We start from the raw sequence: 144,179 nt of genomic DNA on the forward strand, positions 1-144,179 counted from the left end.
TAAGCCCTCGTTTCACCTCAGCTATAGCTTGCAGCATGACTGTTCAGCTGGCAAGAGCTAAAGGCAAGAAACGTTGTCCACACAAAAAATGACTAAGGAAGAACGCTAACTTGTGCCAAGACGGCCCCTCGCCTCACCCGCCCGGCTGCTCAGCAGCCGGTCGGCCGGCTTCTCGCTTGACTCGCTATGTTCTAGGCAGTTGAAGCAACTTGCCTATTCTAAACGGCCAAGTCCCTGACCCGGCCATAGACCATTGCGCGGCTGTCCGGCTGGCAGGGCGACAGCCAACAAAAGGTGACAAAAGAAAAGGCGGAATAGAACAAAAGCAAAACCAAGCCAGAACCTGGCAAAAGCACAAGCATGTGTGAGAATAAACTTATTTACATAGGAAAAGGCTCGAGGCCAGCATTTAACAGAGTTTGAAGTACACCCCCAGCGGGTGGAACTGCGCATACTTGACTTGTTTGTTCAAAGCATAAGACAGAGAAAATCTAAGGATAAAGGGCCTCCTAGGCCAAGGGTGCTACAGGCAGCGTGGACAAGTCGGCGCTGGCTGGTGGAGCATCTGGCTGTCGGGTCTCAGCCTGGTCAGCGTCGGTGGCGGTGGACGTAATCTCCCACAGCTTACTGGCGGAGGCGCGGTCGGTCGGAACCTGGCTGGTTGCTCCCGCATCCGGTGTGACGTCCTCACCTTCCTCGTCCTCGTCCTCTTCGCCCTCGTCACTGAAGGCGATCTCCTCTGCCGAGTCCTCCCACTCCTCCGGGTTCAGCCCAAACCACGAAGGTGGCACCTTAGCGCCGTCTTCGTCCGGCTCCGGAATGAAGACGCCAGTGTCGGCGTACTCCGCAAGGGTCACCGCACGTTTGACGAGCTCGTCGCGCACCGCCTCCAGCTCAGGTCCAGCCGCCTGGTGGAAGGTGGCTAGCTGGGCCAACCTCACGTCTGGGTACCAGGCCTTGACGAACTCCAGCGTAGTCTGAGCGCCTGCCTGAGCCACAGTGCCCTTCCAGGCCTCAAACCACCCGACCACCACCTCCAGCCAGTCGGCAGTCTGACTGGGAGTGCCAGCAACATGATCATCTGACCAGAGCCCCGCTAGGACCTCCGAACCGGCGCACTGAAGATGGTGGAGCAGACGGAGCGTCGGCTCAAGGCGCATCTTGATGGCCATGAGCTGCTCGCCCAGGGTCTGGGGCGCATTCAGCGGCATGTCTGCACCCTCCTCCCTTGCAGATCGCGCCGCGCCTTGATGGCCAGGCAGACGGCAATGGAGCGATCGGGGAGAAACTCTTTCCAGAAGAAGACCAAGAGTTTAGAAGCTGGTTCCTACGGCAGTCGGCAACGAAGCAACAAAAGAAGAAAGGATTTACCTTCAACCATGTCCTCGATCACCTCATAGCCGTCCGACAGTAGCTTCTCCCTTTCGACCTAGTCCAAGCGCTCAGTCCTGAACTCGGCCTTGAGGAGCGCCTTGCCGTCTTTCAGCTGCCGGATCTCCGCCTTGTGCTTCTCCGCCTGGTCCGCCAGCTCCTTTGCTAGTCGGTCGCACTCCTTGGCGGCCTGGCTGCGCTCTTGCTCCTCGGCATGGATCTCAGTCTCGAGTTCGCCCACGTGCATCCGTAGTTGAGCGGTGGCCTCTGCCAAGACAAGAAAGAAATGTCAGCATCAACCAAGAATAAGTAGTTGCCAGAAGATCCGGCCCGACTGCTCAGCTGTCGGCCCGAATCTTGAGGACTACACCCAGCGTGTGCGCTTGTGCGCCCCCACTGAAAGACGACTATACATACATTTGCTATGGTTCAGGTCGGCAGTCCGCTTGGCCAGCGCTAGGTTCTGGGAGTTGTAGGCGGCCGCACGCAGGTTATGGTAGTCCTGTGACAAAAGCGACACTTCAGCATTCGGAAGCACACCTTGAAGTTCCAGCCCGCCTGCTCAACAGCCGGCCTAGAACTCGGGGGCTACACCTAGTGGGTATGCTGGCGCGCCCCCACTGAAGATTACAAGAATTCAAAGCAAGGTTGAGAGAGCATACCCGGACGGCCATCCGCATCGCCAGCAGCTCGTTCCTGGACTTCATGACGGTGGCGTCATGGGCGTTGAACTGGTCCAAGATGTCCTTCACCGTCATGTTGAGGACAGCCGAGCCGGCTCCTGACGTCCAGTCAGGCGGAGCAGCGCTGGTGGCCTCGGTGTCGGGCGCCGACGAGCTCATAGCCCCAACCTCCATGGTCCTCGGCGCTGTAACCGCCCGCGCTGGGCGCTGGCGTGCAGGGACACAGGTCGTCACCGCCCGGCTCACCACCATCTCAACGCTGGATGATGGCACCTTTGGCATTTAGAGTCAGCTACCTGGGTCGCCAGCAGTCGGTGCGTGCGGAGGCACTTCCATCTCCGGGGCGATGGGGTCGGCCTTCCCCTCTCCAAGGTCGTCTGGTCGGCCCTGGCTCCTCCAGTCAGTGTCTGGACCTCCGTCACCGGCGGCTCCGTTTGCTGAGGGCCAGCGGCCTCTGGAACCCCATCATGGGTCGGCACCTCCGCCCGCGCCTTGGCTGCCGTGTCCACCTGCTCCTTCGCCGCTGCACTGGCCTACGCCTTGGCCATCGCGTCAGCCTCCGCCCACGCCGTATCTGCTGCCTCCACCTCTGCCCGAGTCGCGACATCCTGCTCCTGCTGCGCCTCTCGCGCGTTCCTCTCCGTCGCCTCCAGAAGGGCGCCGGACGGGTCGACGCGGCGGGTGCCTTTGGGGCCACTTGCCGTCCCAATCACCAAAGTGGATGGGGTCCGTGACACAGAAAGCGGAGCCCTGCATAACATGGTAGGTGAAGATAAGAAGTTTGCGAGAGAAGAAAACTCAAGACAAAAACACACAAGAGAAGACAAGGCAAGAATTATCAAGACAAAAGCAGCCAAAACACTTACGCGGACACCATTGGACGCTGCTTCGGATGTAGGGGAACATGACAGAAAACAAAAATTGTCCAACCTACGCACCAGCCCAGGACCACTATGGAGACTGCATACATGGTTTGATCTTTTTTGTTGCCGACTCATAGCGCAGCAGGAAGTAGAGTTGATGACGATCGGCGGTGCAGATCCCCGCAGCTAGGATTTACAATGTCCCAATCGCGAGGATGTATACCCTCATATGCTCCTCAGACAGCCCTCTGGGAGGCAGTCGAACAGCCCCCCGGACGGTGTCGCGGACAGCCCTTCGGGAGGACCTTTGAAACTTGAACGGTCACTCGGACAGCCCTTCGTGAGGACCTTCGAAACTCGGACGGTTTCATGGACAGCCCTTCGGAAGGCACTCACGAACTAAGACCAAAACTACGATCTCTCTACAGAGTTGCACACATACGGTGTCATCTATCCGGCAGGGGCTTCGCCGTCCAGAACTAGTTCCTGCCGGAACCCAGACAGCCTTACGGCTCTACGAAACTCTTTTCGTGGGAGGGAGAGAAGAAGCCAGATAATGCGGCATGTGTATGAGAGCAAGGGATGAGAGTGGAGGGCTGCCCCTCCACCTCTATTTATAGGAAATCCCAAGGGGTAGGGTGGTTTTACAAGAAAACCCAAAACCCACATGACATGGAGTCCTTCCCAAGGACCTAAAGAGTGAAAATAAGGGACAAGTGGGGCCCCATGGATGAGCTGCACCCATGAACGTCCCACTCCTTGTGGGTCCCCCAAAAGGAGGTTCCCACCCTTCCATGTCATCCCTAGATCTTTTGGGTAAAGCCCCAAAAGGTGTCTTTCCATAAAATATCCCAAAAAGCACTTTCACTATTCATGACGATATTTTTCAGCGTCCGTTCGAACTGAAAATATTTATGTGGGCTTAGAAAATTTCCAGTACCCACCATAATAATTTTCGACGCATTCTGGAACGATTCCAGTTTAGTGATTTTCATCTGCGAAAAGCATCTGAACCGGTTCCGACAGCTCTCGAACATTTCCGGTTTTTATTTTCTGAAATTCCAAAAAGTTTCTAGAATGATTCTGGCACCCTCCAAGAATTATCAGGCATGTGTCAAAACCATTTTGACTTAATGGCATACCCCGAATCAACTTTTTAGGTTTCACCGAAACTCATCCGGTGACCTCTCTCTGCGGAACTTTTCCGCTGTCCGAAACTTTTCAGTGTCCGAAACTTTTTTTGATGATTTTCTCTCAGACTCCCTGTCTAGTATTCAGCAGATAGATGACCCTTAAGCGTGTGACCCTATAGGTTCAGTGAAGTATAGACATGACCCGGAACCCCTTCCGATCAATGATCAACATCGGAGCCGTGGACACCCATATTGACCCCTATACCCAGACGGATAAATATTCGAGTGAACCTCCAGTTGCAGTGAGCTATTCCTGTTGCTTCGCGGTATGTCACAAACACCCGAGGTGAGATTTATTGCATCCCCATGGACGAACAATTTGTCCACCATGCAAGTTACCTCGTTACCGGTTTTGTTCTCTTTTCTCGTTTCCATGTTCCGGCATCCCAGTAATCAAATCACAAGGTGTCTGGCCAAACGATTATGGACACCGTAACACCGAGAGGGCCCGAGAATATCTCTCCATAATCGGAGGAGAAAATCCCAATCTTAAGCTATCAAGTTACTTGACATACTTTTCCATGAACCCGTAAGCCGCCGTAATAGCCACCCATTTACGGATGACGTTTAACAAACCCCAAAGTTCATGAAGCAAGCATGAAAAAACTCGATACTCTCACGGTCTAAGGAATCATGCAAACGTTAACCATCTCTGTGTTATGTACCATTAAACTTGTGACGAATGAATATCATAGCGTAACATCAATCCGAGTCGATTCAACACAAATGTTCTCTTAACATTGTGCCCTCAAAGTTGCTGGCATAGACATGCCCATGACCAGGAAAACATAGTCATCATGCAACACTTGAGCTAGTCTTAGAGGCCAGACTAGGAATGCTTCTTACCATTTCTTATTCCACGCGTGCATATGAGTCTTCCTTCGAGCCTTGTGTTATTCCAGACTCGAGAACCATATCAGTTATAGCATGGAACATAAACATAATTATGAACATGGAGATAAGTAATAGCATTTATTATTGCCTCTAGGGCATATCTCCTACAGACTCCCACTTGCACTAGAGTCAATAATCTAGTTAATGCTAATGCACTTTACACCTATGGCATACCGGTGTAAAAAATGCTTCGCATGTGGTATAGCCTGATGTCCATCGGATCGGACAACTTCAGATCCGTGTCTATCTCTGCATATCCTCGTGTTTTCACGCTTTCACAAAATTCATATTTTGTATGGACTTGGCTTTTATGTTTGTGAATCACAGGTCAAACATGGATTCCTCAAACTGAGTTATGGAGAAACTACCTGCAGTAGTGTCCCATTGACAAAAGCCATCTTGGAACCATACTAAGTTCATGAATGAACTATATGATTCAACATCTTATTTGTCGCTTCTAAAGCGTCAACATACATAGTCATTTGTTATAGAATTCACCACAGTATCCTGTTGGGAACAATGTCCAACTACCGTGCCATCATATTGTGTATTACACAAAACCCTTAACTTAAATTGAAAATCACATGGAGAAAAGATGAATACTGTATCGATGTAACATTTTACAATGAACTCTTCATGATCTCCACTTGGGAGAAAACATATCATCAGTACTTACTCTAGCACTCAATGACATCTTTCACTGTTGTCCCACGATAAGTACTTTGATCACTTTAGTATCCACATTCGCAACACCTTGGGAGTATCGGACATATCTGGTTGTTTTACATACCATGGAATACATGATTAATCCAAACACAAAAGTGTGTGGAATCTGCTTCATCTATTTTGCTCATCAGTGTTTTGGGACACCGAGTCTTGAAAAAAACTCTTCCATGTGACTCCGGCAAGAATCACTCCTTGGAAGTTTTAAATGCTAAAATGTTTTAGCACCTTGTCAATATGTATTCATTGCTTAGCCCTATTAGGTAAATCTATCTCCATAGTTCATTATGCCTAATATTGAGGCTATTTAGCCTAAGCACTTCATCAAAAAACTATTTTCAAATGAAGTCCTAATTCGTGTCAAGAAATTTATTTCCAATTAACAATGTATCAAGCACACAAGGTTTTTAGAAATATTATCACGCTCCCACTTACTTTCTTGAATTACAAGCATCCTCGTTACCCATTGATGAAGTCAAACCCCTTTGACCATTTCATCAAAGCATGGAGATTGCAACTCCATTTTGCTCTCTTCTGTCCATCGCTGGAACTCTCAAGTTTGCACCCTTACTAGCATCCTCTGGATAGACAAAATGCCTTGGACTGTAACACATGCAAGTCCTTGTTTCATTTCCATCAAATGCAAATCCTATTGTCATCCATGTTTAATATCTCATGATTGAAATATGTGTTAATTGCTAGTTCAACCCGAACCGACTTTAAGCATCGCTACGATGAAAACAACCTCATCGTAGTCAACTCTTGAACTTCTTATTTCAACAAGTCGAGCTTTATGGATAAAACATTTTTATCCGTACCAGTTTTAAGTTCCATAAATATTTTTGAGACTCTAAGTCTTCTGAAAGGTGTATCAAGGTTTTAATCTTGAATCACTTATATGGAAACTAACTCAGGTTGTATTGGCATTTATCCAATTCCGGAGTCAGGGCCCAGCAACGCTTCCTTGTGTATCGTAGGTATAATGTTTTCTAACAACAATATCTCATTTGCACACCTGAGAGGTTTGCACGAGCCTTGCCTACGTGGTCCAGGTGCAAGTTCGACCCAAGTTGATACATTTTATTGTAGAGACTTCTGTATCAGTCACAGTAGGAAACTCCGGAATTACTTCCAAGGTCTCTTTCCTTTGATCTGATGAGGAAGATACTGTTTATCTCGTCGAGTTGCACTATTCTCCCACTCACCTTTTTGAAAGAACCATTCTCTTTAAAAGCACACCGTTTCGCGGCAAAACTATTTGCCTCGGTATAGTGCGGGAGGAATACCCAACATTTTGGTATAACCTATAAAGTAGAACTTGTTTGATTTGGAATAGGTTTGTAACCTTTTACACAAGCCCCATATTCCAAATGTTAAGAAAAGATATAACATGGTTGGGCGTACCATACCATGGTTTCATTTCAATAGACCCGATGTAGCTCTTTTCAGTGTAAAAGCCGCAGTCTCTAAAGCATCACTTTAAAAGGGATAATGGAAAATTTATTTATGTCTTCTTTGACCTTATACTTCTAACAGTTTAACTTTTAGTATTTCTCCTACTCGCAAAAGAAGCACCCAACTTAAGAGTGGCGTTAGCCCCGGACTTCCTAGGCGTGTAAGTCATACTAACACCCTTTGGACACTTCTTTTCTCTTTAAGTTTTTGTTTTATTCACCTTTCATTATATGATAGGCGTTCTTCTGGATCCCTTTCCCAACAGTTAAATGCATAGTAAACACTTTTACTAATACTGGCAAACAAACATTGCTTTGTTTGTATCTTAAAATAATTTTCAGTTCCATGAATATCATATAACTATCCCAATTTTCGAAGTTTGGGTTTCATGGAAGCAAACATATTCGACTTAACCGTAACAGAATTCTAGCTTTTGGATCGAAGGACGAGAGTCACATGATCCATAGCATTAGCGGGAGGATACTGTCACACCCTAGCTAGTCATGCATTAGAGTGTTGCATCATGTTTACTCTTTCATCAGAAACTTGAAATGGGGATGACAGAACCCCCAGTCCCCTCTGAAACCAACTAGGGTTTACTAAAATAATTTTCAATGAACCTGAAATGCCCTTCTAAAATGCCCATCATTTTTGTCTTGGTTCAGAACCTCTGCCAAAAGTGGTGCACATTTTCCTAGGCCATCCTAGGGTTTTGAATTAAATCATAACTATTTGAATTTGGGCATTTAAAATAATATAAAATATTTAAATGCTCAAATATCTCCAAACTAAAATGTTTCATGTTGGAAATAATCCAACTATGAGCCAGGAGTAGTTTGGTGATTTTTGGAGTTGCCTAGGTATTTTATTTAATTCAACAAAGTTGCAGATATATTAAATAAAAACAGAAAACAGAAAAGAAAGGGGAAGACTTACCTGTGCGGCCCAGCCAGCCGGCCGGCCCAGCCAGCAACCGACCCAGCCCAGCACTGTAGCTCCCCGTCGTCTTCCTCCCCACGCCCCGAAGCTGCTGCGTGCTCGCGCGCGCGCGGCCGCGCGGCCACCTCCTGCTTGCCGACGCCCTCCTGGCCGCGTGGACGACGCCCGCAGCCCGTCCCGATCCCCCCTGCTCTCTCTCACTCTCCCTGGCTCTCTCCTTCCTCTCTCTCGCTCTCTCTCTCGCTCGGCCGAACACGACCGTCGCCGCCGTTCGCCATAGCCATCGTCCCCGGCCACCCCTCGCTCCCCCGATTAGCTCAGAAGCTCCGCCACAACTCCCTCTTCCTCCCCACCGCTCCACGGGTCCCCGGAAGCCCTGCATCGCCGCCACGTCGCCGTTCCCCTCTTCGGACTCCGACCACCGTCGCCGTCAAATTCGTCGTCTCCGGCGCGTCCCCGAGCCCGCTTCGACGCCCACTGCAACCGCGGTGAGCCCCCGGAGCGTTTCCCCCTTCTTCCCTGGTCTCTCCCGACCTCTAGGCCCTAGCTCCACCTCGACCGAGAGCTCCACGCCGCCGGCGATGTCGCCGTCGTGGCCACGGTCGCCGTAGCGCCCAACCGAGCTCACCATCGTGCTCCACACATCACCAGGAGCACGTAGAACGCACCAACGCCTCCCCAAACCCCCTGCAACACTGATCCCGACCGCACCCGAACTCCGGCCGCCGCAGCCGAGCTCGCCGCCGTCAACTCCGGCCACCCCGAGCCCAACCACCACCACCAATAGACGCGGCTCAGCCTCAGCAACACGTAGATGCCTTCCGCCGTCCATTTGGTCGCCGGAATGGCAAAAAGCACTCTCGCCGCCGTCTCGGATCTCGCCGGCGTCATGTCGCCGGTGGGGTTTGACTTGACCGACCTGGGGTTTGACCCCCCAGGGTCACTGACGCGTGGGCCCTGTCGGCCAGGTGGTTAGGTTAGCGCTAACTACTGTTAGTCAACCCCCCCTGACACTGACAGTGGGCCCCAGCGCCACTAATTAGTAATTAGGATTAATTTAAATCTGTTTAACCCCCCCTGTCACTGACGTGTGGCCCCCACACGTCAGGTTTGACTTCAACCAGCCACAGTTGACCACTGACGTCATGCTGACGTCATGCTGGCGCAATAATTATATTTCTGGATTTAAATTAAATCAGGAAATTCCAGAATATTAATTAAACTTCAAAAATTCATAACTTTTATTCTGTAACTCCAAATTGGACAAATTATATATGAAAAATGATCAGAAAAATCCAATCTATCCATCTGTACTATTTTCATGCATGATCAAACAAGTTAAATTGATGTTTTAATCAGAACAAGGAAAAGCACTTTAAAAGGCCATATTTGAATTTGAAATTTGAATCTTTGATTCAAATTTGCTCAAACCCTTCTGGTTTTAGTTGCATTAGCCCAACACACTCATATTGCCATGTTTCATGCATGCATCATATTGTTGCATATTGTTTGGTAATGTTGTGTATCGATGTCCTTTGCGACAGGATCTGTCCCGAGGAGTACCGTGATTACCCTAACGAAGAACCGTATCCGTGCAACGAACCATCAGGCAAGCAACCAACCATTTGATCATATCGATACAATCCCATGTTCTCGCTCCTGCTCTCTTTTACTGCATTAAGACAACGCGATTCAAACTGCTGTGTGCTACGGTAGTTGAACCCATTTCCTCTGCATGACCTGTCATTGCCACAGTAACTAGATGAAACCCACTAGCATGTGTAGGAGTTGATTGAGCCATATGTATGTGTTGTTCCTACCTTGCTATGCCTGCTATGCTTAGAGTCGTGTCAGGTCTGGTTCATCTGGGTGATGGGCTAGAGTGAAATGATTATGTCGGTAATGAGAGTGGTGTGGTGAACACGATTTGGTAAAGGTATCGATGAGAGGCCATGTAGGAGTACATGGTGGGTTGTTTCATTGAAGCCGACCTTAAGCACTGAGATCTGTATGTGTGATTTAAGAATCAGCTACTACCATACATTGGGCCCTGAAATATGACCCCGCTCGACTTCTTATTCACCCTAGCTCTCTGTCCAGGAGTTGCAAGTAGTTTCTGGTGTTTGTAGCCTACTGGAGGCCGTGGACAGCGCTGACCGTAGGGGTGGGCTGTGATGCGGTAGGTACGTGGCACGGGTGTACCGAATACCCGTTAGGTATCTCGGGAACCCTGTTCACATCGTTCGGGGCCGTATGGGAAACCTCGGCCGGACTCCCTGCGGATGGAACCTGAATAGGCGATAAACCTGGACTAGAGGCTTAAGTGTTTAGGTAGGTCGTGGTCTACACCCACGTCGGCTTTCGCTTGAAGTCTGCCGAGCACATGTCGTGTGCAGACGCTAAGTGGTGGAAACATGTATGACGAAGTACACCCCTGCAGGGTTAACATGATCTATTCGAATAGCCGCGTCCGCGGTAAAGGACTACTTGGTTGCCTATACAGTTCATAGACAAGTAAATGGATACTATTAAAAGCCTCAAGATAAGTGTGAGTGCCGAGGATGGCTCTTCCGTAGGAAGACGGAGGTGGATCCTCGGTAGTGTATTGAAGTGGTGAATAGTGGACTCGTGTGCGCAAAACTATTTCAAGTTGGAGTATCGTAGGATAGTCTAGCCAAGAGTCAAAGCTGGCTTGCTGCAATAACTCCACCAACCCTTCTTGATACTATGCATGTATGTAGGATCTGATGTAAGTCTTGCTGAGTACCTTTGTACTCATGTTGCTATAATCTACATTTTTACAGAAGACGCTGCAACCCCTTCTGATGGGTTCTATGTAGACGTTGACATCAACGAGTAGGCTAAAGACCCAGGTGGTGACCCTGAGCTTGTGATGGACCACGTAGTATAGTTAGGCTTCCAAGCCTCTTTTATTTTACTAGTTGTCTGTACCCAGACAAAGTACTTCCGCTGTTGGCTTGTATGACTGTATGACTTGTATGTTGGGTCGTGAGACCCGTACCTTTGTGTTTGATATGTATGGCTCCCTGAGCCTTAAATAAAGTACTTGTGTCGTAGAGTCATGTTGTGATGCTTCGTTGTATTTGCACATATCGAGCATATTGTGTGTATGATTGAAATGCTTGGTATGTGTGGGATCTGACTATCTAGTTGTTTATCTTTAGTAGCCTCTCTTACCGGGAAATGTCTCCTAGTGTTACCGCTGAGCCATGGTAGCTTGCTACTGCTCTGGAACACTTAGGCTGGCCGGCATGTGTCCTTCTTCGTTCCTGTGTCTGTCCCTTCGGGGAAATGTCACGCTTTGAGTACCGGAGTCCTGTTAGCCCGCTACAGCCCGGTTTACCGGAGTCCTGCTAGCCCAGTGCTACAGCCCGGACCCACTTGCTGATGACCGACACGTTCGAAGCTGGGTCATGGATGCCTGTCCCTGTAAGTCTGTGCCACTTTGGGTTTACGACTAGTCATGTCAGCCCGGGCTCTTTATCATATGGATGCTAGCGACACTATCATATACGTGAGCCAAAAGGCGCAAACGGTCCCGGGAAAAGGTAAGACGACACCCGTGGGGATACCGTGCGTGAGGCCGCAAAGTGATATGAGGTGTTACCAGCTAGATCGATGTGACATCGAGTCGGGGTCCTGACAGCGTTGGCATCAGAGCCGGACTGCCTGTAGGTTCTCCAAGCCAAACTGGTCGATGTTGAGTCTAGAAATTCTTTAGTTATATGTAGGGGAATTGTTTGTGGGTTGGAACGTAAGGCTCTTTTTACTCCTTATACCTTATGACTTTCTGATCTGAGTCAGTCCATTCTTCCACCGGGGGTTAAGGAATTAGGATCTGTTCTCTCTATCAGGATCACGTGTTACTAATCAGTAGTACCTTATAAGTTTGATGGTTACAAGCCTAGTTCAGTTCTACTACCACATTATGTTGTTAGAATGGTTCCAGAACTTTGATATGATGATGTTGAGTGTGTACGAAATCCTTTGTCAAATGTCTCAATATCCTTTTTGAGCATTTACAGCTGTTATGCTGCCGAAATTTTGCTAGAAATTCTAATGCCTTTGCATTATGATTATGCTTTCAGATGGCCACTCGCGACCTCAATCAAGTGGTTCGCCTGACTCGATGCCTAGATGTACCCGGCCATACTGCTAAGTTGGTCAGGGTAATGACTGAGGCTGGATACCGCTGGTATCCCGAGTACACGGTCGAAGAGCAATTCCGAGATTTAATCAAAGCCAGTATCTCTGCACTGTCAGGATATTTCCATCTTATCCTGGATCCACTGAGCCTCTTCACTGCTCCTATGGACTCGGGGTTACTATTGAGATGGCTGTGCAGGATGCCGCCTACTCTATGATGACCATTATGCGAGTCAGATCTGGTTTATTTCGGGACTCTGACTTCCGGTATATGCCAGGATCACTTCCGGGAGCACAAGGATATCTCCAGGCTATCTATGCTGACTCCACTCAGGAGGATTCACGGACTCGCACCACTGCTGAGATGCTCGAGGATAAGGACCGTGAAAATCGGGCCTTAAGGTTAGAGCTCTTCAATACCCGTGCTGACCACTGGGCCACTTTGACTCGGTTCGCACCGGCGGTGCAAGCTGGATATTCAGATATGCGCGATCTCTATCCTGTGAGATCTGCTCTGCCAGACGTGATGGTTTGGCGTGATGTAGGAGGCATCACCCCACCTCGCGGTCCCCGCAGGCCACCGTTTGTTGGTCCACGACCTCATCCTAGCCCCTATGGTCCACAAGCTCCGCGAGATCGTCTGTTTCCGGATGAACATGTTGAGCTTCCAGGCTATGGAGGTGACTTTTATGAGGACTACTACGGATCGGTCTGAGTTAGGGGTAGCATCACTAGTTCGCACTAGCTGTGTCATCTATCGTCCCGCGTGACTCGTGGGTTATGACCTAGTTTGTACTCCTTCCGGAGGTGTAGAAAAATAATGTATAGGAGCTTGGAATGCCTCCGATGAGATGTAATCCTTTTCTCACCGTAATAGTACTTTGTTTGGTCTTGTACTAAACCTTGTATGGTGTGTATGACGATGGAATAAAGAAGCAGTTTCTGTATCTACCATGTCATACGGATGATCATCTTGCATTCCGAGTTATTTCTTACATTATGTATCCCATGTCGGAATTTCATCATTCTGACTAAATCATTGTCTTGTTTACCTAGGATGGTCAACACGCGCGCCAACCCTGCTTCCCAAGAGCAGGCCGAAGGCAGTGAAGCCAGGAATGAAAATCTGCCTCATCCTCCTTCACTAGCCGAGGTGATGATGGAAGCTGAGAGAAACAAGCGGGAGACAAACCGTTTGTTGGAGCGTATTGAACAGAATACAGCACACCATCAGAGGGCTAACGTGGTGTCACTCAGTGATTTTATCAAATTGCATCCACCCACGTTCCACCACTCCGTCGAACCTCTCGACGCTGATGACTGGCTTCGCAGTATCTCTCACAAACTGCGTTCCGCGCTGGTAGCGGAGGCTGACAAGGTCACCTTTGCTGCATATCATCTTGAAGGCCCCGCCAGTCTATGGTGGGAGAATTATGGAGCCATGCGCCCAGCGGGCCATGTCACTACTTGGGCTGAGTTCAGCGAGGCTTTCCGTGAACATCACATTCCGGAGGGTCTCATGGACCGTAAACGTGAAGAATTTTGCAGTTTCACCCAAGGCCGACTTTCTGTGGATGCCTATAGCAGAGAGTTTGGTAATCTCGCACGATATGCAACTGAGGAAGTTTCTACTGACGCCAAGAAGCAAGCAAGGTTCCGTAAGGGCCTTAGTCCTGAGCTTCGCCGCGACCTCCGTCTGCATGAGTGCACATCTTTTTCGAAACTTGTCAACAAAGCCATCAGTGCTGAAACTGGTCAGACTGACTATGACGCAACACGCAAGCATGGACGTGACATGGGTTCCTCATCCGGTGCTGGTCCTCAGAAGCGCCGCGTGTGGGTACCCAACACCGCCCTGCCACCCAGGTTCACACCGAGGCCATCCTTCCAGGCGCCTCGCCCCGCTCAACAGTCTGCTCCAGCCAAGCCCTATGGGGGTCCAACCAATAATGCTCCTCCACGTACCAGTTCCGTGACTTGTTTCAAGTGTGGGGAATCTGGTCATTATATGCGTGAGTGTCCCCAGACCAACCCCAATCAATCTGCTAAAGCTGTTGGCCGAGGCAAGCCGACAGGGAAGGTGTTCCATGCTAAACCGGTCACCGCTTCACGTGGCCATGTCAACTGTATCTCTGCCGAAGAAGCTCAAGAAGATCCCAACGTCGTTCTCGGTACGCTTCTTGTTAATTGCCACCCGGCATCTGTTCTTTTCGATACAGGAGCCTCTCATTCTTTTATATCTGAAAATTATGCTCGTTTGCATAACGTTGCATTCTGTGACTTGCCATCCTCTATGGTAATTCAAACTCCGGGATCCAAATGGCAAACTTCTAGAGTAAGCCATGGAAATGAAATCCAAGTCGACAGACTTGTTTTCCTCGCATCTTTGATAGCCCTTAAATCTTCAGATATTAATATCATTTTGGGTATGGACTGGATGTCAGCTCATCATGCCCAAATTGATTGCTTCTCTAGGACTGTTCAACTCACCCATCCTTCGGGGAAGATAGTCAATGTCTTGACCCGAATAGCCAAGCGACAATTATATTCTCTTAACGCCAGCCCTTTGCCAGACCTTGAGGACGTTCCGGTAGTCCGTGACTTCCCGGATGTCTTTCCAGAGGAATTGCCAGGTGTTCCACCTGACAGGGATGTTGAGTTCGTAATAGACCTCATTCCCAGGAACCGTTCCGATTGCTAGAAGACCCTATAAGATGGCACCCCTAGAACTAGCCGAGCTTAAGAAACAACTCGATGAATCCTTGAAAAAGGGTTTCATCCGACCTAGTTCATCTCCGTGGGCTTGCCCCGTCCTATTCGTCAAGAAGAAGGATGGTACGGACCGGATGGTTGTAGATTACCGACCTGTCAATTTGGTCACAATCAAGAACAAATATCCACTTCCCAGGATCAACGATCTGTATGATCAGCTCGCTGGATCCTCAGTCTTCTCCAAGATGGATTTGAGGTTGGGCTACCATCAAATCAAAATCAGAAACGGGGACATTCCTAAAACGGCCTTTGTTACTCGTTATGGCCAATACGAGTACACCGTCATGTCCTTCGGTTTAACCAACGCTCCAGCCACCTTTTCTCGGTTAATGAACTCAATCTTCATGGAGTATTTGGATAAATTCGTCGTAGTTTATCTCGATGATATACTCATCTACTCCAAGAACGAGGAAGAACATGCCGAACATCTAAGGCTAGTGTTGAAGAAACTTCGAGAGCATCGCCTTTATGCCAAATTTTCAAAATGTGAATTCTGGTTGTCAGAAGTGACCTATCTGGGTCATGTAATATCTGGTAAAGGTATTGCTGTTAACCCTGAGCGAGTTCAAGCCGTCCTTGATTGGACTCCACCTGAATCGGTCAAGCAAGTTCGGAGTTTTCTAGGCTTAGCGAGCTATTGCCGTCGCTTTGTCGAGAACTTCTCCAAAGTTGCTAAACCTCTAACCGAACTCCTCAAGAAAGATAAGAAGTTCGAATGGACTCCACAATGTGAGCACAGCTTTCAGGAACTGAAAAGACGCCTGACCTCTGCTCCCGTACTGGTACCGCCAGACTTCTCCAAGGACTTTGTTATCTACTGCGACGCCTCGCGACAAGGACTAGGTTGCATTCTCATGCAAGATCGACACGTAATTGCTTACGCTTCACGGCAATTGCACCCACATGAGGAGAATTATCCTACTCATGATCTAGAGCTTGCAGCCGTAGTCTATGCACTTAAAACCTGGCGACATTACCTCCTCGGTAATCGTTGCGAAATATTCACTGATCACCAAAGTCTGAAGTACATCTTCACCCAACCGGATCTGAATCTCAGGCAAAGACGTTGGGTTGAATTGATCACAGACTTCGACTTAGGAATAACCTATACCCCAGGGAAAGCCAACGTCATGGCTGATGCGCTAAGTCGTAAATCTTATTGTAACAACCTGATGTTACAACAAAGTCAACCGCTTCTTCATGATGAATTTCGGAAGCTTAACCTTCACATTGTACCTCAAGGTTTTCTTTCCACCTTGGTGGCAAAACCTACTCTTACGGATCAAATCATCGCTGCCCAAAAGCGAGATAAGGGAATATCTAAAATCAAAGAGAACATTGCTAGCGGAGGTGCTAGTTGTTTCTCCACAAATGATCATGGTGTTGTGTACTTTGAGAACCGTCTAGTGGTTCCCAAGAACCAGCATCTACGGCAGTTGATCCTTAAGGAAGCTCATGAATCTCCTCTCACTATTCATCCCGGTAGTACTAAGATGTATCAGGACCTACGCCAGAGGTTCTGGTGGACTAGGATGAAGAGAGAAATTGCTCAGTATATTGCAAATTGCGACGTCTGTCGTCGTGTAAAAGCAGAGCATCAACGGCCTGCTGGCACCCTTCAACCCTTAGCTATTCCTGAATGGAAATGGGATAAAATTGGTATGGATTTCATTACCGGTTTTCCCAGGACCAAGAGAGGGAATAATGCTATCTTCGTCGTGGTCGATCGTCTTTCCAAAGTAGCTCATTTCTTACCTGTTCGTGAGAGTATAACCGCTAGCCAGCTGGCAGACTTATACATCTCCCGAATAGTGTCCCTCCATGGTGTTCCTTTGGAAATCAATTCGGATCGAGGAAGTCTTTTCACCTCTCGATTTTGGGAAAGTTTCCAAAATGCTATGGGAACCCGTCTCTCCTTTAGCACCGCTTTCCACCCTCAGTCAAGTGGTCAAGTGGAACGCGTCAACCAAATTCTAGAAGACATGCTTCGAGCCTCTGTTATCTCTTTCGGAATGGACTGGGAGAAGTGCCTTCCATTTGCCGAATTCGCTTACAACAACAGCTATCAATCTAGCTTGGGTAAAGCCCCTTTTGAAGTTCTCTATGGACGACGATGTCGAACACCCCTTAACTGGTCAGAGACCGGGGAAAGACAATTCTTTGGCCCGGATATGATTCAGGAAGCAGAAGAACAAGTTCGTATCGTTCGTGAAAAGTTGAAAACAGCCCAATCCCGTCAAAAGAGTCAATATGACCGAAAACATAAGGCTATGACTTTCGAGGTTGACGAGAAGGCTTATCTTCGGGTCACCCCTCTGAAGGGAACCCATCGTTTCGGTATCAAAGGCAAATTGGCTCCTCGTTACATTGGACCTTTTCGCATTCTTGCCAAACGAGGAGAAGTTGCCTACCAGTTGGAACTACCTCCGCACCTCTCCAGAGTTCACGATGTCTTCCACGTCTCTCAACTCAGGCGTTGCTTCTCGGATCCTATCCGTGAAGTGGACCACGAAACGCTTGATCTCCAAGATGATCTTACATATCGAGAGTACCCCATTCGTATCCTCGATCAAGCCGAACGTACCACGCGACGTCATAATATCAAGTTTCTCAAGGTTCAATGGTCGCACCATTCTGAGGATGAAGCAACTTGGGAAAGGGAGGATCGTCTTCGACTCGAGTATCCCGCCTTCTTCTCGGAGGAACCCAAATCTCGGGACGAGATTCTTTTGAGTGGGGGTGAGTTGTCACACCCTAGCTAGTCATGCATTAGAGTGTTGCATCATGTTTACTCTTTCATCAGAAACTTGAAATGGGGATGACAGAACCCCCAGTCCCCTCTGAAACCAACTAGGGTTTACTAAAATAATTTTCAATGAACCTGAAATGCCCTTCTAAAATGCCCATCATTTTTGTCTTGGTTCAGAACCTCTGCCAAAAGTGGTGCACATTTTCCTAGGCCATCCTAGGGTTTTGAATTAAATCATAACTATTTGAATTTGGGCATTTAAAATAATATAAAATATTTAAATGCTCAAATATCTCCAAACTAAAATGTTTCATGTTGGAAATAATCCAACTATGAGCCAGGAGTAGTTTGGTGATTTTTGGAGTTGCCTAGGTATTTTATTTAATTCAACAAAGTTGCAGATATATTAAATAAAAACAGAAAACAGAAAAGAAAGGGGAAGACTTACCTGTGCGGCCCAGCCAGCCGGCCGGCCCAGCCAGCAACCGACCCAGCCCAGCACTGTAGCTCCCCGTCGTCTTCCTCCCCACGCCCCGAAGCTGCTGCGTGCTCGCGCGCGCGCGGCCGCGCGGCCACCTCCTGCTTGCCGACGCCCTCCTGGCCGCGTGGACGACGCCCGCAGCCCGTCCCGATCCCCCCTGCTCTCTCTCACTCTCCCCGGCTCTCTCCTTCCTCTCTCTCGCTCTCTCTCTCGCTCGGCCGAACACGACCGTCGCCGCCGTTCGCCATAGCCATCGTCCCCGGCCACCCCTCGCTCCCCCGATTAGCTCAGAAGCTCCGCCACAACTCCCTCTTCCTCCCCACCGCTCCACGGGTCCCCGGAAGCCCTGCATCGCCGCCACGTCGCCGTTCCCCTCTTCGGACTCCGACCACCGTCGCCGTCAAATTCGTCGTCTCCGGCGCGTCCCCGAGCCCGCTTCGACGCCCACTGCAACCGCGGTGAGCCCCCGGAGCGTTTCCCCCTTCTTCCCTGGTCTCTCCCGACCTCTAGGCCCTAGCTCCACCTCGACCGAGAGCTCCACGCCGCCGGCGATGTCGCCGTCGTGGCCACGGTCGCCGTAGCGCCCAACCGAGCTCACCATCGTGCTCCACACATCACCAGGAGCACGTAGAACGCACCAACGCCTCCCCAAACCCCCTGCAACACTGATCCCGACCGCACCCGAACTCCGGCCGCCGCAGCCGAGCTCGCCGCCGTCAACTCCGGCCACCCCGAGCCCAACCACCACCACCAATAGACGCGGCTCAGCCTCAGCAACACGTAGATGCCTTCCGCCGTCCATTTGGTCGCCGGAATGGCAAAAAGCACTCTCGCCGCCGTCTCGGATCTCGCCGGCGTCATGTCGCCGGTGGGGTTTGACTTGACCGACCTGGGGTTTGACCCCCCAGGGTCACTGACGCGTGGGCCCTGTCGGCCAGGTGGTTAGGTTAGCGCTAACTACTGTTAGTCAACCCCCCCTGACACTGACAGTGGGCCCCAGCGCCACTAATTAGTAATTAGGATTAATTTAAATCTGTTTAACCCCCCCTGTCACTGACGTGTGGCCCCCACACGTCAGGTTTGACTTCAACCAGCCACAGTTGACCACTGACGTCATGCTGACGTCATGCTGGCGCAATAATTATATTTCTGGATTTAAATTAAATCAGGAAATTCCAGAATATTAATTAAACTTCAAAAATTCATAACTTTTATTCTGTAACTCCAAATTGGACAAATTATATATGAAAAATGATCAGAAAAATCCAATCTATCCATCTGTACTATTTTCATGCATGATCAAACAAGTTAAATTGATGTTTTAATCAGAACAAGGAAAAGCACTTTAAAAGGCCATATTTGAATTTGAAATTTGAATCTTTGATTCAAATTTGTTCAAACCCTTCTGGTTTTAGTTGCATTAGCCCAACACACTCATATTGCCATGTTTCATGCATGCATCATATTGTTGCATATTGTTTGGTAATGTTGTGTATCGATGTCCTTTGCGACAGGATCTGTTCCCGAGGAGTACCGTGATTACCCTAACGAAGAACCGTATCCGTGCAACGAACCATCAGGCAAGCAACCAACCATTTGATCATATCGATACAATCCCATGTTCTCGCTCCTGCTCTCTTTTACTGCATTAAGACAACGCGATTCAAACTGCTGTGTGCTACGGTAGTTGAACCCATTTCCTCTGCATGACCTGTCATTGCCACAGTAACTAGATGAAACCCACTAGCATGTGTAGGAGTTGATTGAGCCATATGTATGTGTTGTTCCTACCTTGCTATGCCTGCTATGCTTAGAGTCGTGTCAGGTCTGGTTCATCTGGGTGATGGGCTAGAGTGAAATGTTAATGTCGGTAATGAGAGTGGTGTGGTGAACACGATTTGGTAAAGGTATCGATGAGAGGCCATGTAGGAGTACATGGTGGGTTGTTTCATTGAAGCCGACCTTAAGCACTGAGATCTGTATGTGTGATTTAAGAATCAGCTACTACCATACATTGGGCCCTGAAATATGACCCCGCTCGACTTCTTATTCACCCTAGCTCTCTGTCCAGGAGTTGCAAGTAGTTTCTGGTGTTTGTAGCCTACTGGAGGCCGTGGACAGCGCTGACCGTAGGGGTGGGCTGTGATGCGGTAGGTACGTGGCACGGTGTACCGAATACCCGTTAGGTATCTCGGGAACCCTGTTCACATCGTTCGGGGCCGTATGGGAAACCTCGGCCGGACTCCCTGCGGATGGAACCTGAATAGGCGATAAACCTGGACTAGAGGCTTAAGTGTTTAGGTAGGTCGTGGTCTACACCCACGTCGGCTTTCGCTTGAAGTCTGCCGAGCACATGTCGTGTGCAGACGCTAAGTGGTGGAAACATGTATGACGAAGTACACCCCTGCAGGGTTAACATGATCTATTCGAATAGCCGCGTCCGCGGTAAAGGACTACTTGGTTGCCTATACAGTTCATAGACAAGTAAATGGAAACTACTAAAAGCCTCAAGATAAGTGTGAGTGCCGAGGATGGCTCTTCCGTAGGAAGACGGAGGTGGATCCTCGGTAGTGTATTGAAGTGGTGAATAGTGGACTCGTGTGCGCAAAACTATTTCAAGTTGGAGTATCGTAGGATAGTCTAGCCAAGAGTCAAAGCTGGCTTGCTGCAATAACTCCACCAACCCTTCTTGATACTATGCATGTATGTAGGATCTGATGTAAGTCTTGCTGAGTACCTTTGTACTCATGTTGCTATAATCTACATTTTTACAGAAGACGCTGCAACCCCTTCTGATGGGTTCTATGTAGACGTTGACATCAACGAGTAGGCTAAAGACCCAGGTGGTGACCCTGAGCTTGTGATGGACCACGTAGTATAGTTAGGCTTCCAAGCCTCTTTTATTTTACTAGTTGTCTGTACCCAGACAAAGTACTTCCGCTGTTGGCTTGTATGACTGTATGACTTGTATGTTGGGTCGTGAGACCCGTACCTTTGTGTATGATATGTATGGCTCCCTGAGCCTTAAATAAAGTACTTGTGTCGTAGAGTCATGTTGTGATGCTTCGTTGTATTTGCACATATCGAGCATATTGTGTGTATGATTGAAATGCTTGGTATGTGTGGGATCTGACTATCTAGTTGTTTATCTTTAGTAGCCTCTCTTACCGGGAAATGTCTCCTAGTGTTACCGCTGAGCCATGGTAGCTTGCTACTGCTCTGGAACACTTAGGCTGGCCGGCATGTGTCCTTCTTCGTTCCTGTGTCTGTCCCTTCGGGGAAATGTCACGCATTGAGTACCGGAGTCCTGTTAGCCCGCTACAGCCTGGTTTACCGGAGTCCTGCTAGTCCAGTGCTACAGCCCGGACCCACTTGCTGATGACCGACACGTTCGAAGCTGGGTCATGGATGCCTGTCCCTGTAAGTCTGTGCCGCTTTGGGTTTACGACTAGTCATGTCAGCCCGGGCTCTTTATCATATGGATGCTAGCGACACTATCATATACGTGAGCCAAAAGGCGCAAACGGTCCCGGGAAAAAGGTAAGACGACACCCGTGGGGATACCGTGCGTGAGGCCGCAAAGTGATATGAGGTGTTACCAGCTAGATCGATGTGACATCGAGTCGGGGTCCTGACAGATACGGAAAGCATGCGATAGGACAAAGTCCTTCTTCGCACTTTTGAGGACAATCCTCACATTAAGTTACCAATTGTAAAGTTTTAACCAGATATTTAACAGCTATTCAATTTTAACAGGGAAGGTGGAAACATGAGCCATTATTCTACAACTATTTTGTAAGAAACACTTAGACAGTGTTCATAATTAATTGCACTGAGAATTAAACATGTTAATTCAACAGTGTGCTCCCACTCAAATGAATATCTCTCATAATTAATTTTGAGTGATACAAGATCGAGACTTCAATTCATCGCCATAGAATCATCATCTCATAACGGGAATTTTAATCGATAGGCCAACTTGCTGATCACATCTCTATGTGATTCTTGCTCATCTTTCAATGCGTGTGTTCCGAGCTCAGGACGATCCTGCCATGAACATCAAGACAACCAAGTGATCTTGCTGCGAGGTCTGACCTCACCCGCCTCACAGTTCTCTAATCGTTCGTACCCATGCATCCATGGAGCACCCCAAAAAGATAGGTGCCATGACGGTGCTACACTTGGGAGAACACTAACTACTTTATATTTAAGTGAGAGATCACCCTAGTAAAAAGCGACTACCACGCAATCAAGAAGGGTGCATCATAAGGGATAAACATCTCAGGTAATTCATAATAGCATGATATGGTATAGCCCTTTCTGACCGAGAAGTCTTTCATTTCTTCGTCTTCGGCATTTGCGTCGGTGTTCACCTTCACGAAGATTGCCACCACCTTGTCGATGCACTAGATAATATTGCTATCTCTATAGCTAATAAAATAAGTGCAATACTTAAGGTTGACATGCAGGTCACTAAAGTGACAATCATATGGCTCCAGCCATCATGCCGAATCATGACACGCAGGTCATGCTAATCAATTTACATCATATAGTCATCTCATACATAATCAAATTATTATGAGCACTGCTATACCACATCACATGCACATGCAAAACCCTCGTACAAAAGCAAGTTAGACGCCTCTAATCGGTTCATGCAAAGACTTGGTTTTCGTGGCTTCTAAGGTTTCAAAACAAACCGAAGCTACCAACGTCCATCATCAAATATGATAATTCAAGTTGCTAGATTAACTTTGCGGGGTGTATGAAACACGAGATAATAAAATCTCGAGCCCCATACTGAACTTCGTCATACGCATGACCCCCATGCAGATCATATCTGCATTGCCCTTTCCTCTGCTAAATTTGATCTTTCTTTTTAACTAAGGTGGAATTCAATGAACTGTTAGCACTTTGTTGATCAATCAGGATCGTGGATTGCCAGAACATTGAAACTCCACCATACTGTTATCAAGATCAGAAATATGCAAATTCTAGGGAAGCAACAAGAACATCGGGTAACAGATTTCATTTGTCACTCGCATAAATAATTTTCAGCAATAGATCTCATCTACTACCTAATTATATTATGCAATACCCATACATCTCTATGTATTCTATATCGCAACCTGCATCTACGCATAGCACGGCTCTGATACCACTGTAAGGGAACGCGACAGAAAACAAAAATTGTCCGACCTACGCACCAGCCCAGGACCACTATGGAGACTGCATACATGGTTTGATTTTTTTCCTTACCGACTCATAGCGCACCGAGAAGTAGAGTCGATGACGATCGGTGGTGCAGATCCCCGCAGCTAGTATTTACAACCTCCCAACCGTGAGGATGTATACCCTCATCTGCTCCTCAGACAGCCCTCCGGGAGGCGGTCGAACAGCCCCCCGGACGGTGTCGCGGACAGCCCTTCGGGAGGGCCTTCAAAACTCAAACGGTCACTCGGACAGCCCTTCGGGAGGACCTTCGGAACTTAGACGGTCACACGGACAGCCCTTCAGGAGGCACTCACGAACTAAGACCGAAACTAAGATCTCTCTACGGAGTTGCACACATACGGTGTCATCTATCCGGCAGGGCTTCACCGTCCAGAACTAGTTCCTGCCGGAACATAGACAGCCTTACGGCTCTATAAAACTCTTTTCGTGGGAGGGAGAGAAGAAGCCAGATAATGCATGGCATGTGTATGAGAGCAAGGATGAGAGTGGAGGGCTGCCCCTCCACCTCTATTTATAGGAAATCCCAAGGGGTAGGGTGGTTTTACAAGAAAACCCAAAACCCACATGAAATGGAGTCCTTCCCAAGGACCTAAATAGTAAAAACATGGGACAAGTGGGACCCCATGGATGAGCTGCACCCATGAACGTCCCACCCCTTGTGGGCCCCGCAAAAAGAGGTTCCCACCCTTCCATGTCATCCATAGATCTTTTGGGCAAAGCCCCAAAAGGTGTCTTTCCATAAAATATCCCAAAAAGCACTTTCACTATTCACGACGATATTTTTCAACGTCCGTTCGAACTAAAAATATTTATGTGGGCTTAGAACATTTCCAGTACCCACCATAATAATTTTCAATGTGTTCTGGAACAATTCCAGTTTAGTGATTTTCATCTGCGAAAAGCATCTGAACCGGTTCCGACAGCTCCGGAACATTTCCGGTTTTTATTTCTGAAAATTCCAAAAAGTTTCCAGAATGATTCTGGCACCCTCCAAGAATTATCAGGCATGTGTCAAAACCATTTTGACTTAATGGCATACCCCGAAACAACTTTTCGGTTTCACCGAAACTCATCCGGTGACCTCTCTCAGCGGAACTTTTCCGCTGTCCGAAACTTTTTCGATGATTTTCTCTCAGACTCCCTGTCTAGTATTCAGCAGATAGATGACCCTTAAGCATGTGACCCTATAGGTTCGGTGAAGTATAGACATGACCCGAAACCCCTTCCGATCAATGATCAACATCGGAGCCGTGGACACCCATATTGACCCCTATACCCACACGAATAAATATTCGAGTGAACCTCCAGTTGCAGTGAGCTATTCCTGTTGCTTCGCGATATGTCACAAACACCCGAGGTGAGATTTATTGCATCCCCGTAGACGAACAATTTGTCCACCATGCAAGTTACATCGTTACCAGTTTTGTTCTCTTTTCTCGTTTCCGTGTTCCGGCATCCCAGTGATCAAATCACAAGGTGTCTGGCCAGACGATTATCGATACCTTAACACCAAGAGGGCCCGAGAATATCTCTCCATCATCGGAGGAGCAAATCCCAATATTGAGCTATCAAGTTACTTGACATACTTTTCCATGAACCTGTAAGCCGTCGTAATACGCACCCATTTACGGATGACATTTAACAAACCCCAAAGTTCATGAAGCAAGCATGAAGAAACTCGATACTCTCACGGTCTAAGGAATCATGCAAACGTTAACCATCTCTGTGTTATGTACCATTAAACTTGTGACGAATGAATCTCATAGCATAACATCAATCCAGGTCAATTGAACACAAATGTTCTCTTGACATTGTGCCCTCAAAGTTGCTGTCATAGACATGCCCATGACCAGGAGAACAAAATCATCATGCAACACTTGAGCTAGTCTTAGAGGGCAGACTAGGAATGCTTCTTACCGTTTCTTATTCCACATGTGCATATGAATCTTCCTCCGAGCCTCGTGTTATTGCAGACTCGAGAACCATAGCAGTTATAGCATGGAACATAAACATAATTATGAACATGGAGATAAGTAATAGCATTTATTATTACCTCTAGGGCATATCTCCTACATCGGGGTCCTCTTGATGGCGGCCGCCTTCGCGGCCTCTTGCCGCTTGGTCACGGCGACCGTGGACTTGGCCTTCTTGGATGGCCGGCTGCCAAACATCCCCACGTCGGCACGGCACTATGACATGTCGGGTGCTCCTGTCGGCGCCCCGCCAGTTGGCCGCGCCATCGAGGAACTGGCCCCCGTCCTGTCGGCGCCTTCTAGGTTGCACTATTCGTCACTGTGCTTGTCATCATCTAGACGTCGCCGCCTCCTCCACTGGAGCCGACTGCTCCCTCGCCACCCCCTTCGGCAGCGTCTTCTTCCTCCAACGCGGCCGCCCCCAGAGTGGGTCGCCCACGTCGCTCACCTACCGGCCCAACATCCACTAATGGCCGGGAGTCAGCGCGACAACTGCCGCCTGGCCAGCAAAGCACGGCTCCGCGTTCGGGTGGTCAGGGCAGATAAAGAGAACATCACAAGAAAAGTAAGGAGACCAGACACTAATCGCAGGTGGCGGGTTGGCGCAGTTGTACGACGGCTTGCCAAATCTCACTTCAACCTCGTCGAGCTCACTGTTGGAGAAGTAATTTACTTGTCGGACCACCTCGATGGTCGGCAGGTCCTCCGTCGACATGCGGCAGGGGTCGCGGCGGCCGCTCATCTCACAGATCAGATGCGGCCGAAGTTGGAGGGGCGACACCTGGCAGTAGACGAAGGCGGCTAGAAGGTCTGCCAGTTCGAGCCCCTCCGAATCTGTCATCTCCTGAAGCCGGTTGAGGACGTTGGAGATGACTGCCGGCAGCGGCTTGCCGGGTTGCTGGCCCCAGTTGCCCCGCGTTCCAGGAGGCAGACCGGCCGTGAAGGCCGCAAAGTTGACGTAGTCGCGGGTCGGATCGACGTTGCGGATTTAGAACTATGACTTCTGCCATAACTTTGCTGACTCGTTCAAGATGACAGCCGGGAACCGGACATCGCTGCCGGAGCACCGCGCGGCAATGCATGCACCACATTGGGCCGGCTCGCCCTTGGCCACGGTGCCAAGCTTAAGATGGAAGAACCTATCCCACAGCTAAAGTGTGGGCAGGACGCTGAGGTAGCCCTCGCAAAAGGTGACGAAGGCGGACAGCAGCACCATCGTGTTGGGCATGAGGTGGTGCAGCTGCAGACGGTAGAACTCGAGAAACTCATGCAAGAAGGAGGTCCCAGGCAAGACGAAGCCACGAAGGAACTGATTTCGGAAGACGACGAATTTGCCGGCCAGCAGCGCTGGCGAGATCTCACGCTCGTCCGGGAGGCGCGTCCCCAGGCACGCCGCACTGGGTATCCGCCGCGTCGAGCGTAGGAACTCGAGGTGGTCATTGTGGACGTTGGAGCCATCCCACTCCCCTCGCGCCATTGTTCGCGATGACTTGGCGGTGGCGTGGAGAAGACGGGTGACGGCGAAGCCGGGGCAGCATGACGAGGACAGGTGACAACGGGCTGCAGCGAGCGCTTCGGCAGCAGAGCAGCACAGCAGTAGCGCGACGGCGAGAAGACAAGGAAGAGGAGGAAGAAGATGAAGAGCAAGGGGGCGCGTGTGCGTTCAGCCGCGCCCTCCCCCCCCCTTATTTATATGCTCGCGGCGGCGGAGCTGAAGAGACAAGTCGGGGGCATGGGGATTAACTGCGCACACGCCCCGCATGACCCCGCATTTTCCACGCCTTCAAAGCGCATAATCATTGCGCGTGTGGAGGGCAGCCGCCCACCTCTGCTCCAGCGGATCCGTGCGCGCGCTGACGCCCTATAGTGGTGGGCCGAGCCTACGACAATGTCCCGTCGCGCGCTTGGGCTGGCAGGCCGGCTTGGCCTGCTGGCGGCACGTGGCATGCGAGCAACGGGCGACATGCGCACCACACTGCGCCTCCCACGGTGATGCGAATCCATCAGGCCGCCGGCCCAGCCACGGCCGGCTCCTGGTAGACGGCATCACCCGAAGCTGTAGAAGCAAGAATACAAGACCATTCGAAGTAGGAAGCTGCTGAGACCCCTCGGCTGGAGCCACGACACCCCACCAGCTTCGGGGACTACTGTCGGAGGGATTGACCATGGGTATCCTCATCAGCACCACGTAACATTTCAAGACATCGGGGCTAGCAAGCCCCTCGCACCTTCGGGACGCACGGCCCCCTCCTTGGGCCGGCTGGTCCAGGAGGCTGGTTCCTGGAAGACGACGTACACTCAAAGGACGGCCTCAAGGGGTTGGCTCCTAGCAGGCGGCCCTTCCTCCGCTCAGAGTTTGCGCACATTCATTATGATGAGATGGGGCGTGGCTACAGGACCACGCCCTTCCCCGGATCACGAAAGAGTGTGGCTATAGTGCGAGCCGACCCAGCAGACACCCGCCTCCTAGCGCGGCACTATAGCCATACGACTTATGGCGCGGCCTACGTAAGCAGGGCCCATGTCCCCACGACGGGTGGTCGGTACGGCCCGCAGGCGGCGGGCCCTACCTGTTCGCGAGCATCTAGCAGATGGCACAACCCCAGAAGACGGCCTCAGGGGCTGGCCGGCCTCCAGCAGCCGGCCCTCCCCCTCTCGAAGTCTGTGCACCATTAATCTGATGAGACGGGGCATGGCTACAGTAATGGCCCACCAGGCGAGGGCACTGTAGCCATGCGGCTCCTCATGAGGCCTCCGTCATCAAGTACAATGCTACAGCAAAAGGCAATGGGCGTGTCCCGCAGGCGGCAGGCCCTACCTGTCGACCAGGTTTGTCATAGCCGGTGGGACCCACCAGGCGGCAGACCCCAGTAGTCAGCGGAGAACCCGGCCCCCCAAGACACTAACGTCCAGGTCCTACACCCGGTAGAGTTACCATTGTACCCCTGGTGGATAGGCCTACATAAACCCCTAGGAGCACCCATGGAAATGGTTCAGCACCCACACCAACATACACACCCATAGCTAGGAGAATCAGAGGAGCTAGCCTTGCCCTTCTTCTTCCTCTGGCTGAACAGCTCAAGGAGCAAACTTGTATCCACCTATTTGATCATAGTCATCATGCGGAGACCCCGCAGAGTAGGACTAGGGGTGTTATCTCCATGGAGAGCCCTGAACCTGGGTAATACTCGTAGGCGTTCGTGATCTTGCTCACTCCTGCTTCCAAGGCCCGACGACGTACTCCTGTCCCTATCCATGATTAGCCACCCCTGGCATATGTCGCTAGATTACCCCGACAAAATGGTCGTTTAAGCTACTTATGGAAGATGGTGTATGCCAAACCATCCTAAGAAAATATGTAGGCTCAAAGACAGTGTCCCAATTATATTAAAAGCCTGGGGACTCACACTTTTGGAATAGTCTAATGGCTACGAAGAAACATTTCTTCCAATGTGGATCCTTCACCATAAAAGACAGATCAAAGATTAGGTTTTGGGAGGATAAGTGGTTGGGCAATGCCACCCTCCAAAAACAATATCTTGCCCGATACAATATTGTGCATCACAAGGGTGATACAATCGCCACAGCTATGGAATCCTTTTCGCTAAATGTGGCGTTTAGGAGAGATTTAGTTGGTCCTAGACTTGAATCGTTGAACACTTTGGTACAACGTCTGTCCACAAGGCAATTGTCGCAAGGGATCGATGTTTTTCATTGTAACCTACATGCAAGTGGTAAATTCTTGGTGGAGTCCATGTATAAAGTGTTGATCCAGTCAGAGGTGCATGTTGATAATATTAAAATGATTTGAAAGAAGAAGATACCACTCAAGAATGAAATCTTCATGTGGTATCTTCATCAGGTTCTTGTGTGTTGCACGTTATCTACAGATGTACCGGTACACTGTGTTTATGGTCGTTTCTACAACATGTTAAAAATCAAGAACTATTTATGGAGGTGTGCACACGCTTGGAGGCTACGACGAGGGATGCTTTTACCCGACATGGATGGCACCATGATCTTCGGATTGGCCCTCCTGTGTCATAGGCGTTATACAATATCCACATGATTACTTGTATTTCACCTTTTTGAGCTTGGACTTGGTTATGGCTGTGTGCAAATCAGTTATGCATAGGCCGGGTGTAATGTTGTAATAAAGCAGCCTTTGTAAAAGAATATATATTTTAAAAAATATTAATTGAAAGTTGTAGTGGCTGGAAAAAAATAACTCGGGCATCAAAGGAACTCCGGATAAATTTTCATATGTGGCCTGTCTAGACTATAAAAGGCCACACAAAAATAATCAACCTTTTTGAACTTCACTTAATATTTCTTTAGAAAGTAAATGCATTTATACTTGTATAAATGGGTTTGAACTACTGACTAGCTAGGCTAGTGTTAAAATTGTGTAGCTCCCAAATATCGCAAAAAGGCTAAGTGCAATGTGTGGAGGTGAATCTAGGTCTACAAGGAAATCGTTTACTTATTCATCATTTAACAAAATGGAAAAATAAAATGTCTATATTAACTAATTAATTAATTCGTACAATATGATTCAAAAAATAATAATTTCTAATTTTATAGTAAACCCCGGGTTGTTACATTGTGGTTGGCTATCAGTTGATACGTCCGTCAACTTGATTTGAGTTCAGGTGTTCAGAACTGGTGCCGATACATGGCGAAATTACCTGAGTGCCATTCTTGCCCTTCTATTGATTTAGGACGACGATAACTGCCACAGGTGTGGCATCTAGTGGGGTTGTGCCGCACGCCCTGTGTGGCATGGAGACGACCCCGCCCACACGACGTCGTCCGGGCGCAGGCAGCCACAGCCCGCACATCCTGTGTGTGGCACAATCACCCACACATCCGGGCGATCGACCACGCTGCTTGCACGACATAATGTGTCTGTTGTCCCGGCCTGCCTTCAAACCCCACTCCGACCTGCCGCCGTCGTCTCCTACCTCTCCATCCCCTACATCCATCGTCTTCCTTCTCTAGTTTCCATGGCAACCAGAGCAGATCCCTAGCACATTCCTACCCCCACCCCCACCCCCACCGCCACCCCTCCCCCGCGGCGACGAGCTAACAGGTCGATCTCCGATCTCCTCCTGTTTCTCGTCCTTCTTCTATCCATAAAATTGAAATTCCAGATTGCCTACGAAGATGGCGACTAGATCCACACTGTCATGGCAAAGACACCACAGATCTGTGTGTATTCCCCTTTGCCAACCAACATACGCCAGATCTGCCATATTGTATCCTAGAGTTGAACTAAGCTTCTGGGTTAGGTTGTTGCAAGTAGTTGCTCCAGAAGAATGTGTAGGATTTAATAAAATTAATGGAAAGAAAGGAGGAATTTGGGTGGTGCGTACGGAGGGGGAAAATTAATTGCCACATATATCTGACGTTAGTTGCCACCTATCTTTGCCGTTAGCGGTCATCATGTTATGTTGTTACTTGCCATCATATTATCTTGGTTGTTGCCATCTGTTCAAAATGATAGTTGGCATCCAGATTTTAGAAAAGGGAATGAATGTGCATGACCTACTTGCCATGATGTATTGGTTGTCTATGCAAGAAAATGTGATAAGATTGTTATGTTTTCTTGTATGTGCAAAATAGAAAGTGTGCATTTTCGGATATTCATACGTTCTTGTTCATGCAGTGAGTGAAAACATAGTGGCAGAAAAAAGCGGAAAAATGAATCATGACGACGGCAGTGGTCCTTTGTTTTCTCAAAGACCAGAAACACGCCCTTGGGATGTAGAAGAGTACAATCAACTCATTTCCACAGGGCCGTTGCTGCCACTACTAGAGCAGTACGGGAGCATCGGTAGGATGCATGATCAAAAAAAGGGGCAATTGCCATGTTTGTGATGAGGAAAATGGCATTCTACTTATGTCCTACAATGTCAATTTTCGCAGGTTCTTATGACCCAACCACACACACGGGGATACCATGGCAAGTTCAGGCACAGGGTGCTAGCACTGACAGATGTACGGGCGACCAACTTCAAGTATAAAATGTGGCAAATCAAGGTAATGCATATGAAAAAGAAACATACTGGTGTGGCCATGAAATTAAACTTGCAAGGATGACAAAGACTTATGAGTTATATGGAAAAATGCAGGAGCTTCATGCAGCACATGGCAACAGGCGGCAACCATGTACCTTCCATCAATGTCGTACACAGGTGAGTCGTATGAAGTGATTTTGTGGATAGTGAATCATGAGAAGGAACATAGGTGACATTGGAGTTTACATGGTGACTTGACAAAACACAGTTGTTGTGTCTGGATAGCTGTAGTTGCCATGCCTGGATAGCTACAGTTGCCATGCCTGGACAACTGCAGTTGCCATGGCAAATCAATTGAAATTGCCATGTGTAATCAAATGTGATTGCAATGTCTAAACAACTATGGATGACAAGTGTGAACAAATCTGTGTGCCATGGTTGAACCACTACATGTGCAAGGTTGTACAAACTACAGTTGCCATGCATTGACCAACTACTAAAATGTTCGCAGGTTGTTATGGTGGAACCACATCAGCAAACATATTGTGGCAAGCTTCACAGTTGCAGGCCAATGCTATTGTAGATAGAGCACAACAAATTGGTATGACAGACCAGATACGATTAGCACATGCGGCACAACAAGGTAAAAATATGTGAACCAGCAAAACAGTAGTGCATTTTCTTTTGTGGAAAACCATGGGGGGAAAGTGGATTTGTCACATTGGTGGCGGAAAAACAACAGAAAATGCTACTAAGTGGAAGCGTGCAAAATAGTCATCTATTGTCTTTAGGATTTGTCAATTGTTGTATGCCTGTGTGCAACATTCGTGATTGACTCCATTTGCCTAGTGAGCTCGTACCTAGAATCCAAGTTTTGATGCTAAAGATGTCGGCTGCCATGCCTTGGCAATAGTAACTGCCATGTTTGTTGGACTGTAGCTGCCATGGCTGAAAAACTGCAGTTACCATGCATGGCCACATGCAGATGCCATGACATGATGTATGAATGATGTCATGCCAAATCAGATGCAGTTGCTATATTCCGTTACGATAAACCTACCATTGAAGCAATGCTTACACATGCACCTGTTTTATTTGCAGGACCTTCAACTACAATCAACAACGGCGTGGGGACATCTACTGCGGGAACCTCTGAGCACACGGAAGAAGCGTTCCACCAGCCAGCCAATAATCCTGCCACAAACAATGCAGAATTAGTGTCAGAAATGGCAATCGATCCAGTAATGCCTACAAGCACACCTTTGCACACCAGCACAAGCAACACTCAAGCAGATGAACCAGCCACCGATACTGAAGTGAACGATGAAACTAATGATGAAGCACAAGGGGATGAAGAAGATGGGCAATCAGAAATCATGGTACCTCAGCCACCATATGTTGGGCCGAGATTTGATTCGTTTGAAGATGCCAAGGAATTCTACCAGAGATATGTAATGTTCCATGGGTTTGCGGTCAACACCGAATACCATAGGAAAACTTAAAAAAACTAACGAGTACAGCAGAGGTGAGATGAGGTGCTACAAGGCATGAAGGAACAAGAAAGGTAAAGGTGTTGCGCCTGTCGTGCCGGAACGAAAGAGAGGTATCATTGTCAAGACGGAATGCCCTGTCCGGTGTAAGCTAAACGTAGATGGAGCACGGTGGGTGGTCACTGAATATTTTGACGAGCACAACCACGAACTCATAAAGAAGTTTGACCCAGTAAAATTTCTGAGCGCCCACAGAGGATTCAGTCCCCTCGAGAAGAAATTTGTAAAATTGCTACATGATTGTAACATCGTTCCATCAAGAATGTTCCAAATATTGTCCCTCATCCACAGCGGAGATGGTAGACTGAGTAGCATTCCCTAGATACCGACAGATGTCACAAACCTAAAGGCAAAGTACCGCAGAGAGAGCAGGTTGGCTGACATAGAAGACACGATATCCTGCTTCAACGAGAAAGCAAAAGCAGAACCTGATTTCTTCTACAGGATAAGATTGGACGATGAGGACCGTGTCAGAAACATGTATTGGGTGGATGGTGCTACAAGAAGAGCCTACAAACATTTCTGAGATTGGATTTCGTTCGACGCGACATATCTAACTAATATGTACAAGATGCCCTGCGCTCCATTCATAGTAATAAATAACCACAATCAGTCATTGTAGTTCGGTTGCAGACTCGTTCGGAACGAAGATACGGATGGTTACACTTGGTTGTTCAAAATCTTCTTGGAGTGCATGGGTGGACTTGCTCCGATGAACATAATAACAGACCAGGATTTTAGCATGCATGCAGGCATAGAGGAGGTCTTTCCGTTGGCAGTGCACAGGCACTGCAGGTGGCATATTATTAAGAAGGCTGAGGAGACACTAGGACCGTTCTTTGTTGACCGTCCAGAGCTGCACAAGGCATTCAAGTTGTGCATGGACCATAGCTTGACGGCAGAGGAGTTTGAACGGAGTTGGACGGCTATGATTGAAACATATCAAGTACAAGACAACGAGGCACTTACTAGCCTGTGGGAGAAGCGAATGTACTGGGTGCCGGCCTACTTCATGCAGTGCTTCTTCCCATTTTTTTTAGACTACGCAGCGCAGCGAGGGGTTCAATGTTGTTTTGAAGTGGTCCATGAGCCCTGGCAACTCATTGCTGCAGTTTGCCAAGCAATACACCGCTTTGCAATAGAAAATACTGGGATCTGAGCTACATCAAGAAGCAAACACTGCGCTCAAGCAGCCTAAATTGCTAACATATTTACCGATGGAGAAGCAGATGAGCAAGACATATACTAACAAGATTTTTAACAAGTGGATTATCTTACCGTCTTATTTCCACAAGCATGAAGATAGTAGGTGCCATGTAGATTTCAATGCAATTGCCAACTTTTTTGACTTGCTCATCTATTGAAAATAGCTACTGAGTACATCATAAGCATGATCTACAGTTGCAATGTGAAATCAACTATAGTCTCCATGTGCATTGAACTGTAGTTTCCATGTGTAATGAACTGTAGTTAACATGTGAAAATGATATGTAGTTGACATGTGAGACAAAACTGCATTTGCCATGTTAAATGAACTGCATTTGCCATGTTGAATGTTATGCAGTTGCCATGTGAAATATCATGTAGTTGCACTATGGAAACAAACAACACAAAGAACACATGTGGGGAAAGTAGAATTTCCATGCAATCATTGATTTTAGATACGTTTGCTATGTTACAACCTACATCAACATAAGGTGCTACAAAACATCATATAAGAGTTGAAAAAAAGCACAAAAACATGCAAATTCCAGGAAGAAATAAAGCGTGCCATCATGTACACGGCTTACCAGGTGGACGAACATACGTTCAAGGTGTGTTCTCTCTTGGGCATGTTGGATTGGGAACCTGAAGAGCGGACAAGGGAAGGAACTACTTTGTGAAGGCCTCGATAAACGAAGGTGAATACTACTGCCAATGCTGCAAATTCGAACGGGACGGGATTGTGTGCTGTCACATACTGAAAGTAATGGACATGGTCAGGGTAATGCGATTGCCCCGCCATTTCATATGGCAGCGATGGACTTGAGATGCTGACGATGAGTTGGGGCCACAAACATCAAATGCAGTTTTGGCTATGCATGATGAGAGAGCAGAGGCAACCATGGAAGCTGTGAGGCACGTTGTGTTGACCAGGAACTATGCTGAACTAATAGATGAAGCATGCAAAAGTGATGAGACAGCGAGGGTGGCAGAAAAACACAGGAAGGCCCTAAAAAGAGAGCTTGATGAGATCAAAAAGAGGAAGGCTGAAGAAGCCTTACATGGGTTCCCCCGCACCTGAAGTGTGCCTTCGTCCACGGGTCCATCATCTGAAAACTTGGAGGTAGGGTCTGGAACAGCAAGCACGCAAACCCAGGTCAGGAACCTGCCCCGTTCCATCACAAAAGGGCGTCCAAAAGAGGTGAGATACAAATTGGGGTTGGAGATTCAAGCAAAACAAAAGAAAACAAACAAAGGGACGGGCAATCCGTGAGCAACTCTGGAGGGTTGTAACTTGGATGTTGGTGACATTTTTGTAAGGTAGATGGTCTAGATTTTAAAAATGAGAAAATGACTGTTGATGGGCATCAGAATTTGACAGAAAATGACATGAATCAGTGACTACAATTGCCCCATGTGTGGTACTAAATCTGCCATGTTATTTCTACTGAATCTGCCATGTTATTTATACTGAATCTGCCATCGCATAGATTTCTGTTTTCAGTCAACGCATTTTATTCCACACATATTGTACTGTATGCATACTATGAAAAACTAGTTGAAATGATCGCATGCAAAAAGCACAAGCTAACGGCTGCTTATGAACTACCATGCTAACCGATATAGTTAGTAATGCAAAAACCCCAAAACCCCAAAAAACAGAATGATTACTTTCACTAACCGTGTATGATCAACTATATTTGCCATGTTTTCAGGCATCATAGATGCATTCAAACACCCTACTGGTGCTACCAACCACAAACACATAATAGTACTGAAACATAAACGTAGCTGCTGTCACACCTAAGCTGGTTCACATCCACACATATATTACATGCCACCACTATATACTAGACTACGGGGGATGCAGTCATAACATAGTGCATGGACATAGTTTTAAAAGAACAAGTTGATACCTTACATTCCTCAGCCACAGAATGTAAGGTAGGCGTGCGGTATGGAGCACCACGTGATCACTTGTACTTCTTGTTGGCTTTTTTGACAGCTTCATCTATGAACTCTCGTGTATTGGCCCGCATGTTGAAATCTTCATTCATCAACCAATTCCATGTGTATATTTTGCGGAGCTCAACGACCATTGCAGTTGTGACGATAGGGACCCGTCGGCCTTCCCACTTTGCAAGGTATTCCAACATGTGAAAGCCACAGTCATGCCTATAAAGAAAAGAATCAGGTCAACTCAAGAGAATAGAAAAAATCATAAACTTCAATGCAGAGGTGATAAAAGGTTTAGGATTGGTGTGGAGGACACATGAAAAAAGATAGTAATTACCAGTTTCCTTGCTTTGTAGTCGCGACATACTCGATTGGGAAATGACCGATCTGGACCATTAAAGTTTTGTAGTGACGGTTCCATGTCTCTTTGAGGTTGTTGATGAAGAATTCAACATGTGTAGTAAGGTCTGCATCAACTTCTGAACGCATTGAATCAAGCACCTCAAAATGTTGGTTCTTCAGGTCAAGGCAAATCATGTAGTGGTGACCACACTTGTCATGTGGGTCGTGTGGTGCAAGCTCTTGGAACATGGGGAACATTACCTGCAAGTAAAATAAAGGGAAAAAAGCAAAGTTCACATCAAAAACAGCAAATTATGTAGTAGGAAAATGATTTTAAAAGATATTACCGGATGCAGTAAGAGGTACATGAATGACAAAGCAGCAAGTGTCCAGAAATGCGCCCATGGAGAATGTTTATTGCTATGTGTAATTAAAAGAAGTTGCCATCGATGTATGAACAAAGTTGCCAATTATTTTAATTGAAGTTGCCACATAAGTTGCATTAAAAAGCAGGCAAACTTATTTTTCATGACAGCTGTTGCCACATGAAATATCTGTCACAAAACAGTATGTAGCCCACATGTGAAGCATGGCTACTGAAAAAACATAGCATGGGAGAAAATATGTGCAAACAAGAAGGAACACTCACACATTTCTTGAGTGTGAGCTTGAATTCACCATGCGCAGCAAAATGCTTCCTCAGGATTTTATGGTAGAAGTCACCATCCCATATTTTGCAAGTCACACTATACTGCATGATTGTCTTGTCGGGACAAATATCCATATGCCTGTTGATGAAGTCAATCCCACACGCAACTACATTCTTCGACATTTTACCAAGTGGCCTCACAGACTCGACAAGATCACCCAGGTCGACGTACGTCGCATCACATTTATGATTTTGTTCTGTCCAAACATGAGCTGTATGAAAATGATATAACATGAAAGAATCATGTCTACTAAATAAAAAATGTAAACAAAGCATGGCTGGAATAGCGAAGGAAAAAATAAGAGAAAAGCAAGTGAGGGGTTATGTGGTGTGGACGTTACGCTTTCATCTCCTTCATGTACTTGCCGTTGGACCTCACATTTCCAAAATGCTTGACAATATCATACAGATGGTTTTGCTCCTTTGTGGCCTTGACTTCGGGCTTAGTCATCCATGGGTGGTTTGTGAACTACCCTATGCTGCCTCACAGATCCAGGGGTGGCACTTCTAACGGTATCCTCGAATATCGACTCAGCAGGCACGTTAGAACTTGATTGCCCCTGACCCCATGAGGACCTCCTCTTCAATGCTTCCTCCTCAGTCCCACGGTAAGCTTCATCAAGTGACGGCGAAATCTCCTCAGGGGTGGCTGCAAGGATCAAACAGCGGGTTAGGATACATGGAAATAAACATGTAATTGTGAAAAAAGGTACATAATGTGAACTGTAGGTGCAAAATAGTGAGTTGCCATGTGGAAACAACTCCAGTTGCCATGTGTAGTGTATTGTAGTTGCCATGTGGCAACAACTGCAGTTGCCAAGTACATTGAACTGGAGTTGCCATGTCACGGCAACTCCAGTTGCCATGTGCTTGGCGAATGGAACTGCAACATGGCAACAACTGTAGGTGCCATGTTGCAGCAACTCCAGTTACCATGTGCATCTCATGAGATTTGCCATCACCACTGAGAAACCAAAAAACGCATGTGACAAACGTCAAACTAAAAAAATGTAGAAAACAAAATGATAAACACACAAAAAATGTACCTTGCACTATCGACTCTGCAAACTTCACAGCCTTCCTGCCATCAGCCAATGGCTGCGCCATCATTGGGGCCATGCCTGCCGGGAAAGCAAAGGCAACTAGCATAGGATCTTACACCACTAGTTCATCTTGACTGTGATCGATGCCAAGGCCACATCTCGGTGGGGTGAAGGCCATTGGGTCCCTCTCTACCCTACCAGCCGAATCGCGAACAAGTTGCTTGGCAGAATCCAGGGGTGATAGATCAACAAGCATTTCTGCCTCATCTGTTGTGGTATCATCAGGCTTATTAATAGGGCGGGGCATGCTGCCAGCGGTATCAATCGCAACTTTCTTGCCAATCTTCTTGTTTGGGCTGTATGGGACACTAATGTTGACTGGGAGCTTAGAAGTGCACAGGTATAAGTTGGGGTTCTCCATGGCGGTGAAAGACGCAGTCTGCTCCGGACATTCACCTTCGTCCGTCGTGCCCGGCTTGCCACCTGCATCAGTTGTACTCCGGACTTCTGTTTTCTCCGTAACATTGCTTTTGGCAGGAGGTGGGAACAGTGTGGAAGCAGGTACATAACCAAAGTCATCTCTGCTGCTCCTAGCTACATCTGGTGCATTGGGTATGTCTGCAGGATGCTTGCGGGGGCTATGATGCCTAGGTGGAAGACCAGCTCACGCAACGGTCGCCGTAGCAACCTCTGGACCACCAGAAGCTGGAGCTGTTGTGCCATGAGTCTCACCTGTGGATGGCATCTCATTCTGAATTGCGACCTCAGCCCCTTCTTTGTGGACGCATAAGTACCAGTAGCCACACGCTTGGAATCCGTATCAGATGAGCGGGAATCTTCCTTGCCTAGGTTGATCTCGGGAGTGTCCACTTCAACACTTCACAGCAGCATCCCTCATTGCCAGCAGAGTGGGCAATATCTCAGCAGTCCTAGCAGATACTGACTCATCACTCCCAGATGTACGGACGCCTGTTGTTGTAGCCTGCACATCTGCAACCGACAGAGATGGTCAGCCGCTTGCATCAGAGCTAGTGGGAACAGTTGACCGTGCAGCTGCAGTTTTGTCGACTGGAGCCTCATGAACATCTGAGTTGCCGCTTGTCGACATCTTGGAATGAATGCGTTCGAGTGGGTCTCTAGGGTTCTATTTGGTCACGCGTGTAGTCTTCTTAAAGGTTCATGTAGTCTTCTTCACCCTGCAATAAAGCACATGAAAGAGTATAAAAAATTGAACAAAATAGTTGCCATGGTAGTCATCTTAAAAGTGAAAATGTGTGATGTGCCTGAGCTGCCATTTGAGAAAAAGGTATGGATGAGCACACATGACAATGTAGGTGGTGGACGGCAGTGGAAAGCTGCTAATTGCCATATAAGTGGAATAAGAATTGCCATGTGGCATAGTTAGCAGTTTCCATACAGAACAAGCAGGAGTTGCCATGCAGCAAAAAAGTAGATCATGAGAAAACAGCAGTTGCCCTGTGGGACTGATGGCAGTAGCCCATGTGGCAAGCTTGACAGCTTCACTGAAAAGGAGACGGTAGTTGCCGCATAAATGTATCAACTAAAAAAGTTGTGTATGATCTAGAATGCATCAAGCAAAAAAATAGCACTATGACAATAAAAAAACAGGGAGAACCTACTTCTTGATTGTCTTCCTCAAGTCTTCCAACATGACAGGATCCCCGGTGTTGGACGTGCAACCTAGTGGAAGCGGTGTCACCAGCAGTGGGAGAACCCTTGTTCAATCGGGAAGAAACATGGGTTGGTGTTGGTGCTTGTTTCTTCTTAACTGCTCATCCACCAACTGTCGCCTCACAACACGTAGAAAAATGGCAAAAAGGGGTACCAATTGTGAGACACAAAAATCATGCCGCACTTAGAAAACAAAGAAAAAAGAGTTGGTCTGTTAAAAAGGAGGGACAAACAAAACACTAAATAGATGTCGAACCTCCTCCTAGCAGCTACGGGATCGGTCCTAGACCTCTTGACAACAGAGCCCTGCCCAACATCCTCTGGAGCCCTGCCCCTCTTTTTAGGCGACACCCACGTGTCTCTCACAACTATCTGTTCAATGACTTCCTTCGGTGGGGGCACATTTGGTGCAGCCTTGTCCTTCTTACCACCTACAAGAACTTTAACATGTTCATCATCGTCGGTTTCATGTTGCACATTCTCCATGTCATCGTCATCGTCCTTGTCGAGACCAGCATCTCCATCCGGTTCATCTTGCGTGTCAGGGAGCTCCTGTGTGACGCCCCGAGACCAATGTGCCAGTTGTCTCCCAGTTATTCGCCGTCGTTGCCATGTCATTTGCTTGCGTGTTGCATCTTGTAATGTCATCATGTGCATTGCATCATCATGTTTTCAAAACTTGCATCCGTCCGGGTTCCCCAGTTCCGTCGTCCGTTCTGAGCCCAGACACACTTGCACGCGCCCGCGGCACCTCCGAAATATTATTTTGTAAGTGGCTAGAAAATGTTCTCAGATTGGGGTGAAAGTTGGCATGCGGTGTTGTTTTAGTGTTAGTAGGTCGCCTGCCAAGTTTCATCGCATTCGGAGTTAGTTTGATAGCCCAATCGTTAAACTATAGTGGCAGTATAGCCGGTCTAACGTCGGACGTTTTTGGTCTCCGAAAACTGTTGCCGGGCTTTCCCTCTTTTTCCTCTCTAGCCCATCTACACAGCCCACCTAGGCCCAGCCTACTCCTCCTCGTGCCTGGAGCTGTCCGATCATGATCCGAGGGTCCGAAAACAGATGAAAACCCCTAACCCTAGACCCCTGCCTATTTAAGAAGCCCCCCTTGCCATTTTCGGTTGCCCCTAGCCTTCCCCTACCCTCAGCCGCCGCATCCCCCTCGAAAACCGCACCACCAGCCAGATCCACCCACCTCCTCCTCGTTTTCTGGCGCCCTCCACCTCGCCACTTGGCGCGCAATCATTGACTACGCCGTCACCGCCAGCCAGCCTCCTCCACTCCCCTCACGCCACGCGCCCCTGCCTGCCTTCCACCTCGGGCAAGGCCCGCGGAACACAAATCAGGGCCCTAGAAGCCCATCTGCACCCGAGACGCGCTGTCGCCTGCTCGCTCCCGTTGCACCTCCTCGATCCGAGCCAGATCAGGAGGGAGCCGCCGCTTGTTGCTCCCGAAGGACCCGCCGGCCACCGGAGCACACCGTATCACAGGCGACCGCTGCCCCGCGATGTCGCACAGGTCATGTCCCGGTCGCCATCTCCTCCCTTCCTCCGTTTCCCTTCCTCCTTTATCTTACAACTCTCTCTCTCTGGCCATGGATAGCGCCGCTCCCCGGAGCTCCTCGTTGCCGCTCAGCTTCCGACGTCGCTCGGATTCATCGGATCCGGCAAGTTTCCGTCTAGATCCGTCCGTTCCCAGGCCTTCCCGCTGTCTTCGGCCCTCGCCGTCGCCGGAGAGCCATCCGCCATCGTCCTGCTCCCTGTCGTGGTCAGACGCGTGAAGGAGGTCGCCTCCGCTTCGTCGATTGCGCATGGGCCGGCCTCCTCTCCAGTCTCCTGGGCCGCAAGCACGCATAGGGCCCAGCTCTATGTCGATTGGGCCTCCTCCTCTCCAGCTGGGCTTGGCCCATGGGTGAGCTCCCCACAGTCCTCCTGTTCAGCCCAGCGATGCAGCAGATTCAGCCCGGTGTTTTTTTTTCCTGGCTGTGTATTTGTCTAATTTTTCCAGCGAGTGCCAGTTTTGCAGGATGGCCCCTTAACTCCATGCATTTTATAACTCCCCAACCGTGCATCGGATTAAAACAAACTTAATATGAAACTTGCTTAGAATTTCATCTAGTTTAATATTACGCAACTTTCATCTATGTTTAAGATGCTTAAGATGTTGTTTGTTTAAACTTGCTTAATTAACTTGCCAAAATGATTTATTTCATAAATAAATAACCGTAACTCGGATTTTAATAAACTTTATATGTAAATGGGGTGGAAAAATGCCTAGTTTAACATGGTGGCATCACTTTGCATGTTTAACAACTATAAAATTGTGTTTAGGATAGAACAGTACCAAACCTAATATATGCATATGGGGATTTACCGGAATTGTTGTTCGTTGCTTCCGGCCTCATTTAAACTTGACTAGATAGGTAGTTTCATTTGCTTCACCCTCTTGCCGTGTTTAACAACATTTAATATTGTTGAGTTCATAAACGAGATCGAACTAAATAACTTGTCGTGGTGTTTCGTCAATATGCAATTCATTGCATATTGAGCTCCACTTAATTTGTAGGGTTGCTTGTGCACTTTGCCATGCCATGACTCATTAAACCGGACATGCATCATACTTGTTTACGCATCATGCCATGTTTATGTGGCGGTTGTTTACTATGTTGTTTGCTCCTTTCCGGTGATTGCTTATTCGGATTGGTTCCGATAACGTCGTGTTTGTGAGGATCCGTTCGACTATGTCCGTTTGTCTTCTTCATGGACTCGTTCTTCTTCCTTGTGGGATTTCAGGCAAGATGACCATACCCTCGAAATCACTTCTATGTTTGCTTGCTAGTTGCTCGCTCTTTTGCTATGCCTATGCTGCGATACCTACCACTTGCTTATCATGCCTCCCATATTGTTGAACCAAGCCTCTAACCCACCTTGTCCTAGCAAACCGTTGTTTGGCTACGTTACCGCTTTGCTCAGCCCCTCTTATAGCGTTGTTAGTTGCAGGTGAAGATTGAAGTTTACTGGTTGGAACATGGAGATGTTGTTCCTTGTTGGAACATGTTTACTGGTTGGGATATCACAATATATCTTATTTAATTAATGCATCTATATACTTGGTAAAGGGTGGAAGGCTCGGCCTTATGCCTGGTGTTTTGTTCCACTCTTGCCGCCCTAGTTTCCGTCATATCGGTGTTATGTTCCCGGATTTTGCGTTCCTTACGCGGTTGGGTTATAATGGGAACCCCTTGATAGTTCGCCTTGAATAAAACTCCTCCAGCAATGCCCAACCTTGGTTTTACCATTTGCCTCACCACCACCTACTTTTCCCTTGGGAGTCGCTCTCTCGAGGGTCATCTTTATTTTAACCCCCCCGGGCCAGTGCTTCTCTAAGTGTTGGTCCGAACCGGGCATCCTGCGGGGCCACCTCGGGGAAACTCGAGGGCTGGTTTTACTCGTAGCTTGACCTATCTGAGTGTGCCCTGAGAACGAGATATGTGCAGCTCCTATCGGGATTTGTCAGCACATTCGGGCGGTGTTGCTGGACTTGTTTTACCATTGTCGAGGATGTCTTGTAACCGGGACTCTGAGTCTGATCGGGTCTTCCCGCTAGAAGGAATATCCTTCGTTGACCATGAGAGCTTGTGATGGGCTAAGTTGGGACACCCCTGCAGGGATTTGAACTTTCGAAAGCCGTGCCCGTGGTTATGGGCAGATGGGAATTTGTTAATGTCTGGTTGTAGAAAACCTGAAGTTGACCTTAATTAAAATACATCAACCGCGTGTGTAACTGTGATGGTCTCTCTCCGGTGCAGTCCGGGAAGTGAACACGATGTTGGAGTTATGCTTGACGTAGGTTGTTCTAGGATCACTTATTGATCATAGTTCTTTGACCGTGCTTTGCCTTCTCTTCTCGCTCTCATTTGCGTATGTTAGCCACCATATATGCTAGTCGCTTGCTGCAGCTCCACCTCATACCTTTACCTTACCCATAAGCTTAAATAGTCTTGATCGTGAGGGTGCGAGATTGCTGAGTCCCCGTGACTCACAGATACTTCCAAAACCAGCTTGCAGGTGCCGATGAGTCCATGCAGATGACGCAATCAAGCTCAGGAGGAGCTCGATGAAGATCTTGTCCTTTGTGTTGTTTCGTTCTAGTTGATCAGTAGTGGAGCCGAGTTGGGGTCGATCGGGGACCTTGTCGCTTTTGGGGATCTTCTTTTATTTTGGCTCTGTAGTCGGGCCCTGATTGTTTTTGGATGATGTAATGCTTTATTCATGTATTTGTGTGAAGTGGCGATTGTAAGCCAACTATGTATCTCTTTCCCTTATGTTTTACATGGGTTGTGTGAAGATTACCTCACTTGCGACATTGCTTTCAATGCGGTTATGCCTCTAAGCCGTGCTTCGACATGTGGGAGATATAGCCGTATCAAGGGTGATACAGGTTGGTATCAGAGCCTTCCCCGACCTTAGGAGCCCCATTGCTTGATCGAATTAGCGGACGAGTTGAGTCTAGAAACATGTTTTGAGTCATTTAGGAATTATATCGGAGAGTTTAGGAATTCTTTTTACTCCCCAGTCCCCTCATCGCTCTGGTAAGGCCTCCTGACGTAGAGTTTTGACTCTTCTCCTCTCAAATTTCACTAAAAAAATTAGGATCAAGCGGGTATCTTGGAATCGTTCCGATGGTTTTGTGACGAGAACATTGTTCTTGGTGCCTCCTGACATTTAGGGGTTGTGGCAGTGTCCCGGGGAGTTGAGCTCCAAGGTGTTGTCGTCACAATTTTATCGTTGCAGTTTTGGAATACCTGAGTTTAGTATGCCGACATCGAAAATCTCTTTTATGCAGTTGTTGGTGAGATAACCTCGACGCCACCCAGTACCGGGGCGAGAGTTCGGGAGTATTGCCATAACTCGTATAACGGATGCTTTTCGAAGGTTGAGGTAGATGATTTCCGAAGGTTTCTTGGTTATGTGTTGAAGGATGGATACAGCTGGATGTAGGATTTGCTAGTTTGGGTGAGATATTATGCTTCCCCTGTATCCCCAACACCTGATTGCATAACCGGAAAATTTCGGGAGTTTATAAGTGGGAATTCAAGTAGCTCTTAGGATATCTTTCCGACAGATGTATGATATGAAATTGGGGTTCGACGTCTAGTGGTCCGCCTATTCACGGTTGGTTTAAAGTGGTCTCGTTGTGTCTTAAAGAGTCCTTGGCTATGCCGACTCGGGGACGCTTCGTATGTCATGTGCACTGCCTTGTACATGATGGTGCTGTACGATCGAGCCCGTGTAGGCCCCACCACGAAAACTTTAGATGAAATCTCTATCATATGTTTGTTCCGGCTTATTCTGCAAGCCAATCCTTTGTTTTGTTTTGAGTTGTGGTATTCGAGTTTCTACGAAGTCAAATGTTGATTCCATACCTTTCCTAAGTGGTTTTCTCATACCCCTATGCGAATACTAATCCTCCTTGATAATTGAGATTGTTTTGCCAATCTTGTGCAATCGGCGTGCTTCTCTTCAAGTGGATCCGATCTTTTCAACATCAGCAAGATCAATTATCATTTCTTGTCAACGTTGTTTGTTTCATCCATCCCAAGTTGTCTTTGTTTTACCACCCTCCCTCCCTTTGTTTCTTCAAGGACTCATATTTTTTCTTCCAGTATCCATTTTGTTGATGGGAAGTCTCTCCATTCTTTTTCGTCAATGTTCTTACCCAGTGATTTTCATGAATATCCTAACGGAACCTCAAGTTCATCATTCTCCATTCTTTTCTTCTCCGGTGGATTCAATTCAAGTTTTCTATGTTGGTCACATCCTTGCCTCGTTTTAAATGTCTTCTCTTGCCGGCGTACCTCCCAATCATTCCCCGTTCGCTATTCAATTGTTCTGGAGTGCTAAAGATATCTCAGAAGATTCGTGTTTTCCACTCTGCATTCATTCAAGATCTTTCGAGGTTGTTATCTCATTCAAGTCATTTAATTCAACCAGTGCAATCTCTCTTTTAAATCTTTTCAACGGTGTTCTTTTGAGTGGGCCCTAACCGACAGGTCTTTTCCCAGGATCTTACCTGACTCTTCTAATTTTACCGGAGCTATCCTAAATTCATTTCAAATTTGACGTAAGAATGATTCATCATCTGTCATATGTTTTTCTCCATGATCTTTCAAATTATTTTCATCTTAGGCTCAACCTCTCCTCTTTTCTTCATTCCGGAGTGTCTAAATAATTCATGGTGGTGCTTCTCGTCATCATTCTCGGATTTTGAAGACTGAAGAAGAGTTTCTCTTTAATCTTGCTCCATTCTCTTCAAGATTCGTGGTTCTAATTCGAGACCATCCTCTCATAATTGTTTTGATCGTGAGAATTCCTTCACCCATCCGAAGCATTTCTTGAGTTGTTTTCCATTTCTTTCCTCCAAAGGCCATCTTTTCAAATATTATTCATTTCAGCTGGCAGCTCACATTCTCCAAATCTTACCGGTGCATCAATCAAATATCCTCTAATCAGTTCTTGATCTCTTCGTTCTCATGTATCTAAATCCCCTCAAGCTTCTTCGTTCATTTGCTAATTCTTACCGGTGTTTCTTTATATTTTCTTCGTCCATTTTAAATTCTTACGGTGGTTCTTCCAAGATTCTTCTTCCTTCGTTTATCACATCAATGCATTCGTGCTTTCCAAACACTTCCGGTGGTTCGTTCAATACCTTTCCAAGTTGGCACGATATCTATCTTAATCTTTTCTAGGAGAATAAGTGGCATGCCAAATCAGTTGTTTTGTCATCAATTTAACTGGTGAAGGATAAAGCATAATGTAATTCTTATTCTTGTTTCATCAAGTTTATTCAATTTCTTTTCCGGAGTGGCTCATCATATCACATTCTCAGTTCGAGTTTCTTATCTTTCTTTCCCGGAGTTCCAAGCTCTCGCAATTATGTTATCACGAAGATCTATCTAAATCTTTACGAGGTTCCACCATGTGTTTTCAACTACCGTTTCTTTCCGTTTGATCATTCTTTCGTTTAACGGAGTTCTTCATGGAGGTTCTACATGATGGTTCTTCAAGGATTTAACTCCTTCTCGAAGGGTTCATCAAGATTCTTTTCAAAGGAGCTCAAGCTTTCTTCAACTGGCAATCCGGAGTGCATTTCTTTCTACCGTATCATTGGAGGTGGTATTATGTCATTCCTGATAATTTGAGTCATGTTTCATGATTCATAGGGTGTTAAGAATGGGGTATTTTAAATCCATCAACCTCTTCGTTGGAGTTATCTTGGGTTATATTTCACCTAAAGCTTTCCCTAAGGATTGTTGCTATTATGGTGCTTATAATTAACCCAAGTTCTTTTATCCTACCGGTGGTATAAGTTTCTCGTCTCCTTGTTGATATCAATCCAATCTATTGGTTCCGTTAGTGGCATAATTTCACCTCATAGTTTTGAGATGTTTTCCATAAGCCCACTACAAACTTATTCGTTTCGTTGTTGGTTTTTCCCAACAACTCCGTTTTAACCTTATTGGAAGGGTGCCTTCCAAGATCATTTGTGGCAGAAGTTGTCATTTTCTTGTCAATCCTTTCTTTTTCAATTATCTATCTTCTATTTCTTTCTTTCGGAGGCATTGTGTTGTTGCTCTTTTCAACCATCATCTCGAATGTGTCAGGACCATGCTCTTGTTGTGCTTATCCATTTAACCGGAGTGTCGTGCCCTTTTTTCAAGTTCTATGATCTTATCAAGTTTTACCTCCCGTCTCAACCAGAGTGCTATCCGAAATCTTTCTTACCCCTTGTGCCATTCTTTCAATAGTTCCAGAGGTAATGTGTTGTTGGTTTCATAAAGTATCATCCAATCTTCCCAAGATCATGTTCGATTCCTTCCATTTATAGTCAGAATGTTGTCCAAGATTATATCATTCTTAATCCTTCTCTATCTTGTTTTAACTGGAGTGGTTTCAATATATATCTTTCCCTTCAACCTCAAGGTTTTTTTTCGCAATGCTCCTTGTTCCTATTTTCAAATGGAGTGTTTTCGACTTTGTTCATCTCCGTTGTATTATTCTCTCGAGAATGGTTTAACCTTTTCAAGGTTCTGTGGTTTCACTCGTTTGTCAAAGAAGCAACTTAGTTTTACCTCTTCTCTTTGTCTTCCGTTTTCCCTCCGGTGCCATTCTAGATCTCGGGACGAGATCCTCTCGTAGTGGTGGAGTGTTGTGACGCCCCGAGACCAATGTGCCAGTTGTCTCCCAGTTATTCGCCATCGTTGCCATGTCATTTGCTTGCGTGTTGCATCTTGTCATGTCATCATGTGCATTGCATCATCATGTTTTCAAAACTTGCATCCGTCCGGGTTCCCCAGTTCCGTCCGTTGTCCGTTCTAAGCCCAGACACACTTGCACGCGCCCGTGGCACATTCGAAATATTATTTTATAATTGGCCGGAAAATGTTCTCGGATTGGGGTGAAAGTTGGCATGCGGTGTTGTTTTAGTGTTAGTAGGTCGCCTGCCAAGTTTCATCGCATTCGGAGTTCGTTTGATAGCCCAACCGTTAAACTATAGCGGCAGTATAGCCGGTCTAACGTCGGATGTTTTCGGTCCCCGAAAACTATTGCCGGGATTTCCCTCTTTTTCCTCTCTAGCCCATCTACACAGCCCACCTAGGCCCAGCCTACTCCTCCTCGTGCCTGGAGCCGTCCGATCATGATCCGAGGATCCGAAAACGGATGAAAACCCCTAACCCTAGACCCCCTGCCTATTTAAGAAGCCCCCCTTGCCATTTTCGGGTGTGCCTAGCCTTCCCCTACCCTCAGCCGCCGCATCCCCCTCGAAAACCGCACCACCTGCCAGATCCACCCACTTCCTCCTCATTTTTCGGTGCCCTCCACCTCCACCTCGCCACTTGGTGCGCAGTCATTCACTACACCGTCACCGCCAGCCAGCCTCCTCCACTCCCCTCGCGCCACGCGCCCCTGTCTGCCTCCCACCTCGCGCAGGGCCCGTGGAAACCAAATCAGGGCCCTGGAAGCCCATCTGTGCCCGAGACGCGCCATCTCCTGCTCGCTCCTACTGCACCTCCTCGATCCGATCCAGATCGGGAGGGAGCCGCCGCTCGATGCTCCCGCAAGACCCGCCGGCCACCGGAGCACACCATATCGTCGGCGACCCCTGCTCCGCGACGTCGCCCAGGTCGCGTCCCGGTCGCCCTCTCCTTCCTTCCTCCGTTTCCCTTCCTCCTTTCTCTTACAACTCTCTCTCTATCTCTCTGGACATGGATAGCGCCGCTCCCCGGAGCTCCTCGTCGCCGCTTAGCTTCCGACGTCGCTCGGATTCGTCGGATCCAGCAAGTTTTCGTCTAGATCCGTCCGTTCCCAGGCCTTCCCGCTGTCTTCGGCCCTCGCCGTCGCCGGAGAGCCATCCGCCATCGTCCTGCTCCCTGTCGTGGTCAGACGCGTGAAGGAGGTCGCCTCCGCGTCGTCGGTTGCGCGTGGGCCGGCCTCCTCTCCAGTCTCCTGGGCCGCAAGCACGCACAGGGCCCAGATCTATGTCGATTGGGCCTCCTCCTCTCCAGCTGGGCTTGGCCCATGGGTGAGCTCCCCACAGTCCTCCTGTTCAGCCCAGCGATGCAGCAGATTCAGCCCGATGTTTTTTTTCCTGGCTATGTATTTGTCTAATTTTTCCAGCGAGTGCCAGTTTTGCAGGATGGCCCCTTAACTCCATGCATTTTATAACTCCCCAACCGTGCATCGGATTAAAACAAACTTAATGTGAAACTTGCTTAGATTTTCATCTAGTTTAATAGTACGCAACTTTCATCTATGTTTCAGATGCTTAAGATGATGTTTGTTTCAACTTGCTTAATTAACTTGCAAAAATGATTTATTTCATAACTAAATAACCGTAACTCGGATTTTAATAAACTTTGTATGTAAATGGGGTGGAAAAATGCCTAGTTTAACATGGTGGAATCACTTTGCATGTTTAACTATATAAAATTGTGTTTAGGACAGAACAGTACCAAACCAAATATATGCATATGGGCATTTACCGGAATTGTTGTTTGTTGCTTCCGGCCTCATTTAAACTTGACTAGATAGGTAGTTTCATTTGCTTCACCCTCTTGCCATGTTTAACAACATTTAATATTGTTGAGTTCATAAACGAGATCGAACTAATAACTTGTCGTGGTGTTTCGTCAATATGCAATTCATTGCATATTGAGCTCCACTTAATTTGTAGGGTTGCTTGTGCACTTTGCCATGCCATGACTCATTAAACCGGACATGCATCATACTTGTTTGCGCATCATGCCATGTTTATGTGGCAGTTGTTTACTATGTTGTTTGCTCCTTTCTGGTGATTGCTTCTTCGGGTTGGTTCTGATAACGTCGTGTTTGTCAGGATTCATTCGACTACGTCCGTTTGTCTTCTTCATGGACTCGTTCTTCTTCCTTGCGGGATTTCAGGCAAGATGACCATACCCTCGAAATCACTTCTATCTTTGCTTGCTAGTTGCTCGCTCTTTTGCTATGCCTATGTTGCGATACCTACCACTTGCTTATCATGCCTCCCATATTGTTGAACCAAGCCTCTAACCCACCTTGTCCTAGCAAACCGTTGTTTGGCTACGTTACCGCTTTGCTCAGCCCCTCTTATAGCATTGTTAGTTGCAGGTGAAGATTGAAGTTTGTTCCTTGTTGGAACATGGAGATGTTGTTCCTTGTTGGAACATGTTTAGTGGTTGGGATATCACAATATATCTATATACTTGGTAAAGGGTGGAAGGCTCGGCCTTATGCCTGGTGTTTTGTTCCACTCTTTCCGCCCTAGTTTACGTCATATCGGTGTTATGTTCCCAGATTTTGCGTTCCTTACGCGGTTGGGTTATAATGGGAACCCCTTGACAGTTCGCCTTGAATAAAACTCCTCCAGCAATGCCCAACCTTGGTTTTACCATTTGCCTCACCACCACCTACTTTTCCCTTGGGAGTCGCTCTCTCGAGGGTCATCTTTATTTTAACCCCCCTGGGCCAGTGCTTCTCTAAGTGTTGGTCCGAACCGGGCAGCCTGCAGGGCCACCTCGGGGAAACTCGAGGGCTAGTTTTACTCGTAGATTAACCTATCTGAGTGTGCCCTGAGAACGAGATATGTGCAGCTCCTATCGGGATTTGTCGGCACATTCGGGCGGTGATGCTGGACATGTTTTACCATTGTCAAGGATGTCTTGTAACCGGGATTCCGAGTCTGATCAGGTCTTCCCGCTAGAAGGAATATCCTTCATTGACCGTGAGAGCTTGTGATGGGCTAAGTTGGGACACCCCTGCAGGGATTTGAACTTTCGAAAGCCATGCCCGCGGTTATGGGCAGATGGGAATTTGTTAATGTCCGGTTGTAGAAAACCTGAAGTTGACCTTAATTAAAATACATCAACCGCGTGTGTAACCGTGATGGTCTCTTTCCGACGGAGTCCGGGAAGTGAACACGGTGTTGGAGTTATGCTTGACGTAGGTTGTTCTAGGATCACTTATTGATCATAGTTGTTCGATCGTGCTTTGCCTTCTCTTCTCGCTCTCATTTGCATATGTTAGCCACCATATATGCTAGTCGCTTGCTGCAGCTCCACCTCATACCTTTACCTTACCCATAAGCTTAAATAGTCTTGATTGCGAGGGTGCGAGATTGCTGAGTCCCCGTGACTCACAGATACTTCCAAAACCAGCTTGCAGGTGCCGATGAGTCCGTGCAGATGACGCAATCAAGCTCAGGAGGAGCTCGATGAAGATCTTGTCCTTTGTGTTGTTTCGTTCTAGTTGATCAGTAGTGGAGCCCAGTTGGGGTCGATCGGGGACCTTGTCGCTTTTGGGGTTCTTCTTTTATTTTGGCTCCATAGTCGGGCCCTGATTGTTTTTGGATGATGTAATGCTTTATTCATGTATTTGTGTGAAGTGGCGATTGTAAGCCAACTATGTATCTCTTTCCCTTATGTATTACATGGGTTGTGTGAAGATTACCTCACTTGCGACATTGCTTTCAATGCGGTTATGCCTCTAAGTCGTGCTTCGACACGTGGGAGATATAGCCGTATCGAGGGCGATACAGCCTGGGAGCTGTTGTAGTCGTACCGGCCACGGCAACCAGTTGGCCGATGTGTCCGTTCTCCAACAAATGGTGTGAACTGCCTCGCAACCACGTTGCTGTCAGAGCCATTAAGTGTCGTCCAACCCTCAACTAACTTTCCGAGCAAGCTGGTCATGCCGGAAGCAAACTACCCAACTAGATGCTCAACAGGTGCCTGATACGTCTCCAACGTATCTACTTTTCCAAACACTTTTGCCCTTGTTTTGGACTCTAACTTGCATGATTTGAATGGAACTAACCCGGACTGACGCTGTTTTCAGCAGAACTACCATGGTGTTATTTATGTGCAGGAGCAAACGTTCTCGGAATGACCTGAAACATCACGGAGACACTTTTCAGAAAATAAGAAAAATACCTGCCAAAGATGAAGGCCAGGGGGCCCACCACCTTGCCATGAGGGTGGGGGGTGCGCCTGCCCCCCTAGGGCGCGCCCCCCTACCTCGTGGGCCCCCTGTTGCCTTTCCGACTCCAACTCCACCTCCATATATTGAGTTTCAGGGAGAAAAAAAATGAGAGAGAAGAAATCATCACGTTTTATAGTGCGGAGGCGCCGCCAATCCCTAAACCCTCTCGGGAGGGCTGATCTGGAGTCCGTTCGGTGCTCCAGAGAGGGGAATCCGTCGCCATCGTCATCATCAACCATCCTCCATCACCAATTTCATGATGCTCACCGCCGCGCGTGAGTAATTCCATCATAGGCTTGGTGACGGTGATGGGTTGGATGGGATCTATAATGTAATCGAGTTAGTTTTGTTAGGGTTTGATCCCTAGCATCCACTATGTTCTGAGATTGATGTTGCTATGACTTTGCTATGCTTAATGTATCACTAGGGCCCGAGTGCCATGATTTCAGATCTGAACCTATTATGTTTTCATCAATATATGAGTGTTCTTGACCCTATCTTGCAAGTCTATAGGCATCTATTATGTGTTATGATCCGTTAACCCCGAAGTGACAATAATCGGGATACTTACCGGTGATGACCGTAGTTTGAGGAGTTCATGTATTCACTATGTGTTAATGCTTTGTTCCGGTACTCTATTAAAAGGGGGCCTTAATATCCCTTAGTTTCCGTAAGGACCCCACTGCCATGGGAGGGTAGGAAAAAAGATGTCATGCAAGTTCTTTTCCATAAGCACGTATGACTATATTCAGAATACATGCCTACATTATATCAATGAAATGGAGCTAGTTCTGTGTCACCCTAGGTTATGACTGTTACATGATGAACCGCATCCGGCATAATTCTCCATCACCGATCCATTGCCTACGAGCTTTCCATATATTGTTCTTCGCTTATTTACTTTTCCGTTGCTATTGCTATCATCATTACAAAATACCAAAAACATTGCTTTTACTACCGTTACCTTTTGTTACCGTTATCACCACTACCATATTACTTTGCTACTGAACACTTTGCTGCAGATATTAAGTTTCTAGGTGTTGTTGAATTGACAACTCAGCTGCTCATACTTGAGAATATTCTTTGGCTCCCCTTGTGTCGAATCAATAAATTTGGGTTGAATACTCTACCCTCAAAAACTGTTGCGATCCCCTATATTTGTGGGCTATCAAGACCATTTTCTGGTGCCGTTGTCGGGGAGCATAGCTCTATTCTTTGAGTCACTTGGGATATATATCTGCTTATCGTTATGTAGAACTTGAGAGATCCAAAAACCAAGATCTATCCCTCAACTACGAGGGGAGGTAAGGAACTGCCATCTAGCTCTGCACTTGATTCACCTTCTGTTTTGAGTAAGCCTGCGACACCTACACCTGCTTCTGCTATTCGTTCTGATATGTCGCATGTTATTGATGATGCCACTTCTGCTATGCATGATAATTATGATGAAACTACCTCTATGCCTGATACTACTATGCCACTTAGTGATTTTCTTGATGAACAACTTGCTAGGGCTAGGGAAATTGAAAATATTGAATCTGATGATATTGATGATGAAGAACCACTTGCTATTCCTAAGGGTTATGTATTTGATCAAGATGCTTCTTTAGCCATTTTAGCTTGCAGAAATAGAACTGAACTTAAAAGATTATTAGCTAAATGGAGTAAGCAATCTCTAAATGCTAGAACGAAACCTAACCCTACTTTTGCTACTTCACCTATCTTTGTTACTGATAAGGATTATGAATTCTCTGTTGATCCTGATATAATTACTTTGGTTGAATCTGATCCTTTTCATGGTTATAAATCTGAAATTGTTGTGGCACGTCTTACTAAACTGAATGATATAGCTACCATGTTCACTAAAGATGAGAAAATTTGCTACTTTTATATCCTTAAAATATTTCTGTTCTCATTAAAGGGTGATGCTAAGATATGGTTTAATTCTCTTGATCTTGGTTGTGTGTGTAATCCCCAGGATATGATTTATTACTTCTCTGCTAAATATTTCCCTGCTCATAAGAAACAAGCTGCTTTAAGGGATATATATAAATTTGTGCAAATTGAAGAAGAGAGTCTCCCACAAGCTTGGGGGAGGCTTCTCCAATTACTTAATGCTTTGCCTGATCATCCTCTTAAGAAAAATGAAATACTTGATATCTTTTATAATGGACTAACCGATGCCTCCAGAGATTACATGGATAGTTGTGTTGGTTCTGTTTTCAGGTAAAGGACACCGGATGAAGCTGAAATTCTATTGAATAATATGTTGACAAATGAAAATAATTGGACAGCTCCGGAGCCAATTCCCGAACCTATTCCTAAACCAACTCCGAAGAAGAGGGGTATTCTATTTCTCAGTCCTAAAGATATGCAAGAAGCAAATATATCTATGAAAGAAAAGGGTATTAAAGCTGAAGATGTTAAGAATTTACCTCCTATTAAAGAAATACATGGTCTCAATTTACCGCGTGTTGAAGAAACATATAATCTTAATCCTTTACCTATTGAAGAAACTCATGGTCTTGATAACCCGATGTAACGCCCCAAGACCGATACCTCCATTTTTTTTATTTTGTGTTATGTTCATGCGTGCTTGCTCGCTTGTGATGTTTGTTTTATTTTATTTTTGCATAATGCATCTTCTCCATATCATTGTTGTGTTTGTTTAATTTAGTTGCTCATGTGCATTGCAACTTCTTTTTCTTATCTTCATCCTTCCATCAACCCCATGATCACTCCCAACTTGGTTTCACCCAAGTTTCAAATCCCTATGCCACTTCCTTCTTTCCCTTTTCTCTATTTATTTGAGTTGCAATTAGAATTGCTCAAATAAATGTTCATCTTTTGCCGATAAATCATATTTATTATGTAGGGTCATCCTATAAAATTTAAGCCCATTTGGTTTCAGTTTGGTTAGGTTATAAATTCATGCCAGTTTGAATTAAATTCGAACATGTTTAAATTTATAGCCTGTAAAAATTTCCAAACTAATTTGTTTAAATCGGGCATATTTCATGGTTTCCAGAAATATGTACCTCCATCCCTACTTCAACCCCAAACTCTCTGTACTTTTCTCTTATTTGTGTTTACGCAATAAATAAAAAGGGAATAAGAGAGAGAAGCCCAACCTCTTGGGCCTAGTCCTGCCAGGCCGGCCCATTTGCGCTGAGGCCTCTAAGGCCCATCGGTAGCCTAGCCGCGCCCCCGCGGTAACCCTATCCCATCCCTTCATTCCCGTGCCCGCCGCCTACTCCCGCATCACTCCTCCTTCTCTCCCTCGATCTCTTTCCCTAGCGCTGACCAGTCCTCATCTCTCTCTCGCTCGATCTCTCCCTCGTTCTCCTCCCTCGCGCCGCCTCTCACGCGCGCACCGAACCAGCGAGAGAGAAGCGCTGCTCCTCGTCCCCGACCCCCTCTGCCTCCTTCCTCCTCTCCTCTGCGCCAAGCCCCCCCTTCTCCTTCCCGAGGCCGCCGCCGGCGCCCCAAGCTCTCCACTCCGCCACGGCCTTCCCTCCTTGCTATGCGAGCTGCACGAGCGCAATAGCCGCTCGGGCACCAGACCCCGCTCCCATCTGGATCGAGACCACCGGTGGTTTTCCCCACACCCGCGCGTCCTCTCCCTCACCGTCGTCTTCGCGTGCCATGCCGGAGCAGAGCTCCTCCTGGCGACGCCCTTCGCCACCCAGGGGCCCGCCATGGCCGCCCCTTAGTGCTTCGCGTCGCTTCCTTGAGCTCCTCCTCAAGTTCCCTTCTACGCCCGACTGTGTCGCCCTCCTCCGTGACGTCGGCCTCCTCCTCGACCGCGTCCCTGCTGGTCGTCCTTGCTCCATGCCAAGTCTGCCCGCCATGCCTCGTTTCGCCTTGGCCTCGACCGAGGATGAGCAGCGCTGCTGCCTACTTGATCGCCCCACACGTTGACCGCGTCCAGATCCATGCCCGAGCGAGCACGCTCATCTTCTCGATGTCGCCCAAGTCTTCTATGTTGCTGTCGCTGGACACCGAATGCCAATCATCGCGTTCCGTTTCGTCTATGTCAAGGCCGAGAGGGCTCCATGATACCAAGTACCATGACATCGACGACTCTCAAGTTCAACTACTTTGGCTATGAATAGTGATGACCCCGAACATCTACGGATGTGTACGACTATCGTTATCGAAGAACCGCGGGTCACAAGCGTCGTGAACAACTACTGTCGCCGAAGACCTATGAACCAATAACTTCAAGTTCGACTACCGTCACAAGGACGAGACCGGCAAGTCCCAAGACCCCAAGTACCACGACAACCTCGAAGGGATTCAAGTCCGTCAAGTTCCTCTAACGATGACTCGAACGCCTACTAAAATGTGTACCACTACTGTCGCCGAGATTGCAAGAACCTCTATCAATGACCTTGGAGCATGTACGATGACCATTGTCGAAGACCTGTACCTCTACCACTTCCCGGACATGAACGACTTGAAGGAAATATGCCCTAGAGGCAATAATAATGTTATTATTTTATTTCCTTATATCATGATAAATGTTTATTATTCATGCTAGAATTGTATTATCCGGAAACATAATACTTGTGTGAATACATAGACAAACTAAACGTCACTGGTATGCCTCTACTTGACTAGCTCGTTAATCAAAGATGGTTATGTTTCCTAACCATAGACATGTGTTGTCATTTGATTAATGGGATCACATTATTAGGAGAATGATGTGATTGACATGACCCATTCCATTAGCTTAGTGCCCGATCGTTTAGTGTGTTGCTATTGCTTTCTTCATGACTTATACATGTTCCTATGACTATGAGATTATGCAACTCCCGTTTGCCGGAGGAACACTTTGTGTGCTACCAAACGTCACAACGTAACTGGGTGATTATAAAGGAGCTCTACAGGTGTCTCCAAAGGTACATGTTGGGTTGGTGTATTTCGAGATTAGGATTTGTCACTCCGATTGTCGGAGAGGTATCTCTGGGCCCTCTCGGTAATGCACATCACATAAGCCTTGCAAGCATTGCAACTAATGATTAAGTTCCGATATGATGTATTACGAAACGAGTAAAGAGACTTGCTGGTAACGAGATTGAACTAGGTATTGAGATACCGATGATCGAATCTCGGGCAAGTAACATACCGATGACAAAGGGAACAACGTATGTTGTTATGCGGTCTGACCGATAAAGATCTTCATAGAATATGTAGGAGCCAATATGAGCATCCAGGTTCTGCTATTGGTTATTGACTGGAGACGTGTCTTGGTCATGTCTACATTGTTCTCGAACCCGTAGGGTCCGCACGCTTAAGGTTTCGATGACAGTTATATTATGAGTTTATGAGTTTTGATGTACCGAAGTTAGTTCGGAGTCCCGGATGTGATCACAGACATAACGAGGAGTCTCGAAATGGTCGAGACATAAAGATTGATATATTGGACGGCTATATTCGGACACCGGAAATGTTCCGGGTGATTTCGGAGAAAACCGGAGAGCCGGAGGGTTACCGGAACCCTACCGGGAGAAGTAATGGGCCATATGATCCTTAGTGGAGAGAGAGAGGGGCAGCCAGGGTGGGCCGCGCGCCTCCTCCCCCTGGTCTGAATTGGACTAGAAGAGGGGGGCGGCGCCCCCCTTTCCTTCTCCCTCCCCACTTCCTTCCCCCTCCTAGTAGGAGTCCTACTCCTACTAGGAGGAGGACTCCTCCTTGGCGTGCCTATAGGGCCAGCCGGCCTCCTCCCCTTGCTCCTTTATATATAGGGGTAGGGGGCACCCCTAGACACATAAGTTGATCCACGTGATCATATTCTTAGCCGTGTGCGGTGCCCCCTTCCACCACAATCCTTGATAATATTGTAGCGGTGCTTGAGCGAAGCCCTGCGATGGTAGAACATCAAGATCGTCACCATGTCGTCGTGCTCACGAAACTCTTCCCCGACGCTTTGCTGGATCGGAGTCCGGGGATCGTCATCGAGCTGAACATGTGCTAAAACTTGGAGGTGTCGTAGTTTCGGTGCTTGATCGGTCGGGCCGTGAAGACGTATGACTACATCAACCGCGTTGTGCTAATGCTTCTGCTGTCGGTCTACAAGGGTATGTAGATCACACTCTCCCCTCTCGTTGCTATGCATCACCATGATTTTGCGTGTGCGTAGGAAAATTTTGAAATTACTACGTTCCCCAACAGTGGTATCAGAGCCTAGGTTTTATGTGTTGATGTTATATGCACGAGTAGAACACAAGTGAGTTGTGGGCGATATAAGTCATACTGCTTACCAGCATGTCATACTTTGGTTGGGCGGTATTGTTGGACGAAGCGGCCCGGACCGACATTACGCGTACGCTTACGCGAGACCGGTTCTCCCGACGTGCTTTGCACAAAGGTGGCTAGCGGGTGACAGTTTCTCCAACTTTAGTTGAACCGAGTGTGGCTACGCCCGGTCCTTGTGAAGGTTAAAACAACACCAACTTGACAAACTATCGTTGTGGTTTTGATGCGTAGGTAAGATTGGTTCTTGCTTAAGCCCGTAGCAGCCACGTAAAACTTGCAACAACAAAGTAGAGGACCTCTAACTTGTTTTTGCAGGGCATGTTGTGATGTGATATGGTCAAGACATGATGCTAAAATTTTATTGTATGAGATGATCATGTTTTGTAACCAAGTTATCGGCAACTGGCAGGAGCCATATGGTTGTCGCTTTATTGTATGCAATGCAATTGCGCTGTAATGCTTTACTTTATCACTAAGCAGTAGCGATAGTCGTGGAAGCATAAGATTGGCGAGACGACAACGATGCTACGATGGTGATCAAGGTGTCGCGCCGGTGATGATGGTGATCACGACGGTGCTTCGAAGATGGAGATCACAAGCACAAGATGATGATGGCCATATCATATCACTTATATTGATTGCATGTGATGTTTATCTTTTATGCATCTTATCTTGCTTTGATTGACGGTAGCATTTTAAGATGATCTCTCACTAATTATCAAGAAGTGTTCTCCCTGAGTATGCACCATTGCGAAAGTTCGTCGTGCCGAGAAACCACGTGATGATCGGGTGTGATAGGCTCTACATTCACATACAATGGGTGCAAGCCAGTTTTGCACATGCAGAACACTCAGGTTAAACTTCACAAGCCTAGCATATGTAGATATGGCCTCGGAACACTGAGACCGAAAGGTCGAGCATGAATCATATAGTAGATATGATCAACATAGTGATGTTCACCATTGAAAACTACTCCATCTCATGTGATGATCGGACATGGTTTAGTTGATATGGATCACATGATCACTTAGATGATTAGAGAGATGTCTATCTAAGTGGGAGTTCTTAAGTAATATGATTAATTGAATTTTAATTTATCATGAACTTAGTACTTGATAGTATTTTGTATGTCTATGTTGTTGTAGATAGATGTACTGTGTTGTTGTTCCGTCGAATTTTAATGCGTTCCTAGAGAAAGCTAAGTTGAAAGATGATGGTAGCAATTACACGTACTGGGTCCATAACTTGAGGATTATCCACATTGCTGCACAGAAGAATTACGTCCTGGAAGCACCGCTGGGTGCCAGGCCTGCTGCTGGAGCAACACCAGATGTTATGAACGTCTGGCAGAGCAAAGCTGATGACTACTTGATAGTTCAGTGTGCCATGCTTTACGGCTTAGAATTGGGACTTCAACGACGTTTTGAACGTCATGGAGCATATGAGATGTTCCAGGAGTTGAAGTTAATATTTCAAGCAAATGCCCGGATTGAGAGATATGAAGTCTCCAATAAGTTCTATAGCTGCAAGATGGAGGAGAACCGTTCTGTCAGTGAGCATATACTCAAAATGTCTGGGTATAATAATCACTTGATTCAATTGGGAGTTAATCTTCCAGATGATTGCGTCATTGACAAAATTCACCAATCACTGCCACCAAGCTACAAGAGCTTCGTGATGAACTATAATATGCAAGTGATGAATAAAACTATTCCCGAGCTCTTCGCAATGCTGAAAGCTGCGGAGGTAGAAATCAAGAAGGAGCATCAAGTGTTGATGGTCAACAAGACCACTAGTTTCAAGAAAAAGGGCAAAGGGAAGAAGAAGGGGAACTTCAAAAAGAATAGCAAGCAAGTTGCTACTCAAGAGAAGAAACCCAAACCTGGACCTAAGCCTGAAACTGAGTGCTTCTACTGCAAGCAGACTGGTCACTGGAAGCGGAACTGCCCCAAGTATTTGGCGGATAAGAAGGATGGAAAGGTGAACAAAGGTATATGTGATATACATGTTATTGATGTGTACCTTACTAATGCTCGCAGTAGCACCTGGGTATTTGATACTGGTTCTGTTGCTAACATTTGCAACTCGAAACAGGGACTACGGATTAAGCGAAGATTGGCTAAGGACGAGGTGACGATGCGCGTGGGAAATGGTTCCAAAGTCGATGCGATCGTGGTCTGCACGCTACCTCTACATCTACCTTCGGGATTAGTATTAGACCTAAATAATTGTTATTTGGTGCCAGCGTTAAGCATGAACATTATATCTGGATCTTGTTTGATGCAAGATGGTTATTCATTTAAATCAGAGAATAATGGTTGTTCTATTTATATGAGTAATATCTTTTATGGTCATGCACCCTTGAAGAGTGGTCTATTCTTATTAAATCTCGATAGTAGTGACACACATATTCATAATGTTGAAGCCAAAAGATGCAGAGATGATAGTGATAGTGCAACTTATTTGTGGCACTGCCGTTTGGGTCATATCGGTGTAAAGCTCATGAAGAAACTCCATACTGATGGACTTTTGGAACCACTTGATTATGAATCGCTTAGTACTTGCGAACCGTGCCTTATGGGTAAGATGACAAAAACAGCGTTCTCCGGTACTATGGAGAGAGTAACAGATTTGTTGGAAATCATACATACAGATGTATGTGGTCTGATGAATATTGAGGCTCGTGGCGGATATCGTTATTTTCTCACCTTCACAGATGACTTAAGCAGATATGGGTATATCTACTTAATAAAACATAAGTCTGAAACGTTTGAAAAGTTCAAAGAATTTTAGAGTGAAGTTGAAAATCATTGTAACAAGAAAATAAAATTCCTACGATCTGATCGTGGAGGATAATATTTGAGTTATGAGTTTGGTGTACATTTGAAACAATGCGGAATAGTTTCGCAACTCATGCCACCCGGAACACCACAACATAATGGTGTGTCTGAATGTCGTAATCGTACTTTACTTGATATGGTGCGATCTATGATGTCTCTTACTGATTTACCGCTATTGTTTTGGGGTTATGCTCTAGATACGGCCGCATTCACGTTAAATAGGGCACCATCAAAATCCGTTGAGACGATGCCTTATGAACTGTGGTTTGGCAAGAAACCAAAGTTGTCGTTTCTGAAAGTTTGGGGTTGCGATGCTTATGTGAAAAAGCTTCAACCTGATAAGCTCGAACCCAAATCAGAGAAATGTGTCTTCATAGGATATCCAAAGGAAACTATTGGATACACCTTCTATCACAGATCCGAAGGCAAAACTTTTGTTGCTAAATTCGGAAACTTTCTAGAGGAGTTTCTCTCGAAAGAAGTGAGTGGGAGGAAAGTAGAACTTGATGAGGTAACTGTACCTGCTCCCTTATTGGAAAGTAGTACATCACAGAAACCAGTTTCTGTGACACCTACACCAATTAGTGAGGAAGCTAATGATGATGATCATGAAACTTCAGAACAAGATACTACTGAACCTCGTAGATCAACCAGAGTAAGATCCGCACAAGAGTGGTACGGTAATCCTATTATGGAAGTCATGCTACTAGATCATGATGAACCTACAAACTATGGAGAAGCGATGGTGAGCCCAGATTCCGCAAAATGGCTTGAAGCCATGAAATCTGAGATGGGATCCATGTATGAGAACAAAGTATGGACTTTGGTTGACTTTCCCAATGATCGGAAATCAATTGAGAATAAATGGATCTTTAAGAAGAAGAGTGACGCTGACGATAATGTTACTGTCTACAAAGCTCGACTTGTCGCAAAAGGTTTTCGAAAAGTTCAAGGGATTGACTACGATGAGACCTTCTCACCCGTAGCGATGCTTAAGTCTGTCCGAATCATGTTAGCAATTGCCGCATTTTATGATTATGAAATTTGGCAGATGGATGTCAAAACTGCATTCCTGAATAGATTTATGGAAGAAGAGTTGTATATGATGCAGCCGGAAGGTTTTGTCGATCCAAAGGGAGCGAACAAAGTGTGCAAGCTCCAGCGATCCATTTATGGACTGGTGCAAGCCTCTCGGAGTTGGAATAAACGCTTTGATAGTGTGATCAAAGCATTTGGTTTTGTATAAACTTTTGGAGAAGCCTGTATTTACAAGAAAGTGAGTGGGAGCTCTGTAGCATTTCTGATATTATATGTAGATGACATATTACTAATCGGAAATGATATAGAATTTCTGGATAGCATAAAGGGATACTTGAATAAGGGTTTTTCAATGAAAGACCTCGGTGAAGTTGCTTACATATTGGGCATTAAGATCTATAGAGACAGATCAAGACGCTTAATTGGACTTTCACAAAGCACATACCTTGAAAAAGTTTTGAAAAAGTTCAAAATGGATCAAGCAAAGAAAGGATAATTGCCTATGTTACAAGGTGTGAAATTGAGTAAGACTCAATGCCCGACCAATGTAGAAGATAGAGAGAAAATGAAAGATGTTCCCTATGCTTCAGCCATAGGCTCTATCATGTATGCAATGCTGTGTACCAGACCTCATGTGTGTCTTTCTATAAGTCTAGCATGGAGGTACCAAAGTAATCCAGGAGTGGATCACTGGACAGCGGTCAAGAACATCCTGAAATACCTGAAAAGGACTAAGGATACGTTTCTCATATATGGAGGTGACAAAGAGCTCATTGTAAATGGTTACGTTGATGCAAGCTTTGACACTGATCCGGACGATTCTAAATCACAAACCGGATACGTGTTTACATTAAACGGTGGAGTTGTCAGTTGGTGCAGTTCTAAACAAAGCGTTGTGGCGGGATCTACATGTGAAGCGGAGTACATAGCTGCTTCGGAAGCAGCAAACGAAGGAGTCTGGATGAAGGAGTTCATATCCGATCTAGGTGTCATACCTAGTGCATCGGGTCCAATGAAAATCTTTTGTGACAATACTGGTGCAATTGCCTTGGCAAAGGAATCCAAATGTCACAGGAGAACCAAGCACATCAAGAGATGCTTCAATTCCATCCGGGATCTAGTCCAGGTGGGAGACATAGAGATTTGCAAGATACATACGGATCTAAATGTTGCAGACCCGTTGACTAAGCCTCTTCCACGAGCAAAACATGATCAGCACCAAAGCTCCATGGGTGTTAGAATCATTACTGTGTAATCTAGATTATTGACTCTAGTGCAAGTGGGAGACTGAAGGAAATATGCCCTAGAGGCAATAATAATGTTATTATTTTATTTCCTTATATCATGATAAATGTTTATTATTCATGCTAGAATTGTATTATCCGGAAACATAATACTTGTGTGAATACATAGACAAACTAAATGTCACTAGTATGCCTCTACCTGACTAGCTCGTTAATCAAAGATGGTTATGTTTCCTAACCATAGACATGTGTTGTCATTTGATTAACGGGATCACATTATGAGGAGAATGATGTGATTGACCTGACCCATTCCATTAGCTTAACACCCGATCGTTTAGTGTGTTGTTATTGCTTTCTTCATGACTTATACATGTTCCTATGACTATGAGATTATGCGACTCCCGTTTGCCGGAGGAACACTTTGTGTGCTACCAAACGTCACAACGTAACTGGGTGATTATAAAGGAGCTCTACAGGTGTCTCCAAAGGTACATGTTGGGTTGGCGTATTTCGAGATTAGGATATGTCACTCTGATTGTCGGAGAGGTATCTCTGGGCCCTCTCGGTAATGCACATCACATAAGCCTTGCAAGCACTGCAACTAATGAGTTAGTTGCGAGATGATGTATTACGAAACGAGTAAAGAGACTTGCCGGTAACGAGATTGAATTAGGTATTGAGATACCGATCGAATCTTGGGCAAGTAACATACCGATGACAAAGGGAACAACGTATGTTGTTATGCAGTCTGACCAATAAAGATCTTCGTAGAATAGGTAGGAGCCAATATGAGCATCCAAGTTCCGCTATTGCTATTGACCGGAGACGTGTCTTGGTCATGTCTACATTGTTCTCGAACCCATAGGGTCCGCACGCTTAAGGTTTCGATGACAGTTATATTATGAGTTTATGAGTTTTGATGTACCGAAGTTAGTTCGGAGTCCCTGATGTGATCACGGACATAACGAGGAGTCTCAAAATGGCCGAGACATAAAGATTGATATATTGGACGGCTATATTCGGACACCAGAAATGTTCCGGGTGATTTCGGAGAAAACCGAAGAGCCGGAGGGTTACCGGAACCCTACCGGGAGAAGTAATGGGCCATATGGGCCTTAGTGGAGAGAGAAAGGGGCAGCCAGGGTGGGCCGCGTGCCTCCTCCCCCCTGGTCCGAATTGGACTAGGAGAGGGGGGCGGCGCCCCCCCTTTCCTTCTCCCTCCCCACTTCCTTCCCCCTCCTAGTAGGAGTCCTACTCCTACTAGGAGGAGGACTCCTCCTTGGCGCGCCTATAGGGCCGGCCGGCCTCCTCCCCTTGCTCCTTTATATATGGGGGCTGGGGGCACCCCTAGACACATAAGTTGATCCACGTGATCATATTCTTAGCCGTGTGCGGTGCCCCCTTCCACCATAATCCTCGATAATATTGTAGCGGTGCTTGAGCGAAGCCCTGCGACGGTAGAACATCAAGATCATCACCACGCCGTCATGCTAACGAAACACTTCCCCGACGCTTTGCTGGATCGGAGTCCGGGGATCGTCATCGAGCTGAACATGTGCTAAAACTCGGAGGTGCCGTAGTTTCGGTGCTTGATCGGTCGGGCCGTGAAGACGTACGACTACATCAACCGCGTTGTGCTAACGCTTCCGCTGTCGGTCTACACGGGTATGTAGATCACACTCTCCCCTCTCGTTGCTATGCATCACCATGATCTTGCATGTGTGTAGGAAAATTTTGAAATTACTACGTTCCCCAACACGACTACCTCCACTACAAACGTCCCGAGAACGTCTACTCCCTCTACATCGCACTGACTCAAACCTCTCCAAGAATGCATGCTTGGAAGGTATAACCCTGAGACGACCGCCCGTGGACGAATGCATGTGTGATGTATGAGATGCTCGTGCTTGCTCAGTGCTCGAATTGTCGGTGCACATTGCACCTCTTTTGCCTTGTCACCATCATCGACTCATGGGACACCCGGTATCCGGGAGTGCCCCACCATCTTTTGCACGCATCCGCACACTTCTCCTTTGCATCGGTATCTCAATTGAGTTACCGGAACCGGGACGTTGCCGTGGCACTGTTTTCGGTATCGTTGTCGTGGCACCCCTTTCTTTCCGCCACGATGACAAATGCTTCATATAATGCTCATGTCAACATTTTCTTTAAAACTTTCATAAAACTTTCACATGTCATTCGCATCATGATAATAACATTTAAATGTTTAAAATTGTTGTTGCACCAAATTGATAATTGCATATGGGGATTTACCGGATTTGTTGTTTGTTATATCCGGCCCCATTTAAATTGTTTCGATAGTATAGTTTTATCATGCTTCACCCTCTTGCCATGTTAGTCACCATTTAATCTTGTTGGGTACATAAACGAGAGAGAACTAAATAAGTCATGTGGTGTTTTCTTCAATATGCAACTCCGTTGCATATTGAGCTGCACTTAACTTGTAGTGTTGTTTGTTGCACTTTACCATGCCATGCTTCATTAAACCGGACACGCATCATACTTGGTTGTGCATCATGCCATGTTTATGTGCTGGTTGTTTACTATGTTTTTTGCTTCTTTCCGGTGTTCCTTCTTCAGGTTAGTTCCGATAACGTCGCGTTTGTGAGGATCCGTTCGACTTCGTCCGTTTGTCTTCGTCATGGACTCGTTCTTCTTCCTTGCGAGATTTCAGGCAAGATGACCATACCCTCGAAATCACTTCTATCTTTGCTTGCTAGTTGCTCGCTCTATTGCTATGCCTATGTTGCGATACCTACCACATGCTTTATCATGCCTCCCATATTGCCATGTCAAACCTCTAACCCACCTTGTCCTAGCAAACCGTTGTTTGGCTATGTTACCGCTTTGCTCAGCACCTCTTATAGCGTTGCTAGTTGCAGGTGAGGATTGGAGTTTGTTCCTTATTGGAACATGGATTTTGTTGGGATATCACAATATCTCTTATTTAATTAATGCACCTATATACTTTGTAAAGGGTGGAAGGCTCGGCCTTATGCCTGGTGTTTTGTTCCACTCTTGCCGCCCTAGTTTCCGTCATATCTGTGTTATGTTCCCGGATTTTGCGTTCCTTACATGGTTGGGTTATAATGGGAACCCCTTGACAGTTCGCCTTGAATAAAACTCCTCCAGCAAGGCCCAACATTGGTTTTACCATTCGCCACCTAGCCTTTTCTTTCCCTTGGGTTCTGCAGACACAAGGGTCATCTTTATTTAACCCCCCCCGGGCAGTGCTCCTCTGAGTGTTGGTCCAGCCTGTCAGCTGCCGGTGGCCACCAGGGGCAACTCTGGGCTGGCGTACCAGAACCTTGGACAACCCGGTGTGCCCTGAGAACGAGATATGTGCAGCTCCTATCGGGATTTGTCGACACATTCGGGTGGCTTTGCTGGACTTGTTTTACCATTGTCGAGGATGTCTTGTAACCGGGATGCCGAGTCTGATCAGATTTTCTTGGGAGAAGGATTATCCTTCGTTGACCGTGAGAGCTTGTGATGGGCTAAGTTGGGACACCCCTGTAGGGATTTGAACTTTCGAAAGTCATGCCCGCGGTTATGGGCAGATAGGAATTTGTTAATGTCCGGTTTCAGAAAACCTAAAGTTGATCTTAATTAAAATACATCAACCGCATGTGTAACCGTGATGGTCTCTTTCCGGCGGAGTCCGGGAAGTGAACACGGTGTTGGAGTTATGTTTGACGTAGGTTGTTCTAGGATCACTTCTTGATCATAGATTCTCGGCCGTGCTTTTGCCTTCTCTTCTCGCTCTCATTTGCGTATGTTTAGCCACCATATATGCTAGTCGCTTGCTGCAGCCCCACCTCATACTTTTTACCCTACCTATAAGCTTAAATAGTCTTGATCGCGAGGGTGTGAGATTGCTGAGTCCTCGTGACTCACAGATACTTCCAAAACCAGCTTGCAGGTGCCGATGAACCGTGCAGGTGACGCAACTGAGCTCAATGAGGAGCTCGATGAAGATCGTGTTTGTTGTGTTGTTCCGTTTTCCAGTTGATCACTAGTGGAGCCCAGTTGGGACGATCGGGGATCTGTGTAGCTTTTGGGGTAGTCTTCTTTTATCTTGGTTCCGTAGTCGGACCTTGATTGTATTCTGGATGATGTAATGCTTTATTCATGTATTGTGTGAAGTGGCGATTGTAAGCCAACTATGTATCTCTTTCCCTTATGTATTACATGGGTTGTGTGAAGATTACCTCACTTGCGACATTGCTTTGAATGCGGTTATGCCTCTAAGTCGTGCTTCGACACGTGGGAGATATAGGCGCATCGAGGGCGTTACAAGTTGGTATAAGAGCCTTCCCCAACCTTAGGAGCCCCCTGCTTAATCGAATCGTTGGCGTTGTTGAGTCTAGAAAAATGTTTTGAGTCTATTAGGATTATATATATCGGAGAGTAGGATTCTTTTTACTCCTTAGTACCTTCGTTGCTCTGGTGAGGTATCCTGACGTAGAGTTTAGACTCTTCTCTTCCCAAATTTCACTGAAAAAAATTTAGGATCACGCGGGTATCTTGGAAACGTTTTGATCGATTTGGATGAGAACATTGTTCTTGGTGCCTCCTGACATTTAGGGGTTGTGGCAGTGTCACGGGGAGTTGAGCTCCGAGGTGTTGTCGTCACAATTTTATCGTTGCAGTTCTGGAATACCTGAGTTCACCGACATCGAAAATCTCTTTTATGCAGTTGTTGGTGAGATAACCTCGATGCCACCCAGTACTGGGGCGGGAGTTCGGGAGTATTGCCATAACTTGTATAACGGATGCTTTTCGAAGGTTGAGGTAAACGATTTCCGAAGGTTTCTTGGTTATGTGTTGAAGGATGGATACAGCTGGATGTAGGATTTGCTAGTTTTGGGTGAGATATTATGCTTCCCCTGTATCCCCAACACCTGATTGCATAACTGGAAAATTTCGGGAGTTTATAAGTGGGAATTCAAGTAGCTCCTAGGATTTCTTTCCGACAGATGTATGATATGAAATTGGTGTTCGATGTCTAGTGGTCCACCTATCCACGGTTGGTTTTAGAGTGGTCTCGTTGTGTCTTAAAGAGTCCTTGGCTATGCCGACTCAGGGACGCTTCGTATGTCATGTGCACTGCCTTGTACATGATGGTGTTGTACGATCGAGCCCGTGTAGGCCCCACCACGAAAACTTCGGACGAAATCTCTATCATATGTTTGTTATGGCTTATTTTGCAAGCCATTCCTTTGTTTTTGTTTTGAGTTGTGGTATTCGAGTTGCTTCAAAGTCAAATGTTGATTCCATACCTTTCCTAAGCGGTGTTCTCATATTTCTATGTGAATACTAATCCTTCATGATAATCGAGATTGTCATGTTAATCCTATTCAACCGGCGTGTTTCTCTTTAAGTGGATCCGATCATTTCAACATCCGTAAGATCACCTCTCGGTTTTCCCAACGATGTTCGTTTCATCTGTCCCCAAGGTGCCTTTGTTTTCCCGCCCTCCCACCCTTTTTCTTCGAGGACTCGGATTTCTTAATCAAATATCCATTTTATTATTGTGAAGTTTCTCCACTCTTTTCCATCAATGTTCTTATACGGTGATTTATCGTGGAGATTCTAACGGAGCTTCAAGTTCATCATTCGTCATTCTTTTTTCTTCTTCGGTGGTTTCAAGTCAAGCTTTGTTGATCATATCCTTTCCTCGTTTCAATGCTTTCTCATGCCGGTGCAATTCTTAATCATTCACCTCTCGCTATTCAATTGTTCCGAAGTGCTGAAGATGTCTCGGAAGATTCAAGTTTCCATTCTCAATGCGTTCAAGTTCTTTTGATGATGTTATCTCATTCAAGCAACTTAATTCAACCGGCGCAATCTCCCTTTCAAGTAATCATTCAACGCTGTTTCTTTTGAGTGGGCCCTAAGCCACAGGTTTTTTTTTCAGGATCTTACCTGACTCTTCTTATTTTCCCGGAGCTATCCTAAATTCTTTTCAAAGTTTGACATAAGAATGATTCATCATTAGTCATCGGTATTTCTCCAAGGTCTTTCAAATTCTTTTCATCATTGGTTCAACCTTTCTAATTTTCATTCCGGAGTGCCTCAACAATTCACGGTGGTGTTTCTCGTCATCATTCCCGAATTTTGAAGACCGAAGGCGATTTTTCTCTCTCTATCTTATCCCTTCTCTCAGAGATTCGTGATTCTAGTTCGAGCCCATCCTCTCATAATTGTTTCAGATTGTCAGAAATTCTTTTCACCTATCCGGAGCAATTCAAGATTCTGTTTAGTTTGATTATCCGGAGCCCATCATCTAAGATTTGTTCATTCTAACTTTCAGCTCTCATACTCTAAACCATACCGGTGCTTAAATGAAGGATTCTCTAATCAGCTCGTAATCTCTTCGTTCTCATGTATCTAAATTCTCTCAAGCATCTTCATTCATTTGCTAATTCTTACCCGGTGATTCATCCCTTTACTTCGTTCATTTTCAATTCTTACAGTGGTTCGTTCAAGATTTCTCTTCCGTCTTTGTCATATCAATTTATTCATTGTTTCAACCATTTCGGTGGTTCATTGAAGACCTTCTCAAGTTGACGCTATATCTATCTTAATTCCTTTCTACGAGAATAAGTAGTATGCCAAAGCCATCGATTGTCACCAATTTAATTGGTGAGGGATACGCATAATGTAATTCTTATTCTTGCTTCTTCCAAGTGATTAATTCTTTATTCCGGAGGCTCATCAAATTCCTGATTTCAATTGTTGCATCTTCTCTTTTTCCCGGAGTTCCAAGCTCTCGCAATTATATCACCACGGAGATCCATCTAATTCATTGCAAGGATTCACCTCGTGTTTTTAACTTCTCTTTCTTTCCGTTTGATCATTATTTTACCGGAGTTCTTCATGGAGGTTCTACATGGTGGTTCATCAAGGATTTAATTCCTTCTCAAAGTGTTCCTCGAGATTCTTTTCAGAGGAGCTCAAGTATTCTTTATCTTGCATTTCAAAGTGCAATTCTTTCAACCGTATCATTCGAGGTGGTATTATGTCATGCTTGATAATTTGAGTTCATGTCTCATGATTCACATGTTGTTAAGAATGAGGTATTTAAAATCCATCATTCTCGTCATTGGAGTTATCTGGGGTTATATTTCACCTAAAGCTTTCCCTAAGGATTAATGCAATTAATGGTGATAATATATGATCCAAGTTCACTATCTACCCTTCCGGTGAAATATTTTCTCGTCTCCTTGTTCATATCAATCCAGTCTTTTTCTGTGAGTGGCAGGATTGTCAACTCAAAATTTGAGATGTATTCCATAAGTCCATATCAATTTTATCCTTTACGTTGTTGTTTTTCCAACAATTCCATTCGACCCTTCTACTAAAGATGACTTTTCAAGCTCTTTTGTGGCAGAAGTTGGCATTTTCATCTCCATCCTCCTATTTCAATGATCTAACTTCTATTCTTTTCTTCCGGAGGCATTGTGATGTTGCTCTCTTCAACCCATCATCTCATTTTGTCAAAGATCATGTTCTTTTCATGCCTATCCATTTAACCAGAGTGTTGTGCCCTTTTGCTCAAGTTCTTTTCATTTTGTCAAGTTTTTGCCTTCCATTTCAACCGGAGTGCTGTTCTGAATTTGTGCTTCCTTGAAACTCTTCCCTACCGGAGTGCTTTCAACTTTGTTCTACTTCGTTGCATTCTTTCTTTCAATTTGTTCAACCTCGCAAGGTTCTTTGGTTTCACTCTTTTGTCAAGGAGCAACTTAGCTTTACCTCTTCTCTTTATCTTCTGTTTTCCCTCCGGTGCCATTCTAGATCTTGGGACGAGATCCTCTTGTAGTGGTGGAGTGTTGTAACTCCCCAAGACCGAGACCTCCATTTTTTGTGTTATGTTCATGCGTGCTTGCTCGCTTGTGATGTTTGTTTTATTTTATTTTTGCATAATGCATCTTCTCCATACCATTGTTGTGTTTGTTTAATTTAGTTGCTCATGTGCATTGCAACTTCTTTTTCTTATCTTGATCCTTCCATCAACCCCATGATCACTTCCAACTTGGTTTCACCCAAGTTTCAAATCCCTATGCCACTTCCTTATTTCCCTTTTCTCTATTTATTTGAGTTGCAATTAGAATTGCTCAAATAAATGTTCATCTTTTTCCCATAAATCATATTTATTATGTAGGGTCATCCTATAAAATTTAAGCCCATTTGGTTTTAGTTTGGTTAGGTTACAAATTCATGCAAGTTTGAATTAAATTCGAACATGTTTAAATTTATAGCCTGTAAAAATTTCCAAACTAATTTGTTTAAATCGGGCATATTTCATGGTTTCCAGAAATATGTACCTCCATCCCTACTTCAACCCCAACTCTCTGTACTTTTCTCTTTATTTGTGTTTATGCAATAAATAAAAAGGGAATAAGAGAGAGAAGCCCAGCCTCTTGGGCCTAGTCCTGCCAGGCCGGCCCATTTGCGCTGAGGCCTCTAAGGCCCATCTGTAGCCCAGCCGCGCCCCCGCGGTAACCCTAGCCCATCCCTTGGTTCCCGTGCCCGCCGCCTACACCCACATCGCTCCTCCTTATCTCCCTCGATCTCTTTCCCTAGCGTTGACCGATCCTCATCTCTCTCTCGCTCGATCTCTCCCTCGTTCTCCTCCCTCGCGCCGCCTCTCACGCGCGCACCGAACCAGCGAGAGAGAAGCGCTGCTCCTTGTCCCCGACCCCCTCTGCCTCCTTCCTCCTCTCCGCCGTGCCAAGCCCCCCCCCCTTCTCCTTCCCGAGGCCGCCGCCGGTGCACCAAGCTCTCCACTCCGCCCATGGCCTTCCCTCCTTGCTACGCGAGCTGCACGAGCACAATAGCCGCTCAGGCACCAGACCCCGCTCCCGTCTGGATCGAGACCACCGACGGTTTTCCCCACACCCGCGCGTCTCTGCCTCACCATCGTCTTCGCGTGCCATGCCGGAGCAGAGCTCCTCCTGGCGACGCCCTTCGCCACCCAGGGGCCCGCCATGGCCGCCCCTTGGCACTTCGCGAGGAAGTCGCTTCCCCGAGCTCCTCCTCAAGTTCCCTTCTGCGCCCGACGGTGCCGCCATCCTCCATGACGTCGGCCTCCTCCTCGACCGCGTCCCTGCAGGTCGTCCTTGCTCACGCCAAGTCTGCCCACCATGCCTCATTTTGCCTTGGCCTCAACCGAGGAGGATGAGCAGCGCTACTGCCTGCTTGATCGCCCCATGCATTGACCGCGTCCAGATCCATGCTCGAGCGAGCACGCTCATCTTCTCGATGTCGCCCAAGTCTCCTATGTTGCTGTCGCTAGACACCGAGTGCCAATCATCATGTTCCATTTCTTCTATGTCAAGGCCGAGAGGGCGCCAGGATACCAAGTACCACGACGTCGACGACCCTCAAGTTCAACTACTTTGGCTACGAACAGTGACGACCCCGAACATCTACGGACGTGTACGACTATCGTTGTCAAAGAACCGCGGGTCACAAGCGTCGTGAACAACTACCGTCGCCGAAGACCCATGAACCAATAACTTCAAGTTCGACTACCGTCACAAGGACGAGATCGGCAAGTCCGAAGACCCCAATTACCATGACAACCTCGAAGGGATTCAAGTCCGTCAAGTTCCTCTACCGATGACTCGAACGCCTACTAAAACGTGTACCACTACTATAGCCGACATTGCGAGAACCTCTATCGATGACCTCGGAGCATGTACGATGACCGTTGTCGAAGACCCGTACCTCTACCGCTTCCCGGACATGAACAACTACCTCCACTACGAACGTCCCGAGAACGTCTACTCCCTCTACATCACACTGACTCAAATCGCTCCGAGAATGCTCGCTTCGAAGGTATAACCCCGAGACAACCGCCCGTGGACGAATGCATGTGTGATGTATGAGATGCTCGTGCTTGATCCGTGCTCGAATTGTCGGTGCACGTTGCCCCTCTTTTGCCTTGTCACCATCGTCGACTCATGGGACACCCGGAATCCGGGAGTGCCCCACCATCTTTTGCACGCATCCGCACACTTCTCCTTTGCATCGGTATCTCAATCGAGTTACCGGAACCGGGACGTTGCCGTGGCACCGTTTTCGGTATCATTGCCGTGGCACCCCTTTCTTTCCGCCACGATGACAAATGCTTCATATAATGCTCATGTCAACATTTTCTTTAAAACTTGCATACAACTTGCACATGTCATTTGCATCATGATAATAACATTTAAATGTTTAAAATTGTTGTTGCACCAAATTGATAATTGCATATGGGGATTTACCGGATTTGTTGTTTGTTATATCCGGCCCCATTTAAATTGTTTCGATACTATAGTTTTATCATGCTTCACCCTCTTGCCATGTTAATCAACATTTAATCTTGTTGGGTACATAAACGAGAGAGAACTAAATAAGTCATGTGGTGTTTTCTTCAATATGCAACTCCATTGCATATTGAGCTGCACTTAACTTGTAGTGTTGTTTGTTGAACTTTACCATGCCATGCTTCATTAAACCGGACATGCATCATACTTGGTTGTGCATCATGCCATGTTTATGTGGTGGTTGTTTACTATGTTTTTTGCTTCTTTCCGGTGTTGCTTCTTCGGGTTAGTTCCGATAACGTCGCGTTTGTGAGGATCCGTTCGACTTCGTCCGTTTGTCTTCTTCATGGACTCGTTCTTCTTCCTTGCGAGATTTCAGGCAAGATGACCATACCCTCGAAATCACTTCTATCTTTGCTTGCTAGTTGCTCGCTCTATTGCTATGCCTATGCTGTGATACCTACCACATGCTTTATCATGCCTCCCATATTGCCATGTCAAGCCTCTAACCCACCTTGTCCTAGCAAACCGTTGTTTGGCTATGTTACCGCTTTGCTCAGCCCCTCTTATAGCGTTGCTAGTTGCAGGTGAAGATTGGAGTTTGTTCCTTATTGGAACATGGATTTTGTTGGGATATCACAATATCTCTTATTTAATTAATGCACTTATATACTTGGTAAAGGGTGGAAGGCTCGGGCTTATGCCTGGTGTTTTGTTCCACTCTTGCCGCCCTAGTTTCCGTCATATCGGTGTTATGTTCCCGGATTTTGCGTTCCTTACACGGTTGGGTTATAATGGGAACCCCTTGACAGTTCGCCTTGAATAAAACTCCTCCAGCAAGGCCCAGCATTGGTTTTACCATTCGCCACCTAGCCTTTTCTTTCCCTTGGGTTCTGCAGACACAAGGGTCATCTTTATTTAACCCCCCCCCTGGGGCAGTGCTCTTCTGAGTGTTGGTCCAGCCTGTCAGCTGCCGGTGGCCACCAGGGGCAACTCTGGGCTGGCCTACCAGAACCTTGGACAACCCGGTGTGCCCTGAGAACGAGATATGTGCAGCTCCTATCAGGATTTGTCGGCACATTCGGGTGGCTTTGCTAGACTTGTTTTACCATTGTCGAGGATGTCTTGTAACCGGATGCCGAGTCTGATCGGATTTTCTTGGGAGAAGGAATATCCATCGTTGACCGTGAGAGCTTGTGATGGGCTAAGTTGGGACACCCCTGTAGGGATTTGAACTTTCGAAAGTCATGCCCACGGTTATGGGCAGATGGGAATTTGTTAATGCCCGGTTGTAGAAAACCTAAAGTTGATCTTAATTAAAATACATCACCCGCGTGTGTAACCATGATGGTCTCTTTCCGGCGGAGTTCGGGAAGTGAACACGGTGTTGGAGTTATGTTTGACGTAGGTTGTTGTAGGCTCACTTCTTGATCATAGATTCTCGACCGTGCTTTTGCCTTCTCTTCTCGCTCTCATTTGCGTATGTTTAGCCACCATATATGCTAGTCGCTTGCTGCAGCCCCACCTCATACCTTTTACCCTACCTATAAGCTTAAATAGTCTTGATCGCGAGGGTGTGAGATTGCTAAGTCCCCGTGACTCACAGATACTTCCAAAACCAGCTTGCAGGTGCCGATGAACCATGCAAGTGACGCAACCGAGCTCAATGGGGAGCTCGATGAAGATCGTGTTTGTTGTGTTGTTCCGTTTTCTAGTTGATCAGTAGTGGGGCCCAGTTGGGACGATCGAGGATCTGTGTAGCTTTTGGGGTAGTCTTCTTTTATCTTGGTTCCGTAGTCGGACCTTGATTATATTCTGGATGATGTAATGCTTTATTCATGTATTGTGTGAAGTGGCGATTGTAAGCCAACTATGTATCTCTTTCCCTTATGTATTTCATGGGTTGTGTGAAGATTACCTCACTTGCGACATTGCTTTCAATGCGGTTATGCCTCTAAGTCGTGCTTCGACACGTGGGAGATATAGCCGCATCGAGGGCGTTACACTCGACACATGTAGTAAAGGTAAATTCTCTCTATAGATATGATAAAGATGTAATCCCATTTACTAAAATTGCTAGCCCATGCTTAGATGAGTTTGATAAATTTATGGCTAAGGAAGAATATTTTAATGCTTATTTTGGTAGACAATTGAAGTACAATTCAAATATGCTTGGACACTTGGGTGATTATATGGCTAATGTTAAAGGTGAACTTAAACTTACTAGTAAACATGCTTCTATGGTTACCACTCAAGTAGAACAAGTACTTAAAGCTCAGAATGATTTGCTCAATGAATTGAATAGTAAGAATAATGATAATGCTATTAGAGTTATGACTAGAGGTGGTAGAATGACTCAGGAACCTTTGTATCCTGAAGGCCATCCTAAAAGAATTGAGCAAGATTCTCAGAGAAATAATATAGATACACCTAGCTCTTCTAAAAAGAAGAAAAAGAAAAAAGATAGGACTTTGCATGCTTCTAGTGATCCTATTGTAGAAACACCTGAGAATCCAAATGATATTTCTATTTCTGATGTTGAAACTCAATTTGGTAATGAACCTGAAACTAGTGATAATGTTAATGATGATGCTCAACCTAGTAATGATAATGATATAGAAATTGATCCTGCTGTTGATCTTGATAACCCACAATCAAAAAATCAATGTTATGATAAGAAAGACTTCATTGCTAGGAAACATGGTAAAGAAAGAGAGCCATGGGTTCAGAAACCCATGCCCTTTCCTCCTAAACCATCCAAGAAAAAGGATGATGAGGATTTTGAGCGCTTTGCTGAAATGATTAGACCTATATTTTTACGTATGCGATTAACTGATATGCTCAAAACCAATCCTTATGCTAAGTATATGAAAGATATTATTACAAATAAAAGAAAGATACCGGAAGCTGAAATTTCCACCATGCTTGCTAATTATACTTTTAAGGGTGGAATACCAAAGAAACTTGGAGATCCAGGAGTACCCACTATACCATGCTCCATTAAAAGAAACTATGTTAAAACTGCTTTATGTGATCTTGGAGCCGGTGTTAGTGTTATGCCTCTCTCTTTATATCGTAGAATTGATTTGAATAAGTTGACACCTACTGAAATATCTTTGCAAATGGATGATAAATCAACTGCTATACCTGTCGGTATTTGTGAGGATGTGCATGTTGTAGTTGCAAATGTTACTATTTTAACGGACTTTGTTATTCTTGATATTCCCGAGGATGATAGTATGTCTATTATTCTTGGAAGACCCTTTTTGAATACTGCAGGGGCTGTTATTGATTGCACTAAAGGCAATGTCACTTTTCATGTTAATGGTAATGAGCATACGGTACACTTTCCGAAGAAACAACCTCAAGTTCATAGTATCAACTCTATTGGAAAAATTTCATCGATTATATTTGGAGGTTTTGAATTTCCTCTTCCTACTGTTAAGAAGAAATATGATATTCTTATATTGGGGATGTGCATATCCCCGTTGAGGTAACATAGTGTTATTCGAAATTTCTTCGGTTCCATGTTATTCGGAATGAGTTCGTTAACAAGACTTGATCAACCTTGTTAGTGGATTCCTTTTGATGATCATGAGATGGATGAAACTAGAAAGCACAACCTTCTGTACCCACTTTTACTTTTTGTTATTTATATTAGATGAAATAAAAATAAATATTTTTCTGTCTGTTATCTGATTATCCGTCCAATATAAAAATACCTCGAAAATAAAAGTTCTCCAAATGCCCTAAAAATTAAATATGCTTTTTTCTAGAATATTTGAGGATTTATGGAACTGAGAACACACCAGGGGGTCAACCACCTACCCACGAGGGTGGAGGGCACGCCCCCCTGCCTCATGGGCCCACGGTGTCCCTCTTCCACTTATCCTTTAACCCATACAATCCTTCTTCCTCCCCCAAACATGAAAAACCAGCTCAAACCCGAGTCCTAGCTCGTTTTGCTGCCATTTTCGATCTCCTCGCTCAAAGCACCTCTCACAAAACTGCTTGGGGAGATTGTTCCTTGGTATGTGACTCCTCCATTGGTCCAATTAGTTTTTGTCCTAGTGCTTTATTCAGTGCAAATTTTTGCTGCTTAGGTGACCCTGTTCTTGAGCGTGCCTGTCAAATTTATATGGTCAAAAGTAGTTTTGATGCAGGATGTAGGCCCTAGGCACTTGTAGGAGTAGTTGTTATCAATATTATTGAGTTTGGTTTACCTTTATTTTGAAGTTACTAAAAAATTCAGAATTTTTCAGAAAATGATGAGGAGTCTTTTGAGGGGCTCATCGAGCCAAAGCTCGAAGGAGAAGGCACGAAAGCCTAAGTATAATCTGCCTCGCACCGTGGAGCTTCGGGCGTGTGAATGGCCTTCCGAGGATTTCTTAAGAGAAGTCGGGATTTATGAAGATTTTCATGAGTTGGCTTAGACTGCAGGCCTTACCGCTTTCCCCCACGACCAATGCGATCAGCATCTCTTGCTCACAAATACCTTTGTCCAAAACTTTCATTTTCATTCTAGAAACTCACCACCTACGGTGGAATTTCATTTATATGATGAGCATAAGGAGATGTCACTTTATGATTTTTGTTGGATCTATTTAGTCCCTTTTGGGGGCAAGATAGAAGAACCACATCGTGATGATGTGGAGGGATTTATTGACACTATCACTGTAGGGGAAACAAGGAAGGTTTCCGATTCACGAATCACTAGCATACATTTTCCTATTTTACGCTACTTTGCATTATTTGCTAGTCGTTGCTTAATTGGTCGCGGAAACTGTGGAAACCTGAGTATACCCGATATTATTATTTTGCTCGACGGTTTATACGGTGATAACTCTTTTAGTATGGGCAACATTATTGCCAAACGGTTAAGTCTGAACCGTACCAAGGGCCCCATCTTTGGAGGCATCTATGCTACACGCCTAGCTGCACATTTTAACATACCTATTAGGCATGCTGAGAAGGAAGAAAAAGTGCTGCCCCATGTTTATCTAGATTATAAAATTATGGTGGCACATGATTTTATTGTTAATAATAGGGAAGGAGAGCTTAAATATCAATTTTTCTTTAATAAACATCATCCTGAGACTATTACCTTGCCTACTCCTTCTTTGTTTGATTTGACTGCAGGCACGTACCTTGTTCCGTTGACGGCTATCCACGCCTACCGGAACCCTGCACCAGCAGAGGAGCCAGAGCCGGAACCACAATTTGATCCTTCATGACAGTCTAATTACCAGTGGGATCCGGAGATGATTGTCAGTGAGTGGCAATCTGAGCCTTCTTCTTCCTCATCATAGTACGAGCCCAACAACTATTATTATGGATATCTGCCAGGCCAGCCGCGGCCATAGACCAACTTAGGCTAAAAGCCTAAGCTTGGGGAGTATTTATTTCCCACCGACATTACATTTATGTTCACATACTCATTGCTAGATGTCGGTGCTCATACTTTTTCATTGTAGCATCCATGCTACTTTATTTTCCTTTTTATGATTTCTTCTTGTGTGTTTAATAAACCTTAAGAAAAACCAAAAAAATAGTTGTAGCTTTTAATCCATTTAATTTCCATGCTTGTAGTAGTAATTAAAAAGAAAACCCAAAAAGATTTCCTGTTCTTCTTTTTCTTGTTGGGAGCTTTCCTCTGTAAATAGTTTTATTTCTTTTCTGTTCTTTGGGGGTCGATAGGAGAAGACCATAATTAAATTGTTGAAATGGCTCTTGTATGCATTATTGTTGATCTGACAAAAGAGCCCATATTGCATTGTCTTCTCCTGTTTATTGAATGCCTACAGATTCCAGCTTAGTCCAATGCACGTGCACTATTATTATTATTCACATCGTTCGGTCGTGCAAGTGAAGGGCAATTATGATTATATATGATGGACTGGCTGAGATGAGAAAAGCTGGTATGAACTCGACCTCTTTTGTTTTTGTAAATATGATTAGTTCATCGTTCTTGATTCAGCCTATTATGAATAAACATGTTTGCAATGACAACTAGAGATCATAGTTTCTTGTGCCATGCTTGATTAGCTACGAGTTATAATGGTTTACCTTGCGTGCCAATATGCTATTAAAATGGTTATGATGTGGTATGATAGGGTGGTATCCTCCTCTGGATGATTTAAGTGACTTGACTGGATCTCTTTTACCATGAATTATAATGTCTAGTCAGTCCTTGGTCTTTAAAGGTGCTCTGCATTTATGTTTTGCGGTCTCAGAAAGGGCTAGCAAGATACCATCTTGTTATATCACATTATGATTGTTTTGAGAGAGTGTTGTCATCCGAGATTTATTATTATGGCTCGCTAGTTGATTATGCTATTGATATGAGTAAACTTGAGACCAATGCGTTATTGCGAATGTGGTTAGTTATAATCTTTGCTGAAAACTTGAATGCTGGCTTTACATATTTATAACAACAAGAGCAAACAGAGTTTGTAAAAGTTTTTCTTTATCACTTTCAGTTTGTCAACTCAATTGCTTGAGGACAAGCAAAGGTTTAAGCTTGGGGGAGTTGATACGTCTCCAACATATCTACTTTTCCAAACACGTTTGCCCTTGTTTTGGACTCTAACTTGCATGATTTGAATGGAACTAACCCGGACTGACGCTGTTTTCAGCTGAACTACCAGGGTGTTATTTATGTGTAGGAGCAAACGTTCTCGGAATGACCTGAAACTTCACGGAGACACTTTTCAGAAAATAAGAAAAATACCTGCCAAAGATAAAGGCTAGGGGCCCACCACCTTGCCACGAGGGTGGGGGTGCGCCTGCCCCCTAGGGCGCGCCCCCTACCTCATGGGCCCCCTGTTGCCTCTCCGACTCCAACTCCACCTCCATATATTGAGTTTCGGGGAGAAAAAATCAGAGAGAAGAAATCATCGCGTTTTACGATACGGAGCCGCCGCCAAGCCCTAAAACCTCTCGTGAGGGCTGATCTGGAGTCTGTTTGGGGCTCCAGAGAGGGGAATCCGTCGCCATCGTCATCATCAACCATCCTCCATCACCAATTTCTTGATGCTCACCACTGTGCATGAGTAATTCCATCGTAGGCTTGCTGGACGGTGATGGGTTGGATGGGATCTATCATGTAATCGAGTTAGTTTTGTTAGGGTTTGATCCCTAGTGTCCACTATGTTCTGAGATTGATGTTGTTATGACTTTGCTATGCTTAATGCTTGTCACTAGGGCCCGAGTGCCATGATTTCAGATCTGAACCTATTATGTTTTCATCAATATATGAGTGTTCTTGATCCTGTCTTGCAAGTCTATAGTCACCTATTATGTGTTATGATCCGTTAACCCCGAAGTGACAATAATCGGGATACTTACCGGTGATGACCGTAGTTTGAGGAGTTCATGTATTCACTATGTGTTAATGCTTTGTTCCGGTTCTCTATTAAAAGGAGGCCTTAATATCCCTTAGTTTCCGTAAGGACCCCGCTGCCACGGGAGGGTAGGACAAAAGATGTCATGCATGTTCTTTTCCATAAGCACGTATGACTATATTCGGAATACATGCCTACATTATATCAATGAACTGGAGCTAGTTCTGTGTCACCCTAGGTTATGACTGTTACATGATGAACCGCATCCGGCATAATTCTCCATCACCGATCCATTGCCTACGAGCTTTCCATATATTGTTCTTCGCTTATTTACTTTTCCGTTGCTATTGCTATCATCATTACAAAATACCAAAAACATTGCTTTTACTGACTTTCCCTTTTGTTACCGTTATCACCACTATCATATTACTTTGCTACTAAACACTTTGCTGCAGATATTAAGTTTGCAGGTGTGGTTGAATTGACAACTCAGCTGCTAATACTTGAGAATATTCTTTGGCTCCCCTTGTGTCGAATCAATAAATTTGGGTTGAATACTCTACCCTCGAAAACTGTTGCGATCCCCTATACTTGTGGGTTATCAGTGCCATCATGTTATGTTGAAAAAGAAGCTAATGTAGTTTCCTTGAGTCATCAAGTTGAAGGGAATGAAGAAAAAAGATTTGCCATCTATTTATGTTAGTTGCCATCATGCTGTGTTGGCAGTTGCCATCTTGTTATGCTGGTAGCTGCCACCAGCTCAACATCATGGTTGCCATGCAGATTGTATAAAAGAGAGTGGATTTATGGAATGAACACTTTTTTGTATTCTTGAAAAATGCTATTGCCTTGTAGGCAGCAACTACAGATGCCATGGATCAAACAGAAGTCACTTTCACATGTAAAAGATTCACATAAACAATGAAACAAAGGGTTGCCATGCACAATCTTGTATGGTTCACACTTATCAACAGCTGCCATGTTGATTTGGGAAAACATTTAACCGTGGTAAGAGTATTTGCAAAAGAGTAGGAAAAAAGTGCCATCAAGTGTAAGCGACAGCCCTTCTGGTACATCTTGTTTGAGAATGCATCATGCAAGAAGTCCGCGATGAATTTACACCAATTCATGTTCTTCACGTCTTTCAGCTTCGCCCGCACAACACAATTTCAGGACAAAAAGTTGCCTCATCAGCATTCAAATGAAAACATCAAAAATCTGGCAGTTACTAGCTTCCAAATGACATCAAAATCAAAAGATTGAAGGAAAAAAGAAATAGAGAGAGCATTCATCAGGATGGGGAAGCACTTGTCGCTTGGACGAAGAGATGTGGTAGGCACAAAGACAGCTGAGATCAGGTACATGAGGAGTTTCATCTTAAAAACCTCGCCATGGGTTTTCATGCCCTCCAGCGAAGTTGCCAACACAGTCGTATTTGGCATGGATGCCATTCCAGGACACAAACGGGCGAACATGGCTTCCCTAGTCTTATTATTCACCTCATACGGGACTTTGATTTCTCCATAGGGCACACCCAAAGTGCAGAACATGGATTCCTCATCCAAAGACAGTCTTCCACGTCCCGGAACCATGAATTCTCTAGAGGCAGGATCATAAATCTCACTGAGCCAGTCGCATACAGGGTTCACTAGGTTCTTGCACCAAACATCCATCAGAGCCTGCATCTCCATCTCACCAACATCTCCCTTCTGCTCATCAGTAAATCCCTCGGTCAATATAGTCAGGCGTTCTTGCGAAGCCCTATAGCGATGACGTTTCTTCTTCTGCATAACAGAAATGGGATCAATTGTTGCCATGTTCAATGTCGTGAAAACTTAGTTTCTAACAGAAGATTGAAAACTCAATGTGACATTAAAACATATGGGGTGGCAAATGACCTCATCGCCATCTTTTATCCGACCAGTCACGTGATTCTGTTGTAGTAACTCCATGAAGTCATCATCATCATCTTGATAGTCGCCGCGAGCCATTGTCCTAAGGTAAGAACAAAACACACGTTAGGGTGAAATGAAAACACAGCCAACGGATACAGAAAGAAATGCATAAAGTAAATATTCACTTGATATCTTGGATGAACAAAAAATGAAAACTCAAATGGTTACCGCAAAGTTTAAGCATCTGAAGAGGGCAGTAATTGCCATGTACTTAACATGCACAAAAAGGGCAGAAAAATAATCAAAATGGAAAAGCAATTACAGAAACATGGCAACTGGACATGTGTGTGCTTCTGAAGGAAGTAGATGCCAACTAGCATAATCTACTTGCCATATTGGCTCCAATAAAAATGGCAAATGAGGCAGATCATAGGAACACCCACCCCCTAGGATTGTCCAACATGAAATGTGGCAACTAACACATTAGCCTCATAAAAAATGTATAGATCATAAGGCACTTTAAAAAATGTTCAAGTTGCCATGTTAGTACAATGGCTCGCGGCAAACATCTTCCACTGCACAACATGTAATGTGGCAACTCACACCCTGGCCTCATATAGAAAAGAGTTGCCATGTATTCACAAGCAATGTACTAGGTTCAAGTTGCCATGTTAACACATGTCACTTCAAAAAAGGGCAGACAACTTCCACTTCACAACATGTAATGTGGCGACTCACACCCTCGCCTCTTATAAAAATGAGTTGCCATGTAAATACAGTCAAATATGTTTAGATATAGCAAGTCAGCATGGCAAACGCAAATTGAGTCTATTGTACATTGAATTTGCCATTATCCTGCATATGGCATGGCAACAGGCATAGTGTGTTCGTAAAATTAGTTGCCACATGTAAAGCATAGTCGTGGCAACTGACACGGTTGATCAGTGATGATAGTCGTGGCAACAGGCATAGTGTGTTCGCAAAATTAGTTGCCGCATGGAAAGCATAGTCATGGCAAGAGGCATAGTGTGTTCACAAAATTACTTGCCATCAATGATGATAGTTGTTGAAAATGCCATGGTTGCCATTATCCTACACTTTGAAATGCACCTAACTAGATCTAGGGTTCTTCGCAACTATCATACCCTGAAATTTAACAACAAAAAACTCCCTACACTGATGGCCATAGCATTTCGAGGCAAATCACAACCAACATCAGAAAAATCACCTGCTCAATCGCAAGGCAAAATTCGGATGTGGTTGCGGACAGGCCGAGCCACACCAGCATGACTGCCACCGCGGCGGCGGCGAAACTGTGCAATGCCACCCTAAATGGTAAGCACGCGACTCCGCCGTCGACGGGGACGCCAGAGCACCGCGAATCGGCCGGAAGTCCGAGGAAAATCGAGCGGAAATTGAACACAGAGGGAGGGGCGTAAATCGCAGGCAGGAATGTGAGCACGGGAGCGAGCCTTACCATCAGTCTGCGGCTCTCCGGTGACGACACTCCAGTCCGATGAGCCCCACCAACGGCTGCGAATGCGGCCGACTCTTCCGCCGCCGCCGTCGCCTTCTCCTCTCGGTTTCTCCTTAATCGAATGCAACTGGTGTGGATAGTGTGTTGTGGAGTAATGAATGGGTAGGGGAGTAAATGAACGGCGAGGGGAGAGCGAAGGGGCGAGACGGTGGAGATGGCAACCGTAGCCGGGCGTGGCATGCGGGCGCGACAGCAGTTCCACCGCACGCCTGACACGCAACCGCTGACCTCAGAGGGGAAACCAGCGTGCGGATGAACTCCCTTACATGCCACACACGCGACTTATCCTACATGGCACACAAACTCAACCTTTTCACGCCAAGATTCATGCAAAAGGCAATGAACGACGATCGAGGCATGTGAGCGAGTTGGGTAACGCCCACATGTGTGGGCGTTAGTGTTTCGGTTTGTTTATTGCGGCTTGTCTATATAGCCTAGATCTCATGTCCCGCCAATTATTCCAGCTATACCATGGTTAGAACTAAAACATAAAGATATTTCAGTTTAATATTTTGACCGGGAGACGAATCGAGAAAACTTTAGAAGAGTTTGGCAATGGTGGGGAGTCTAGAAGAGAGTAGTGAAAAGGAGACATAATCAAGAGATTCTGGCTACTCCGTGACAGAGTTGCCAAGGGCAGCAACATCTGGAAACGTAGACGTAGAAATGTGAAACAACAAACCATATACGATGAGGCCGAAAGGGACGTATAAATGTGAATCAACAAACGATATACGATTGTAACACCCCCAGAGTCAAGCTACAGTAATCACACATTAATGGTGACATGTCATCGCAATTAATTTGCTAAACCTCACTTTGATCCAAACTGAATTCAAATTCAAATTTAAATTAAAGTCAAAAAATTAAAGTTCAAATGGAAAAATAAAAATGTTTGTTGTGTTGCAAATATTCACTAAGTATTTTTCATGTAGAAACCAACATTTTTATAGAAAGTTCAAATGCCCTTAAACAATTAAAACATGGGACAAATCATTATTTAAAATGCCTTTTATAAATTTTGAAAATACAATTCTTTTTAATAAACATCCAAACTTCTGTGATAGTGTCTAGTATTGCACTATATTTATGGGCTATGTCCCATATTTACTAAAGCCTGTTTGCTATTAAGAATAAAAGAAAACAGAAAGCAAAAAATAAAATATAATAAAAGGAATAGGGTGTACTGTTGGACAGGGCTCTAGGCGCACACAATGCGGCCCATTCCAACAGCCCCTGCCGTTCGTCCTACCCTCGCTACAGGAGAAGGCCGAGGCACCATGGCCGCGCACGCCTGACGCTTATAGCTGGCCAAATGGGCCGGTTTTTCGGGCCGACCCGTGAGCACGTCGGCACGGCCCGCCTTGAGCCAGGCACGACACGGGTTAAACGGGTCGGGCCCGGCACGTAGCACGTCCTGGGCCGTGCCTCGGCCTGAAGGCTGGGCACGCGGGCCGGCACGGCACAACCTGATTAAGTTTTTTTTATATTTTTCTACATTTATATATGGATCAACATGTAAAACTAAGCTAAAAAACGTTCAGTGTGTTAAATAATAAGCTAAAAATATACGGCCCACCGTGCTAAACGGGCCAACAGGCCGGCCCATTTACTAACTGAGCCTTGCCTGGGCATGGGGGCGCAGCACGGGGGCCGGCACAGCACGACCCGTATAGTAATCGTGCTCTGGCGGGCCATGCCGGCCTAGGCACAATTACGATGGGCCGGGCCGTGCCGGCCGGCCGTTTGGCCAGGCATGCTGACGCGGCACACTGCTGCGCCACATGAGGATAAGGGCAAGCCATGTGTGGCTTTTAGATACCCCGGAGTTCATTTGTATGGCACACAACGTTGTCAGTTCTTTGTTCTCAAAAAAACATGAGGATAAGGGACAACCCTAACTCTTAGATTCCCCCATCTTCCTCCGGCTGCGCCGTTGCCGTGCACACGGCCACCAGCCACCGTTCTTCGTTCCGCGATGTCCGGCACCACCACAGGCTTCGTCTTCATCTTCCTCGCCGTCAGATCGAAGCCCAGGAGAACTACCGACACGGCCTGCTTCATCCCCTTCCTCTACAGCCACCGAAACCCCGCCGTTCGATCCGCCCCATCCCGGCCTCCTCTGACTTCCCCAACCTCTCCTGCGGCTTTCCCAAGTGAGCACTACCCCATCTCCCTCCTCGTTTTCCCCGCGGCACCGCCGCCTCGCCATGCCCAGGCTCACCTCGCGCTCACCCCCGCGCCATGCCCACGCCTAGTGCCCCAGCGTGTGCGCGTGAATGGCAGCCGCGTCTGCAGCTGCTCCTAGCCGCCCGCTATATGCCGCCCCGCGTGCTGCTTGCTGCGGCCTCCAGCACCGACGCCATCGCCGCTACTGCTTGTTACAGCTGCTGCTCACTGTACCTGCTGCACCTTGCCGTTTCGCAGCCGCCGCTGCTCGCCTCTCCAACCGTGCCCTGCTTCCCCGCGCCCGCCTTCGCTAGTCCCGCGGCCTCGCGCTTGCCACGCGCCCTACCCCACCGCCAGCCATGCCCGGCCTTGCCCTGCTTGCGGCCTCCCCTGACGGGCGCCCCGCCTACGCCTGCCACAACTATAACCGCACCTCGCCCGCCGCCCCATTCACTGTTACTGTCGTTGTCTCCTATCGCCGTCGCAAACCGTCCGCGCCTGCCGGCCCCTGACTGGCCACTCCTATCACCGTCGCAAACCGTCCGCGCCTGCCGGCCCCTGACTGGCCCCCGGCGCCCGCTACTCGCCCTTCCGCCCACGCGTGCCGGCGCTCGCCGCTGCCACGCTCACCTCGGCTGTGGCCTTGGCCATGGGCGAGTGTCCTCCTGTGCGAGCGTGTGTGTGTGTCCAGTTTGGGTCACTGGCAAGGGGGCCGACTCTATTACTTAGTCAACATATTAGTTAGATATAGATTAGTTTAGTGTTAATTACCCTATTGTATCAATGACAAATGGGGCCACGGCTAAGTTTGATGCTAAATTAATGTTAAAATAACAATGACATGCGGGACCCACTTGCACTACTCGTCTTTTGACCGGTCAAATGTGGACTAGGTCAACCCGTTGTTGACTGGACCCCGCTTGCCTACTATCGGCCTCCTGGCTGTGTACACAGAGGGTACACATAGCATTTTCCCTATATAATTCAAATTAACAGTATTTTTAAAAATGATGAAAACTTTGAAAAATCATATAAAATAATTTATAACTCAGATGAAAATAATTTATATATGGAAGTTCCTCAGAGAAATGTGACGAATCTGAATACGCTATCCACATACCTGTCACATGCCTTTAACACTGCAAACTTGGAACCTCCCCCTCTAGATCATTTGTCTGATAAATGCCTGTAGCCGGGAAAATATTCCCCGCTCCGTTTGTAACGCGTAGCCCTTCGTTAGGTCACCCTTAGCATAGCTTACGATCATGTCATGCTTTCTGTTGCTTTGTATGCCTGTTATTTATTGTTTCTTCCCCCGCCTTCCTCTCCGGTAGACCCCGAGACTGTTGATACTTTGGTATTCGACTACAGCTACGCTTCCGAAGATTCCTTTCATTCGCAGAGCTTCCAGGCAAGCAAACCCCCTTGATCATTCCTATATCATCCATTCCATTCTCTCAAGCTTGCATAAGATTTTGCTACTGTACTTGATTGCTCCTATTCTGATGAATAGCCTACTTTTGTAACATGCTTTTGTACCTTACGTGTTTATCCTATATGCTTAGTATGGGTTGGTTAGTGATCCATCAATGACCCCTCACCTTGTCCCTGTTGCCCTCTGTCGGATTTCGGGTTCCGGCAGACCCTTGAGGTTCGAACACTGGGGTGCGCGCGGAGATTTCGCCTCCTACCTACCTGGACTCCTCCGCCTTGTTAGGATCTAAACTAAGGAAAGAACAGCACAAGAGACGCAAGGTTTATACTGGTTCGGGCCACCGTTGTGGTGTAATACCCTACTCCAGTGTGTGGTGTGGTGGATTGCCTCTTGGGCTGATGATGATGAACAATACAAGGAAGAACAGCCTCGCGAGGGTCTGTTCTTGGCTGGGGCGACGAACTGCTGGGAGGAGCTCAGTCACCCTTCTCTCTCTCTCTACCTGATCTTCTCTATCCTTCCAACCCCCCGGCCCCCTTTGCTCTGTGGGTGGCTGGTCCTATTTATAGAGGCCCTGGTCCTCTTCCCAAATATCGAAGGGAGCCAACAATGGCGGGCTAATTTGAAGGGGGACAACTAGTATCAGCTATCCTGACAAAAGTAGTCTTCGCCTGCGCAAAGCTCTGGTGACGACGCCGTCTTGGGCTCCATGGTGACCTCCGTCTCGTAGTCCTCCTGGTCTTGGTCTCGTTGCACCGAAACGGCAACCTTTGCCTGATGCCTCGGTACTCCGCGGCTGCGCTTGCCCCCTTTGCACCAAAGTGGAAGGGAGGACACTGCGCGGGCTGGCACCCGCCTGGCGCCCCCGGTCGTCATGGCTTGCGTCACGGGCACCTCGTGAGGTACCCCGCCTTGATCTCTCCACCTCCTCATGAGCCAGCCTGACGAGGCCGCGCCTGAGGAAGCTCCACGTCGTTCGCCCCGCGAGGCTTGGCCCCTCGTGAGGGTCTTGGGTTTGTGTTGGTGAAGATGGGCCACGCTGGCCCCCCTTTGAGCCACGCCGCAGGTAGGCAAGTCTGGGGAACCCCGTTCCCAGAACACCGACACCCTCGCTAGATTACCAGATGACTCGATCAACGTGATCGACGTCCAGGGCCCGACACATCACCTCACCCCCTTTAGTTGTACGACTCTGCAGAGCTACCATCTAGTGCCAAGGGTGATACCTCGTAACACATTCTCGATGCTAACTCTACGGTGTAGCTAAGCAGTCGTGGTTAATGAGGGTTATTCCTCCTTCAGCACTCCGATACGACTCTGTCGTGCAACTCCTCAAGCGTGAACCTCTAGGGTTGTAGGAACAAAATATGTCTATTAGAGGGGGGTGAATGGGAGTTTTCAATTTTCTTCGGACAACTTAAATCTCTGAAAACCCAGCTGCGGAAAAAGTGATAAACAATCTAAGATGAACTACAACATAGAACCATAAGAAAACTAGAACAAGCATCAAAGTAAATTACACGAATGGAATGCATCGAAAGTAAACTTGAGTAACAGAGACGACCAAAGGTGCTCGACGGCGACAAGGTATTTGTTCGACCAGTTCGTCCTTCTGCACAAGGACTACGTCTGGTCGGAGGGGTTGTGACTTAACTCGGAAGATAAATTCTCTTCACCATATTATCATTGACAATCGATTCGTCAATTGATGGCGATCACTCGTGGTAGATACTTGAAGGCGATCTTGGAACCTTTACAGACTTCTTCGAAAACCACAATTACCCTTGGTCTCTGAAGAACTTGACAACTAACCGTCTAGAGAGTTTGTAGCTCTCAAGAGTAATAGACGGAGTGTACTAAACTTAGATTCCTGTGATGCTAAACCACTATCTAATTCTTCAGCTCTAGGGTTTTTCTCTCGGTGGATTTTAAACTCAAATCGCTCACAGAGGGGGTTGCTCAACAATCTTCTCAGAATCAAACAGAGCACCCACCAGACAAAGCCGGTGCGGGGTGGCTATTTACAACCATAGCCTTCCTAGATGGGAAATGGCCATTTTGGACATGAGGTCCAGCCAATGGCCAATAGTCACGTTCACAACGGTCGGATTTGGAGCAACGGTAACATTACTTGAGAAAACAAGTACTGCTAACTCCTCGGTTCAAGGCAAATCTCTCGCATCGAAGAATATCACAGTCTCTTGCTAGCAAGTATTTGCTCGGAGCACAAAGAGATTTCTCTCACAACTTTCATAGGTTTCGGTTTAGCATCAGAGAATCAAAGCTTCGAAATGCTATACCCCTCTTAATAGTACGGTGGTCCTATGACTTAATGACAGAAGAAGAACAACGAAATAAATGCCACATCTTCACTTCATCTTCATTCTTCCTCGAGCGTTGTCATTTGCTTCGAAGAATCACTGAACCAATTGCTTAGACTTCAACAATTTTTATAGGCCACTCTCGTTAGCTTTATCTTCGATGATAACCTTTGCTGCTTCGACTTCATTTGCCCCCAGCACCAACAATATCCCCATTTTTGGACTGTTGTTGGCAAAACAAATAATCATCAAAGTGAAGATAGATAAGTAAGTTGTAGATCGAACAAGAGTGAACTTGCGTTACTTGACTCGATGATGAAATATACTCCCCCCAAATGTATGTAGGGTTAGTTGATATGCAATAGAATTCCTTGCAATTTATTTTAGTATGTCGAAATTTTCAATCATACAAGGTAATGTTTCACACTGATGGATAATCCAATGAGAGTAAATTGCAATCATTTATAACTTTTGTTAACAATTTCACCTACAAAACAAAAAGCTTCGAGAGGGAATAGTGCAGTAGGCGGGGTTATTAATATTACAACCCATAACAGAAGTTTTACATCAGAGCACATGGAATGGCGTAATTGTCTCAAAAGATGGAGCGAGAAAGCACAAACACCAGATCCAACAGAGCCAATCTATCAAACTCTCAATGTTATTCTCCCCCCTTTTTTGTCAACTAGTGTAAAAAAGGTGATGAAGAACACAAGTGCGACAAAAATGTGAATATGATTCACTCTGAGGCATCGCCTGAGGAACTGTCTAATGAAGTTTCTGATTCGGAAGTATCTGGGACATCGTCATCTTCAGCGGCAGCAGCAGCTGATCCATCGAGACTGACTTGGGTCTTGGACAAGGAAGATTGTAATGCCCGGATAATCGTGGTACAATAATCCAACGCTAATCATGCCATGTCACCACAGTTCTGTTGATAGTCTGCCATTAGTTCAAAACTGAGTCAAATTCAAATTTAAAAATAAAGTTAATAATAAAAGTTTACAAACGTTAAAACAAAAATGTTCGGTTTGTGCATAATATTACATAGTTAATTATGGTGTAATAAACACATTTTTATAAAATGCCTAGGTATTTTATAGTGGGTGGAAACAACAAATCAATTAAATAAAAAGAAAACACAAAACAAAAAGAAAAGAGAACAAAAAAAATAAAGCAGAAAGCCTCCCTTGCCCCACTGAGCGCCGACCCAACTGCCGGCCGGCCCAACGGGCCTCCCCCATTCCCCATATCCCCCCCACTACCGTAACCTAACTCCCACCGACACCCACTCTTCCCCCACTCCCTCGACTGGATCTGGATCGGGGCAAACCCCCGATCCCAACGCCCATCGCCGCGACGCCTCGCCGCCCCGCCCCAGGACGCCGCCGCCCGGAGCTCGTTCCACCTCGCCGGCCTGCCTCCTCTTCCTCGCCGGCCTGCATCCCGTCTCCGCCATGCTCGTCGTCACCGTCGTCCTCCCCAACAACCGCTGCCTCATTCCCTACATCCTCCCGTGAGCCCGCGCCCCTCCCTCCTATCTCTCCCTCGCCCTGTCTTGCTCCTCCGCGCGCACCCGTTGACGCCACCGCGCCGCTCGACCCTCCGCTCCGCCTACACCACGACGGCCGCTCCGTGCTCACCTCGCCTGCCCGCAACACAGCGCGGGCATGCTCGTGCGCCCACACCCGCGCCGTGCGCGCCATTGCTGCTCGTGCGCGCCCTGCAAGCCGCCCGACCGCGTCCCGGGCCTTCCTCTGTTGGCCGCACCCATGCCGTCCGCACCCGGTGCATGGCCGCGCCCCGACCCCACTTGGCCCGCCTCCCCTGTTCATCGCTGCACTGCTACTGCTGCGCGACTAATGCTTCTGCCCAGCGCAGCCTCGCTTGCCGGCCCCGCAGTCGCCTGGCTTCGCCGCCCGCACGCCGTCCTGCTCACCCTGCCTGGCCATCGCTCCACCCACCCACCTCCGCAGCAACTGCTGCCCCGTACCCTGGCGCTGCCCCGGCATGGCCTTGCCACTGCCTGGCCTCGCTGCGCCTCTGGCCGCCCCCTGTCAATCTGGGTGTATGCCCAATCGGGCTGGGCACCAGCGCTCGTTAATCCGCGCCCGATAGGCCTCTGTACCATAGACATGCGGGGCCTCAACCCCCAAAACGTTTCCTTAAAAAAATTAAAAATAAAATAATAAAAATAAATAAATAATTAATTAACTGAATAATTAACTTAACTAATCCTTTTTAGTTAAACTAATTAAACTTGATTAACCTAGAATATCTAATTAACCTAACTAATTTGTTAGTTAGGGTGATATGTCAATGACAGACGGGACCCACACGTCAGTTTGACCCAGTCAACTCCTGTTGACTGCTGATGTCATGATGACATCAGCATGCACTATTCTGGATAATGTTGAATTAAATTAATTAAATAAATTCGAAAAATGATTTAAAAACTTTAGAAAATCATATAAAATAAATTGTAACTCAGATGAAAATACTTTCTACATGAAAATTGCTCAGAACGACGAGACAAATCTGGATACGCAGCCCGTTCGTCCACCACGCATCCCTAGCATAGCAAAGATGCAACTTTCCCCCTCCGGTCCATCTGTCCGAAAACGCGAAACACTGGGAATACTTTCTCGGATGTTTTCCCCCTTCACCGGTACCACCTCATACCGCGTTACACCGAGACCGACGACGCTACTACCCAGTACGACTACGATGTTGACGACCCCTCTCTCTCTTGCCAGAGCAACCAGGCAAGCCCCCCCCTTGATCACCAGATATCGCCTACTCTTCTCTATACTGCTTGCATTAGAGTAGTGTAGCATGTTACTGCTTTCCGTTAATCCTATCCTGATGCATAGCCTGCCCTTGCTACTACCGTTTCTACCTTTACCTGCAATCCTAATGCTTAGTATAGGATGCTAGTTTATCATCAGTGGCCCTACATTCTTGTCCGTCTACCATGCTATACTATCGGGCCGTGATCACTCAGGAGGTGATCACGGGTATATACTTATACATATATACATGCTATACAGGTGGTGGTTAAAGTCGGGTCAGCTCGTAGGTGTACTCGCGAGTGATTCCGATGTTGGGGGCTGAAGGGGCAGGTGGCTCCATCCCGGTAGAGGTGGCCCTAAGTTCCCAAAGGCACTCAACTGTTACTTTGTGGCGGAGCGCCAGGGCAGGTTGAGACCACCTAGGAGAGAGGTGGGCCTGGCTCTGGTCGGCGTCCATGGTTATTTCAAAATAACACACTTAACGAGATCTTGGTATTTGATCTGAGTCTGGCTACTGGCCTATACGCACTAACCATCTACACGGGGATAGTTATGGGCAATCGATGTCATGGTATCAGCCGAAGCCTTCGTGACGTCAATGACTGAGCAGCACACGCCGGGTTGGACCGTGTAATGCAACTTCATTTGTAATGGAGGTTGCTAGGTCTGCTCACCGGGCGCGTATGCAACATGCAGGTGTGCAATGGGCGATGGGCTCAGACCCCTGCGCCATCGAATTTAGACCGGCGTGCTGACCTCTCTATTGTGTCTAGGTAGGGCTGCGACGTGTTGATCTTCCGAGGCCGGGCATGACCCAGGAAAGTGTGTCCGGTCAAATGGGATCGAGCGTGTTGGGTTATGTTGTGCACCCCTGCAGGGAAGTTGATCTATTCGAATAGCCGTGTCCCTCGGTAAAAGGACGACCCGACGTTGTACCTTGACCTTATGACAACTAGAACCGGATACTTAATAAAACACACCCTTCCAAGTGCCAGATACAACCGGTGGTCGCTCTCTCACAGGGCGACGAGGGGAGGATCATCGGTTAGGATTATGCTATGCGATGTTACTAGGTGAACTTACCATCTACTCTCTTCTCCTGCTGCAAGATGGAGGTTACCAGAAGTGTAGTCTTTGATAGGACTAGCTATCCCCCTCTTATTCCGGCATTCTGCAGTTCAGTCCACATATGATAGCCTTTTCCATTTGATACCAATGCATACATATGTAGTGTAGCTCCTTGCTTGCGAGTACTTTGGATGACTACTCACGGTTGCTTTGCTCCTCCTTTTTCCCCTTTCTATACTTGATTGCTGCGACCAGACGATGGAGTCCAGGAGCTAGACGCCATCGTCGACGACGACTACTACTACTCGGGAGGTGCCTACAACTACGTGCAGCCCGCCGATGACGACCAGGAGTAGTTTAGGAGGATCCCAGGCAGGAGGCTTGTGCCTCTTTCGATCTGTATCCCAGTTTGTGCTAGACTTCTTAAGGCAAACTTGTTTAACTTATGTATGTACTAAGATATTGTTGCTTCCGCTGACTCGTCTATGATCGAGCTCTTGTATTCGAGCCTTCGAGGCCCCTGGCTTGTAATATGATGCTTGTATGACTTATTTTATTTGTAGAGTTGTGTTGTGATATCTTCTTGTGGGTCCCTGATCTTGATCGTACACATTTGCGTGTATGATTGGTGTACGTTTGAATCGGGGGCGTCACAAGTTGGTATCAGAGCCGACTGCCTATAGGAATCCCCCTTCCACACTCCTTGGCTGAAGTTAAGTCTAGACATTACAAAAACTTTTACTAACATGATTGTGTGCCTTACGGGCCCATGTCGCCTTCTGGGTGGTATTAGGATCTTTTACTCCTCGATCCTTACTCTGGGACTCTGAACTCTCTCCTACTCAGGTTAAACGATTTTACTAACTCTAACACTAGGATCCCGTGACCATGTTCACCCCAAAGTTGGATAATCCCTAGCTATTATTTAGAGTAGTATTTGAACATTATCCACATTGTCATTTGACTCCTGTGAAAACATCTTTTTTTCCAGATGGAACCCACGAGACAGGTCGTGCGCCACACGACGGCCATTGGTGCCTCAGGACCACTTGTTGTGTTGGTTGAGATGATGACCTATCTGGGTTATCGCTGGCACCCTGAGTACACCGTCTATGAGGAGTACCAGGACTTCAACCAGGAGCAGTACCAAGCCATCGTCCACCTCTACTCTCGGGAGTATGACTCCACTACCGTGCTGCACACTGCTCATGGTGTTGGAGTGACTATCGACATGGTGGTCCACGATGCTGCTTATGCTGCTCTGACATGTCTTCGTGGAGAGTACCGGGAGTTGGACACCTCCCCCTTCAGGCACATTGCTATCGCATCCGATGTTGGTGCGGAAGGATACTACACTGCTGCCTACTCCACTGTCACCTGAGAGCCCTTCTACCATCAGAACCTGGTTCTGCATGCCGATGGGCTGGATAGAGCTAATCGAGCTCTTCTCCACAAGTTGTACACCACCCGTCAGCACCTTTACCGTGCTCTGACGTTGTTGCACCCCTCTATCCGATCTTGTGATCTATCGCATTCTGCTATCTACCCTGCCAGGACCGTGATGCCCCAGGGCATCGGTTGGCCAGATGTGGGAGGCTACTCTCCCGCGCTTGGTCCTCTCCTGCCACCCACGCATCGGGTTCCACACCAGAGTATCCGTGGACCCCAGGCTACTCGCGTGGAGGTCTTCCCTTCGCATCACTACCAGCTGTCAGGCTACACCTACCTCCATAGTTCCACCTGGGACTGATGTAGGCTTGCTTGTTAGTGTTAGATGCATTCGCCGTGAGGCTGCGTGCCGCCTATGATGTTCTTAGTTTGTGTACTGAACTCTGTGTGCCGAACTCTATGCATGATCACTTTTGTAAGATATGCCAACTACTATGCAGTAACTATCCTGTTCCTTTCATTATGCATGTTTCATCATGAATGATTCTTGTCCTCGCAATGTCTCAATGCTGAACTACTGCTATTATATATTAGCAGGATGGTTAGACCAGGTGGTCGTGGTCGTGGTGGCAACGCCGCACCACCGCCTGAGTACATGGCTTGTATGATCCAACAGCTTGAGATGAATCACCAGTTCATGGAGAATATGATGGCTCAGTTTCCTTGCCCCAATATGAACCAGCAGCCAACCCCAGTAACTTTGTAGGATTTCATGCGCTTGAACCCAACTGTGTACCGTAGCTCAACTCAGCCTCTGGATGCTGATGACTGGCTCCGTGACATCACCTATGAGATGGAGTCTGCTGATGTAGCCCCTGCCAGCTATGTCACCTTTGCTTCCATCTTCCTGAAGGGACCCGCATCTCAATGGTGGGACAGCCACAGGCATACTCTACCAGTTGGAACAATCATCACCTGGCCAGACTTCCAAGCTGCCTTCCGTGCTCGCTTCATTCCTCAGGGAGTGATGGACCGGAAGAAGTGCGAGTTTCGCAACCTCACTCAGGGCAACAAAACTATGGAAGCTTATCAGCGGGAGTTTCTGGATCTGTCCCTCTATGCTGAAGAAGACATTGCAACTAATGCACACAGACAGGAGAAGTTCCATGATGGCCTTCAAGCTGATATCAAGCTCGCACTTCTAGTGCATGACTTTGCTGATTTCGCCACCTTGGTGAACAAGGCCATCAATGCCGAAACTGGTCTACAGGAACACCAGAGCTCTCACAGGCGCAACCGTGACATGGGCTCATCTTCGGGCCCGTCCTCACAGAAGCGTAGGATATGGATTCCCAACAGCATGTACCAGCCAACCGCACCTGCTCCAAGGCAGTCCTATGTTGCACCGCGTCTGCCTCCCCCACCAACTAGGCAGCCAAGGCTTCCAGCTCCACCACCCCAAGCTCCTGTTCCCACTCCCAATAATGGTCTGTGCTACAAGTGTGGCCAACCTGGTCACCTTGCCAGGAACTGCTATTAGAATCAGAACCAGAATCAACTGGCCCTTCCCACAGCTGGTCGTGGAAGCAACCAGCCTCGCAACAGTAATGCCAAGTCTTATGGTCGTGTTCATGCCAACCACGTTGATCTCAATGAAGTTCTAGACCAGGCTGCTACCGTGATGGGTACACTCCTCGTAAATTCAGTACCTGCATCTGTTTTATTCGATTCAGGAGCATCACATTCATTCATGTCAGAAGATTTTGCATACAAGCATGATGTTAAATGCGAGGAGATGAACACTTCGGTATTGGTAAAAACCCCTGTGGGACAATGTCAAACCTCACTGGTTGGCATTGACGTCCCCGTGGAAATCGAAGGGATGGAATTCTATGCCTCTCCCATTATCCTGAAGTCGTCTAACATCGACCTCATTCTGGGGATGGATTGGTTGAAAGCGCATACTGCTTCTATAGTTTGCGCCACTAAGGTCATCCATCTGCTACACCCTTCTGATGAAATAATTGCTTACCAAGCTCATCTAGTTCAGAATGCCGAGGCACGGCTTTATGCCTTGAATGTGTTGAACGCTGCACCACTCAAGGGCATTGAAAACATTCCCGTCGTTCGTGAATTCCAAGACGTCTTCCCAGAAGAACTTCCAGGGATTCCCCCTGCTAGAGCTGTCGAATTCATCATCGACTTGAAACCCGGCACCACCCCTATAGCCAAACGACCCTACAAGATGCCGCCACATGAACTCATTGAGCTTAAGGAGGAAATTGGCAAATCTCTTATCAAAGGTTTGATTCGCCCATGTTGCTCTCCTTGGGGAGCACCTTCTCTCTTTGTTAAGAAGAAGGATGGGACAAACTGATTAGTCCAAGACTACCGTCCTATAAACCAAGCTACCATTCAGAATAAATATCCTCTTCCTCGGATCATTTATCTTTATGATCAACTGGCTGGCTCATCAGTGTTCTCCAAACTCGACTTGAGGTTGGGTTACCACCAGATCCGTGTTCGTGAAGAGGATATCCCAAAAACCGCCTTCGTGACTCGGTATGGATCATACGAGTACACCGTCATGTCATTCGGCTTAACGAATGCTCCAGCCACCTTCTCTCGTGTGATGAACTATATATATTCATGGATTACCTCGACAAGTTTGTCGTAGTTTATTTGGACGATATCCTTGTCTTTTCCAAGAACAAGGAAGAACATGCTGAACATCTTCGTCTTGTGCTGGAAAAGCTTCGAGAGCATCAACTGTATGCTAAGTATTCCAAGTGTGAATTCTGGCTCCCCGAAGTAACCTATCTTGGGCATGTCATCTCCAAGGTTGGTATTGCTGTTAACCCTGAACGAGTTCAGGATATTCTCGATTGGACTCCTCCGAAGAATGTCAAGCAAGTCCGAAGTTTTCTCGGTCTCGCCAGCTATTGCCGTCGATTTGTCGAGAACTTCTCCAAGATTGCCAGGCCTCTGACTAATCTGTTGCATAAGGGTGTCAAGTTCGAATGGACAGACAAGTGTCAGGAAAGTTTCCAGGCACTCAAAGACAAGTTGACTTCTTCCCCAGTGCTTGCTCCACCTGATACTAAGAAGGACTTCGTCATTTACTGCGACGCTTCCCGTCAAGGATTAGGCTGTGTCCTAATGCAAGAGCGCAGAGTGATTGCTTATGCCTCTCGTCAACTGCGCCCTCATGAAGAAAACTACCCAGTTCATGACCTCGATCTTGCTGTTGTCATCCATGCACTAAAGCAGTGGCGACATTACCTTCTCGGTAATCATTGTGAAATCTTCACCGACCACCAAAGTCTGAAGTATTTGTTTACTCAGCCATATCTGAACCTCCGTCGGTAGAGATGGATGGAGACTGTTGCAGACTTTGACGTGGGTATATCCTATACCCCCGGCAAGGCTAATGTAATGGCTGATGCCTTGAGCTGCAAGTCTTACTGCAACCACCTCCAGGTTCACAAAGTTCAGCCCTCGCTTGTCGAAGAATTTAGATAGCTGAACCTTCATATTGTTCCTCCTGGAGCACTTGCTCCCCCTCCCCCGGAGTTCCGCAAGATGAATCTTCTTGTTGTTACTAAGGGTTCTCTAAATACCCTGGCTGTCGTACCAGATCTCGTAGCTGGTATAAAGACTATTCAAGGTTATGGCTCTGAAGTCCATAAGATTAAACGCCATCTAGTAGAAGGAAAGCCCTCATTCTTCACTATTGCCGATGATGGCGCCTTGTACTTCAAAGGCCGCCTAGTGGTACCATGTTCAAAGAAAAACCTAGATAAGACTAAAAGGGTTATGAAAGAAGCTCATGATATGCCTTTGTCTATTCATCCTGGTAGTACAAAGATGTACCAAGACATCCGTCAGAGATTCTGGTGGTCTAATATGAAGCAAGACATTGCTCGATATGTTGCTGAGTGTGAAGTTTGCCGCCGTATCAAGGCAGAGCATCAAAGGCTTGCTGGAACTCTGCAACCTATCGTTATTCCTGAATGGAAATGGGACCATGTTGAAATGGACTTCGTCACTGGATTTCCCAAATCGCAGAAAGGTAATGATGCTATTCTTGTCGTCATTGACCGGCTTTCTAAAGTTGCACATTTTCTGGTGGTCAAAGAGACAATCACTTCTAGTCAGCTTGCTACTCTCTACATGTCCAGAATTGTTTCACTTCATGGTATTCCACTGGTTATCAGTTCAGACCGTGGCAGCTTATTCACTTCAAGATTTTGGGCAAGTTTCCAAGAAGCTATGCGAACTCATCTGTCATTCAGTACGGTGTTTCATCCTCAGTCGCAAGGACATGTTGAATGTGTCAACCAAGTTCTCGAAGACATGCTTCGAGCTTGTGTAATTTCCTTTGGCAAGAAATGGGAGGAATCTCTTCCATATGCCGAGTTCTCTTATAATAATAGCTATCAAGCTAGTCTGAAGATGTCCCCCTACGAAGTGCTATATGAATGAAAGTGTCGAACCCCTCTGAACTGGACAGAAACTGGGGAACGTCCACTCTTTGGTCCAGATATTATCCAACAGGCCGAAGAACAAGTTCGCATTATTCGCGAGAATCTCAAGACTGCACAGTCACGTCAGAAAAGTCAGTATGACCGTCGTCACAAAGACATGGTCTATCAACCTGGCGAAAAGGCTTATCTTCGAGTTACACCAATGAAGGGTTCTCACCGCTTCGGGATCAAGGACAAGCTAGCTCCTCGCTATATCGGTCCCTTCACTATTCTCAAAAGGCATGGAAAAGTGGCATATCAACTAGAGCTTCCGCCGAACCTTTCCCAGGTTCACGATGTGTTCCACGTGTCACAACTCCGCCATTGCTTCAAGGATCCAATCTGAGCAGTGGATCATGAAGTGCTCGAATTGCAATAGGACCTCTCCTATAAAGAGCATGCGGTCCGCATTCTCGACCAAGTTGAACGCCGCACACATCAGAAGGCGATCAAGTACCTCAAAGTCCAGTGGCCGCACCATTCTGAAGATGAAGCCACTTGGGAACGCGAGGACCGCCTGCGTGATGAATACCCCGCAATGTTTCCTTCTACCTCCTAAATCTGGGGACGAGATTTCTTGTAGTGGAGGAGATTTATAACGCCCGGATAATCGTGCTACAGTAATCCAACGCTAATCATGCCACATCACCACGGTTCTGTTGATACTCTGCCGTTAGTTCAAAACCGTGTCAAATTCAAATTTAAAAATAAAGTTAATAATAAAAGTTTACAAACGCTAAAACAAAAATGTTCGGTTTGTGCATAATATTACATAGTTAATTATGGTGTAATAAACACATTTTTATAAAATGCCTAGGTATTTTATAGTGGGTGGAAACAACAAAACAATTAAATAAAAAGAAAACACAAAACAAAAAGAAAAGAGAACAAATAAATAAATAAAGCAGAAAGCCCCCTATCCCACTGAGCTCCGGCCCAGCTGCCGGCCGGCCCAACGGTCCTCCCCCCATTCCCCATATCCCCCACTACCGTAACCTAACTCCCACCGACACCCACTCTTCCCCCCCACTCCCTCGATTGGATCTGGATCAGGGCAAACCCCTGATCCCATCGCTCGTCGCCGCAACGACCTCGCCGCCCCGCCCTAGGACGCTGCCGCCCGGAGCCCGTGCCACCTTGCCGGCCTGCCTCCTCTTCCTTGCCGGCCTGCATCCCGTCTCTGCCACGCTCGTCATCACCGTCGTCCTCCCCAACAACCGCTGCCCCGTTCCCTACATCCTGTCTCTCCCTTGCCCTGTCATGCTCCTCCGCGCACACCCGTTGACGCCACCACGCTGCTCGGCCCTCCGCTCCGCCTACACCACACCGGCCGCTCCGTGCTCACCTTGCCTGCCTGCAACACAGCGCGCATGTGCTCGTGCGCCCACACCCGCGCCGTGCGCGCGCATCGCCGCTCGTGCGTGCCTTGCAAGCCGCCCGCCCGCGCCCCGGGCCTTCCTCTATTCGCCGCTCCCACGCCGTCCGTGCCCGGTGCGTGGCCGCACCCCGACCCCGCTTGGCTCGCCTCCCCTGCTCGTCGCTGCACTGCTACTGCTGCGCGACTGATGCTGCTGCCCAGCGCAGCCTCGCTTGCCGGCCCCGCAGCCGCCTGGCTTCGCCGCCCGCACGCCGTCCTGCTCACCCTGCCTGGCCACCGCTCCACGCACCCACCTCCGCAGCAGCTGCTGCCCCGTACCCTGTGTAACGCCCCGAGACCGATGTGCCAGGTGTCCTCCAGTTATTCGCTGTTGTTGCCTTGTCATTGCTTGCATGTCATGCATTACATATCATGTCATCATGTGCATCGCATTTGCATACGTGTTCGTCTCATGCATCCGAGCATTTTCCTTGTTGTACGTTTTGCAATCCGGCGCTCCTATGTCACCCGGTGTCCCTTTCTACCTCTTTTCGTGTGCGGGTGCTAAACGTTTTCGGATTGGACCGAGACTTGTCATGCGGCCTTGGTTTACTACCGGTAAACCGCCTGTCAAGTTTCATGCCATTTGGACTTCGTTTGAAACTCCAACGGTTAACCGAGGGACCGAAAAGGCCTCGTGTGTGTTGCAGCCCAACACCCCTGCAAAGTGTCCCAAAACCCATCCAAACCCCCTCCATCCTCTCGATCGTTTGATCATGATCGCGTGGCCGAAAACCGTACCTCATTTGGACTCTCCTAGCTCCCTCTACCTATAAATATGTGGCTCTCCCCGATTTTTCGCGCAGTCCAAACCCTAGCAAACTCCTCCCTCCGTGCTGCCGGACATGTCCGTCCGCGCCGGACGCGTCCACCCCAGCCAGCCACCTCACTCCGGTGAATCAGACATCGCCACGTCGCCCCGCCGCCGCTCTCCTCCAACCACAGTTTGCCACCTGTCCCCGCCGTGACCACATCGCCGCGCGGGCCCGCCAGGCCCATCTCCGGCCCGCCCGAGCCGCGCCGGGCCTGTTCGTCGCCGCCCGCTCCGCCCGGGTGCCCGAGCCACCGCGTCTCCCGTCAGCAGGCTCCGCCGGCACCGGAGCAGCGCCCGACTTCGCCGGCTTGACCCCGCCGCCCTTCGCGCGCCATGCCGGAGCGCTCCACCTCGCCGATCTCTGCCTCCTCGCGCCTTCACGTCTCCTGTGCCAACCGCCGCCGCCCTGTACAGCCATGGAGCCGAGCTCCCGATCAGCGACGCCGACGCCGCCGAGCCCCGCTGACCTCGGGAACGGGTCCCGCAGCCTCGGCCTCCGCTCCCCGCGCCTGGATCTGGCCGGTCCCCGCCGTCCCTCACCGCTGTTGACCTAGAGCGTCGCCGCCCTGTTCTTGCTCGTGCGCCAGGCGCGAGGAGGACGATGCCCTCGCTCGTGTGGGCCGCTTCCTCTCCTCAGGCCCAACAACCTCTGGCCCAGACCGACCTCCTCCTCTGCTGGGCTTGGCCCATGGTGAGCAGCCCCGCTAAACACCGCCCAACGCGCATCTTAGTTATCTGCCGCTCAGTGTGTTCATTTTTTTGTCTAAGTCCTGGGATTTCCGATTCATATGCCTCTTTTCATATCATCATAACTCTGCAAGTGTAGCTCTAATTCATGCGTGTAGCATATGAAATGTTCGTCTCGACGAGCACATCACTTCATCTCATTGCATCATTTCCATTTGAGCTCATCTTGATGCCCGAAATGTTGTTGGAAGAGGGCTATGTGAGTAATTTGTCAGATCTGTTTCAGCAAATGGCATTTTGTCATTTTTGCCATGACTAATGTGTGCATGCTATGACCCTGCGCTCTACATGTGTTTTGTTATATGCCATGCCATCTTTACAGAGGTGCTTGCCATGTATTCTTGTGATCTATGTGGTGACTAGAACAAGCTTGTAAAGTAGCGTAATTGGTAATGCTGATTTCAGGGACTTAGAATTTCACTAAGTCGTTGTCTTGTTTTTGTCGTTATGCCATATGTTCATGTTGTTTCCTAGTGATCCGTGCCTCTTTTGAGGATGATCAGTAAGGATGTTTTGTTAATATTGTCGTGCTCTATACATACATGTATTTGTTTGCATTTATGGAGCACCCTAGCTTGAGTCAATCGAGATCTACTTTTGCTATAAAATGTCCTGGCAGATTGTTGACATGTTTAACGATTTTGTCGAGGATGTTGTTATTGATCCGTGCATGCTATGATGTTGTTCTTGCCATGTCTAGATTCTATGCCATGTCTTCTTCATGGGTGTATGCTTAGTTTGTCATGCCATGCTCTGTAGTGAGTGCATCGAGTTCGTAAACATGCCTACTCGTTATCTGTTTTTGAATGCTCCAGTTTTTCACCAAGTCTGAGATCTGTTTATGTTTTTGCCATGTTCACATGCTTGCAATTGTATGTTCTGATCCCTTTTGGCTCAAGGTCACTAAGGGACTTTTGTTAAGTGCTTTGAGTAGCTTCATGCCATGCCTTGCTTTGCCATGTTAAGTTCCTGTAGCATGTAGTTTTCATGCTGTAAAGTGTGCTTCCTAATGTTAAATTCCAGACTTGTGTTAATTTCACTAAGTCTGAAACCTGTTATCATTTGCATTTTTGCCATTCTTGTTTGAACCTGTTAATGAGTGAATTAGCCGTAGCTCACTGTTCATCTTTTATCAAGCATCATGAGTGGATTCCTGCGATGTATTTTGTTGCCATGTTTGAGTGCTGTAGCATAGTTATCTTGATGCATTTAGTAGGCTACTTGCTGATTATCGCAGACCGGTGCCATACTTGTTTTGCTTGCCTTTTCCAAACCGTGCATCCGATTCCGGTGATCTTTATATCGATTTCAACCGAAATCATCTCACCTTTCCAGTGGCACTCTCGGATTTCAAAGTTGAGGCCAGGTTCTATCATTCCTTTCCAAATCATGCATATGCATCACATACCGCATCCCGCATATCATACCATGTTCGTGTGTGGTTTGTTTACTATGTTGTGTGCTTCTTTCCGGTGTTGCGTCTTCGGGTTGGTTCCGGTAACATCACATTTGTGACGACCCGTTCGACTACGTCCATTTGTCTTCTTCATGGATTCGTTCTTCTTCCTTGCGGGATTTCAGGCAAGATGACCATACCCTTGAAATCACTTCTATCTTTGCTTGCTAGTTGCTCGCTCTTTTGCTATGCCTATGCTGCGATACCTACCACTTATTTATCATGCCTCCCATATTGTTAAGCCAAGCCTCTAACCCACCTCATCCTAGTAAACCGTTGTTTGGCTATGTTACCGCTTTGCTCAGCCCCTCTTATAGCGTTGCTAGTTGCAGGTGAAGATTGGAGCTTGTTCCATGTTTGGAACATGGATATTTTTGGGATATCACAATATCTCTTATCTAATTAATGCATCTATATACTTGGTAAAGGGAGGAAGGCTCGGCCTTATGCCTGGTGTTTTGTTCCACTCTTGTCGCCCTAGTTTCCGTCATATCGGTGTTATGTTCCCGGATTTTGCGTTCCTTACGCGGTTGGGTTATAATGGGAACCCCTTGACAGTTCGCCTTGAATAAAACTCCTCCAGCAAGGCCCAACATTGGTTTTACCATTTGCCACCTAGCCTTTTCTTTCCCTTGGGTCGGCCAGCCCAAGGGTCATCTTTATTAAACCCCCCGGGCCAGTGCTTCTCTAAGTGTTGGTCCAACCCAGAGCACCGCGCGAGGCCGTCCCTTGGCAACTTGGGTTACGTTGGCTCCCGTACGCTTAGCTTATCCGGTGTGCCCTGAGAACGAGATATGTGCAGCTCCTATCGGGATTTGTCGGCACAACAGGTGGTCTTGCTGGACTTGTTTTACCATTGTCGAGGATGTCTTGTAAACGGCATTCCGAGCCTGATAGGGTCTTCCCGCTAGAAGGAATATCCTTCGTTGACCGTGAGAGCTTGTGATGGTGTAAGTTGGGACACCCCTGCAGGGATTTGAACTTTCGAAAGCCGTGCCTGCGGTTATGGGCAGATGGGAATTTGGTTAACGTCCGGTTGTAGAAAACCTGAAGTTGACCTTAATTAAAATACATCAACCGCGTGTGTAACCATGATGGTCTCTTCTTGGCGGAGTCCGGGAAGTGAACACGGTGTTGGAGTTATGTTTGGCGTAGGTTGTTCTAGGATCACTCCTTGATCATAGTTGTTCGACCGTGCATTTTCCTTCTCTTCTCGCTCTCTTTTGCGAATAGGTTAGCCACCATATATGATAGTCGCCTGCTGCAGCTCCACATCATACCTTTACCTTACCCATGAGCTTAAATAGTTTTGATCGCGAGGGTGTGAGATTGCTGAGTCCCCGTGACTCACAGATACTTCCAAAACCAGCTTGCAGGTGCCGATGAGACCGTGCAGATGACGCAACCAAGCTCAAGGAGGATCTCGATGAAGATCTTGTCCTTTGTCTTGTTTCGTTTCTAGTTGATCAGTAGTGGAGCCCAGTTGGGGTCGATCGGGGGACCTTGTCGCATTTGGGGTTGCTCTTTATTTTGGTTTTGTAGTCGGACCTTGATTGTATTTGGATGTTGTAATGCTTTATTCATGTATTGTGTGAAGTGGCGATTGTAAGCCAACTATGTATCTCTTTCCCTTATGTATTACATGGGTCGTGTAAAGATTACCTCACTTGCGACATTGCTTTCAATGCGGTTATGCCTCTAAGTCGTGCTTCGACACGTGGGAGATATAGCCGCATCGAGGGCGTGATACCCTGGCACCGCCCCGGCATGGCCTTGCCACTGCCTGGCCTCGCTGCGCCTGTGGCCGCCCCCCTGTCGATCTGGGCGTATGCCCAATTGGGCTGGGCACCAGCGCCCGTTAACACCCGCGCCCGATAGGCCTCTGTACCACAGACATGCGGGGCCTCAACCCCCAGAACGTTTCCTTAAAAAAATTAAAAATAATAATAATAAAATTAATTAACTAAATAATTAACTTAACTAATCCTATTTAGTTAAAATAATTAAACTTGATTAACCTAAAATATCTAATTAACTTAACTAATCTGTTAGTTAGGGTGATATGTCAATGACAGACGGGACCCACACGTCACTTTGACCCAGTCAACAATTGTTGACTGGTGATGTCATGCTGACGTCATGATGACGTCAGCATGCACTATTCTGGATAATGTTGAATTAAATTAATTAATTAAATTCAAAAAATGATTTAAAAACTTTAGAAAATCATATAAAATAAACTGTAGCTCAGATGAAAATACTTTCTACATGAAAGTTGCTCAGAATGATGAGACGAATCGGGATACGCATCCCGTTCGTCCACCACGCATCCCTAGCATAGCAAACACGCAACTTCCCCCCTCCGGTCCATCTGTCCGAAAACGCGAAACACCGGGCATACTTTCCCGGATGTTTTCCCCCTTCACCGGTACCACCTCGTACCGCATTAGGGCACCCCTAGCACTGATACTTGTCATGGCATGCATCGCTATGCATCTGTTTGCTTAATATTTATTGTTTCTTCCCCCTCTTCTCTCACTAGACACTGAGACCGACGCCGCTACTACCCAGTACGACTACGGTGTTGACGACCCCTCTCTCTTGCCAGAGCAACCAGGCAAGCCCCCCTTGATCACCAGATATCGCCTACTCTTCTCTATACTGCTTGCATTAGAGTAGTGTAGCATGTTACTGCTTTCCATTAATCTTATCCTAATGCATAGCCTGTCCTTGCTACTACTGTTGTTACCTTTACCTACAATCCTAATGCTTAGTATAGGATGCTAGTTTATCATCAGTGGCCCTACATTCTTGTCCGTCTGCCATGCTATACTATCGGGCCGTGATCACTCGGGAGGTGATCACGGGTATATACTTATACATATATACATGCTATATAGGTGGTGATTAAAGTTGGGTCGGCTCATAGGAGTACCCGCGAGTGATTCCGATGTTGGGGGCTGAAGGAGCAGGTGGCTCCATCCCGGTAGAGGTGGGCCTGAGTACCCGAAGGCCCTTGACTGTTACTTTGTGGCAGAGCGACAGGGCAGGTTGAGACCACCTAGGAGGGAGGTGGGCCTGGCCCTGGTCGGCGTCCGTGGTTATTTCAAAATAACACGCTTAACGAGATCTTGGTATTTGATCTGAGTCTGGCTACTGGCCTATACGCACTAACCATCTACGCGGGGACAGTTATGGGCACTCGACATCATGGTATCAGCCGAAGCCTTCGTGACGTCAGCGACTGAGCGGCGCGCGCCGGGTTGGACCGCGTAACGCAACTTCCTTTGTAATGGAGGTTGCTAGGTCTGCTCACCGGCCGCATACGCAACGTGCAGGTGTGCAATGGGCCCAGACCCCTGCGCCATAGGATTTAGACCGACATGTTGACCTCTCTGTTGTGCCTAGGTAGGGCTGCGACGTGTTGATCTTCCGAGGCCGGGCATGACCCAGGAAAGTGTGTCCGGCTAAATGGGATCGAGCGCGTTGGGTTATGTGGTGCACCCCTGTAGGGTAGTTGATCTATTCGAATAGCCGTGTCCCTCAGTATAAGGACGACCCGGAGTTGTACCTTGACCTTATGACAACTAGAACCGGATACGTAATAAAACACACCCTTCCAAGTGCCAGTCGCTTTCTCACAGGGCAACGAGGGGAGGATCATCGGTTAGGATTATGCTATGCGATGTTACTTGGTGAACTTACCATCTACTCTCTTCTCCTGCTGCAAGATGGAGGTTACCAGAAGCATAGTCTTCGATAGGACTAGCTATCCCCCTCTTATTCCGGCATTCTGCAGTTCAATCGACATATGATAGCCTTTTCCATTTGATACCAATGCATACATATGTAGTGTAGCTCCTTGCTTGCGAGTACTTTGGATGAGTACTCACGGTTTCTTTGCTCCCCCTTTTTACCCTTTCTATACTCGATTGCTACGACCAAACGATGGAGTCCAGGAGCTAGACGCCACCGTCGACGACGACTACTACTACTTGGGAGGTGCCTACTACTACGTGCAGCCCGTTGACGACGACCAGGAGTAGTTTAGGAGGATCCCAGGCAGGAGGCCTGCGCCTCTTTCGATCTGTATCCCAGTTTGTGCTAGCCTTCTTAAGGCAAACTTGTTTAACTTATGTCTGTACTCAGATATTGTTGCTTCCGCTGAGTCATCTATGATCGAGCTCTTGTATTCGAGCCTTCGAGGCCCCTGGCTTGTAATATGATGGTTGTATGACTTATTTTATTCGTAAAGTTGTGTTGTGATATCTTCCCGTGGGTCCCTGATCTTGATCGTACACATTTGCGTGTACGGTTAGTGTACGATTGAATCGGGGGCGTCACAAAGATACATTGGGATCAGCCTCATTGCACTTGTGAGACAGAGAAATTTCTTTAGAAGGTTTCACAGTTGGCGAAGTGGCTTCAGATTCATCGAGCAATTTGCGCATTTAAATTCAAAGTAAATTCGTTGTAGGATCACGAGCTGGTAAAGGTGGAGTGGAGCGATCTTGATAATCTTCAGCAGTAAACCCTTGGTCAATATACTGATAGAGTTCTTGTAGGTGACAATTGCTGTGTTGCTTCTTGGAGAAAAAATTCTGAAGCAATTTCCTTAAGTGCTTCTTCTTTTCTGCTGTAATCATATGCACAACTTTTGTTCAGTTGTGAATGGCATAAAGTTCACTAGCCAGATGTTCTTTCTCTTGGCGTTCTTCGGCCATTTGCTTCAGTAGCAACTATTGAGTGTGCATGCTCACTTAAAGATGTGAAGGAGGTTGAGTGTTCAGCAGATGATCACGCTTGGGCAGCTTTGGTCCATTGAAAGTGTGATGATAATCCGAAGTGCTTGACACTGGTGCTTTTCCCGAAGAGAAATCTTCCATAACTTTTAGCGTATCACGCACAGGAGGAATGAAGCTTTTGTGACTGACTTTAGCAAGATATTTGGTCTTCATTGCATAGTCAACCACTTTTTCAATCCATGGTGCGAATACCTTGATTGTTTTAGGACATTGAGTTGTGTCCATTAGGAAGCGCAAGAACATGTCTTCGACATCGAAGATATAACCTTGTGAGATGGCATGGATGGTGTTCCAAAGAACATCGGATATGGCATTATCATTATTCATCCCAGCCAGTGGACAGATGGTGTATGTGTGGATGTGGTATGGAGTGTGATTGTTGAATATCAAATATTCAGGCAGAGGAGAACCATGGTAGTCATGAATTTTATCTTCATCCATTGTGCATCGAAAATCTGCATTAGTGATTGCATCAATGTTATGAACCTGAATCTCAGTTTTGCCATGTTCAAATCGAGGGAAATGAAAATGACAGACAAAATCCATAGAACAACATTTGATTCTTTTTCCTTATGTCATCCATTCCATTATCCACTGTGTGCTATTGGACTCATCGCCCGAGATTTATAAGGTTGCATAAAACTAAAGAATAATTTCCACGTTCCATGGATGCTGAAAGCCTAAGACACTAGTGAGACCAAAGTCTTTGACGTTTTGCAGAATTTGATTGAAGCATATGATCCTCTTCATAGCTGCAAAGTCTGGGAACTCATGAGGGAAAATCTTCAGGATGTCATAAAGAATACGATAGTAGTATATCGCATGTTCCTGAGTGCAGAATCGAGGAGAATCAGATGTTCTGGCTTGTTGTAAGGACTCTCTCGAAAGAAAACTGGGTGAGCATTTCTGTTGAACAGAGGCCCTTTGATGCCGACGCCGGTGGAAAACAAAGGCGGTCTCTCGCGAGGATAGGGGTACTTGAGTTCATCTTCAACATAAAGTACTTCATCGCCATAGATGACGGAATCCGAATGATGAGGTGATGGTGACTTTGCTGCAGAAGGATCAACATATGAGGGTCTTTGAGAGGTGAAGAGTGAAATCCTCAAGGGAGAGGGATTTGACACTTGTGTAGGGGCAGAGTCAGGCATCGAAGCTTTATCAGTCATTTGGGGCTGTTGGGGAATTTCTTCTGAAGCTGGAGGAGCAGAGGGAGGAACCGAATCTTTAGGCTCGTCGAGGACAGGAGAAGCTTGTCGTTCTAACCGGCAATTTCTCCTTCTTCGGATACTTGATGCTTAGATAGATTTTCTTCATGAGCGGGAGAAACCACAGGCACTTCTTCAGTTGGCCTTGGTGAAGATGGCTCATTTACAAATGGTTCTTGAGGAACCGAAGAACTAGTAAGTACCGGAGAATTTTCTCTCTGTGAGTTAGCATCTGGAGGAGGAGGAGCATTTTTCTTTGCAATCTTCTTCTTCTTACTCGAAGGATCAATGTGCCCTTTGACGTGATCATTTTAACTAGTCGCATTTGCTTGGTGATCAAGGCAAATTTTGCGAATGATTTGATCCAGATCCGAATGAAGTCCCAGTCTTCTGTGACGAAGAACTTTCAACTCCTTATTGATATCATCATAAGATTCTTCAAGTTGTTGAATGACAAACTTGGACTTTGTAGCTTTCATGCGGCTATCAAGCTCCTTGAGTTGACCAATGAGGTCATAGATTTCAACCGAATCATTTCTCATGTCTTGGATCAGAGCAGATGCTTGAGAAATAACTTTAGAGGGAATTGGCAAAGATGCCACTTCTCCATCAAACAATTCTTCGACAAATCTATCTAGCTGCTCCATGATGGACTGATGATCAAAACAATATGGTGTAGCAGATTCATTTTCCATCTATGCAGCAGTCGGAGCAGAGGGAGCAGCCGGAGCCACATTTTTCTCGGTCAGAGGCATAGAAGCCAGAGGTTGAGTTAGTTGAAGCAAATTGTGCAACTTTTTCTTTCACAGCATCAGACTTGGAAACCTTTGGCTTGGCATCTGATCCTTTGATTTGCTTCACCATATCTTCCGGAAGCTTTTCTCCTGGCTTAGCTGTACCAACAGGAACTTTGACCACCAGATCTTGCAAGTTAATTACATCAGGGTGAGGTTTTGTATTTACTTTCTCAACCATTATGTCAGTGGTTGCTGGGGTCTTTCTCTTCAACAGGTTCTTCTTTGGAGGAGCAACTGGGACTGCATCTACACGAAGATCAGGTAGAGCAGTGCATGTGGTGATATTCACTTGTTCTGAGAGAGTTGCATCAATTTCCTCTCGGGTGAGCGGCGGATCATCTTGATCAGATGAATCACTTTCAGGTTCAACTGGCTTCACAGGTCTTTTCCTCGGAGCGCTCTTTTTCTTTAGAGAAGCATATTTTGGATCATGCTTGTTCTTTGTTCTACGTTCATCATTTCCTTCGGCCTTTTTCTTCTTGACGTCTGATTTGATAAGACGGGAATTTTCCTCTTCCTTCGCCTGATCTTTGGCTGCCTTCTTGGCACGCTTCTCAGCATTTTTGAGGCGCTTGGCCTTTTCTTCATGATAAGAATCCGGAGTCTTGAGAGATGACTCATCGGCGTCAGGAGGTGGTGGATGCCATTGCTAAGGACCCCTGTCCTGATGAGCCCAATCTCACGGCAGTCATCCCACGGGGGATGGAAAGCAAAGTTCTTGGCGTGCCGAGGGTGAACCAACTTGTAGTTAAACCACTTATTTACTCAATGGTGCCGAATCTTTTGCACACGTCCTTTTCATTGAGAGGAATCTTCTGCAGGTATAGTGTTATATTCATCATGAGAAACCAGCTCAGCTGTGTTTTTTGGGGGGTTTCCTGCCACCTCTACTCTTCTTCGGTGCATCTGCTTCTTGGTCATTTGCATTTTGTTTGGCTAATTTTATTTTGCTCGTTGATGGGCCTACCATTGGCCCCTTTGGTGCTTTGGACTCGTCAACTGTTCCCATGAAAGCCTCTTCATCATTAGCCATACTGTGAATGTTAGCAGAATCTTCAATAGACTACATTGACCTGTGAAAGAGAATAGGTACGAGGGAAAATGGGGACAGGGTCACAAATGCTCATGGCTAAAGATTTTCTCAAACAAAAACATTGTGAGGAAGAACCAGATACAGATTTTTGAGACATGTTTCGGAAGAATTAAACATGTAGATTGAGCTAGTAAGTCTGAAGAAAAATACTAGACAGCAAGCTAGGCATTTCATTCGAGCAAAGCATAATCACAAACCCTAGATCTGATGGATTCGGATGCGAGGAATAACTACAAACCACATCCGCTCTTCGAGAAGTAAAAACCTAGATCTAAGATAAGCAGTAAAATTGATGAAAATTAATCACAGGCGAACTCGAATCAGAAGGAAGGAAGTTCGAGCATGAACTACACGTACCCTAGCTTGGTGACGTGCAGTAGCTACCTCAGTGCAAGGAAGGGGATGTCCCGCGGTGGCGTGGAATGACTCCGGTGACCTCTTTCCGGCAGTTTAGCGGCGATGGGGTCATCAGCATCGAGCTCAAGGTGGAGCAGTGTTGCGAGCGTTTCGGTGGAGAGAGAGAGCAAGGAGAAACAAGGTAAACGAGGACGAAGGGTGCGATGCGGTTTATATATAGACGAGGAGAATAACGCACGCCGAGGTTTTTGATCCAACGGTCTCTAGTCATGGATGATTGCAATTCAACGGAAAGGATGGACTGGCAGTTGATGTATTGCACGTGTCAGCTGTCAAAGGTCGTGGTCTTGACTTGGGCAGGAAAGCCCAAAATTTGGATGGCTTTCGCCAAAACAGATTAAAGTCGGTTCAAAACAAAATCATGGTCAAGGACACTAGATACGTTTCATTCCAGATAAAATTGAGCATTTGCAACGGATCAGCATAGATTGGAACAGATAGGTCAGAGGGGAAAACAGGGTCCTAGGCATTTCAATCAGCAGAGAACACATGAAAACAAGCAAATAGCTATGAGAGAAATGCATTTGGACAAAAACAAATCCATTGAATCAGAGAGAAACTCAACGAAGAAAATTTGTGGGGGCATAACCCACTGTATAAGAACTGTATGACCCCTAGCAGTACACAATTATCGTGGCACCTGGTTAGTCTAGTTCTTCATTAATGTATTCACTCTCAGAAAGAAACTTTCATTTTTATCAAACGTTCTAGACTCTTCGAGTGGTATGCACCCATTTCTTCTAAGATGTGGAAGTGTTAGCACGGGTGCCGCGTCCATCTTACTGCATGTTTGCGAAGTCTAGGATATTTATCTCACACCGTAATGCACATAATCTTTTCTCGTCGAGAGGCTTGGTGAAGATATCAGCAAGATTGTCTTCGGTCTTGATGTGATTGATGACAATATCCTCTCGGGGCACATGATCGTGAATAAAGTGATGTCTAATGGCAATGTGCTTCGTACGAGAGTGCTGCACAGGATTATGTGCCATTTTGATGGCAATCACATTATCACAATATAGAGGAATATGCTTGACCTTGATGCCATAATCCTTCAGTGTCTGCTTCATCCATAATAACCAAGTGCAACCAGAGCCAGCATCAATATATTCGGCCTTAGTCCTAGACAATGATACGCAATTCTGCTTCCTTGAAAACCAACAGACCAATGATCTACTGAGGAAATGACATGTCCTTGAAGTAGATTCCCTATCAACCAAGTCACCATCCCAATCTGAGTCTGAATATCCAATAATATCAAACTGTGCTCCCTTAGGATACCATAAACCTAAGGTGGGGCTGTGAGCCAAATATCTCAGAATGCGCTTGACCGCTTAGTGATGCGATTCTTTCGGTGCAGCTTGATAGCGGGCACACATGCAAACACTCAACATAATGGCAGGTCTGGATGCACATGGGTATAAAAGAGATCCAATCATCAAACAATAGGCTTTCTGATCATAATCCTTACCGTACACGTCTGCATCTAGCTTACTATTCATGGGCATTGGAGTTTTATAGCCCTTCATTTTGGAATCTTGCATTTTGAACTTCTTCAGGCACTCCTTTAGATATTTTTCCTGAGAAATGAAGATACCATTTGCTTTTTGACGTATTTGCAGTCCGAGAAAGAATTTGAGTTCACCCATCATGGACATTTGATATTTATCGGACATCATCTTACCGAATTCTAAGCTACAAGCGTTGTTAGTATAGACAAAGATAATATCATCCACATAGAGTTGACAGACGAATAAATCATTGTCAACAGCACGAGTGAAGAGTGTGGGATCTGTGGATCCTGGTTTGAACCCCTTGTCGAGCAAAAACTTCTTTCGGGTGTCATACCAAGCTCTAGGGGCTTGCTTTAGCCCATATAAAGATTTCTTCAACCTAAAAACTTTGTTAGGAAATGCAGGGTGTTCATAGCCAGGTGGCTATCTAACATAAACTTCCTCATCATTTTCACCATTGAGGAAAGCACTTTTCACATCCATTTGATATAACAAGAAGTCATTATACTTCGCATAAGCAAGAACAAAGTGAATTGCCTCAAGGCGTGCAACAAGAGCATATGTTTCACCAAAATTAATGCCTTCTACCTGTGTGTACCCTTGAGCAACGAGTCATGCTTTATTTCTTACCACAATACCATTTTCATCTTGCTTGTTGCGGAAGATCCATTTTGTGTCGATGATATTGTGCTTCTTGTGGTTTGGTTTGTCAACCAGTTCCCATACATCATTTCATTCCAATTGCACCAACTCCTATTGCATGGCATTCATCCAATCTAGATCATTCATGGCTTCTTCCTATTTGGTTGGTTCTGCCAATGAAACAAAGGAGAAACTGTCACAGTAGTTAGCCAGACGAGTACATGAACGAGTTGTGGGTTGATAACCTGGATTCTCGAGTTCATCGAGAATTAGCGAGGGATCAACTCGATTTGCCTCACGAGGATGAGCATTTTCTTCATGATGGTCATTGTCATCAGTATCCGCATTTGTGTCATCATTCCCTTTAGGTTTTGATTTCCATTTCCATTGGGAGGAGCATTTGCTTCGGCAGTTGATTGACGAGTTGTGCTTCGAGTCATAGGAGCATCATCATCAGAAGATTCAAGTGAATTTCCCTCAATAGGCTTGATGCTGCCAATGGCTATTTCCTGAATAGTATCCGATATCAACGGTCCATCTATCACATTTGGCAGGTGCTCCTTTTGAGAGCCGTTATATTCATCAAACCGCACATTTACCGTTTCCATAACTTTCATGTGATGAGAGTTATAGACTCGAAACGACTGCGAGTTTGAGCCATAACCAAGAAGAAAACCTTCATGTCCTTAGGTGCAAACTTGGAAGAATGATTCATATCAAGAATATAATGCTACCTCTTGAGCACTGTGTTGGTTTTCCCTTGAAGAGGAAAGGGTGATGCAGTAAAGTAGCATAAGTATTTCTCTCAGTTTTTGAGAACCAAGGTATCGATCTAGTGGGAGATCATGCTCGAGTCCCATGCACCTACACAAACAAATAAGAACCTCGCAACCAACGCGATAAAGAGGTTGTCAATCCCTTCACGGTCACTTACAAGAGCGAGATCTGATAGATATGATAAGATAATATTTTTGGTATTTTTATGATAAAGAGAAATAAAGATGCAAAGTAAAATAAACGGCAATAGAAATACCTAAGTGTTGAAAGATTAATATGATGGAAGATAGACCCAGGGGCCATAGGTTTCACTTGTGGCTTCTCTCAAGAGCATAGGAATTACGGTGGGTAAACGAATTACTGTCGAGCAATTGATAGAATTGAGCATAGTTATGAGAATATCTAGGCATGATCATGTATATGGGCATCACGTCCGCGACAAGTAGACCTAAACGATTCTGCGTATACTACTATTACTCCACACATCGACCGCTATCCAGCATGCATCTAGAGTATTAAGTTCATAAGAACAGAGTAATGCTTTAAGTAAGATGACATGATGTAGAGGGATAAACTCATGCAATATGATATAAACCCCATCTTTTTATCCTCGATGAAAACAATTCAATACGTGCCTTGCTGCCCCTGCTGTCACTGGGAAAGGACACCGCTAGATTGAACCCAAAGCTAAGCACTTCTACCATTGCAACAAAGATCAATCTAGTAGGCCAAACCAAAATGATAATTCGAAGAGACATGCAAAGATAAACCAATCATACATAAAAGAATTCAGAGGAGATTCAAATATTGTTCATAGATAAACTTGATCATAAACCCACAATTCATCGAATCTCGACAAACACACTGCAAAAGAAGATTACATTGAATAGATCTCCAAGAAGATCAAGGAGAACTTTGTATTGAGATCCTAAGATAGAGAAGAAGCCATCTAGCTAATAACTATGGACCCGTAGGTCTGAAGTAAACTACTCACACATCACTTGAGAGGCCATTGAGTTGATGTAGAGGCCCTCCGTGATCAATGCCCCCTCCGGCGGAGCTCTGGAAAAGGCCCCAAGATGAGATCTCTCGGGTACAGAAGGTTGCGGCGGTGGAATTAGGTTTTCATGGTGCTCCTGTATGTTTGGGGGTTACGTGGATATATATAAGAGGAAGAAGTAGGTCGGTGGAGCAACGAGGGGGCCACGAGGGTGGAGGGCGCGCCCCCTGCCTCGTGGCTTCCTCGGTTGTTTCTTGACGCCCACTCCAAGTCTCCTGGATCACGTTTGTTGAGAAAATCATGTTCCCGAAGGTTTCATTCTGTTTGGACTTCGTTTGATATTCCTTTTCTATGAAACACTGAACTAGGCAAAAAACAACAATTTGGGATGGGCCTCCGGTTAATAGGTTAGTCCCAAAATGGTATAAAAGTGTAAAATAAAGCCCATTAACATCAAAAATAGATAATATAATAGCATGGAGCAATCAAAAATTATAGATACGTTGGAGACGTATCAAGCATCCCCAAGCTTAATTCCTGCCCGTCCTCGAGTAGGTAAATGATAAAACAAGAATTTTTTATGTGGTATGCTTTCTAACATATTTCTCAATGTATTTTTTCTTTATTGTGGCATGAATGTTCAGATCCGAAAGATTCAAGATAAAAGTTTAATATTGACATAGAAATAATATTACTTCAAGTATACTAACTAAGCAATCATGTCTTCTCAAAATAACATGGCCAAAGAAAGTTATCCCTACAAAATCATATAGTCTGACTATGCTCTATCTTCACCACACAAAATATTTAAATCATGCACAACCCCGATGACAAGCCAAGCAATTGTTTCATACTTTTAATGTTCTCAAACTTTTTCAATCTTCACGCAATATATGAGCGTGAGCCATGGATATAGCACTATATGTGGAATAGAAGGGTGGTTGTGGAGAAGACAAAAAGGGAGAATATAGTCTCACATCAACTAGGCGTATCAATGCACTATGGAGATGCCAATCAATAGATATCAATGTGAGTGAGTAGGGATTGCCATGCAACGGATGCACTAGAGCTATAAGTGTATGAAAGCTCAACAAAAGAAACTAAGTGAGTGTGCATCCAACTTGCTTGCTCATGAAGACCTAGGGCATTTTGGGGAAGCCCATCATTGGAATATACAAGCCAAGTTCTATAATGAAAAATTCCCACTAGTATATGGAAGTGATATCATAGGAGACTCTCTATCATGAAGATCATGGTGCTACTTTGAAGAACAAGTGTGAAAAAAGGATAGTAGCATTGTCCCTTCTCTCTTTTTCTCTCATTTTTTATTTGGGCCTTCTTTTCTTTTTTTATTTTTCGCCTCTTTTTTTTCGTCCGGAGTCTCATCCCGACTTATGGGGGAATCATAGTCTCCACATCCTTTCCTCACTTGGGACAATGCTCTAATAATGATGATCATCACACTTTATTTATTTACAACTCAAGAATTACAACTCGATACTTAGAACAAAATATGACTCTATGTGAATGCCTCCGGCGGTGTACCGGGATGTGCAATGAGGCATGAGTGACATGTATGAAGAATTATGAACAGTGGCTTTGCCACAAATACGATGTCAACTACATGATCATGCAAGCAATATGACAATGATGAGGCGTGTCTAATAATGGAATGGTGGAAAGTTGCATGGCAAAATATCTCGAAATGGCTATGGAAATGCCATAATAGGTAGGTATGGTGGCTGTTTTGAGGAAGGTATATGGTGGGTTTATGGTACCGGCGAAAGTTGCACGATACTAGAGAGGCTAGCAATGGTGGAAGGGTGAGAGTGCGTATAATCCATGGACTCAACATTAGTCATAAAGAACTCACATACTTATTGCAAAAATCTATTAGTTATCGAAAGAAAGTATTACGCGCATGCTCCTAGGGGGATAGATTGGTAGGAAAAGACCATCGCTCGTCCTTGACCGCCACTCATAAGGAAGACAATCAATAAATAAATCATGCTCCTACTTCATCGCATAACGGTTCACCATACGTGCATGCTACGGGAATCACAAACTTCAACACAAGCATTTCTCAAATTCACAACTACTCAACTAGCATGACTATAATATCACCATCTCCATATCTCAAAACAATTATCAAGTATCAAACTTCTCATAGTATTCAATGCACTTCTATGAAAGTTTTTATATTAAAGGAAATTTCCATGTTGTTCTAAAGGACTCTCAAAATAATATAAGTGAAGCATGAGAGATCAACTATTTCTATAAAATAAAACCACCACCGTGCTCTAAAAGATATAAGTGAAGCACATAGAGTATTCTAATAAATTTCAAATCATGTGAGTCTCTCTCAGAAGGTGTGTACAGCAAGGATGATTGTGTTAAACTAAAAATCAAAGACTCGAATCATACAAGACGCTCCAAGCAAAACACATATCATGTGGTGAATAAAAATATAGCTCCAAGTGAAGTTACTGATAGACGAAGACAAAAGAGGGGATGCCTTCCGGGGCATCCCCAAGCTTAGGCTTTTTGGTGTCCTGGAATTTTACCTTGCGGTGTCATGGGCATCCCCAAGCTTAGGCTCTTGCCATTCCTTGTTCCATAATCCATCAAATCTTTACCCAAAACTTGAAAACTTCACAACACAAAACTCAAAATAAAGAATCTCGTGAGCTCCGTTAGCAAAAGAAAACAAAACACCACTTCAAAGTACTGTAATGAACTCATTCTTTATTTATATTGGTGTTAAACCTACTGTATTCCAACTTCTCTATGGTTTATAAACTCTTTTACTAGCCATAGATTCATCAAAATAAGCAAACAACACACGAAAAACAGAATCTGTCAAAAATAGAACAGTTTGTAGTAATCTGTAGCTAACGCAAACTTATGGAAACCCACAAATTCTAAAATAAATTGCTAGAACTGAGTAATTTATCTATTAATCATCTTCAAAAAGAATTAACTAAATAGCACTTTTTGAAATAAAAATGGGAGCAATTCTCGTGAGCGCTAAAGTTTCTATTTTTTACAGCAAGGTCAAAAAGACTTCCCCCAAGTCTTCCCAACGGTTCTACTTGGCAAAAACACTAATTAAACACAAAAAACACAACCAAAACAGAGGATAGATAAATTATTTATTACTAAACAGGAGCAAAAAGCAAGTAATAAAAATAAAATTGGGTTGCCTCCCAACAAGCGCTATTGTTTAACGCCCCTAGCTAGGCATAAAAGCAATGATAGATCTAGGTATTGCCATCTTTGGTATTAGGAAAGAAAAGAGAAAATTTCTTTTCTATAGCATTTATCTTTCTATTTTGAGATAGCACGTGAACATTAATGGTGGAATAAAGATTAAGCACGTTACGGAAATTGGCATCTAAGCTAGCCTTCATTTATTTGATAATTTCATTTTGATAAAAGCACAAAAGAGAGGTAGATTCAACCTTCTCATACATGGGGTGCCCAAATATAGTTTTCATCTTTTCAAAAGTATCAATGGGACCCCCCTCAAGAAAACCCTCTTCAAAAATAGAATCTAGAACTTGCTTGAACGAGGAGGGTAGAACAATATAAAAGCTTTTTAGGTAAACCTCAATTTGATATTGTGGCACATAGCTAGCTCGGATCCTTAATAGCCTATCCCAAGCATCTTTCAAAGATTCATCAAGTAAATAACGAAAAATTCCGGGATCATCTTCATCAAAATTATTCAAATTCTCATTGATAACCTTGGTAGGTCTTCGCATAGCATCATTATTTATGAGCTTAGAGAGGACAGAAGAACTATCCAAGGTAAAACCCAAGAGAGAACCCTTAGACCATTTTTGAATCGGCCATGGTACAAGAAAACAATTGGGAAAGGAGACGAATAAAACAGCAAGGGTGAAGTGGGGGGAGAGGAAAATGAGAGGCAAATGGCAAATAATGTAATGCGAGGGATAAGAGTTTGTGATGGGTACTTGGTATGTCTTGACTTGTGCGTAGACTTCGGCAACGGTGCCAGAAATGGCTCGTTGTCGAGAGTCAAATCTTGACTTGACTTGGCGCGAATCTCACCGGCAACGGCGCCAGAAATCCTTCTTGCTACCACTTGAGCACTGCGTTGGTTTTCCCTTGAAGATGAAAGGGTGATGCAGTAAAGTAGCTTAAGTATTTCCCTCAGTTCTTGAGAACTAACGTATCAATCCAGTAGGAGATCATGCTCGAGTCCCACGCACCTACACAAACAAATAAGAACCTCGCAACCAACGCGATAAAGGAGTTGTCAATCCCTTCATGGTCACTTACGAGAGTGAGATCTGATAGATATGATAAGACAATATTTTTGGTATTTTTATGATAAAGAGAAATAAAGATGCAAAGTAAAATAAACGACAATAGAAATAACTAAGTGTTGAAAGATTAATATGATGGAAGATAGACCCGGGGGCCATAGGTTTCACTAGTGGCTTCTCTCAAGACCATAAATATTATGATGGGTAAACGAATTACTGTCGAGCAATTGATAGAATTGAGCATAGTTAGGAGAATATCTAGGTATGATCATGTATATAGGCATCACGTCCGCGACAAGTAGACCGAAGTGATTCTGCATCTACTACTATTACTCCACACATCGACTGCTATACATCATGCATCTAGAGTATTAAGTTCATAAGAACAGAGCAATGATTTAAGTAAGATGACATGATGTATAGGGATAAACTCATGCAATATGATATAAACCCCGTCTTTTTATCCTTGATGGCAACAATTCAATACGTGCCTTGCTGCAACTGCTGTCATTGGGAAAGGACAACGCAAGATTGAACCCAAAGCTAAGCACTTCTCCCATTACAAGAAAGATCAATCTAGTAGGCCAAACCAAACTGATAATTTGAAGAGACTTGCAAAGATAAACCAATCATACATAAAAGAATTCAGAGGATATTCAAATATTGTTCATACATAAACTTGATCATGAACCCACAATTCATCGGATCTCGACAAACACACCGCAAAAGAAGAGTACATCGAATAGATCTCCAAGAAGATCGAGGAGAACTTTGTATTGAGATCCAAAGAGAGAGAAGAAGCCATCTAGCTAATAACTATGGACCCGTAGGTCTGAAGCAAACTACTCACACATCACCGGAGATGCCATGGAGATGATGCAGAGGCCCTCCATGATCAATGCCCCCTTCGGCAGAGCTCTGGAAAAGGCCCCAAGATGGGATCTCTCGGGTACAGAAGGTTGCGGCGGTGGAATTAGGTTTTCGTGGTGCTCCTGGATGTTTGGGGGGTATGTGGATATATATAGGATGAAGAAGTAGGTCGGTGGAGCAACGAGGGGCCCACGAGGGTGGAGGGCGCACCCAGGGGGTAGGGGCGCCCCTGCCTCATGGCTTCCTCGGTTTTTTCTTGACACCCACTCCAAGTCTCCTGGATCATGTTTGTTGAGAAAATCACTTTCCCGAAGGTTTCATTCCATTTGGACTTCGTTTGATATTCCTTTTCTGCAAAACACTGAAATAGGCAAAAAAATAGCAATTTGGGCTGGGCCTCCAGTTAATAGGATAAGTCCCAAAAATGATATAAAAGTGTAAAATAAAGCCCATTAACATCCAAAATAGATAATATAATAGCATGGAGCAATCAAAAATTATAGATCCGTTGGATACGTATCATATAACAAGGTGCACCAAAAACACGAAGACAAGAAACATTTGGTTACTTGCCAATGATAAGCTCAGATGAAGTTTTCGTAAGGAACTTGTGAAGATAAACATGATTGATAACACGACAAGCAGTGTTAATGGCATCAGCCCAAAAGCGAATGGGAGTTTTATACTCCCTAAGCATCGTTCTTGCCATTTCAATGAGAGTTCTATTCTTTCGTTCAACAACTCCATTCTGTTGAGGAGTGTAAGCATCAGAGAACTCATGAGTGATACCATGATCATCGAGAAATTTAGCAATGTGAGTATTTTTTAACTCACTTCTGACATGCTTAATTCGCACATCATATTCATTTTGGGCCTTCCTAGCGAAGCTTTTGAAGATATCTTGAGTACAAGTCTTGTCTTCGAGGAAGAATACCCAAGTGTATCGAGAGAAATCATCAACAATGACCAGACCATAATGACTCCCACCGAAGCTTGCATAATTTTTAGGACCAAATAAATCCATATGAAGAATTTCCAGTGGTCTTGTTGCGGTCATAACTATCTTGGATGAATGATGTTTCTTAGCCAATTTACCAGCTTCACAAGCACCACAAAGACGATTCTTGTCGAATTTCACATCAGGAATGCCATAGAGATGATTTTTCTTCACCCGAGTCTGCAAATTTCTCATACCTGCATGACCAAGTCTACGGTGCCACAGCCATCCTTCGGTTGCTTTTGCAAGCAAAAAAGTTTGGACTGAGGGACCTTTAGAGAAATCCACAATATAAAGATCACGCTTTCTAATTCCCTCAAAGACGAAGGAATGGTCAGAGGCCATGAAGACAATGCATTTGGATATAGAGAATAAGACCAACATGCCTAAATCACATAACCTGCCAACTAACATAAGATTGAATCCAAGGGATTGAACAAGTAGCACATCATTAATAGACTTGTCCTTGGAAATATCAATTTACCTAGGCCAATTACCTTTACTTTGTTGTTGCCGCCATAAGTGATATACTTCTGAGGAGAGGTAGTTAAGTTGGGGTCAACAAACAACAACTTGTCTTCGGTCATATGACTAGTGCATCCACTATCCATAATCCATCCAGTGCACCCGGAGACATAGTCCTGCAAAAGAATTAGGCTTTCTTAACCACCCACATCTTTGTAGGTGGCTTCGAAACAAATGAACGAGCAGGATATGATTTCTTTCGATAAGTAGAGTTGCTACTTGATGAGGAGCGAGAGTAACTGAAAGAGTAAGCATTGAAATTATTTCCAAACGAATGTGCATAGTTGATTGTATCCTGTATGCATATATTCATTCTGTCGAATTCTTTGTGCCTGCATGGTTAGTCGAGTAGAAATAGGCAGGGCATCAAAAGTTTTCTTAGGCACCCAAATGGCGTTCTTTGGGGGGCCATTTCTGTTGTTCGGTCCAACATAGCGAGCAATTATTTCACCACGTTGATCTTTGAACAACTTGCAGTTCTCCAAAGAATCCTCATCAGGATATTCAGGAATGAGAGTGTTATATCCGAAAGTAATGCAGGGTCGAGTGTTTTGCTCTCTGCAGGAACCCACATAGTCTGAGGATATTGATGTGGTTCCTTGTAAGTGCAATTTTCATTCAGTTTCCTTTCAAAACCAATGCCTTACTTTCTGGGATTGTTGTGAAGAATAGATTTCTTCCGAACATCGCAAAGGCTTTGGTGTCACTTGGGACATTTGAACATTCATGTCTGATGAAGATACTTTAGCCTAGCATTTTCATCACAAACAGAACCATTTTCCTCGTTCGAGGTGTTAGCGTTCACAGATGATTCAACATTATTTCGTTCAATGCATTTCAAACATGGTGGCAAAAAATCTTCAGGTTTCTCTTTAAGTTGTTAGGTGAGAAGAGAATTTTCCTTCATCAAATCCTCATGAGCCTCTCTCAGCGCCTCGAGTTCCTGTTTCCTTTTCAAGTAATCATAGATCAATCTTTTGTGGTCTGCTGAGAGAAAATCATGACGAGTTGAGAGTTCATCCATTCAGGACTTGAGAGTGGAATACTCTTCGGTCAGCGATTGGTTTTTCTCGATGTCCTCAACCAACAACCCTTTAGATTTCCTGAGGGTTTTCTCAATTTTCTCAAGAGAATTTTGTTGTATGTTGTCAATTTTGATCAACTTAGCATGGTCATCCTCATCAGAAAAATATTGATCACTTGAGTGAGTCTTGTGATGTTTGGAGGATACCTTTTCTTTCGAAGCCTTGGCCATGAAGCAGTATACAGGAGATTCGTCATCACTTGAAGGATTCCCAAAGAAGTTGGTCATAGCAGAGGAGGCACATGCTATCGCTACTGTAGGATGCTGCTAACGCGACACTATGATCAGAGACCCTTTGATGAAACTATGTGCGATGCAATAATCGTAAATGGTGGTGTAAAAAATCATCAAAAAAGGTGCAAAACGTACGGATGACGGATGCATCAAACACGGTTCGGATTTTAGTTGCATGTGTGATGCAGGGCATACAGTTTAGTTCAATTAACTATTTGTGATGAGGAGGAACAAAAAAACGGGCAGCCAGATGAAGGTGTGTGTGCGATATACAACATACGGTTCACTTAGATGAACTGTTTATGATTAGGAAACACAAAAAGAAACGGTTAGCCAGATCAAGATGTGTGCGATATACGACATGCGGTTCACTCGGATGAACTGTTTGCAATGAGACAAGAGAACAGAAATGGTTCAACTTAACAAGAAGTGTGTGATACGTGGAAAATAGGTTTGTAATCGGAAACGTGTGTGAAGACCGATAACTACACAGACGATTGCTGCTAACAAGCCATGTGTGTTGTGAGAAAACAATTGCTGGTATACAATTGTGAGTGATTGATGAAAACATCATCGATGGGTTCCATTGTTTAGTCCGTGTGCGATGTGATTTTCTTTGTCCGCACAATATCTATGCTCTGTCTACTGTAACACCCCGGATGTAACTTTCCATATTTGTAACTCCGACTCTTGCCATTTTCGGCTATGTGACATGATATTCCCATCGTGGTTGGGTTTTGTCTTTCGTTTTGCATTTTGTTCATGTCATGCATTTCATATCATGTCATCATGTGCATTGCATTTGCATTCGTGTTCATCTCATGCATCCAAGCATTTTCCTCGTTGTCCGTTTTGCAATCCGACACTCGCACACACACCCGGCGTACCCTTCTAACCTCATTTCGTGAGCGGGAGAAAAATGTTCTCGGAATGGACCGAGATTTGGCAAGTGGCCTTGGAACATTTGTTGGGGAACGTAGTAATTTCAAAAATTCCCTACGCACACGTAAGATCATGGTGATGCATAGCAACGAGAGGGGAGAGTGTGTCCACGTACCCTCGTAGACTGAAAGCGGAAGCGTTAGCACAACGTGGTTGATGTAGTCGTACGTCTTCACGATCCGACCGATCAAGAACCAAACGCACGACACCTCTGAGTTTTGCACACGTTCAACTCGATGACGTCCCTCGAACTCCGATCCAGCCGAGTGTTGAGGGAGAGTTTCGTCAGCACGACGGCGTGGTGACGATGATGATGTTCTACCGACACAGGGCTTCGCCTAAGCACCGCTACGATATGATCGAGGTGTATTATGGTGGAGGGGGGCACCGCACACGGCTAAGAGATCATGAGATCAATTGTTGTGTCTTTAGGGTGCCCCCTGCCCCCGTATATAAAGGAGTGGAGGAGGGGGAGGGCCGTCCCTCTCTATGGCGCGCCCTAGGGGAGTCCTACTCCCACCGGGAGTAGGATTCCCCCTTTCCTAGTAGAACTAGGAGCCCTTCCAAGTAGTAGGAGTAGGAGGGAAGGAAAGGGAAGGGAAAAGGAGAAGGAAGGAAGGGGGCGCCCCCCTCCCAGTCCAATTCGGACCAGCCCATGGGGAGGGGTGCGGCCACCCTTTGAGGCCTTTCTCTCCTTTCCCGTATGGCCCATTAAGGCCCAATACGAATTCCCGTAACTCCCTAGTACTCCCAAAAATACCCGAATCACTCGGAACCTTTCCGATGTCCGAATATATTCGTCCAATATATCGAACTTTACATCTCAACCATTTTGAGACTCCTTGTCATGTCCCCGATCATATTCGGGACTCCGAACTCCTTCGGTACGTCAAAACACATAAACTCATAATATAACCGTCATCGAACTTTAAGCGTGCGGACCCTACGGGTTCGAGAACTATGTAGACATGACCGAGACACGTCTCCGGTCAATAACCAATAGCGGAACTTGGATGCTCATATTGGCTCCCACATATTCTACGAAGATCTTTATCGGTCAAACCGCACAACAACATACGTTGTTCCCTTTGTCATCGGTATGTTACTTTCCCGAGATTCGATCGTCGGTATCTCAATACCTAGTTCAATCTCGTTACCGGCAAGTCTCTTTACTCGTTCCGTAACACATCATCCCGCAACTAACTCATTAGTTGCAATGCTTGCAAGGCTTATAGTGATGTGCATTACCGAGTGGGCCCAGAGATACCTCTCGGACAATCGGAGTGACAAATCCTAATCTCGAAATACGCCAACCCAACAAGTACCTTCGGAGCCACCTATAGAGCACCTTTATAATCACCCAGTTACATTGTGACGTTTGGTGGCACACAAAGTGTTCCTCCGGTAAACGGGAGTTGCATAATCTCATAGTCATAGGAACATGTATAAGTCATGAAGAAAGCAATAGCAACAAACTAAACGATCAAGTGCTAAGCTAACGGAATGTGTCAAGTCAATCACATCATTCTCCTAATGATGTGATCCCGTTAATCAAATGAAAAATCATGTCTATGGTTAGGAAACACAACCATCTTTGATCAACGAGCTAGTCAAGTAGAGGCATACTAGTGACACTCTGTTTGTCTATGTATCCACACATGTATTATGTTTCCGGTTAATACAATTCTAGCATGAATAATAAACAATTATCATGATATAAGGAAATAAATAATAACTTTATTATTGCCTCTAGGGCATATTTCCTTCAGTCTCCCACTTGCACTAGAGTCAATAATCTAGTTCACATCGCCATGTGATTTAATACCAATAGTTCACATCACCATGTGATTAACTCCCATAGTTCACATCGACATGTGACCAACACCCAAAGGGTTTACTAGAGTCAATAATCTAGTTCACATCACTATGTGATTAACACCCAAATCTCAATCAAAGTCCATACTTTGTTTTCATACATGGATCTCATCTCAGATTTCATGGCCTCAAGCCATTTCGCGGAATCTGGGCTCATGATCGCTTCCTCATAGTTCGTAGGCTCATCATGGTCAAGTAACATGACCTCTAGAACAGGATTATCGTACCACTCTGGGGCAGATCTCACTCCATTTTACCTACGAGGTTCAGTAGCAACTTGATCTGAAGTTACATGATCATCATCATTAGCTTCCTCACTAATTGGTGTAGTAGTCACATGAACATATTTCTGTGATGAACTACTTTCCAATAAGGGAGCAGGTACAGTTACCTCATCAAGTTCTACTTTCCTCCCACTCACTTCTTTCAAGAGGAACTCCTTCTCTAGAAAGGATCCATTCTCAGCAACGAATATCTTGCCTTCGGATCTGCGATAGAAGGTGTACCCAACATTTTCTTTTGGGTATACTATGAAGACGCACTTCTCCGATTTGGGTTTGAGCTTATCAAGTTGAAACTTTTTCACATAAGCATTGTAACCTCAAACTTTAAGAAACGACAGATTAGGTTTCTTGCCAAACCATAGTTCATACGATGTCGTCTCAACGGATTTAGATGGTGCCCTATTTAACGTGAATGCGGCTATCTCTAATATATAACCCCAAAACGATAGTGGTAGATCGGTAAGAGACATCATAGATCGCACCATATCTAATAAATTACGGTTATGACGTTCAGACACACCATTACACTGTGGTGTTCCAGGTGGCGTGAGTAGTGAAACTATTTCACATTGTTTTAACTGAAGGCCAAACTCTTAACTCAAATATTTTACCTCTGCGATCATATCGTAGAAACTTTTATTTTCTTGTTACGATGATTCTCCACTTCACTCTGAAATTCTTTGAACTTTTCAAATGTTTTAGACTTGTGTTTCATTAAGTAGACATACCCATATCTGCTCAAATCATCTATGAAGGTCAGAAAATAACGATACTTGCCATGAGCCTTAACACTCATCGGACCGCATACATCAGTATGTATTATTTCCAATAAGTCAGTTGCTCGCTCCATTGTTCCGGAGAATGGAGTCTTAGTCATCTTGCCCATGAGGCATGGTTCGCAAGCATCAAGTGATTCATAATCAAGTGATTCCAAAAGTCCATCAGCATGGAGTTTCTTCATGCGCTTTACACCAATATGACCTAAACGGCAGTGCCACAAATAAGTTGCACTATCATCATTAACTTTGCATCTTTTGGTTTCAATATTATGAATATGTGTATCACTACGATCGAGATCCAACGAACCATTTTCATTGGGTGTGTAACCATATAAGGTTGTATTCATGTAAACAGAACAACAATTTATTCTCTTACTTAAATGAATAACCGTATTGCAATAAACATGATCAAATCATATTCATTCTCAACGCAAATACCAAATAACACTTATTTAGGTTCAACACTAATCCCGAAAGTATAGGGAGTGTGCGATGATGATCATATCAATCTTGGAACCACTTCCAACACACATTGTCATTTCACCCTTAACTAGTCTCTGTTCATTCTGCAACTCCCGTTTCAAGTTACTACTCTTAGCAACTGAACCGGTATCAAATACCGAGGGGTTGCTACGAACACTAGTAAAATACACATCAATAATCTGTATATCAAATATACCTTTGTTCACTTTGCCATCCTTCTTATCCGCCAAATACTTGGGGCAGTTCCGCTTCCAGTGACCAGTCCCTTTGCAGTAGAAGCACTTACTCTCAGGCTTAGGACCAGACTTGGGCTTTTTCACTTGAGAAACAACTTGCTTGCCGTTCTTCTTGAAGTTCCCCTTCTTCCCTTTGCCCTTTTCTTGAAACTAGTGGTCTTGTCTACCATCAACACTTGATGTTTTTCTTGATTTCTACCTTCGTTGATTTCAGCATTACGAAGAACTTGGGAATCATTGCCGTTATCCCTTGCATATCATAGTTCATCACGAAGTTCCACTAACTTGGTGATGGTGACTAGAGAATTCTGTTAATCACTATCTTATCTGGAAGATTAACTCCCAGTTGATTCACGCGATTGTAGTACCCAGACAATCTGAGCACATGCTCACTGCTTGAGCTATTCTCCTCCATCTTTTTAGCTATAGAACTTGTTGGAGACTTCATATCTCTCAACTCGGGTATTTGCTTGAAATATTAACTTCAATTTCTAGAACATCTCATATGGTCCATGACATTCAAAACATCTTTGAAGTCCCGATTCTAAGCCGTTAAGCATGGTGCACTAAACTATCAAGTAGTCATCACATTGAGCTAGCCAAACGTTCATAACGTCTGCATCTACTCCTGCAATAGGTCTGTCACCTAGCAGTGCATCAAAGACATAATTCTTCTGTGCAACAATGAGGATAATCCTTAGATTACGGATCCAATCCGCATCATTGCTACTAACATTTTTCAACATAATTTTTCTCTAGGAACACAATAAACTGGGAGCAACATCGCGAGCTATTGATCTACAACATAGATATGCAAATACTACCAGGACTAAGTTCATGATAAATTTAAGTTCAATTTAATCATTTTACTTAAGAAATCCCACTTAGATAGACATCCCTCTAATCTTTTAAGTGATCACGTGATCCAAATCAACTAAACCATAACCGATCATCACGTGAAATGGAGTAGTTTTCAATGGTGAACATCACTATGTTGATCATATCTACTATATGACTCACACTCGACCTTTCCGTCTCAGTGTTCCGAGGCGATATCTGCATATGCTAGGCTCGTCAAGTTTAACCTGAGTATTCTGCGTGTGCAAAACTGGCTTGCACCCGTTGTAGATGGACGTAGAGCTTATCACACCCGATCATCACATGGTGCCTGGGCACGACGAACTTTGGCAACGGTGCATACTCAGGGAGAACACTTTTATATTTAAATTTAGTGAGAGATCATCTTATAAAGCTACCGTCGAACTAAGCAAAATAAGATGTATAAAAGATAAACATCACACGCAATCAAAAAAATATGTGACATGATATGACCATCATCATCTTGTGCCTTTGATCTCCATCTCCAAAGCAACATCATGATTTCCATCGTCACCGGCATGACACCATGATCTCCATCATCTTGATCTATATCAATGTGTCGTCACATGGTTGTCTCGCCAACAATTGCTCTTGCAACTACTGCTATCGCATAGCGATAAAGTAAAGCAATTATTTGGCGCTTGCATCTTATGCAATAGAGAGATAACCATAAGCCTTTTGCCAGTTGCCGATAACTTCAACAAAACATGATCATCTCATACAACAACTTATATCTCATCACGTCTTGACCATATCACATCACAACATGCCCTGCAAAAACAAGTTAGATGTCCTCTACTTTGTTGTTGCAAGTTTTATGTGGCTGCTATGGGCTGAGCAAGAACCATTCTTACCTACGCATAAAAACCACAACGATAGTTTGTCAAGTTGGTGCTGTTTCAACCTTCGCAAGGACCGGGCGTAGCCACACTCGGTTCAACTAAAGTTGGAGAAACTGACACCCGCCAACCACCTGTGTGCAAAGCACGTCGGTAGAACCAGTCTCGTGTAAGCGTACACGTAATATCGGTCTGGGCCGCTTCATCCAACAATACCGCCGAACCATAGTATGACATGCTGGTAAGCAGTATGACTTATATCGCCCATAACTCACTTGTGTTCTACTCGTGCATATAACATCAACGCATAAAACCTGGCTCGGATGCCACTGTTGGGGAACGTAGTAATTTTAAAAATTTCCTACACACACGTAAGATCATGGTGATGCATAGCAACGAGAGGGGAGAGTGTGTCCACGTACCCTTATAGACCGAAAGCGGAAGCGTTAGCACAACATGGTTGATGTAGTCGTACGTCTTCACGATCCGACCGATCAAGTACCGAACGCATGGCACCTTCGAGTTCTGCACACGTTCAACTCGATGACGTCCCTCGAACTCCGATCCAGCCGAGTGTTGAGGGAGAGTTTCGTCAGCACGACGGCGTAGTGATGATGATGATGTTCTAACGACGCAGGGCTTCGCTTAAGCACCGCTACGATATGATCAAGGTGGATTATGGTGGAGGGGGGCACCGCACACGGCTAAGAGATCAAGAGATCAATTGTTGTGTCTTTAGGGTGCCCCCTGCCCCCGTATATAAATGAGTGGAGGAGGAGGAGGGCCGGCCCTCTCTATGGCGCGCCCTAGGGGAGTCCTACTCCCACCGGGAGTAGGATCCCCCCTTTCGTAGTAGAACAAGGAGCCCTTCCAAGTAGTAGGAGTAGGAGGGAAGGAAAGGGAAGGGAAAAGGAGAACGAAGGAAGGGGGCGCCCCCCTCCCAGTCCAATTCGGACCAGCCCATGGGGAGGGGTGCGGCCACCCTTTGAGGCCTTTCTCTCCTTTCCCGTATGGCCCATTAAGGCCCAATACGAATTCCCGTAACTCCCCAGTACTCCCGAAAATACCCGAATCACTCGGAACCTTTCCGATGTCCGAATATATTCGTCCAATATATCGAACTTTACATCTCAACCATTTTGAGACTCCTCGTCATGTCCCCGATCATATTCGGGACTCTGAACTCCTTCGGTACGTCAAAACACATAAACTCATAATATAACCGTCATCGAACTTTAAGCATGCGGACCCTACGGGTTCGAGAACTATGTAGACATGACCGAGACACGTCTCCGGTCAATAACCAATAGCGGAACCTGGATGCTCATATTGGCTCCCACATATTCTATGAAGATCTTTATCGGTCAAACCGCACAACAACATACGTTGTTCCCTTTGTCATCGGTATGTTACTTGCCCGAGATTCGATCGTCGGTATCTCAATACCTAGTTCAATCTTGTTACCGGCAAGTCTCTTTACTCGTTCCGTAACACATCATCCCGCAACTAACTCATTAGTTGCAATGCTTGCAAGGCCTATAGTGATGTGCATTACCGAGTGGGCCCAGAGATACCTCTCCGACAATCGCAGTGACAAATCCTAATCTCGAAATACGCCAACCCAACAAGTACCTTCGGAGACACCTGTAGAGCACCTTTATAATCACCCAATTACGTTGTGATGTTTGGTGGCACACAAAGTGTTCCTCCGGTAAACGGGAGTTGCATAATCTCATAGTCATAGGAACATGTATAAGTCACGAAGAAAGCAATAGAACAAACTAAACGATCAATTGCTAAGCTAACAGAATGGGTCAAGTCAATCACATCATTCTCCTAATGATGTGATCCCATTAATCAAATGACAACTCATGTCTATGGTTAGGAAACACAACCATCTTTGATCAACGAGCTAGTCAAGTAGATGCATACTAGTGACACTCTGTTTGTCTATGTATCCACACATGTATTATGTTTTCGGTTAATACAATTCTAGCATGAATAATAAACATTTATCGTGATATAAGGAAATAAATAATAACTTTATTATTGCCTCTAGGGCATATTTTCTTCAACATCACCGGTAGACCGCCTGTCAAATTTCGTTCCATTTGGAGGTCGTTTGATGCCCCAACAGTTAACCGGGTAACCGCAAAAGCCTCTGTTGTGTTGCAGCCCAACACCCCTCCAAAACTGCCCAATAACCCATATAAAACACCTCCATGTTGTCCGTTGTTGGATCACGACCGTGTGGGCGAAAACCGCACCTCATTAGGACTCTCCTAGAACCATCTGCCTATAAATATGTGCATCTCCCCCGAAATCCGGGTCCAAACCCTAAAAATACTCCCCCACCGCCACCGGACGTGTCCGACCTCGCCGGACATCGTCCACCGCCGCCGCCCATAACCAACGCGAGAGCGCCACGTGGCCTCCCGCGCCTTCTCTCTCCTCCCGCTCCGCTGGAGCCCGCCCGGGCCGAGGCTGGCCCGCCCCGGGCGCGACCGGGCCCGACGAGCCCGCACGCGTCGCCGCTCGCCCGAGCTCCGCCAACTCGCCGCCCGCCACAATTGCCGTCCGCCGCCCTTGCTGCCCGCCGCCCGGAGCCGCTGCCGCCTCCTCGTTGCGCCTTGCCTCGCTGGCGCCCGTGCCGCTCGGCCCCGCCGCCTCCTCCTCGTCGCGTCGGCGCCTGCTCGTCATCGGCCATCGCCGGAACATCGCTGGAGTCGCCGCCTCGTCGTCGGATCTGGGGTGTGCGACGAGATCCACCACTCCCCCGAACCAAACGCCCTTGTGCCCGTCCTGTATCACGCCGTCTCGGATCCCTCCGCTCCATTGACTTTTTCGGAGGGCGAGATTTCTTCCAAGTCTCGAATGTGTGACATTTGTATGCCTCCTTCAACATGCCATATCTCGGTGACCGTGGCTCCAAATTATGTATATGATATGTCAAAATGTTCACCTTGTTAAGCTCTTAATGTTAGTATCATTTGCATGCATGTTACTGTCCATATTGATGCCTTTATCATCGTTGCAAGAGTGCTATAAAATGTTAACTGCTGGTTCTTAACAGAACATGGTGATTTGTCATTTTTGTTGCATTTGGTGTGTGCATCCTATGAGCATGAGGTCTACATGTGTTTTGAACTAAAACACACCATTTTACAGGGGTGACATCATGAATCTGTTTACATGTGAGTGGAATGAGCTTGCAAAGTTGCTATCACGAATCTGTTTTCTGCCATGTCCTAAATTTCACCAAGTCTGAAACTGTTAATATAACTTGCTATGTTTACATGAGTGCCATCTTATCTTCTGTGCCTTTTTGGCTCATGTTCATTAAGGGAGTTTTGTTCTATGCATTTAGTAGAAGCATCCCATGCCTTTGTTTGCCATGATATGTTCCTATAGCATGTTTTTTGCTGGCTCTAAACATTGCTCCCTGATGTTGTTTTTGACATGTTAGTATTTTCACTAAGTCTGTGAAACTGATATCTTTTGCACTTTTGCCATGCTTGTTTGAACCTATTCTGTTGTGATTTAGCCATAGCTCAGTGTTTATGTTTTGTCAAGCATATATTGTACATCACTTCCATATGCTTTTTTGCTATGTTGGAATGCAGTAGCTTAGCTTCTTGTTGCATTCTAAGTGCTATCATGCTGTTAATCGCAGATTTGCGTCATTCTTGTTTTGCTTGTCATTTGCAAACCGTGCATCCGTTTCCGGTGATCCTTATATCGATTTCGACCAAAATCACCTCATCTTTCCAACGGCCTACTTGGTTTGCCAAGTTGATTCCTTGATCATTCTTTCCCTTCCGGATCACGCATATGCATTGCATATGATATCTTGCATATCATGCCATGTATTGCATCATGTTGCTTGTGCATTGCACCGTGATTGATTGTTGTTCCATTGCTTGTGTTATTTCTTTGGGTAGAGCCGGGAGACGAGTACTTGAATGAGGAAACTGTTGAGTACGCTAACGAGGATCAAGCTTTCAACAACTCTAAGAACATTGCAGGCAAGATGACCATACCCTCGATATCACTTCTATCTTTGCTTTACTAGTTGTTCGTTCTATCGCTATGTCGCGCTACCTACCACTTGTTATATCATGCCTCCCATTTTTCCATGTCAAGCCTCTAACCCACCTTGCTAGCAAACCTTTGTTTGGCTATGTTACCGCTTTTTCTCAGCCCCTCTTATAGCGTTGCTAGTTGTAGGTGAAGTTGGAGTTTGTTCCATGTTGGAACATGGATATGTTGGGATATCACTTTATCTCTTATTTAATTAATGCATCTATATACTTGGTAAAGGGTGGAAGGCTCAGCCTTTTACCTGGTGTTTTGTTCTACTCTTGCTGCCCTAGTTTCCGTCATACCGGTGTTATGTTCCTTGATTTTGCGTTCCTTACGCGATTGGGGTTATGGGACCCCCTTGACAGTTTGCCTTGAAAAAAACTCCTCCAGCAAGGCCCAACCTTGGTTTTACCACTTGCCACCTAAGCCTTTTTCTCTTGGGTTCCACGGACCCGAGGGTCATCTTTGTTTTAAACCCCCGGGCCAGAGCTCCTCTAAGTGTTGGTCCAACCTAGGCGATGTCCGGCGCCCCCTGGGAAACCAGGGTCTATGTCAACCCGATGTCTGGCCCATCTGGTGTGCCCTGATAACGAGATACGTGCGACTCCTATCGGGATTTGTCAGCATATCGGGCGGCTTTGCTAGTCTTGTTTTAGCATTATCGAAATGTCTTGTAACCGGGCTTCCGAGACTGATCGGGTCTTTCCGGGAGAAGGAATATCCTTCGTTGACCATGAGAGCTTGTGATGGGCTAAGTTGGGACACCCCTGCAGGGTATAAACTTTCGAGAGCTGTGCCCGCAGTTACATGGCAGATGGGAATTTGTTAATATACGGTTGTAGAGAACTTGACACTTAACTTAATTAAAATGAATCAACCACATGTGTAGCCGTCATGGTCTCTTTTTGGCGGAGTCCGGGAGGTGAACACGGTCTTGTGTTATGCTTGAACGTAAGTAGTTTCAGGATCACTTCTTGATCACTTATAGATTTTCGACCGTTGCGTAGTTTCTCACCTTACTCTCATTTGCGTATGTTAGCCACCATACTTGCTTAGTGCTTGCTGCAGCTCCACCCCATTTCCACATTCTACCCATAAGCTTAAATAGTCTTGATCTTGCGGGTGTGAGATTGCTGAGTCCTCGTGACTCACGGATACTTCCAAACAGTTGCAGGTGCCGATGATACCAGTGCAGGTGATGCTACCGAACTCAAGTGGGAGTTTGACGAGGACCTTGGTCGTTACTGCGTCGTTTCCTGATGATCAGTAGTGGAGCCCAGTTAGGACGATCGGGGATCAAGCATTTGGGGTTGTCTTCCTTTATTTTGGTTCCGTAGTCGGACCTTGTTTGTACTCTAGATGATGTATGTTTAACTGGTTATTTGTGTGAAGTGGCGATTGTAAGCCAACTCTTTATCCCTTTCTTATTTAGTACATGGGATTGTGTGAAGATTACCCCTCTTGCGACAAAACCACCATGCGGTTATGCCTCTAAGTCGTGCCTCGACACATGGGAGATATAGCCGCATCGTGGGCGTTACAAGTTGGTAATCAGAGCCATCGCTGACTTAGGAGCCCCCTGCTTGATCGAATCGCTGACTTTGTTGAGTCTAGAACAAAATGTTTTGAGTCTTAGGATTATATATATCAGATAGTAGGATTCTTTTTACTCCTCAGTCCCTTCGTCGCTCTGGTGAGGCCTCCTGACGTAGAAGTTTTGACTCTTCTCTCCTCAAATTTCATGAATTTTTTTAAGATCACGCGGGTATCTTGGAATTGTTTTGATTGTTTTGTGACGAGAACATTGTTCTTGGTGCCTCCTGACATTTAGGGGTTGTGGTAGTGTCCCGGGGAGTTGAGCTCCGAGGTGTTGTCGTCACAATATTATCGTTGCAGTTCTGGAATACCTGAGTTCACTGACATCGAAAATCTCTTTTATGCAGTTGTTGGTGAGATAACCTCGACGCCACCCAATACTGGGGCGGGAGTTCGAGAGTATTGCCATAACTCGTATAACGGATGCTTTTCGAAGGTTAGGGTACACGATTTCCGAAGGTTTCTTGGTTATGTGTTGAAGGATGGATACAGCTGGATGTAGGGATTGTTAGTTTGGGTGAGATATTATGCTTCCCTTGTATCCCCAACACCTGATTGCATAACCAGAAAGTTTCGGGAGTTCAGATGTGGTAATTCAAGTAGCTCTAGTATTTCTTCCCGCAGATATTTGGTTTGTGGTTGGGTAATACTTACCACTTATTTGTTCCAGCCGTACCTTATTTTTTTCATTCATCTACCTTTATCTAAGTGGCTTCTCACCTTAATGGATGGTGATGTTTAACTTTGGAACTCATTCATTCATCCTTGTTCAAATGTTTATTGTGAAGACTATATGTTGCAATTTCTATCCATTGATTCAGCTTGTCTATCTGTCTATCAAGATTCTAACGGATGTGACCCTCTTCAGGATGGCTCCTCCAACGCGTCTCAATCCAGACTACAATGATGGGAATCAGTCGAACCCTCCACCACCACCTCCACCTCTGGAGGCATGGAAAGCTGTCATGGCAGCCACCAACGCCAACACTCAGATGCTTTTGCAACTCTTGCAAGAGCGCAACCGAGGTCAAGGCAACCAAGGAAATCAAGGCCAGGGGAATTTCAACAATCAGCCTCAGTTTGCTACCCTCAACCAGTTCCTTGCAAATCAGCCGAAGTCTTTCAGCAACTGTGTCGAGGCCATAGACGCCGATGATTGGCTCGTGGACATCTACAAGCATTTTGAATGTAGCAATGTTAGGCCTGAGGACTTTGTCAAGTTTGCTTCGTTTCAACTCAAGGACCAAGCTGCTGATTGGTTTCAACGATAGAGAGATTCCAGAGGAGGTCATGTGATTACCTGGGATGATTTCCGCCGAGACTTCAAAGCGCATCATATTCCAACAAGTGTTGCTAAGAGCAAGCGTGAGGAGTTCCGCAATCTCAAGCAAGGCAGCATGTCCATGTATCAATACAATATCCAGTTTCAGAAACTTGCTCGCTTCGCTAAACAAGACATTCCTGATGAAAAGAGTATGATCTATCAATTCAGAGGTGGCCTTAGAGAAGATCTATAGTTAGCTCTCGTGCTTCTTGAGCCGACTGTGTTCGATCAATTCTATAACATGGCACACAAGAAAGAAGCTGCTCAGCTCAAGTGTGAGGCTTCTCAGAAGAGTGTCAGTGACGCAGTTCAGTCTTCTTCTTCATCACAAGTGGTAGCTAAGCAACAGAAGTTCTGTCTTCCTCCGCCCCCGTTTCGCCAGCCCTACCAGCAGAAGAGCAAAGGTGGCCATGGATCTTCCCACCACCCAACCCAGGCTATTAGAACAAAGCTCAGTCTCAAGCTCCAAGGTCAAATGCTCCTTATCATCGTCCACTCTCAGAGGTGACTTGCAACAAGTGTCAGCAGAAAGGGCATTATGCAAACACGTGCTTCAACCAAAGGCGCCTTCCGCCTCCTCCTCCTGTGAGATATTCCAACAATGCAGTGGTCAAGCATAATTCCAAGTCTGCAGGGTGAACATGATGAACGCAGCTCAGGAAGAGGATTCTTCAGAAGTGATAACGGGTAATCATCCTATTAATGACTTTCCTGCAAAAGTTTTATTTGATACTGGTGCATCGCATAGTTTCATCTCAAGACCTTTTGCATTTAAGCATGAGTTGGTTTTCCAAGATTTTCCTAGACCGTTATCAGTTGTCTCTCCGAGTAAATTCATGAACGCAAGCTCCATGGTTTGGAATGTTTCTACCAGGATGGGAAACTATAAATTTTTGTCTTCTCCAATTGTTCTTGGTGACTCAGATATTGATCTAATTCTCGGCATGGACTGGCTTTCTAAGCACAAGGCTCAACTTGATTGTGTTGCCAGAGAGATTCAATTGACACACTCTTCTGAGGATGTGATCATCTATGCCGCTCAGGATGAAACCATTCGACTGTTTTCTCTCAATGAGAAGGGCGAGTTGAATGCCATCTCTCAGATTCCAGTCGTTTGTGAATACCAAGACATCTTTCCAGAAGAGCTTCCGGGGATGCCTCCTCACCGACCAGTTGAATTCGGTATCGATCTTGAGCCTAGGACGGAACCCGTTTGCAAGCGTTCTTACAAGCTTGGACCAGAGGAGTGGAAGGAATTGAAGAAACAACTCGATGAACAAGAGCGTCTGGGTCTGATCAGACCGAGTTCATCTCTGTGGAGTTGTGGTGTTCTTTTTATCTAGAAGAAGGATGGCATGGACCGACTTCATGTCGACTACCGTCCATTGAACAAGAAGACAACAAAGAACAAGTATCCAATTCCCAACATCAATGAGATATTCGAGCAACTTAAAGGTGCTAAAGTATTCTCCAAGCTTGACCTCCGTATGGGTTATCATCAGATTCGCATTCATGAACAAGATATCCCCAAGACAGCATTCAAAACAAGCTATGGTTCTTATGAATATATTGTCATGTCTTTCGACCTTGTCAATGCTCCTCTAACGTTCTCTCGCATGATGAACTTCATCTTCAACCCTTACACAAATGATTTCATCCTAGTGTATCTCGATGATAGCTTGGTCTTCTCCAAGAGTACGGAGGATCACCCCAAGCATTTGAGATTGGTGCTCGACAAGCTCAGAGAGCATCAATTCTATGCGAAGTTTTCCAAGTGTGAGTTTTGGATTGATGAGGTTCTTTACCTTGGTCATATCATATCCACCAAGGGCATCACTGTTAATCTCGAGAAGGTGTTTGCAATTGTGAACTGGGAACCCCCTCAGAATGTCAAGCAGCTCTGTAGTTTTCTTGGACTTGCAAGCTATTGCCAAAGATTCGTTGAGAATTTCTCAAAGATTGCGAAGCCTCTCTCCAACCTCCTCCAGAAGCATGTCAAGCATGTCCGGACACCTGAATGTGACGTTGCTTTCAGCACCCTCAAAGAGAAGCTAGTCACAGCTCCTGTCTTAACTCCTCCTGACGAATCCAAACCATTCGAAGTTTTCTGTGATGCTTCCTTGCAAGGTCTCGGCGCTGTTGTTAGTGCAAAAGAAGAAAGTTGTGGCTTATACCTCTCGTCAGTTGAAGCCCAACAAAAGGAACTACCCCACTCACGATCTTGAGTTGGCGGGAGTTGTGATGCATTAATAACATGGAGACATCTCTTGTTGGGAAGGAAAGTGGACATTTTTCGCAGATCACAAGAGCCTCAAGTACATCTTCACTCAACCCAACCTCAACCTCAGGCAGACTCGTTGGGTCGAATGATTCAAGAGTACAATCCAAGTATTGAATATACTCCAGGCAAGGTTAATGTCATTGCAGATGCTTTGAGCAGGAAGGCTTACTGCAACAGCTTAATTCTCAACCCCTTCCAACCGGATCTTTGTGAAGCTTTCCGCAAACTAAACCTCCAAGTTGTTCCTCAAGGTTTTCTTGCCAACCTTCAAGTCTCTCCTACTTTGGAAGATCAAATTCGTGAGGCAAAACTCTTGGATACCATGGTGAAGAAGGTGACATGTGGTATTGCCAAGGGCCTATCCAAATACAAGTGCTATCGCATTGATGACAAAGACACTTTATTCTTCGAGGACCGTATTGTGGTTCCTAAAGGTGGTCTAAGGAAGGTCATAATGAACGAGGCACACAATTCTCTCCTTTCCATTCATCCTAGTAGTATGAAGATGTACCATGACCTCAAGAAGTCGTATTGGTGGACTCAATGAAGCGAGATATTGCTCAATTCGTGAATGAATGTGATGTCTGCCGAAGGGTGAAAGAAGAACACCAAGGACCAGCTGGCCTCCTCCAACCTTTTGCTATTCCAGAATGGAAGTTTGACCATATCGAGAATGACTTCGTTACTAGATTTTCTAAGTCCAAGCGTGGGAATGATGCTATTTTTGTTGTCATTGACAAGCTTACAAAAGTGGCTCATTTCCTTCCAATCAAAGAATCTATCACAGCAGCTCAGTTGGCAGAGCTATACACCTCTAGAATTGTCTCCTTGCACGATATTCTGCAATTGATCTCTTCAGATCGTGGAAGCATTTTCACTTCCAAGTTCTGGGACTCCTTCCAGAAGGCCATGGGCACCAACATTCGCTTCAGCACAGCTTTCCATCCTCAAACTAGTGGCCAAGTCGAGCGAGTCAATCAAATTCTCGAAGATATGCTCAGGGCTTGTGTCGTCTCTTTCGGTATGAAATGGGAAGACTATCTCCCATATGTCGAGTTCTCCTACAACAACAGCTTCCAAGCGAGTTCAAGAAAGGCCCCATTTGAAATTCACTATGGCAGGAAGTGTCGTACTCCTCTCAATTGGTCCGAGACAAGTGAACGCCAACTTCTTGGCAATGACTTGATCACAGAGGCTGAAGAAATGTGTAAAGTCAAACGTGAATATCTCAAAGCCGCGCAATCGCGCCAGAAGAGTTACTATGATAGCAAGCACCGTGACTTGGCTTTCGAGATCGGAGACCATGTCTACCTCCGTGTCTCTCCAATGAAAGGCACTCGTCGCTTCGGTATCAAAGGGAATGTTGCCCCGAGATACATGGGTCCTTTCAAGATCATTGGCAAAAGAGGCGACCTCGCCTATCAACTTGAGCTTCCGTGCAACTTCGCAAATGTGCATGATGTGTTTCACGTGTCACAGCTTCGCAAGTGCTTCCCGACCCTCGAGCGCACTATCAACTCAGAAGAGATTGACCTCCAAGAAGATCTTTCTAATCATGAGCATCCCATTGCTATTCTTGAAGAAACTGAGCGCAAGACTCGCAACAAGTCAATCAAATTCCTGAAAGTGAAGTGGTCACACCATTCCGACTGAGAAAAGCTGGGAGCGCGAGGACCACCTCCGTTCCGAAAATCCGGAGTTCTTTCAGCCCTAGATCTCGGAACGAGATCCTCTTGTAGTGGTGGAGTGTTGTAACACCCCGGATGTAACTTTCCATATTTGTAACTCCGTCTCTTGCCATTTTCGGCTATGTGACATGATATTCCCTTCACGGTTGGGTTTTGTATTTCGTTTTGCATTTTGTTCATGTCATGCATTTCATATCATGTCATCATGTGCATCGCATTTGCATTCGTGTTCGTCTCATGCATTCGAGCATTTTCCCCGTTGTCCGTTTCATAATCTGACACTCCCACACGCACCCGGCGCACCCTTCTAACCTCGTTTCTTGAGCGGGAGAAACACATCCTCGGAATGGACCGAGATTTGGCAAGTGGCCTTGGTACATCACCGGTAGACCGCATGTCAAATTTCGTTCCATTCGGAGGTCGTTTGATGCCCCAACGGTCAACCGGGTAACCGCAAAAGCCTCTTTTGTGTTACAGCCCAACACCCCTCCAAAACTGCCCAATAACCCATCTAAACCACCTCCATGTTCTCCGTTGTTGGATCACGATCGTGTGGGCGAAAACCGCACCTCATTTGGACTCTCCTATCACCCTCTACCTATAAATATGTGCATCTCCCCCGAAATCCGGGTCCAAACCCTAAAAATCCTCCCCCACCGCCACCGGACGTGTCCCAACAGGAGAGCGCCACGTGGCCTCCCACACCTTCTCTCTCCTCCCGCACCGCCGTAGCCCATCAGGGCCCGAGGCTGGTCCGCCCCGGGCGCGACCGGGCCCGATGAGCCTGCGCGCGTCGCCGCTCGCCCCGAGCTCCGCCAGCTCGCCGCCCGCCGCCCTCACTGCCTCCCGGCCGGAGCCGCCATCGCCGCCTCGTGGGCAGCCGCACCGCCTCCTCACCACGCCTTGCCTCGCCGGCGCCCGCACCGCTCGGCCCCGCCGCCTCCTCCTTGTCGCGCCGTCGCCTGCTCATCGCCGGAGTCGCCGCCTCGTCGCCGGATCTGGGGAGTCGGACGAGATCCACCACTCCCCCGAACCAAACGCCCTCATCCCCGTCCTGTATCGCGCCGTCCCGGATCCCTCCGCCCCATTGACTTTTCCGGATGGCGAGATTTCTTCTATGTCCCGAATCTGTGACATTTTTATTCCTCCTTCAACATGACGTATCTCGGCGACTGTGGCTCGAAATCATGCATATGATATGTCGAAATGTTCGCCTCGTTAAGATCTTCATGTCAGTAGCATTTTCATGCATGTTACTGTCTAGATTGATGCCATTATCTTCGTTGCAAGAGTGCTATAAAATGTTAACTGCTAGTTCTTAACAGAACATGGTGATTTGTCATTTTTGTTGCATTTGGTCAGTGCATCCTATGAGCATGAGGTCTACATGTGTTTTGAACTAAAACATGCCATCTTTATAGGTGTGCAAGTATTATACTTTTGGGATCTATGTGGTG

At 46.0% G+C, this 144,179-nt stretch overlaps 1 protein-coding gene across 1 annotated transcript; it reads right to left on the reverse strand.

The window, feature by feature from the left end:
• Positions 1-82,767: 82,767 nt before the first annotated feature.
• On the reverse strand, positions 82,768-85,101 carry LOC123081955 (uncharacterized). The gene is made up of 3 exons (XM_044504440.1): positions 84,985-85,101; positions 83,511-83,607; positions 82,768-83,396 (listed from the first exon to the last, which is right to left on the reverse strand). Exons 2-3 carry the CDS (start codon positions 83,601-83,603, stop codon positions 82,803-82,805), a joined length of 687 nt encoding a protein of 228 aa, XP_044360375.1. The 5' UTR covers positions 83,604-83,607; positions 84,985-85,101; the 3' UTR covers positions 82,768-82,802.
• Positions 85,102-144,179: the final 59,078 nt, after the last annotated feature.

This window comes from Triticum aestivum, chromosome 4A (genome assembly GCF_018294505.1).
Source record: "Triticum aestivum cultivar Chinese Spring chromosome 4A, IWGSC CS RefSeq v2.1, whole genome shotgun sequence".
NCBI lineage: Eukaryota > Viridiplantae > Streptophyta > Magnoliopsida > Poales > Poaceae > Triticum > Triticum aestivum.

Excerpts from the sequence above, each read along its gene's own strand:
- LOC123081955 (XM_044504440.1), bottom strand. The coding sequence starts at position 83,603 with ATGGCTCGCGGCGACTATCAAGATGATGATGATGACTTCATGGAGTTA. Across the intron at positions 83,397-83,510 it reads GGATAAAAGATGGCGATGAG|AAGAAGAAACGTCATCGCTA; the intron begins GTCATTTGCCAC and ends TCTGTTATGCAG.